This window comes from Macrosteles quadrilineatus, unplaced genomic scaffold (assembly GCF_028750875.1).
Source record: "Macrosteles quadrilineatus isolate MER2022 unplaced genomic scaffold, UCM_ALF_1.0 Scaffold_8__2_contigs__length_117827958, whole genome shotgun sequence".
NCBI lineage: Eukaryota > Metazoa > Arthropoda > Insecta > Hemiptera > Cicadellidae > Macrosteles > Macrosteles quadrilineatus.
The window spans coordinates 18,938,142-19,082,320 of NW_026542601.1; the positions used below are offsets into that span (position 1 = coordinate 18,938,142).

Sequence of the window (144,179 nt, forward strand, 5' to 3'; positions counted from 1 at the left end):
ATATATCACTTTCAACCGTGAGCTCAAAGAATCTTCAACAAAAGTAAAGGTAGTACTGAATAGAATAACTAATATAACATTTATTTCTACACTCCTTGATGGCAATCTTACTAACATGTCTAGCAGTCTCATATCCAAATAAGTTTGTTATGTTACGGTTCTTCCTAATAGTTTATTACCTTTAACTTTCAATTAAATAAATAACAAAATTAACATCAAACACAAACGTAAAATGTTAGGATGACACTTCATTCGATTTCACTAATTTTTTTTACATAAAATCTAACTAATATTATATATCTCCATTAATGTTTATTGAAAACTTTATATTTTTATTATTTTGATAACTTTTTATATTCTTATATTTTTTTGTTTTCATTATATATTCAAATTATAGCTAATTTTGTTTTATTTATAGTGCTTTTCAGGATAATTGTTTTTGGATTTGAAGATACTTTGTTGAAATTTTTTTTAGATTCTTTTGTTCATAACATTATGTGGACTTTTTCACAAGGGAAACGTTTTGAAAATTATTAGGTTTAATGATAAACCCGTTTTAGAAGATTATAGGACAAATTATTATAAAAATATTAAAATACCATACCATTAAATGCTTTAGGCATAAGTGTCATTAGATTTGCTTTTATATATACACTAGCAGAGTAACCATCCTTCGTATGGGGTTGGCATTTGGCATATAAGTATAATTGCAATTTTTTTACAATGGGGAAGGACAAATTCTGATAACATTTTCTTCTCTTAATTTAGGGTATAATTCAAAGTATATGTTTTACACATCTACCATTGACATAATGTTCTACCACTAAAATAAATTATTGAAAATTCGCAAAATATCACAAATTATTCATGAAATTAAAAAAATAATCATACCTGTAATCAATCCTTCTTTGACAGTTCTCATTGCGTATCACAGTTTTTTGTTTCTGCTTAGATCAAATTTTCACAAATGCTAAAAATCATTTACTTCACCCTGTTGGTAAGTCTTAAAACTTTTAAATGATTTTGCATGTCATAGAACAAACCTTTTTATTTGAAACAGCTGACTAAATTATTTTATTCCCTTTAAATATGAATTCTCATAAGGTTAACATGGGGAACTACAGAGCCACTGGGACGGAGCCCGAAAGGATTTTTGAGATAAGAATATGCCTATATGTTAATCAGAAATGTAAGCTATCATTATGCCAAATTTCAGCCCAATCCGTCCACTAGTTAATGCGTGATTGAACTTCAAACGAACACACAAACTTTCACATTTATAATATTAGTAAGATTACAAGCACCATATTATAAAGTATGTCCTAGATATCATCGATAAAAGAACTACTAGTGTCGTCTGTGTTAAAATTTTAGCAAAAAAGAATATCTTTTTCTTATTCTTAGCATTATACACAGAATGTTTCACTCTAAGCCGGTAAATAATAAAATAAATATTTACCCTACTTTTGTAAAAAATAAAAAATGTCTTAAAATAATTATTATTATAGTGTAATAGTAAAGGTTTTCTTTCAGATGACTTTTACATCAGCTTTCATCGTGGCAGTTGCTACCTTTCTGGCACTTGTAGATGTAAGTATGGAAGTTAAAACTGTTAACACTTCATTTGACCATATGTACCTACTTTTTGCTGTAGTTCACTTAGAGTGAGTGCATCAGTGAATAATTAACCTGTCCCTAATGAATGCCAGTTTCATATGAAAAACATAATATTTGGCTTTCTTTTTTCTGGTTTGTACTTAAAAGTTAAATGCTGTTGTGGTTGGGTATTAAAAAAGTTAAGTTGTGGTTGGGTATTAAAAGTACCTTTGGAGCCTGGTTTAAATCTACTACCTCACTGGTTCAACAAAAAAAATTCTTTATCTTTTTGTAACATAGCCAAATATAGTGTTTCAACCAGTTCATCGTCGAGTTTCCCACTATGGCGTCTCGTACACACATAGTTGGTTGTAGTTTTCTTGCTGATATTTAATTATTTTTTAAAACTAAAGTACATTAATTTCAATTCCCAATAAATATGTTAGAGTACAACTCTGTACTCGTTTTATGGTCAAAATCATAACAAACTTATTCAGAGAACTGGTCATTTTCTGCATGAAAATATGGGTATTACTGTTCTGGTCATTAACTAGATTTCTATCAAATATTTGGAAATGTTTTTTTCTTATGGATCTAACATTTTCTAGAAAACATAAACAGTGCTCATGTGTATATACTATATAAAAATATTTGCAGGTTGATTGTTAGGTAATTTACCACATTAAATGGTAATTTACTAGAATGTACATTAAACGATTCTGAAATCTTTATTAAATAATATACGGGATTCCCAGTTTCACAGTTAAGGCTTCCAACACTTTGTTTGAACATTATACATTCAATTTTATCATAAGAAAGGAAAGGAAAATACGGAAAAGACGTTAAACCTATTCCCTACAATGTATCCTACTTTTTCGTATTAGATTCAAGGTTGGAAAATCACGCTGAAGAGGTTATGTACTCATGCTCTTACCCTACAAGTTGAAATGTTTTTAACTTATACTATTCTCAATGCGCTTCATTTTACTTAAGTGCTCAAATGCTTCAATCTTGTAAAATGTAATCACCCCTTTCAAAGAGTTTAATTTGATAAGTTACAGACGCTAAAAGGCACGAACACAAAAAAATATTGCTAATAACAATGGGAACTTGATACACGTGTATTAGTATACAATACCAAATAGATTTCCAATATACAATTAAATTAATACTGTTCTTGATTTGTTTAGTACACGGTCGCCAAACCCAAAACAGGACTAACAGGGACCAGTAAGTAATGGAAGTCAACTCTAAAATGTGACGCAGCTTAAGGTGTACATGCTTTATAATTATTAAAAATAAATAAAACAAGAAAATACCAAATGTTTCTTCATTCATTTCCAAACAAAAAAGAATAAACTAGGTGAATTTCAAATCACTTATTTCCACGTGAATGTCTACTTCTGTGATCTAAAAGTAAAATACTTCGTACATTCTTATGTAAAGGAAATGAGCCAAACCTGGTCTTGGTACTATCAGACGTCCACCTTTGGTTGGATAAACCATTAGTTTGATAGTCTTATGATAAATTTCCCTTGAGTCCAGAATAATTATTTTTTTTTATTCAATCAGCATCATATTGATTTGAATTCGAGCACAATAACCACTCAGATACCCAGATGATTCTTCCTTTCATTTGTAAGGCCGTAAAACCCAGAGGTCCTTATCTCAATCCAGTATAAAATGGCGGCCGTTCTTAGTTTTCTGGCATTACATTTTTAAAATTTTTTAGCTACCCCAATGCCTCTATTATGCTTTATTTTATATTCCCAGGGGAAATTGTGATAAATACTAAAAAGTCAACTGCTTTTCTTATGAACTGATAAGCTTCCCCAGTAAAACCTGATAAAAGCTATTAACCTGATTGCAGAGGGAATATTAATGACATTTTTGTGGAATCTCTGAGGTTAATGAAATAAAAATCGCTGCCATTTTGTATTTCCACCTCTAGTTTTATTATTTTAAACTAATTGCCTTCATAATGAGGTGTCACTTGATGGGGCATTATGCTTAATCATTTTTAACTGGCTCCAAAATACTAAATTGTAGTGTCCCAGGCAAAACTGTCATACCAACCAACAGTTTTTTTTTTAGTTTATTATTATGGTAATAGTGAGTTTAGTTTTCTATGGGGTACAACCCCATAGAATAACTGAATTTTTATCATTTATCTATTATCATTACTTTCTTTTTTCTTACTAGGTTTTTCTCTTTTTTCTACACCTTTTAGATATGTCCATAATGTTTACGTTATCTGTGTTGGCTTCCCAGTAAAAATTGTTTTTCCCTTTTGTAAATAAGCAATTAGTATGTAGAGTAATAATTATTATAACGGTGTTAGATTATAGATTGTAGAATATGGATGGACTGATTAACTCGTTCCCCTCGTACAGACTTCGCCTATGTGGGGAGGATCCATTTTTGTTAGAATTACTGGTTGTATATTTTGATTCATGGAATAAATTATGTTTGATTAGATTTTACCCATAGAACCGTCAATATTGAACCGGGGATATTGATATACATTTTTACATAGAGTCTCTCGGGCTAGTGAAAAATTAAAATGGCCGCCATTCTGTGAAGGGCTGAGATAAATACCAATAGTTTTCGCTAATATTCTTTTAAACTGATGGCCTTTAAAATAATGTGTAACGTTTTGGAGATTTAATGTATCACTTAATAGAGCTTTACATTAAAATTTTTTTACCTGCCCAAAAAAAACATGTTGGGTTTTCAGACAAATTTGGGCGCATAAATGTGGCACTCACAGATATTCAAAAGATTTATTGTTAACAAAAAATGTATTTTCTATCCATAAAACCAGAACTTCCTGGTACGGAACAGTTACGGTATTTAGTGTTTGGAGAGTGGAAGACAAAGAAAACACACTTAGGGTTCAAAACACCAAGTAGTCGCAGAACAAAAAGAAAATCTTCAGTGAAGGAATTAGGAGTGAATAGGTTTTCAATAGGACGTTACAAACAGAAACCCAACAAAGCTTCAAAAGTGGATCTTAGTAGTGATGAACCCAGAAAGACATGACACTTTAGGCACGTTTTCCCCATAAGAATAACATGGTGAGCTTTTTTTGACCACTTTTTTAAAAATCCAGCTCTCGGCCAATATACTCCTATATAAATGTTCAATACCGTTGTATAACTTCATTACTATTTCAAATCCACATCCATTCACATGTATATTCTCAAAATCATCAACTTGACAGTGCGAGGTTTGTGCGTAAACCATCGATATATAACTACTGCGTAAACTCGGGCATGCTGCTGGCCTTGAGTGCGACCGGTCTTCTCACTTTCAACAGCGACACTAACAACACATCAAGGCTACTTCGGGTACCTCCGCCAAGGTTCGGTGAACCCCACACGACCAAGCGACGAAGCGTCCACACCACTGCAATTAATTATGCAGACAGCTCACTCCCAGACATTCTATTCAATGTCGAGAGGGGGGGAAAGAGAGAGAGAGAACGCGGCGCGGGAGAGAGTGGTGACACATGTCTAGACAGGTCCTTGGCGCCAGACACATTGACCTGATTGATGTGATGACAGGTGACAGGTGTCAAATTAAATTTGTACTTTCATATTTTAATTTTCTCCAGAAATTGTTAAAATAAATTTTACAAATACACTGCAATTGTTAAAAATTATTTTATGAATTGTAAAGAATTCACTCGCTGGGAATTATATAAAAAGGCGGGGAAAACCGGTTCCTTCAGTCAGTCCCCTTCCGTCGCAGCGCAGCCATCTTGATCTCTCTCCTCTGGTAAGTTTTTTGCACATGCGGGGCTGGGCTAGTGGAAGGCGTCGGCGCCAAGGACCTGTCTAGACATCCTACGCCGCCACGCCCCTGTCTTGGTAGCGAATAGAATGTCTGGGAGTGAGCTGTCTGCATAATTAGTTGCAGTGGTATGGACGCTTCCTCGCTTGGTCGTGTGGAAATGACAGTTAGGTGACTGCCTGTCTGTGTATTTATTATTTGAAACTTAGAGTATTTCTCAAAAGACTTGTGACAGTGAAACTTAAACATTAAAGTCCTAATTTTTGAACTTAGAACAATTTTACAGGATTTTTCTTTAAAACTTACATTTATTTTTCTCTTATGACACTTGGTCATTTTTGTATAACTTCCACTATGTAAAAATTTAACAAGTCCTGATTTTTATACACTTAGCTGAATTTCACTCACTGAGGTAACATAGGTAGTTTTCTCTATAGCACACACTGTATAAATGTAGACTCAGCATTCTGAATTGCTAAAAAGTATTTTTTATTTACAAATTTAACTTTTAAGATTTAGTTTTGATTTTGAAAATTGCAATTGTCAAATCTTATTGTATAAAATTGTTTTGAATATTAACATTTAAAATTCTGATTTAAATTATTATTTCTCACTAATTTAAATTGTCAAAATGTAATTTCAACTATATAGAAGATGCCAACCTAGGTTTTTAGATACATATATAAAATGAAGACTACATGTCAACATTGTTCCACATCGCTCTCCAAAAAAAGTAACCTGATTCGCCACTACAAGTTAAAACATCAAATGAAGGTAAAACTGTGCAAAGTTTGTAATTTAATCTGTGATAGTAACATTGCTCTAAAATCACATATATTACAAAGTCACAAGAGTTGTAGTTTTTGTAAGAAAAATATTGTTGGACATTTTAGAAGACATGTCAATTCTTGTATCAAATGTCCATACACAATGATTAAATTTGTTGGTGAATCGATTAGAGCTGACCTTGAAAATACTCTGAAGTCTTGTCCTCTTCCGATAAAATGGACGTTAGTTAGGAGAATCAAATTTATAAAATATTCAATGGATCAAAATGGAAAATTAGTTAATGAGAAAGATTGTATTGCGGATTTTAGAAGCCTTACTACCTTAACTATTGAGAAGAGAGATTTAAAGCCTCAAATTGAAAAAGCACTTTTAAAGATTGATGCTTCCACACACAAATATCAAGCCCAAGGCAGTGGATAGATATATGACCATACTAAATATTGGCAGTTGCACGTTTACAAGTATAAACCCCTAACTCCAAAGTCATATATCCCCACACCAAAAAGTATTCAATCAAAACATGCAGTTCTAAATATCAAAAATTCAGACAATAAATGCTTCCTTTGGTCAATTTTAGCAGCTTTATATCCAATGAATAATTCACATCAAAATGTTAAAAGAGTCCCTAGCTATGCACCCTATGAAAGTCAGTTGAACATGACAAATATAAAATATCCTGTGAAATTAGCTGATATAGATAAATTTGAAACCCAGAATAATATAAGTGTTAATGTATTTGGGGTTGAAGACCAGAAATTTATTTATCCTTTAAGAACAACCAAAATCAATAGTAATACTCATATAGATTTATTATTATTACAAGAAGGTCGTAAATCACATTACAGTTTAATTCGTGATTTTGATAGGTTAATGCTACGGTCTACAAAAGATAACAATAAGAAGTATTTTTGCAAGTTGTGTTTACAACATTTTTACACTAATGATATATTAGAACGTCATATAACATATTGTAAAAACTTTGATGCCCAACGAGTGGAAATGTCTAAACAAGATACATTACAATTTAAAAATTATAAATATCAACTTAAAGCCCCATTTGTAATTTATGCTGATTTTGAGTGCTTTATAAACTCAAACAACCATACTCCATCTGGATTTGCATTTGTCGTAGTGAGAGATTCTAAGATTATTTCTGAAGAGTTATATAGTGGTGCAAATGTTATGGATGTGTTTTTCGAAAGATTATTTCAGACTTATTATTTTATTAAAAGTCAAATGGCGATATATATTCCCCTAGTAATGACTCCAGAGCAAGAGGTATCTTTCAAAAACTCAACACATTGTCATATTTGTGAAAAGCCCCTATATTTTGATAGGGTACGTGATCACTGTCATTCATCTGGCCAATACCGTGGAGCTGCCCACAATGATTGTAATTTAAACTATAAAGTAACAAAGAAAATCCCAGTATTCTTCCATAACTTGAAAAATTACGATGGACATTTAATAATGCAACACTTGGGAAAGTTTAATGATTGTAAATTAAATTGCATAGCTAAAGATATGGAAAAATATATATCATTCTCTGTTGATGATTTAGTATTTTTAGATTCATACAACTTTCTGTCCCTTCCATCATACAAATTAGCTTCCAATTTGAACACATTTAGATTCATACATAATCCACTACTACAACGTAAAGGTGTATATCCGTATGAATATATGACGGGACCAGATAAGTTTGCAGAGTCTCTACCGCCAATTGAATCATTCTATAGCACTCTAACTAAAGAACATATCTCTCCCAATGAATACGAACATGCTAAACATGTCTGGGCCCATTTTAATATAAATAATTTACAAGAATATCATGATTTATATCTTAAAACAGATGTATTGCTACTGGCTGATGTGTTTGAGACATTTAGAGACCTGTGTTTAAAAGATTACAAACTTGACCCTGTACATATGTATTCACTTCCTGGACTTACATGGGAGGCCTGTCTTAGAATGACAGGAATAAAATTACAATTATTCAAAGATATTGACATGCATTTGTTCATAGAAAGTGCGATTCGAGGAGGAGTCAGTATGATTTCTACACGTTACGCTAAAGCAAATAATAGATATATGGGTGAACACTATGATCCCAATCAAGAGAGTGTCTATTTAATATATTTAGATTGTAACTCACTATACTCTACAGCAATGTGTGAGCCGCTACCCATGGACAGATTTTGTTGGACGAATGAGATAGACTACAAATATAATCAAAATGATGAGTTTGGATACATTTTAGAAGTTGATTTAAAATATGATAAAAGCTTACATGATTTACATAATGACTATCCATTAGCACCAGAGAAAATGAATGGCAAATTAATACCTAATTTAAATGACAAAACTAAATATATTTTACATTATAAAGCATTACACAAATATGAAGAATTTGGTTTGGTTGTTACAAAATACCACAGAATTTTAAAATTTAGACAGTCTAAATGGCTTGCGCCTTAAATTAATTTTAATATTGAAAAACGAAAATGTGCTAAAAATGATTTCGAAAAAGACTTTTACAAATTGTTAAATAATAGTCTCTTTGGTCGGACAATTATGAATCAACGAAAGTTTCGTGATATATATCTCAAGGATGAGTCATTATTAACAAAATATGTCACTAATCCAAGGTTTGATTGTAGCAAAAAGTTTGATAACAATTTACATGCCATACATTTAAATAAATTAGTTGTAAAGTTTAATAAACCAATATATTTGGGAATGACCATTTTGGATATTAGTAAAGTAATAATGTATGATTTTCACTATAATTATATGTCAAAATTTAAGAATAAAAGATTTCTAATGACGGATACAGATTCTTTAATGTATGCTATAGTTACAGAGGACTTTTACAAGGAAATAGAATGTGACTTGCACTATTTTGATACCTCTGGATATAGTAAAGACCATTTCATATACTCTGATAAAAATAAAAAAGTCACTGGAAAGTTTAAAGACGAATTGGATGGTCATATTATGTATGAATATTGTGGTTTAGGACCAAAATTATACTCTTACATTCCTCTAAAATGGTTATATGAAGAAGACAAGCAAGCTTTAGAGGTCAAAAAAGCTAAAGGAGCTGATGGTGCTACAGTTAAACATCTCCTTAGACATCAACATTATTTAAACTGTCTTGCAACTGGTCAAGACTACTATGAGAATGTGACAAGAATTAAATCTACAAATCATCACCTTCAAACCTTGACCATGAATAAGAAAGTACTATCGTTTGACGATGACAAGAGGTTTATTCTAGAAGATGGCATCAACACCCTTGCTCTTGGTCATTATAAAATTGATCAAACATAAATCTATATTTGCCATTATTCTTCGACCTTTCTTTGTCTATTACGAAAAAGCCATATTTAGTTTTATCCCAACATTGGTGGCAGAGATTTCTAAATTGGTTAAATGAAAAATCATTACCAACATGATTGTTATATACATGTTTTAAATTTAAATCATCTTGTTTAAATAATATTAGGAAATTTACATTATCACGTAAATGTTTGTGTACTTTGCTGTAAGATTGACACAAGTAAAAACAGTTAATATTTTTATGTCGACCCATTGAGAAAAATTGTGTAATATTTGGACTATTTATATCATCAAATACAACAATTGACTGTGATTTTACATCATTTGGTGTGATTTCACAGTCAGTAAACGTGTGTAATTTCACTTCGTCACACAAACTAAATATTTCAATTATTTTTTTATATTTTTCTTGTTCTAAAGATTTAGATATTAAATATAAGTTTGTAAATTTTAATCCTTCCTTTCTTACAATTAAATTGTAAATTACAACCGTCTTCCCACTTCCACTTGGACCACAAATAACACATCGAATATTAGTAGGAAATAGACCCAACTTCTTTGGTATTTTTTCCTTAGTATGTACTATTTTAAATTTATGTTTTTGTTGAATAAAAGACATTTTTTATATAATAAAAATGGTAAAAAATGATAATAAGAAAACATGTAAAAAGGGCAAAGGTTTATTCCTAAAGCCCTATAGGGGTCGAGGGTTATTGAATACTCTTATAAATAACCTTCCATTTCCACTTCACATACCATCATATCGGTACTGTGGACCTGGGACGAATGTACGTGAGAATTTAGCCAAAAATGTACCTCCAAAAAATAAACTAGACTCTTATTGTAAAGAGCATGACATATTCTACATGAATAATCCCGATACTGCTGCTCGGAACAAAGCAGACATGAGATTAGCAGACTTAGCTTGGACTAGAGTAACGGCCAAGGACGCAAGTCTTGCTGAAAGAGCTGCTGCTTATGCCGTGACAAATTTGATGAAGGCAAAAGCAAAAATGGGAATGGGATTAAAATTTAATAAAAAAGATGGACAACTACCAGCTGTTAGAGGCCGCAAAAGACGTGCCTCACTTCAGGGGGGTGTACCTAAAAAACGAGCTAAAAAATCTAAAACCAAGAGTAAAAGAGTGCGGAATAGTTAATTTAGACAGTTCATCTGGCACACATTGGACAGCATATCGTAAAAATAAAGATATTGTAATTTATTTTGACCCATTTGGAATCCAACCTCCAAAAGAAGTAATTAAATATTTTGAGGGATATAAAATATTCTATACAACTGATCAAATACAAGATTTAAATAGTTCTATTTGTGGAATTTTATGTTTATCATTCATAAAAAATTTTTGTTTATAAAAATGGATTCATTTACTATAACATTTTCGGGTACAGAGTCAGAGCTAAAGTCAGTGTTCTTTCCTCCCATAGAATTAAATGATGATTATGTAATTGGATTAGTAGATTTTCAAAGTTATAATTCTATATTTAATGTTAAAAAACCTCTAAATACTTTAACATATTACAAAGTAGAGAAAATGACATTACCAAAAGGAGAGATCTCTGTCGATGATTTAAACCAGTTATTAAATGGTAAACTTAAAGTTATAATAGATAAAAATGGAGAAGCATTAATTAATACCAAATCCAAACTTTTATTTAAAGGGCTTATTCCAAAATTAAATCAACTTAAGGGCAACAAATTAACCATTAGAGAAGGTGATGATGTTTTCTATTATGACCACAATGCTCCAGTTACAATAGAAATTTCTGAAGGAACATATGAGGTGGTTGAGCTTGCAAAGGAAATTCAAAAGCGAATCCCAGACTTTTTCCTTACAGCTAATAATAAAACTATGAAAGCGACACTACTTTCTAGCCACGTGTTTGATTTTACAAAAACATGTTTAGGGTCTGTTTTATTGGGATTTAAAGGTGTTTCTACTCCTGGTGTTCAGTTTGAATCTACAAATAAAATAAACATTAATAATGTAAATGTGATTAGAGTAAAATGTAATATTGCAAACGGGTCCTATTTAAACGGAAACAAAACACACACCATACATAGCTTTTATCCAGAAGCTCCTCCTGGCTAAAAAATTATCGAAGTTCCAAGAAATATTATATATTTTCCTGTAAATAAGAGAAGTTTAGATGTTGTCAGTATTACATTTGCCGATCAACACGACAAGGCAATTGACTTTAACGGAGAAGAAACTACAATTACTTGTCATATAAAAAAGATATGAGAATTTATAAGAATTTATCTATAAGTGTACAAAATGCTAGGTTCCTAAAATCAATAGGACTAAAGTTAAAATTTTCTATTAATAAAAATGGAAGATTTTCTAGACGTTACAGGGAAATCCCAATTCGACGATAGTGTGGTTAAAATTACAAATCACTCCTATGTTCCCCACAATACTTTAGCAATAAATAATTCTGATGAAATTCGAATATGTATTAATAATCAAGATTTGCTAACTCTACCATGTAGGAGTTATCTGTATATTAAGGGAGAAATTGAAAATCATGATAAAGGTCATTTTATAAATAATGCATTTGCGTTCTTATTTGATGAAATTAGATACGAAGTTGCAGGTAAAGAAATAGACATTGTAAGAAACCCAGGAATTTCTAGTCTTATGAAAATATTGAGCTCTTACAATAAAACTACTAAATTGTCAAATGTAGCATTTGATTCTGACACGAATTTAAAAGAGTTCCATAAAGGTGGCAAGTTTAGTACTTGTTTGCCATTAGAGCTGTTAATGGGTGTATTTGAGGATTTTAATAAGGTATTAGTAAATGTCAAACAAGAATTGGTGTTGAAAAGATCCAAAAATGATTTGAATTGTATATTAACAACCACTAGTGCTCCAGCCAGTGGCACTGCTGATACGATTCCCAAAATTACACTTAACTCAATTCAATGGGTAATGCCACACGTGATACCATCAGATGGAGAGAAGTTACAATTACAAAAGATGTTATTGCAAAATAAAAATTTGCAAATTGCATTTAGAAGTTTAGAGTTACATGAACTTCCATCATATCCCAATACCACAAGACATACATGGTCAGTAAAGACGTCTTCAAGTTTAGAGAAGCCTAGGTATATTATATTTGGTTTCCAAACAGCTAGGGATAATAGTGCACGAAAAAGAACTGATGAATTTGATCACTATAAATTAAAAAATCTCAAAGTATTTTTAAACTCTGAATATTATCCTTATAGTGATTTAAATCTCGACTTTGAAAATGGAGATGTCTCTAAAGCTTATGAGATGTTTATGAGGTTTAGAGAGACTTACTATAATACTATCCCAGATCCTATGATTAGTAGGGTTGAGTTTATGAAGAAATATCCACTAATTGTAATAGAGTGTTCTAGACAGAACGAAACTGTGAAGGAAGGAATTGTTGATATTAAATTAGAGATTGAAACTGCAGAAAATGTACCAGCAAATACATCTGCATATTGTTTGATAATACATGATAAAGTGTTTGAGTACAATCCTTTGTCAAATGAGATAAATAAAATGTAAATAAAAGATGAAAAACATTCAACAAGAATTGGTTGACTCTGCAAATCAAATACGAGAAAAATATAGAGCTTTAAAACGTGGCAGGTTTCTAGAGGCTGAAGAGAGGTTTCAAACATTCCAACCTTTAATAGAGCCATTACAAGAATTAAAAAAAATCACATCTATTGGTAAAACAGAGAGGCCTCAAATGGAGATACTCCCAATGACTCCATCTAGAATATCAATGATACCAAGATTACAGCAATCCACTCCACAGAAATTAGATTTTGGTCTTTTAGCATCAGACTATTTAGGAAATTACCTCAGTAAAAGTAGTATGACAGACACTACATATGGTATTAGACGAGAAGCAAATAAATTTTTTATTGGAAATAAGGAAGTTGATATTGCCAATGATGATGTTACAGTTGCAAATAAAACCTACAAGGGGACAAAAGGTTTGTGGCTGTTGTTAACTTTAAAAGAACCTGAGAACTATACTCAAGCTGATTTGCAAAATTATAAAGAGATTTTGGAAGCTACAAATGGACATTTAAAGAGTTACAAAGATGGTGCACCAATTTCAAGTAATAGACATACTAAATATCTTAATATAATTAAACCTCTTTTTAAATCTGTTGGTGAAGGTTTGAGACAAGTGACTGGTAATAAAATAGACTATATTTATTGGGATGATCCTAATGAGCTTGTAGATAGGTTAAGACTTCTTTGGCTAAGTCGCCAAGCCGGTAACTCAGGAGTGGATAATGAAATAGATTCCATTATTGAGGAATTGAGAGAAAGTGGAATTATTTATTAAATAAAAATATGTTTATAGATAAATTTTATCGTTTATATAATCCATATAATAAGCCTGCAGAACCCAGGGCTAGTAGTGAACCTACTTTAAATTTACAAGACGATAGTTGGAATGGTTTAAACCGTAAAATTGGTAATGTTAAAGATGGGGAGTTTGTAGATGATGTATCAACTTTGAGACAGACATTAACTAGAAAAGGTGATGTCTTTTTACAAGGTAAAACTAAATATGAGTTTTTAGAATCTAAGAATAAAAATTTGAATGCTAAAAAACAGAAAATTACTAATGTGGAAAAGGGTGAAAGTTTAGATGATGTGCCCACTTTACAACAGACTTTAATACGAACAGATGGTGGTACATTTGTACAAGACAATAATAATTATGAATTTTTAGAATCAGAGAATGGTGTTTGGAATGCTAAGAAACGGAAAATTACTAATGTAGAAAAGGGTGAAAGTTTAGATGATGTGCCCACTTTACGACAGACTTTAATACGAAAAGAAGATGGTAAATTTATACAAGATGATAATAATTATGAATTTTTAGAATCAGAGAATGGTGTTTGGAATGCTAAGAAACAGAAACTTAGCAATTTGATGGAAGGTACAGATAGTAAAGATGCTGTGAATGTTTCACAAGTTCCAAAAATGGAACCAGGCTATTGGAGTTTTTATAATAAAAGGTTAGTACGTGTTAAACCTGCCATTGATGAAACTGACTGTGTTATAAAAGAACAGACTATAACTTTTGATAAAAAAGAAAAATGTTGGGATGCCAAAAAACAATTTATAAGGAATCTACCAGAGGGGGAACATTCAGATGATATTTGTCTAATGTCACAAGCTATGCATTACGATGGATCAAAATTTGTATATGGAGAAAAAATTTTTAATTTGATGGAATATAATCCTGATTTATTAGTTGCTGACCCCACATCTTTGAGTGGATTTAAGTATATAGATAATAGACCATATATACCAGAAAACTATGTATTTAAAAGAATGGAAGATAATCTATTGATTGGGGCTAATGGTGATGTATTTAGAGTTACAGGAAAGGATGATGTTATAAAAAATGAATAAAATTGCATACGAACTTCATAAGCCTGCAAGAAAGAATTTCATTAGAAGGTCTTTTAAAGTATTGGGTATAAACGAAACCATACAAATAGATTTAATTGATATGCAAAACTATGCTAGAGAAAATTCTGGCAATAAATATATTTTAACTTTAATAGATACATTTTCTAAAAAAGCTTATGCTGCTCCACTAAAGAATAAGACAGGGTTAGTGGTTACAGAAGCCATTAAAACCATTCTACCAAAGGGGGTTAAAAACATTCAATCTGACAATGGAAAAGAATTTTTTAATCAATATTTTAGCAAACTAATGAAAAAATTAAATATTAATCACTATCACACATTTTCTACAACTAAGGCTGCAATTGTGGAGAGGTTTCAGAGAACTTTAAAGAATTGGTTATATAGGGAATTTAGTGCTCAGGGGAGTTATAAATGGTTGGATTTACTTCCAAAGTTAATTCGAAAATATAATAATAAAGTGCATAGATCTATAGGTATGAAGCCTAACCAAGTGAATATTAAGAATAGTAAATATGTGCATGAGAGGTTGACTTCTAAAGTAGTGCAAGTTAAAAAGCCAAGATATAAGGTGGGTGATAGTGTGAGGATTTCCAAGTATAAACATGTTTTTAGTAAAGGTTATACTCCGAATTGGACAGGGGAACTATTTACAATAGCAGAAGTTAAGAATACAAAGCCTGTGACTTATATCTTGAAAGATGAAAATGGCAATATAATCAGAGGGGGCTTCTATACAGAGGAGTTGTTAAAGACCAAGTATAAAGACATGTATTTAGTAGAAAAGGTAATTAGGAGAAGGGGTGATTTATTGTATGTCAAATGGCTTGGGTTCCCAAGTAGCCAGAACTCATGGATTTCCGCAAAGGATGTCCAAGGGAGCGCGCGGTGAGCCGGGAGCGCGCCCGAGTTCGCGTACAAACCTCGCACTGTCAAGTTAATGATTTTGAGAATATACATGTGAATGGATGTGGATTTGAAATAGTAATGAAGTTATTCAGTGGTATTGAACATTTATATAGGAATATATTGGCCGAGAGCTGGATTTTTAAAAAAGTGGTCAAAAAAAGCTCACCATGTTATTCTTATGGGGAAAACGTGCCTAAAGTGTCATGTCTTTCTGGGTTCATCACTACTGATCTTCACACAATTCTAAAATGGACAAGGCGTAAAACAGGACCATTACTATTCTAGGTTCAACCTTTTGATGATTTTTGTTTGTTGCAGTGAGCATGTTGTCCATATTGTGATTGGCCTGACCACGGCTGGCTGCCATCAAAGGCGTGGGGGGATACATTTTATTGTTTTGACAAGAACCCCCCCTCCATCACTACAAATGGAGAAGAATACGAACCCTCTCCTCGGCACAACGAGAAGAAACGCTGTAGTAACCCAAAGAAGAAGAAGATTTATGTTTTTTCTAAATTGTTATGTTTTGGATTTTTCCAAAATAAAAAAGTTCAATGAAAAAAGTAGTTTAAATATAACTGAATGAGTAAAATATGTTACAATAACAAAATCGAACCTTGTTTTACACTTGTAAATATAAATGGGATAAGTGCCTGGAATCGTCATTACAAGCATTGCTTTTAATAAACTTAGGAATTTTGTTATTTTAATGAATTTAATGATGATTGAAGTGTCCAATCGAAATCGATCAGCATTTGTTTAGCAATACATAGTGATATTGAAATGCCACTTAAGACATGCTAGCAGGCTGACACGTGAAAAATCGCTCCGTTAATAAGTTACAGTTTGTGCAGGTATTTTTGAATGCCATCCACTGGATTGTGCATATAAATTAAGTAACCAACGTGGACTTCATGTTAGTGTCTGATTGCACGCAATATATTTTACCCGTATAAAATCGTTATCTGTAGCTGAAATTACGGCTTGAGGTTAGGAGCGTCGTGACCGGCGAAACGGCACACGGAAGATTTCTCAGGTGCCGTTTGACGTCACTAACTGCTGACGTCACTTTGAGGGAACACCATTACCGCAACGATACGGTTTTGAGCCATCGGCTTAGATGGTGTAGTGGATAGCGTGTCGGCCTGATAATCCGAATGTACCGGGTTCGAATCCCACTGGTAGCACCAACTTTTTGTCAACAATTTGTTTCATATCAGCAAGTTTGGTTGGTTTGGTTAGGTTATGACAGTTTAATTTTATAATTAAAAAATTATAAAATTAAATTTTAGGCATTTATAATTCTATTTTATGAACAAAACTATTTTTTAGATTAGTAAACCTACATTAGATTTTTCCATTATCAGCACGTTTGGTTGGTTTGGTTAGGTTATGACAGTTTAATTTAGTAATATAAAAATTATAAAATTGTCTGTTTCCTCAGACGCAGCAGTTAGTGACGTCAGCAGTTAGTGACGTCAAACGGCACCTGAGAAATCTTCCGTGTGCCCCACCGTCGTAACCGGTTGGCTACTAAGATACAACGAATCTTAACATCACTAAAAGTAAATATACAATCACTTGGCTTACATCGTATTTTTGTCGGATGGAATAAAAAAACATATGTTCTTAAAATTGCATTTATTTTGATTCACCATACAGCATTTTCAGGTAAGTTTGGGAATTTTTTTTTGTTTTACTATTGGTTCTTTCACAGGTTCCTTGCACTAAACAGAAACAAGAATTAGATTAGTTTGATGGAGGTATTAAATGTCCATAAAAATTATACTTAAAACAAATATATTTTTATTAGTGACCACACTTAAAGGTGTCAAGGCTGATTAATTTGATACTAATATATTGCTCAATTATCCATGTTTATAGCAAAAGAAGAGTATTGCCTTTTGTTCTCGACTTAAACATTTGTAAATACACTTATAAAACATTTACATCAAACAAGGGGATTTAATTTTACCCAATCAAAATATTTTTAAACAATATTGAGATAGGTTACATTCTAAATAATATTAGTTTAAGACCATTGACTTTGTTAAACAGCTAAAATGCTTTTACATTTAACAATTAATGATCAACGTTAATTTAAAATGAACGAAAGTAAAATAATATTAATTCAAATACAGCATTGATAGTATTCGTAGAGTGAACAGAACAAAGAACAAAATTACTTTAAATATAGAGTGTATAGGATACGTATATGACAGTATTGTATATATGACAGTATTATATATATATAGTATTATATATATGACAGTTTTATATATATGTATTATATATATATGCCAGTATTATATACTGATACACAAAGGTAGAGTAATTAAGTGTTTAGCAAATATCGAACTAGATCTGCGTCCATTGCTCTACAAATCATCATTGAAATCACAGATAAACCCACACTTTTAAGAAAGATGATCTAATTTAAATTAATCACTTAAAATATGAAACTATTGTAAGACTAAATTTGAGCATAGGAAAAATTCTGAAAATCGGTAGTAAAACACTCGACTTATCGTTGTAATTAATTTAGCATTCTGTTAAATTAGTTTAGCCAGTACAAACATTGAATGGAGCAAGAAGTTAGTAAATATTACAAAATATACTATTACATTTTGTATTGATATTCACTTTTACGAATGCCAGAGAAGTAGTTAGTGCCACGAAGAGTGAGGGTCTCTACCCGGATACGGTTTTTCAGGTTCGGCAACCGTCAACTGAACCGAAATAAAACAGAAAAATCGAAATAAATTACTTTAACCTTATTATTTCTAGGATATAGTATTCATATTCATGTAAAACATTAAAATTAACTGAGCACCCTGATATTATTATTCAATTTAGTCAGTTGTTTTAATGTACTGCCTAAATATAATAGCAGCCCTACTACGTGAAAATCAAAAAAATAATATATGTAGCCTACGGCATTATTACGACATATATTACCTTGATTATCTTGATGTCCCTTGATGTAGTGTGTTTAGAAACAAGGCGATTTTATCTTAAATAAATAAATTGTTTTTACATCTAATCAATATCGACGAAATAAAAAAAAAACAGTGGTTAAACACTCGACTTTATTATATAAAAGCCATCATTATGCGTAGTCTAAAGTTTTAATAATTGGTTTCAACCAGTACTAAAATGAACCCTAGCAATAAATTTCCTAAATAGAGTACTACAATAAGTTAACGTGTCATACTTACTTCAACGAATAACATAAAAGTAGCAAACACCACGATGAAAGCTGTTGCGAAATACTTCTGTAATAAATTTTTTATTGTCAAAGCCAGTTTTTATTAATTTCTCAAAAAATAAATAACTATTGACGTTTTACCTCATACAGTTTATGCATTTAACACTTAAACATATTTTTATCTCTTAATTAAACTTTGAAAAGGTATAAAAAACATAATCTAAAACACTTAGTTTTTTTCATTATTTGAATAAAATATAATGTTATACTCAGGAAAACAAATTATAATAATATGAGAATTGTATACCTTTTTCGTAATATTGTAACATTTTTAAATAGAGTCATTCTAAGATTATTAATCTAATATGTTAGTAATATCAGGCAATAAATCAAGATTATACAAAGTCTAACGTACTTTCAAATGAACATCCAATGACTCTTAGATTACAAAAATCAGTTAGTAAAACAATTAAATGTTCGAACCTAAGTACATTAATTTTTTTTCAATATTACAATGTTCTTTTAAAATGAACGTCCTAAATCAATTTTTATTCTGTTAGAAATGCTTTTAATATTTTACTGAAAGTAATAACAACAATAACAAAAGAATATATATATATATGCTTGAATATAGGCCACTAAATCTTTTTATTCTTACCATTTTTGCAATTGTAGTAAATTCTCGGAGCTTACAGTTACAAGTGATATGTATTTATTTTGAATATCAAAATATATTTATATACCTTTTCTTTAACAGTCATAAATCATATCATGTGATCCAATAGTTAATTATTGGTGATAACAAGTAATTAATCCTCTATGCAAAATCATAGCGTTATATTCATTAGTTATGGTTCTTACCTTCGACAATAGCCAACTAAAAGACTTTTTATTTTGATTCTCTCCATTGTGTTAAAGTTGGATTGTAATTGTCATAAGTTAGATCTTCCTTTATAAGTATTGTCACTCGATGTATTTGAAGCAGATTTATTATTGGCTGGCTCTAGCCAAAAAAATATTGACAAAAACATAGAAAAATAATATATCTATGAACAAATTCACAACTTTGTTAAAAATAAATAAATAATTAAATACATTTGTAAAAGTGTTGGGTAACAAGTACAGAACATGTGGTTGAAATTGCATTACTTTAGCTATAGTATTTCTGAGAAAAGTTTGCACCAAAATCTAGAATTTAACATGCGTAGCATCAGACCTTCCGGGTCCCCTTAACTTAACATATAAATTATTTTACCTAACCCGACATGTTAATCTTCCCTATCCCAAGCGTGATGTATACAGCTTATTTACTTCTCGAGTGATGTAAAGTTGAAAAACTTACTCAGTGAGGTAATGAAACCCATTTAAATAACATTGAGTGCTAACTTATAATATATACCTCTATGGAGCCAACGACGTTCAACGCTAGGAATCAGCTGTGCGATTGAATGTTATTACATAAAACACGTTATAACAACCAACGTGTTTAAACGTGTATTAAATCGTTAAATTAGTAGTTTTATTTTTAATATTTACTGCTTTAAAGTATTTTCCTAACCTAGCTTTTGTTTGTGAAAGAACGTTACTGTTAGAAGATGAGTGAAATGGATAATGAAAAATATTGTACGTAACCTCCTGTATATTGTCGGGTCAGGTAAAATCTTTTACGTTACACGTTACGCAAGAGCGTGCTTACAACACTTGGGTGAATTATGCAACTCGCTTCCGCTCGTTGCACAACTTTCACCTACGTGATGTAAAAACGCTCTTACTGCACTTGTAATGTAAATAGCTATTAAGTAATAGGGTCTAGAACAAATAAGCTGACTAGTAACACCTATACGATTTGCTAAACTTATACAAACAAAAATATCTACAAGAAATTGCTCATAATTGTCTTCATCAATACATTTACATAATCTACGAACTCACGAAACATATTTGAGCTTATAAGACATTATATTCGACTTACTTATTAACGATTTACGAAGGATCGCATGTCATGTCTTTCTGATCATTATACAACAAGCATTGTGAGCGCATTTCAATAAAAAAAGTAAAAATGGTTACTAGAGTACAATCACTAAGTACCACCAGTAAAATAATGGATTTACGCGTGTAGTAAAAAAAAGAATAACAGTTTTTAATTGTATTTTTATGGTATAGGCTTATACAGTATTAAAAGTATTTTTTCTTATTTGTAAACCGTCCGTTGGTAGATTTTGAACAGCAGGAGAGGGTGTCATGTCCACCTTCTGATGTATTTATAATATAACTGGCTGCTCCACAACAGCGAGAACCAAAAATAAATCAGTGCTGCATTCTGTCGTTGATCCTTATAACTTTTTAAAATTTTATCCCGTCATAGAACACAACTTTTCTGTAGTTGAGTTAGCTGTCAAAATCATTTGATTCTTATTAAATACCAGTTGTTTCCGTAATTGAAAGTGTGGAAACATGAACATTAAACCCCTATGGTTAAATGTGGAACTTTTTTTAACTATAGCCTAAACTATTAACTTTGACTATCATATTAACTTACACCACTTGAAATCAGTACCGGGATGGTTATTATTGTTACTTTGAACTTTTATTTCTCAACTCTATCATGTATTAAGAGTGCAATATCGAAGTCTGGACTAAGAATCAAACTAGTATATAAGGACAATAAAATTTGCTTTAAACACCAGGACTGGGACTACTTCAAGTCCTACCCAATGTACAACAGTGCTCAATGCCAATGCTCAATGTACCCTCGTAAATTGATGGGCATATCTATAATCGTTTCGTGTTTTGTCGTTAAATTTGTTTCATTGAATGTTTGTAAATCATTCTGACGACACTTCCAGGAGTGGACTATTTTGTAAGCCTATGGCGGAGGAACAGGAGGGTGGAACATACCCCTATTACTATTGACTCAGTTAGGATTAAATCCATATATAAATCCCGTTTTGATAAAACTACATGCCACACCCCATAAACCATTTACATAAAATGTTCTTCGTGACGAGAAACCTTGCGCAATACTATCCATTATTTCCTAAATTGCCCTTAAAGGTCGTAATTCTTTTCTAAGGGAACTTTCCATGTACCTAATGTGAAAAAAAACTCAGCTGTACTCATTGGTTTGTTATTCTTTCAATTTACTGTAATAACTTATTAAAATCTGGTGTAATTATTTGTTTTATTACTGTATTCTGTTTTGTTTATATCATCTTAACTTAACGAATCGATAGTTTTATCAACCGACTTCCCCACTAACAACAAAAGGAGGAGGTTCTCAATTTGTTTGTGACAATGTTTTTTTAATACTTATGAAGACAATGAAAAACAGCTAGTATGTTAAATATTTATTGTTATACACATATTTAATTTTCTCTACATAGTAATTCAAACTATCAGGATTTGTAAATTATTAGTATCATACATATAGCTAAATGCTATAGTGGTAGTAAATAGGCTAAAGTTGTTTAGCAATATGTCATAAAATGACTCAATTTGTCATTGGGCTCCCAAATTACGCTTTCTAAAAAATTTATGACGTTGTACTGGATAGAAAAAAATAACATATTTTGATTATTTTCACGTTTATGTTACAGATATGCATTCTTCGTCACCACAAGTAAGTAAAAACCACTTAGTTCACATAATGTCGTTGGGGGTTGAATGAAAAATAAACTTTTATTTTATTACAGATTTATTTATTTTAATGGTCACAAACTACTTTCAGGTAACATTAGTAACCTTTTATTTTTAACTATTATAGTAGGTTCTGGTTCAGGTTCGCCATTCGTGCACTAAACAGAAACAATAATACATTTAGTTCTTTTTAATTTATTTAACATTCATACAATACATTATTGTTTGCAAAAGGTGAATACTTACCGTGTGTTACCTTGTGTTCACGTGTTTATCATTGGCAAAACACCTATGAACTATACATGATGTCCCGGAACTCTCTACCAATATTTTAGGGCATTGTTCCTGAGTAGGAAACATATTATATTCTAACTGTCCGTAAGTCCTTGGTTACTCACACAGCCACCATTTTGTTTTTTCACTTACCTTTTTTCAATAATAGTAGTTAAAGATACGAAACTAGTAAAGATATGTCTAGTTGCCATAAATTTTTGTGCAAAGTTTCAACTAGAGATAAAAACATTTATGAAAACTAGACAAAGCTCCAAAAAATATAACAATTTTTCAAATTCATAAAACAAAATGGCGGCCATTTAAAATTTTTGTAAAATCAGCGGTTTTTGTGTTATTAAAAAACAATTAATTGCCGCCAATTTGTTATATGAATTTTAAAAATTTTCATTATTTTTTTGTAGTTCACCTAGTTGTCATAAATGTTTGTGCAAAGTTTCAATTTCGTATCTTTTAATTTTTTTTTTTTTAATAAGTGAAGAAAAACTAAAAGGTGGCTGTGTGAGTAACTAAGGACTTACGGACAATACAAATAGGATATTCAGAAATATTTCTTATTCAGAAACAATGCCCTAATATATTAGTAGAGAGTTATGGGACACCCTATATATTTTAAACATGTTGAGTTCATTTAATACCATCACAATATTTTAAAATAGATAACATTGACCTCTATTTCACACAAATCACATGAAATCATCAAATATTTAACGACTTAAAATGATTGTAGGTGAAATTTTGAAAATCAGTAATAAAACGCTCCACTGTATTCGTTTACAAATTTATGATTATATTCATTGACTTCAGCCAGTACTAAGATTAATAAAGCGAGGAGTTAGTAAGTATAACTAAATGTAGTATAACATGTTGTTTAAGTTGCATACTTACATTGACCAATACCAGAGAGGTAGCTAGTGCCGCCAGGAGGAGTGGTTTCCTTTATGCTGCGGCTCAGGTTTGGCAACCGTCAACTGAACAGAAATAAAAAAATGTTACAGACTTTAATTTTTCTAAGATATATATAGTCATGTAGAAGCAAATCAGTAAATAAAGTACCAAAATTAGCTTTTTTATACTTACATCGACGAATGCCAGAACGGAAGCAAGTGCCACGATGACAGCTGATGCGAAAGTCATCTGCAATAAAACATTTAGTTTAATGGACAGTTTCATTAATTGTTCAACAAATATCCATTGATATTTAACCTCATACAGTATGTGCATTTGTTTGGTACTATATTACATAGCACACCTATTTTTTCACATATAAATGTTTACACTTAAAACTATTTTTATCTTTAAATTCAATTTTACGAGAGTTCAAATATACGTAAAAAGCGACTAAAAATTATTTTATCATCATTCATATAGTTTGTAATTGAAAGAAGAAAACTTTATAAAGTACTCATGAAACAAAACAAAAAAAATAATTTTATCTTACATTTTAACGGTACGTAATTTTGTTATCCTGTGATACAGTCCTAACTGTACAGGGTGTCACAAAAGGTTTGTGGTGAGCAATGCAGAACTAGATTTCACATACAAATTAAGTCAAAATGCCTTTAGGGTTTTCTTTATTTTGACCTACTTTTGATTTAATATACCATTTTGTAGTTTTTCATTCAACGACCCTTAATAAATTTTTATGAAAATTCAAAAATATTGTTTTTTAAGTATCCAGCAATAGGTTTTACCGTACTTAATTTAAATCAGTTGTTAGGAACAATTAAGAAAATAAATCCAGTTTAATATGATACCACTGGATATGTTTAAATAGTCCCATTATAGACTGTTACAATAAATACACTATGATTTTAATCTTACCTTTGCAGTTGGTTGGAGTTTACAGTTAGAAGTGATATGTATCCTCTAGAAGTTTACATGTTTATATACCTATTTCAACCGACATAAAACATATCAGGCGATCAAATCGTTAAAAATTAATTGGTGATAACAAGTAAGTAAAACACCATACAATGTAACTAAAAATCAGAGCGTTGTATTCATTAGTTATGGTTATTAACATTTGACAAAAGGTAATTAAATTTCTGTCATTCTGTTTTCTCTCAACTTATAAATCATATTACTTAAGATTTAAGAAGGATTTAACTAAATATTTAATATGTTTCATTTATATCAGGAAAATGTATCATGCAAAAAAGGATTTACTGATATCGTTAAATGTACAAGACACCAAGTTCGATATCTTGTGTCCATATAATCATCGAATTATATTTTAAGTTATAAAACCTAAAAATATAAATAAAATAAAACAACCATTTTGTCAAACTACTAGAGTCACTGTTTTTTGTTGACTTAATAGTAAAACAACCTTAGCCTCTTGATCGAAAAACATGTGTTTAAAAAAAACACAACTTAAAGTTTATTTAAGAATAAGTCCGTTGTCGATCAGCACAACAATCAACACGGCTGCTTTATTAGTTATTACCAAACTGTTTGAGTTAGTGAATGCAGGGTTACCATAAAAAATCATTCATTCCTCTTATTGTTTTACAAACATTTAAAACCCCACTATTTGTATTATGAAATACCCTATATATAGGGAAAACTGTTCGTGCTTTTCAAACATAATATACAGAACACCGGCCAGATCCTAATCCCCATGAACAAAAATCTGCGTTAGCTTAACAGCTTTTAGATTTTTATCACTCAATTAGTGATGTTAAGACCGGCCTGGAAATTCTACATTATTGCAGGAAAGGTACATTAAACACACTCAAGGAGAATGAGATATATAAAATGAACAAAGACGAAGAATGAAAAAAATACACCAAATTACAGTTCCAGTTCCACTCCCTCTTCAACACAATTATCTAATCTGATACAACTGACCACCGAGCTGACAACAGAGAATAGATACGTGAAAGGCGCAACGAAACAAAATGTACACAATAAAAATGTGTATACGAAACATTATATTGACTTGATATAATCTTACGTTTGTGGAATTTTAAATTGAAGGAAAACTTCAAAATCGGGAAATTAGTAGTGGGGAATTTTTTTTACCTGATCAGTCAATGAACCAGTGGTATATCCATAGTAAAATATCCTCAAAATTTGTGAAAGTTTTTAATGATTCAAACCATTTGTGCAAAAATAATAAATTATCTTTTATTGTCTGTTGTCAAAATAATTGTGTTATTGATTTACCGCACGGTCTGATTTTTATATATCCTAAATAATTATTACATTCATTTAATTTGTAACACAATGCATAATTATTACTGCTCATTAATTACTTTTTGATTAAGTGATGTATTTAATGATAATTAAAAAAAAACGTATAAATATTTAACCACCACAAGACATGTGTTATCGCTTACAACTAAGAGCTTCTAGTATCTCGTTCAACACTAATAAAGGTAAATTATGATTTACTTTAGCATAGGATGATTTGATCCTTTACAATAGCATATTTTAGCATGTACCTATAGCAATCTAATATTTAGACGAGATTGTTATAGAAACACATTTATATATAATAGATGTGGGGTGACTTTTTTGGGAACACGTTGGGCAGATGTCACCTATGGGGAATGGCCCATATAAGTTGACAATCTTAAAGTTAGGCATAGGTTGTTGATATGTACCTTAAATTTAAAGTCATATTGAACTAAAAACAATGCCGCAAACTGGACTTCAAGTGGACAACTGAGTCTAAAATGGCAGCCGAACAAAGATTTATTAAATCTGCTATTTTGAGTTTATTAACGACTGCCTTTTTCCAAGTTGTTCTTTTGAACTCAATGCAGCATTTTTTTCTATTTATAAGAACCTTTAATTTATTATGCATATCTACCTAGGGGGGCCACCAGTTGACCGACAAGATACTTGGTCGTTTTGCCACTAGACCGTCTTTTTAAATTAAATAGATAAATACTGAAAACCAGTACGTCGACAAGTTATTTCATCGTCAGTCCAGTTGACCGGCCTGTAAAACTAAATTATTATATACGAGAAACCAACTTGTCGTCAATCGACCCGGCCGACATACCACTTGCTCGTCTTTTAGGTGGGGATGTGTTGAGCAGCAGTGCCAGCGGCGCGCGCAGCTGTGGAGGGCGCTGTAGGCGTACCAACTTCTGTATCTTGTAGCGGCGGTTTTTATTCCGACGATTTCCAGCTATCACAATGCAGCGGACTAGTGAGGTTTTTTATTACGTGTAATTGTTTGTTTCTCAATAGATATTTGTTTATATACAGTGCAGTGAATATAAATATGCCTATATTAATTTACTTCAATTAAATACACGTTTTTTAGCTACTACATTTAAATTATTTAAGAATTACATGAAATCTAGAAAACTAGAGTACCGTTCAAATCATTTTCTGTATTTACTGGATTAGTGAGAGTGTCTTTGGCTATAAAAACATGGCTTCGCTTCTTTGAAAACAAAATAACGAACTATCAAGACACAATTTTGTTCGATTTTTGTCAAATTTTCTTTCAATGTTTACTATTACATTTTATGAAATAACGATCAGCTGTTTGGATTAGTTCCCACTTCTAGCTGTCACTGATATGTTTACATTAAATACTGTTTACAAATACAGTACCGCAACCATTTCCGATCAAGTTTTGTAAGCACATCCAAACTAAGTGAGATTAAAAACGTTGTGCCTTACTTAATCGGTTTAATTAATCGCAAGTGCAACGATTGTACTTGAGTTTTGATACCCAAGGAAAAGACCGTGAATCAGTGTTGTATAGTCCTGGGAAACTTATATTTTTTTTTTTAAATCGTCACCAATAGCTTACAAAAAGGTTTCCACTCATTGACTGCGTTTCAAGGACAGTTGTGTAAAATGCAAAGTATAAAAACACAACTGCAAGGGTGATCGTGGATGTTGCTGTGATCTTTCTGATTTCGCTGTGATCGTAACAGAGGTTTAACTTACAGATGTAGTTAAACTCGCTTTTCCAATGTGTCACTTTTAAATTCTTCTTACCTCTTTGTGCTGCAATCGCTGGACCATACCGCAAATCTTGGCACATAGCCCATCTCTTGGGCAGGCCCTACGTAGGCCGAATTATTCACAACCAAATTTCGACAACGATATCGGTACTTTTAGAATACATAGCCTTCCTACTTAGTAAGTAAAACTACAAACGTCCAAAACCCCAGATTTGTGCGTTTTTTGTCACATCTCCTCCGAATGTTTCCTTGATATACCGATCTACGTTAGGTTTAAAGATTACGTAATCTTTTAAATAAGAAACCTTTGGTTGGATAAAGGTGGTTTCTTCAAACTGTCATTAATATGTTAACATTAAAAGTTGCTTACAAATAATGCTATTAATGGGAAATAACTTAGATTTTCGAAAACTTAAAAAAAACCAAGGGAGATTAATAACTTCGGTACTGATACCACATCAAGTGAAAGATTTTTTGAGCAAACCATCATGAAATTTAAAGCTTTACGTTGTTAACGTATCAATGTTTTGTCCCCTGTGTATTTATTTATTATTTGCCAACGGATTAACACCAATAATACAGTTTGATTAGAAGGGCAGTTGGAATTGGTCGTAAGTACTAATAGTTCTTTTCTTAACTGTAAACGTTGGTTTTTGGTACTGGTACTTTTTCTTAGAACCTGTGGTAGCAGTAAGAATCATTTTTACGTACAAACACTTCCCTATTTACAACTTTGTTATCTTTAGTGCTGCACCTTATTGCTTTTTAAGTTTAATTGATGTCTTACTGTATATTTTTTGGGATTTCTGTCTGGACTCAAAAATATTAGTTCAGCTATGAAAGTAATAACACATTAGTGAAAGATTTTTTCAGCAAACCATCATGAATTTTTAAAGCTTTACGTTGTTAACGTATCAATGTTTTGTGGACTGTGTATTTATTTACTTATTTATATATTTGCCAACGGATTTACAAAAATTTTACAGTTTGATTAGGCCTAAATACGATTATCATAAAATTTGATGACACTGTCAAAACTTTCAAATAATTATTTTGTTTGTAAATTGCTTTGGCTAAAGCGTAGCAAATCACCTAATTCAATTCTGCATTTGTGTGTGTATGTCTGTTGGTAACGCATTAATGTCCTTATTTTTTTGTGTTTCGTGGAAAAGACAAGAGTGCCTTCGTTAATGAACATTTCACCCCGAATAAAGTGTACAGTAGTGAGGTTGAGGTAGTATTTTAACTACTTTTAACCAGTGTGAAAAGTAACTTCCAATTACAGGCCTACCTTAGGGCTATGCCTCATAGATCTATAAAGCAATTATTTTTATCATTAGATATAAAATAAGGACTAACACGATGGGGTGACTTTTATTTGCGAAGCATTCATTTTGGCTTGAAACTGTCAGATATTGTATTTGCGAAGGTTTATATGTATTCCTATACAAAAATAGTATTTTCCAGCATATCTGGAAAAATGCACTCTAAATTTGCAAACAAACTCCTGTTCTGAATATAAGAAGGTTTCAACTTACTACAAGATTCCTGTACGTAGAACGGTACTCTGCTAGTATAAAATAAAATCGCTGTTTGTATAAATAAATGACGTATACAACTGTAATAGATCGTTAATCAGAAATGTGTAAACCAGTTTAGAAGTATATTAAATAAATAGCAGAGCATATATACAATTCTAATAAATCACTTATAATTCATTAATTACAAACCAAAAAACATACTATAGATTAAAGCAAATTAATTTGTCCCTATAATAATTAAATAGATATCCTTATATATAATACGTGAAGGCGATTTATACGAAACACTACTCCTCCGATAATAATCGACGGAGTTTTACAAATGATGTGTCAAAATTAAGTATTTTTTATGTAGACGCCCCCTTTCACCAATTCCAGCAATAAAAGTCCTCGGGCTTTGCCCCACAGACCATCTAAATCCCAATGTATATCTTATGAAGCGAGAATTTTGTTTACTTAAACATATTAATAACTAGCAGAGCACCCGTCCTTCGTACGGGGTTGGTATATAAGTATAAAATGCTTATTGCAGCTATACTTAAGCTTTGAGTTTGCAATGGGGGGAGGACACAGTTTGATAAAATTTACGGTATGATATAACACATCTACCATTGCCATAATGTTCTACCACTGCACCTAAACAATAGAAAAGATAAATTATCAAACATTCGCACAATATCTCAAATTATTCATAAAAAAAAATCTAACCAAACTGTAAACAATCCTATTTTGACTTGACAGTTCTCATTGTGTATCACAGCTTTTTGTTGCTGCTTAGTTTAAATTAGCTGTTGTCATATATGCAAATACCCCCGCCGCAGCAAACCTGCAGACTAAGCGAATTTCCATTTGACTGACTGGATTTACACTGAAATGTCTACTTAAAAATATAAAATTTATTCCCTATTTAAATAGAATTAGTTTAACAAGTTCTTAGGTTTGCTGCATCAGGGAGGGTAAAACTGTAATTTTTTGTAAAATGTTAATAGTTAGTAAGAAATAAAAACATTTTCCAAATTTGATCAAAATATGTTCATAAACAAGCAAACTACAACAGTTGACTTTATTCTCCATAAGAATAACATGGGAATTTTAAATTTACAATTTTTTGGAATTTTCTCCGTAACCATTAGGCGCATAATAACGCTTCAATATACTAAATTATTTGTTTTTTTAAGCTCTACAAAATGGTTTAGAAAGAAATTGCTAAATTTATATGTTTTTTGGGTCAAAAATGGGAAAAACCTATTTTTACCCCATAAAACCCCCCGTAAACCCCCCCGTAAACCCCCGTTCACATGGTCCGATCATGCTGGATCGCGAACTCGTTCGAATAAACGTAGGTTTACACGTTTGTACCAAATATCATCAAAATCGGATCATTTTTGCTAACGATCGAGTTATCGTGCTAACGGACACACACAATTTGAACACACATGAATTTGAACGGATGGTGTTTTTGGCCTCTAGGGACCTCAAAACGAAAAAAAAATCGGTCCCGCGTCCAGGTCTTACCATGAGTACTACGGTAATAGCTTATTCCCTATATGGGAAATTCGCTAAAACGAAATAATAATAGTGCTGCACCCAGTTGGGAAACCTTATAACTTTTTAATGCTCTTGCATATTAGAGAACCAACTTGTAAAGTTGAAACAGCTGACTAAATTCTTTAATTCCCTTTAAATATGAATACTCATAAGGTTAACATGGGGAACTACAGAGCCACTGGGGCGGAGCCCGAAATGATTTTTGAGATAAGAATATGCCTTAATGTTAATAGGAAATGTTAGCTATCATCATGCCAAATTTCAGACCAATCCGTCTAGTAGTTTATGCGTGAACACACAAACATACACACAAACTTACAAACTTTCAAATTTATAATATTAGTAAGATTTGTACAAATTGCATACTAACACAGCTGTTCAAAGTAAACACATGATACACACAAGAGCGTTCGTTTTCAGAGTGAGTTCGTTTTGAGTTTCGATAACCGGAGTGGAGTGATTGATTACATTATCTTTGAGCTGACTCTTTTAAGTCATCGTGAAGTATGGATGTTATTAGTTTTGAAATATCGCCTGTAATACTTTACAATAATTGCTCTAATTCGAGCAACAGGTGCATTAGTATATAGTCATAGCAGTAAAAATTTTACTAAAAGCGTTATTAAGAGCCATAATTGTTAATAGTTGGCCTACTTTAAATTTTAAATGTTTTGCGTGCGTTGTGTTTGTGTATTTATTTAAATGTTTTTTAGACGACTATATCATGTATTTTTTTCTTGAAATGTATTGAATGTGTTTATGTTTCATTACATAAAAATTGTATTTCAGAAAAATAAATTTACAACAAAACGCATTAAGGAATATTTGCAAAAGTCAAATAAGAAAACCAATAATCCTACACCTTGAAAGGTGAGTTGCCTAAAGTAAACATGTCAATTTAAAAAAAACTGGCTATAGTGCAGCGTCGCAATTAAGTTAAAATTTGTATTTTGGTTTAATCAGACTAAAAATGTTTTAAAAGGGCAATACAACAAAAGGGCCTATTGCCATACAACAATAGCATTTTTTGTATTATCTAGGTTTATTCAGAAAACCCGCTCTTTGGTGTTTTAAAAAACATTGATGCAATTAAAAAAAGTAGCCATCTTGGATGAAATTAATAACTTCACCCTGCAGATCGATATAACTAAAATTTCAATGGTGGCAAGAAAAGCCTCTAACGTGAATATGCAACTCAGAACGTACCAGTCGAAGGTAGACAGAAGTTTTGTTATAATATCACCCGGGCATTGTTAAAGCTAATTCCCTGATTTATGGCCCTCCCCGGCACATTAGGGGTGCCAATCAGTCGATGGTTCCGAATGGGGTAAAAAGTGAAAGTAGTCTCGGTGAGAAAGCGCGAACTGCTCCGATGTTCCTAGAAGGATATGGATGAAGTAGGCCTACTACACAGGGTGAATCACGTCAGGTGCCCACTATTGATTTCAGACAAACCGTTTCTTCCACAGTCATGAAATAAAAATTTTCCCACTAAACAAACTCAACTATAACTTCAAAATATTTTAAATGTTTTTTATACAGAATGTACCAAACCCAGAAGTTATCCCGTTCAAAATATCACAATTATTGTCAAATGGGTGAAGCAAAATGTTTTATTTTTGGTTCTCTTTTTGGCCCTAAACAGGTGGGTCAACATTGTCTACAATATTTTCACCAAGCGGAATTTACACACATAAATAAAAGTGGCTTTTTTGAAATACCGAGTAAAAAAGAATGATTAATCCTCGATATTATGCATACATTTCACTACGAAAAAGCATAAATAACTTATTCCTTGTATGGGAAATTCACTAAAAGCAATTTGTAATTCGCTACAACCGCTGATACTTGACATATAATCCAAAAACATAAAGCAACAAACTCATCTGCAATTGCATGATTGTGACTTTTTAGCCTTTATGTAAGGATGTAGGGATGATCGAACTTACATCTGATCTTCTCACTTGAGCAAACATTATAAAATAATCATAAGGTGATTAACATCATAAGTGAAGAAGGCAGATGACCTTCCCTAAAAATACTAGATAAACTCTAGTGAAAATAATCGTACCTTTCACGTATTCTGGACACATTGAAAAATATAGGCCTACTGTTATTTAGTTGTGTGTAAACGCTGATATTAAGAACCACAACAAATAGTGCACAAATGTTGATTTGTAAATTCATTTAACGATTTAAAAAAGTGTTATGCTGTAAAACACGGATTTTCAACCAACAAAACAATGCAAATATTTCCATTCAAACCAAATAAATACAACCATCTCTATAAATAAAATAAAATTATAAATTAAATAATAATAAGATAAAATAAATAAAATATCTCTATAAAAATATCACATTTATTCCCTATTTGAATAGCATTAGTTTAACGAGTACACATAGGTTTGCTGCAAGAGGCAGGGTAAAAAGTGTTTTTGTGAAATGCCCCTCCGTAGTTAGGTGTAAAATAAATGCATTTCCAAATATTATCAAAAATATTTTCCTTTTAGAGGAAATTACATCAGTTTACTTATTCTCCATAAGAATAACATGGGAATTTTAAAATTACATTTTTTTCATTTTTCTTTAACCGGTCACGGCACGGAGGCAGACTCACTCATTAGTGGAAGTTTGCTGATAAAGCGAAGTCTAAAACACAAAATACAGTATAGCGAAACAATTTCAGCAGCATCCGTGAACATCCATGAAGATCACGATGACATCGTAAAATCTCCCTTAGCTACATTTGTGAAACCCTCCACAATCATTATTTTTACTTGACGTGAAGACGTTAAAAAGAGAGCCGAAAGAAACACCGTTGTGGACGCATGATTGTAGGTTATTACAGCTGATTGTTCAAAATGTACAACTTTTTCAGTTATATTAATTAAACGAACGAATATTTATTTATTTAACCTTTAATCTTCATTTTTACATACCTACCAACTATTCTATATATATTTAACAAACCCATCTTCAAATAATATCACCTCTTATCTCTTCTTTACAACAGGTTTCAATGAATGGTTATGTTGGGTTGATTTCGTTACCGACAGGAAACGGCATTTATCAGTTTTGATTCGGTTATTTACCAAGGGACGTAGAACGCTCTGTTGTATGCATTCGAGTTTTTAAGCCCCTTAGGTTAGTTACCTCATTACACGCTAAAAAGAACTCTATTGTCATGTTGATGAGAAACCTAAGCACGATATAAGATTGGTTGTAGCTCACTTACACTATCAAAGCGAAGTTGACCAACTTCGGTCAAATTCTCATACTACGCAATAGTCCGTATTATGAGAGGATGTCCAAACATATCAGGTATGCTGAGTTTAGTTTTCCTGCTATAACCTGTTAAAAAGTTAATAAGGGATATTTCAAAATGACTGCCATTTTGATTAGGGATGCGATATTGACCTCTAGTTTGCGCCATTTAATTTGTTTTGAGAAACCCTTTGAAATGAGGGGTCACATGATAGGTGTTTACATTTGAAAATTTGGTGCTGCCCCCAAAATACCCCATTTTGTGGGCCGGGTACAAGTTCTAACTTGAATGAAAAATCCCATTTTTATGTTTTAAACATGTGCCGAGTTTGATTTTCCCACTACCACGCTTTATAAAGTTAAGGGGGTGTCCAGGCTTTATCTTGGGCTGCCATTTTGATTACGGGTGCGATATTGACCTCTGGTTTGCGCCATTCGATTTGTCTTGATAAACCCTTTAAAATTAGGGTTCACATTATAGGTGTTTACTTTTGAAAATTCGGGGCTGCATTGTAAAAACTGGGGCAAAGTTGTAACTTAGATGAAAAAGTGCCATTTATTATGTTGTAAATATATGCCGAGTTTGGTTTTTCTACTGTAACGCGTTAAAAGATTAACTGGGGGGTTCCAGACTTTTGCCTAATCCTGTATTCGGCTATAGTTCTGTACGGTACTGCAGAGGCCGTGTTTTGTTTACAATTGGTTTCTTGTTATTTCAGTTATTTAAAACATCATTTAACCAAATAATACGATCTAATCATAAACAATAACTCGTCTCCTATTTATATAACTAAACAGGAAAGCACAAATCAAGATATAATAGAAACACAATTTTGTTGACACTAGCGCCCAGTGTCACCGTACATGAACTAGACACGAAAACGAGCTTCAAGATTTACAATGGGATAAGAAGTCTACTTGTTTTACTCCTAATGAAGAAATTTGGAAAGTATCAAATTCACTCAACCGGGGAGCGACCTAACATAACATAGCATATAACGTATAAAACACAATGTGTACCCTATATCGATTCTTTATCAGCACATATGTTTAATACCCCCGCCGCAGCAAACCTGCACACTAAGCGAATTTCAACTTGTCTGATTACATTTTTACTAAAATATTTCTATAAATAAGACATATTTATTCCAAATTTAAATATCATTAGATTTTACGAGTGCTGCTATGGGGAAGGTAAACAGTGTGTTTGGACCATATATGTCAATAGTATAGGATGAAATAATTAATTTGCCAAATTTTATCAATATATACCCATAGACAAGTAAACTACAACAGTTTTCATTTTCTCCATAAGAATAACATGAGAATTTTAAATTATACTATTTTTAAATTTTCTCCGTAACCGTTAGGCATACAACAGCGCTTCAATATACTAAATTATTAATTTTTTAAGCTCTTCAAAACGGTTTAAAAAGAAATTGCAAAATTTCTTGTTTTTAGGGTCAAAAAATGGAAAACCCCATTTTTACCCCATAAAGCCCCCCATAAACCCCCGTTTCCATGGTCAGATTATGCTGGATCGCGAACTCGTACGAATAAACGTAGGTTTACACGATTGTACAAAATTTCATCAAAATCGGATCATTTTAGCTCGAGTTATCGCGCTAACGGACACACACATATATATACATATGCATTTGAACGGATGGTGTTTTTGGCCTCTAGGGACCTCAAAACAAAAAAATTAATCCGTCCCGGGTCTAGGTCTTACCATGAGTACTACGGTAATAGCATATTCCCTATATGATAAATTCACTAAAAACAAACTAACTTCGTTATAGTTTTAGCTGTTCTGACAAATACATATCGTAGAAGTAGAACACACTTGCATGGCATGTCCCACGTATATACTCAATTCATTATAAAAATATAAACTAAACAGCACCATTGTAAAAAACCACACACCCGTGCTGACGACGTACAGATATACGTCGGCAACCTCAGTGGTTGACCGGACTATGGTGTCTGGGCGTCCGCGTTTTGGCTCACGTAGCGCGATCCATTGTGTTACATATCGATGGGAGCGACATTCTGTCACTATAGCAGCCTCTCACACACTGCCGTAGCGGCCGACACGACGTTGACTTACTACGGAAAGAAACTATTTAAGCGCTCCAAGCGCCCGGTGTCTGGAACTATCCGAGGCAAGATACACCAACGAGGAAAGAGAGAGGCTAAGATACAACAATGAGGAAAGAGGAGGTAAACTGAGGCAAGATACACCATCGAGGAAAGAGAGAGGCATCTGAGGCAAGATCCACCAATGGATCTTGGTGGATATCCACCAATGTGATATCCACATATCACATTGGATATCTACATATCACACACATCAGTGACAGCTAGAAAAAAATAATCCATCCAAACAGATGTTCGTTATTTCATAGATGTCGTATTCTCCAAACAGATGATTAGTATTTGATAAAGACGTATGTGGTAGACATGGGGAGAAAACTTGACAAAAATCCACAAAATTGGGTTTTGAACGTCATCAGTCAGGTTATTTCAAAAGTAGCGATGCATGTTTTAATGGCATACACTCTTGCCAATTCAGTGAACACAAAAAAACTATTTAAATCCCTATCGTATTTCGTATTCGTATTTCAGGAGAAGAACTCTTGTTCATTTTTACATGCAAAGACTACGTAAAATGCCTTCTGGGCCATGACAAACAGACAAACAGAAAGTGAGATAACACATTAAAAACTTTTTAAAGTATAAACTCAAACATAACCGAAAAATACATAATCCTGAACAATGCACAGAGAAAACTCTAATTTTATTTATAGATATTTTATATACACTTTCACTTCTATAAAAAAATTTTCTTTATCATGACGCTTGATGAACGGCTTATACACGTAATAATAACTTTCTTAAATAGACAATCCTAACGAACTACTGTTGCAGTAAACTTGCGAATATTTCTTACTTTACTCTTACACATGTTTGAAATTTACATCTTGCATAATACACTACTTTGTGCCTGTTGGCTACTATGAATCGTTCGGATTAATTTAAGATATTAAACTTTGTTGATATACACGAGGTAAATTGACCTCCATGATACCCATAATTATACACAGGTACCATATTACCACACTACAAATTAGATTCAACAATATACGGTACGTAGTTTTATCCAAACAAACGATCAAAAACCCCGAATGAAATTGTTATTTGACTCAATAGTCAATGCATATAAGCGAGTCTTATCTTTCGATACAGATTAAATAATACAAAGGCAGAGGAATGCGCGAGACCAAGGACAAGGTCACGGCACGGTTGCTATAGAAACGACGAAACTATCTATTAGAATTGCGCGCCAACGTAAACTAAACGCCAGACTGTACAATAAACACGCCGCGTGTGTAGTGTTCAACGGAGCTATAGTACTTTCAGTTGGCAATACTGGCTTCTAGCCTCGAGCGAGGTGGTTCAACCATGAGAAGCGCCTCAAACTCCTGGGTAATCCCCGGTTAGCTCCTCCCACTCTGCCCCCTATCCCCACCTAAAAGACGAGCAAGTGGTAAGTCGGTCGGGTCGATTGACGACAAGTTGGTTTCTCGTATATAATAATTTAGTTTTACAGGCCGGTCAACTGGAATGGCGATGAAATAACTTGTCGACGTACTGGTTTTCAGTATTTATCTATTTAATTAAAAAAGACGGTCTAGTGGCCAGACGACCAAGTATCTTGTCGGTCTACTGGTAGGCTCCCATCTACCTATGTTGATGTTAAAAAATTCTTTCATCATATAGCGGTTGCCCCCCTAAAAGTGTTGCGTGTAATAGCATTGGAACATTCAATGACTATTTTAACAGATGTCATTTATGACTTGATTGTCCATTTTAGGTCCGGTTTGCGGCATTGTTTTGAGTTCAACAGTACCTTTAATTTTATGTCTCAATCAACCTATGCTTACCATTACCATTACCATTTTCAACTTAAGCCTGCTTCCTTTGGGCCGTCCCCTATAGGTTACATCCAATTACAAAGTACACAAAAAGTAGTTTACTATTACCACTCATAATGAAACTTATTTGTCACTCCGTATAATAAATACGTAATTCAAAATCAATGAAAAGTTTAATCAACACTAAACACTGACTTCTCAGTGTCCCCAAGTCCAGACATGTACATAATGTTAAGTTTGTTTTAGATGAAATTCGCATCAGCTTTCATCGTGGCATTTGCTACCTTTCTGGCATTCGTCGATGTAAGTATACAAATTAAACTACATGCAGTAGTATATTTAGTAATATTTACTGACTTATTGCTAGAGACAAGTTACGTACTGGGTGAAGTCAATATAATAAATCTCGTACTAATTCTAGTAAAACGATAGCTGTTTTTATTTTCAAGCGTTTCAGCTACCGGTACTGTCGCCAATGCTAATAAGTGTTGAAATATCTTATTAGTGGAAATAAAAATCACCTAGCTTTTAACTGTTGTTTTATAAGTGTTTCATTGATGTTTTTTTTTTTTTTTTTTTTTTTTTTTTTTTTGAACACACACAAAGTAAGAATAACATTTGATAAAAACATTGAAATAGTGTATATGTATTTAACATTAACATATTTATATCCTATACTTGGTAAATCTAAGTAACTTATTGTTCTTGTTTCTGTTTAGCTCACGATCGCCAAACCTGAACCGAAGCCTTTTGGAACTTATACCTCCTAGACGTGATGTTTTTTATGGTTAACTTGTTTCGCAATAAAGAGAAATGAATCTTTATGAGAGTTGAAATTATGATGTTAATGAATATTTGTTCCAAAAACCTACAAGTCAAACCCTTATGCTGCTCGTGTACACCTTTGTCATATTCTAAACTTGGCTAGATGTTATCAGTAGATAACCTTCTTCCTTGTTCAAGAAAATGATGCTCCTACTCTTACACTACGATCCTGCTTTTGTTTTACAAATACTCCTCCTGAACAGCCGAAGCGATCCGCATGCAATTCAGCACAGCTATAGTAACCTACTATGGGAAGGGTACATCATTTAATCGGACGAAAGGACTTAACTATACCTGAATTTAAATTGTAAGAAATTTAACATTGGCCTCATGGGTTGAGAATAGGAACATTTTATTTAAATATTTAGAAACTCCTTTAATGCAATAGCGTCAAAATGTTTTCTTAAGATAAGGTGAAAAGTATACGTGCGATATAATGATACTTATACAGGGTGTCCCACGAGAGGTGTCTCAACTTGATTACGGAAAAACGGCTTAACCTATAAGGATTAAATAATTTTTTTACATTAAATGGACCCTGAGGAATAACGTAAAAATATTTTTAACAACTTTTCGATACACGGCGTACCAAAAAACAGAGGGTCACAACTTCGAATCTCGCAATTTTCAAACGTAAACATATATCATGATGTGCTGATGATTTCGACGAATTTTCCTATATCAAATGCATTCTATTTGGGTTTAACACAAAAATTTTTTTTCCTTAAATGGGGCCGTTAGTGTTAATCCCAAATAACATGCATTTGAAATAGAAAAAACTAGGTTTTTTGTTATTTACATAAAACCTAAAAGAGATACGAAGTATGTGTAAATTACAAAGTTGTTCAGAATTAAAAGACCAACAAACCATTTTGCCTTTTGGCATATGTTTCTTTTTTTAAATTTTGAACGATGGGCATTTGCAAAATTTTTCAAATATTTTTTTTAAATACTTAATATTGTACACATATTCAATTTTCTCTACATTGCAAATCAAACAATCATGATTTGTAAATTATTAGTATCATACATATAGCTGTATGCTATAGTGATAATCTGTAGGCTAAGGTTGTTTAACAATATGCCATAAAATCCTTCAGACGTGATGTCCAGAGGCTGCTCTACTGACACCTCTCCACTCTCTATAAATGTTGGTTATTTTGTGGTGCCTCTAAAGGGCCACATGCTGGGTGCCGGGAAGTGCTGATTCGTGTCAAGTGATGGGATTTGTGCTCTTGGAGTTCCTTGGTGGTGCCTTTAGAGGGCCACACGCTTGACAGTGTTAAGTGATGAAATGTCTTGTTGTCAGCATTCTATCAAAAGGTTTTTCTCCCTCCAGATCCATCCTTTTGTTATATAGTTTTGTTTTTATGTTACGTTAGCTTTTCACAGTTTATTATATTGTTATCTATTGCCATAGTCTATTACTGTTATGTATAGTAAATTTATTAATGTTAATTATTTACAATGTTGTCATTTTTATGATTACTGATTGTTATTGATGTTAATTATTCACACTTATTGTTATTGTAGGTAATTATTTACACTGTTTATTGTTATTGTTATTGATGTTTATTATTCACACTGTTTCTTGTTATTGTTATTGATGTCAATTGCTTACACTGTTTATTGTTATTGTTATTGATGTCAATTATCTACACTGTTTCTTACTTTTTTTTCACAATGTTGTAACTGTTGCAATTTTACTCAAACTGTCCACCACCACCACCAAACTTCTTACTCATTTATTGGTGTTTTCTATTGTATTATCTTGTTGCATGTAAATCTTGTCAATGTATTATTTTGTAAAATGTCGATTGCAGTCGGAATGATTAAATAAATAAAATGACTCATTTTGTCATTGGGCTTCCAAATGACTCGTTCTAACCAAATTATGGTGTTGTACTAGACAGAAGAAAATAAAGTGTTTTGACCATTTTCACATTTATATTACAGATATGCATTCTTCGTCACTACAAGTAAGTAAAAACACATAGTTTACACAAAGTTGTTGGGGATAGAATGAAAACATAAACTTTTATTTTCTTGATGATTTATTCGTCACAAACTCCTTTCAGATAACATTGTTCACTTTTTATTTTTAACTATTATAGTAGGTTCTGGTTCAGGTTCGCCAATCGTGCACTAAACAGACACAATAATACAATTAGTTTCATCTAAATATATTCAACATTATAATCTATATAATCCATTTTTTGTTCTTCTTTCTTTCACTATAATTCGCCTAGTTCTTATAAACTGTTTTTGCAAAGTTTCAATTTGGTATCTTAAACTATTTTTTTATTAATAAGTGAACAAAACAAAATGGTGGCTGTGTGAGTAACTAAGGACTTCCGGAAAATTTAAATATGATATTTAGATAAACATTTTTTACTCAGGAACAATGCCCTAAGGTATTGGTAAAGAGTTCTGGGACACCCTGTATATTTTATACACGCGGAGTTCATTTTATACCATCAAAATGTTTTGAAATAGGTAAAATTGGCCTCTATAACAGATATGGCCGATTTAAGATTTATTTAACGTTATCCACTGCTGACAGTTGGCTACATTGGGACAGACTTATTATCAAATAAAGTATTGACAGTTTTCATGAGGGAACAGAAACAGCAACACTTAATTGTACTTGAAACATTACTCCCAAAGGATATCTACCTACTCTGTATACGCATAGTTCAAGTTTTTGCAAAGGTTTGCCTTGATTTGGGTTCATTACCCTCCATACCAAAAAGTAAAACTTATGAAACCATACTCAAAAACAAAAGGCGATTTAATTTCACACAATTCACATGAAATCGTCAAATAATTAACGACTTATAATGATTACAGGTGAAATTCTGAAAATCAGCAATAAAACGCTCCACTGTATTCGTTAACAAATTTATGATTATATTCATTGGCTTCAGCCAGTACTAAGATTAATAAAGCGAGGAGTTAGTAAGTATAACTAAATGCAGTATAACATGTTGTTTAAGTTGCATACTTACATTAACCCATGCCAGAGCGGTAGCTAGTGCCGCCAGGAGGAGTGGTTCCCTTTATGCTGAGGTTCAGGTTTGGCAACCGTCAACTGAACAAAAATAAAAAAATGTTACAGTCTTCAATTTTTCTAAGATAAATATATAGTCATTCCAGCAAATCAGTGAATATTACTAAATGAAGTACCAAAATTAGTTTTTTTTTTTTTACTTACATCGACGAATGCCAGAATGGAAGCAAGTGCTACGATGACAGCTGATGCGAAAGACATCTGTAATAAATCTTTTGATTTAATGGCTAGTTGTATTAATTTTTCAACAAACAACAATTGATATTTAACCACATACAGTATGTGCATTTGTTCGGTACTATATTACATAGCACACCCATTTTTAAATTTTTTTTTCATTCTTATGATATATAAATGTTTACACTTAGAACTATTTTTATCTTAAAATTCAATTTTACGAGGGTTGAAATAAAAGTAAAAAGTGACCAAAACATATTTTAACTTTCGTAGCGTGATCATCATTCATATAGTTTGTAATTTAAAGATGAAAACTTTATAAAGTACTCATGAAACAAAACTGAAAAAATATTAGTTTACATTTTATTTGTACATAATTTTGTCATCCCGTAATACAGTCCTAACTGTACAGGGTGTCACAAAAGTACGTGGTGAGCATTGCAGAACTAGATTTCACATTCAAAGTAAGTCAAAATGTCTTTAGGGTTTTCTTTATTTTGACCTACTTTAGATTTAATATACCATTTTGTAGTTTTTAATTCAATGACCCTTAGTAAATTGTTTATGAAACTTAAAAGTTATTGTTTTTTAGTATCCAGCAATAGGTTTTACCGTACTTTTTATATTTAAAAAATGGTTGCATTTTTAAATGTATGACATACAATTTTATTAATATGAACCAGCAAATCAAATTATACAAGGGTTTTAAGTATTTATACATCCAAACCTAATAGAGCTTTAACTGTACAGATCTGTTAGTACATAAAAAAAGTTTTCTTTATTATTAATCATGTCAAAAGCACCATTAGTTTAATAGCAAATGTCATTTAACAAGCATTTAGTTTTCTTTATAACAATGTGAATCTAAATAGACGCCAATGATCAATGTTTAAATTTTCATTTTTAAAAAATTTTGACACTAATTTAAATTGATTGTTAGGAACAATTAAGAAAATTTATAAATTTAAATATGATACCACTGGATATGTTTAAATAGTCCCATTATAGACTGTTACAATAAATACACTATGGTTTTTGTCTTACCTTTTGCAGTTGGTTGGAGTTTACAGTTAGAAGTGATATGTATTCTCTAGAAGTTTACATGTTTATATACCTATTTCAACCGACATAAAACATATCAGGTGATCCAATCGTTAAAAATTAATTGGTGATAACAAGTAAGTAAAACGCCACACAATGTAACTAAAAATCATAGCGTTGTATTCATTAGTTATGATTATTAACCTTTGACAAAAGGCAATTCAAATTTCGTCATTTGGTTTTCTCTGAACTCATAAACCATATTATTAAAGATTTATGCAGGATTTAACTGAATATTATATATTGTTAATTTATATGACGAAAATATATTGTGCAAAAAACCTAATCCCTGATATCGTTAAATGAACAAGGTGCGAAGGATCAATTTCATTGGTTTAATAAGTTCTCATATGTTTTAACTTCTAGATATCTTGTGTACATATAATCATCGAATCATGTTTTAAGTTCTAAAACCTAAAAATATAAATAAAAGAAACAACCATTTTGTCAAACTACTAGGGTCACTGTTTTATGTTGACTTAATAGCAAAACAACCTTAGCCTCATCTTGACCGAAAAACGTGTTTGTAAAGAAAACGATCAGCCCAACAATCAAAACGACTGATTTATTAGTTATTACCAACTGTTTGACCTACCGAATGCAGGGTTAACATAAAAAATCATTCATTCCTCTTATTGTTTTACAAACAGTTAAACCCCCACTATTTTTATCATGAAATACCCTATATATAGGGAAAACTGTTCGTGCTTTTCAAACATAATATACAGAACACCGACCAGATCCTAATCCCCATGAACAAAAATCTGCGTTAGCTCAACACCTTTTAGATTTTTATCACTCAATTAGCACCATGTTAAACCATCAAGACCAGCCATGACCAATGAGCCAATGAGCCAAGACCATGTTAAGACCAGCCTGGAAATTCTACATTATTGCAGGAAAGGTTCATTAAACACACTCAAGGAGAATGAGATATATAAAATTAACAAAGACGAAGAATGAAAAAATACACCAAATTACAGTTCCAGTATCACTCCCTCTTCAACACAGTTATCTACAGAAACAGCTGACCACCGAGCTGACAACAGAGAATAGAGATTCGTGAAAGGCGCAAAAAAAACAAAATTTACACTAAAAACATTCGTATACGAAACATTAGATTGATTCCATATAATCTTACGTTTGTGGAATTTTAAATTGAAGGAAAACTTCAAAATCGGTATTATTTTAACTAAAATCATCCTCTCAGTTTTGAGGGTAGAGTAGGGTAATTAAAATTTCCAAAATCGGTTAAGAATTAACTTAAGACCAAAAATTTTAAAATAAGTGTTAGGTCAAACATGTCAAAAACATTTTTAGCCTACTCCAGGGCAGCCAAACCCACCAAAACAGGGAAATAAAGGCAACATTTCAAGTTGAAGCGTGAATTTGGGGATGAAAGAGTGATGATGGGAAAAAATGATACTGTAAATCACAAAGTTGTAGATCGTTGAGAATAAGGAACTGTAGGTGCTTTACGTTTCTTGATCAGACCTACGATTAAGCCGCAACAGACGTTTAAACAAAGAAACATGAAGAAAAAATACAAACATTTGAAGTTTAAAGTGATATATAAAGGGTGAAGGGGTGGAGATGAAAAACAGCATTTAAATACAATATTATAGCTAGTTTACATCTAAATACAGTAAGTGTTCTCAGTTTTTCTTTATTGGACGGTTTAAAACAAGCGTAAAAAACGCATTTTGAAGAATTTTCAAAAATCCACAATTTTTACTTATTTTGGGGGGTTAGGGCCAACACCTATAATTATGCCAAATTTCAGGTCCCTAGCTCTTCTAGAAGTATGTTAGAATTGTTTTACCTGATCAGTCAATGAACCAGTGAGTTACACATGCGGCTGTATATTTAATTCGATTTTTCCTCCAGCTCTGGGTATATCCATAGTAAAATATCCTCAGCATTTGTGAAAGTTTTTAATGATTCAGACCAATTGTGCATAATAATCAATTATCTTTTATTTATTGTCCGTTGTCAAAATAATTGTGTTATTGATTTACCTCACGGTCTGATTTGTATATATCCTAAATAATTATTAAATTCATTAAATTTTTAACACAATGCATAATTATTACTGCTCATTAGTTACTTAGATCACCTGATGTATTAAATTATAATTTAAGAACACGTATAAATATTTAAACCAGCAGAGGACAGGTGTTATAAATTACAACTAGAACCTTCAAGTACCTCGTTCAACAACAATAAAGGTAAATAATGATTTTCTATAGCATATGATGATTTGGTTCTTGACGATAGCGTACTTTAGCATGTACCTATAGCATTATAATATTTAAATGAGATTTTTATAGAAACACATTTATATAAAATACAGGGGACTTTTTTGTGAACACGGTGATCAGATGTCACCTATGGGGGATGGCCCATAGGGAGTAAGTTGAAAATCTTAAAGGTAAGCATAGGTGGATGTTGATATGTACGTTAAATTAAAAGTCATATTGAACTAAAAACAATGCCGCAAACCAGGCCTCAAATGTACTACCACGTCTAAAATCGCTGCCGAACAAAGATTTATTAAATCTGCCATTTTTAATATACTAACGACTGACTTTTTTCAATGTTGTTCTTTAGAACTTAATGCAGCAATTTTTTCCATTTATATATTATACCTTTAATTTATTATGCACATCCAACTATGTTGATATAAAAAAAATCGTTCATAATTTAGCGGGCGCCCAAATAAGTAATAGCATTGCAAATTCAATACCTTTTTTAAACAGCTGTCATTTATGACTCTATTGTCCATTTTAGGTCCGGTTTGCGGCATTGTGTTGAGTTCAAAAATACCTTTAATTTGATCTCTATATCAACCTATGCTTACCATTACCGTTTTCGACTTACTACCTATGGGCCGTCCCCCATAGGTAACATCAGATTTTCTGCACAAAAAGTAGCTTATAATTACTAGTAATAATGTAAGACTTAATTGTCACCCTGAAGAAATACATGATGAAATTCAAAGTAAATGAAAATTTGAATCAACACTAAACACTGACTTCTTAGTGTCCCTAAGTCCAGACATGTACATAATGTTAAGTTTGTTTTAGATGAAATTTGCATCAGCTTTCATCGTGGCACTTGCTACCTTTCTGGCATTCATCGATGTAAGTATACAAATTAAACTACATGTAGTAATAAATTTAGTAATATTGTTTGTCTTCTTGCTAGAGACCAGTTACGTACTGGGTGAAGTCAATATAATAAAATCTTGTACTAATTATAGTAAAACGATAGATGTTTTTATTTCAAGTGTTTTAGCTACTGTTTTTGCCGATGATTATAAGTGTTGAAATATCTTATTAGTGCAAAATAAAATCACCTTGCTTTTAACTATTGTTTTATAAGTGTTTCCTTGATGTTTTGTTTGGGAACACACACAGAGTAAGAATAACATTTGATAAAAACATTGAAATAGTGTATCGGTATTTAACATTGACATATTTACATCATATATTTGGTAAATCTAAGTAACTTATTGTTCTTGTTTCTGTTTAGCTCACGATCGCCAAACCTGAACCTAAGCCTTTTGCAGGTTATGGTGATTACTCCTAGACCTGATGTTATTTATGGCTAACTTGTTTCGCAATGAAAAGAAATAAAACTTTATGAGAGTTTAAATTATGATGTTAATGAGTATTTATTCCAAAAACCTACAAGTCAAACCCTTATGCTGCTCGTGGATACCTTTGTCATATTCTAAACTTGGCTAGTTATAAGTAGATAACGTTCTTCTTTATTCAAGAAAATGATACTCCTAGTCTTATACTACAATCCTGCTTTTGGTTTACAAATACTCCTCCTGAAAAGCTGAAGCGATCCGCATGAAATTCAGCACAGTCATAGTAACCTACTATGGGAAGGGTACATCATTTAATCGGACTAAAGGACTTTACTCAACCTGAATTTAAATTGTAAGAAATTTAACATTCGCCTCATGGGTTGAGAATAGGAAAATTTAATTTAAATATTTAGAAACTCCTTTAATGCAATGGCATCGAAATGTTGTCTTAAGATAAGTGAAAATTATAAGTTTGATATAATGACACTTATATAATATAATTATGTGATATAAGTGTAAAGTGAGCTGTGCTATTGACTGAACAAGCTCAATCCAATTTTGAGTTTTCCTATAGTTTATATACTATATGAAATCTAACAATTTTGTTCAGGTATAAACCAGCAAATGCATTGCTATTATTTAAGCAAAATGGTGATTAAATTCAACCAAACCCATAATGTGAACACATTTGCTAAATATTTAAAACAGCATTTACAAGTTGTGACTTAATATCGAGTACAAATTCTTCATTTTGAACTTTCATTTTAAGTTCGTCCATACAAGCCATATTTTAAAGCGTGTACTAATAAGGTATGATATATAGTTTATTTACAGCTTACATAATAAGATGGATTGTCATTGTCATAAGTTGGATCTTTCTTTACAAGTTTTGCTACTCGTTGTAATTTAAGCAGATTTATTATTGGTTGGCTTGATCCATTGCTCTAGCTCAAAATTAAGTTATTTCACGCAATATTGTCTAGAACAAATCATCTGACTAATAACACCTGGACAATATGCTAAACTGATGAAAATACCGACAAGAAATTGTTCATAATTGTCTCCATCAATAAATGTACATTATCTGCGAACTCATAAAACAACTTATAAGAAATTATATTTGAAATGCTTAATTAATGTCATGTATGAGCATTAATACAACAAGGATTATGAGCACGATTTAATAATCAAACGTGTCAACTTGTAACTTAAGTAAAATCACTTTATACCACCAGTTTATACTGTATAATATTGGAATCACGCGTATGGGTTTTGAACAGCAAAAGCGGAAGGTTAGCTCCTTCTGATAGATTTATAATATAATATAACTAGCTGCTTAAAAAAAGGCGAGAACCGAAAATAAAACAGTGCTACACTTTGTCATTGAACCTCGTAACTTTTTAAAACTCAATTCGATCATAGAACCCAACTTATGACTTTTGTTGAGTTAGCTGTCAAAATCCTTTGATTCGTATTAAATACCAGCTGTTTCCATAATTGAAAGTGTGGAACCATTAACATTAAGCGTATAATAGGGAACTTTTTAAAACCAACCTAATAACTTACACCACTTTAAATCAATACTGGGATGGATATAAATGTTACTTTTAGCTTTTATTTCTCAACTCTGTAATGTATTAAGAGGATAACTCTGCATACTATATGGAAGTCTGGACTAAGAATCAAACTAGTTTATGAGGACAATAACGTTTGCTTTAGACACCAGTACTACGGATGGAATCCATCTATCTATATTATTAATACGCTACATGAAACATTGTGAAAAATAAGGCTTTTTTGTTTTAAGATTTTATCCTACATAACATATACCAAAATGTATGTCTAGGTGTGTAGATTTTCCAACTGACCTTACATTCTTGAAAAAACCCCTTGGGGTCTGCCCCAGTGGCTAAAAAGTTCCACTTTTATCCTAAAGAAGAACACATTTGTTTACTTTATGATCAGCTAGATAATTTAATTATTTTAGTACAGGGTCCCTTGCAGGATTTTGTTCTCAAGAAATGGAAAAATGACTTTGTTAAGTTAAAATGGCAAAATATAAGCTGTGTTTTGATGTGCTATTTATATCTATAGGGTGAATATTATTGAGTTTGTACAGCTTATAAATTGGTTTGCTTTAATTGCCCCACCCTGTAGAAACGTAAGGAAACGTGTGCGTTAAACATTTACTGACTTAAATGAAATGAAATATTTCTATTCGAATTTGGGTTGGCGTTAATATTATAATAGAAAAAAAACAATCAAGCCTGGAAAATTTTATATACTGTACTAAAACTTAAAAGAAAACCGAATTTACACTGTGTTGCATTTCTTGAGCAATCATTGAAAGAGCCAATTTGCATACTATGGAAACATATAAAAGTCATAGAACACCAAGTAGAAGAAATAGAAATGAAGTTTTTTAAATTTATAATCGTTATTATGGACAGCCTAATACGGCTATGAGTGGAAAACATTTGTAGAAAATTCAAAAGATCAGCTTTTGAAAAATGATAAGATATTTACAAGAAATTTTGTTTATATCGAACTTATATGTACATCGTGAGTCGACTCTTTTCAAAAATTATGAATGTTTTATAACGCCTATAATACTCGTATAGGAGCAACAGGTATACTAGTCTATAAGTATAAAAGAGGATGTTTGTACATATCATAGAACCCAACTTATGATTTATGTTGAGTTAGCTGTCAAAATCCTTTGATTTTTATTAAATACCATCTTTTTCCATAATTGAAAGTGTGGAAACATTAACATTGGGCTTATAATAGGGAACTTTTTAAAACCATACCTAATAACTTACACCACTTTAAATCAATACTAAGATGGATATAAATGTTACTTTTAGCTTTTATTTCTCAACTCTGTAATGTATTAAGAGGGTAACTCTGCATACTATATGGAAGTCTGGACTAAGAATCAAACTAGTTTATAAGGACAATAAAATTTGCTTTAGACACCAGTACTAATCCTACTTCCAGTCATACCTCCGTCAATGTACACGCGTAAATTGCTAGGCATATCTGTAATCTATTCGTGTTTTGTCGTTAAATTTGTTTCATTAAATGTTTGTAACTCATGCTGACGACACCTCCAGGAGTGGACTATTTTGTAAGCCTGACGATGGTGGAGATAAGAACAACCAAAACATATGTAGCATGTTTAAAATACGACACTACAGTACAATTTAAGGTTTGTCTGGCAAGATACGGTTTTTATCATTATTAGTAATAACATTTCCTTTCTTAACTCAGCCCTCTGTGTTTCAGTTTTCCTCCGTAGTTTGGCACCAAATATGTAATGACCGTTGGTGATGCTAATCCTCAAATCGGACATACCAAAACAATTTAAAATTTAAAACTTCATAGGTATTTAAAAGGTGTACTGCTCATAAATACTGTATAGTCTTACAGGCTGACCTAATTTGGATGTAATGGTTTCCAATTTTTATTAACTGTTATACCTCTATGATTTTTCAAATGATAAACAATTATATTGAGTTGTGATTGTTTTAATTAATTTAAAAATATTGTGTTTAATGAACTATGGTCATTCAATATAGCTCTTTAAAATACAATACTTTGCTGTGTGCTCATTATTAAAGACGCTCTATAATTGTATACAAATTTGCGTTCTGGAAAGGCAAATTATTTAGATTTTTGTATCACTCTATTGTTAATCAGTAGCAGAACACTCGCTGCCCTTGCATTGGTCAAAGATTTGTAATGGATAGAAAATATGCACACAACAACACTAGGGCTGTTTACTTACGAGCACTGATGGTTTGAGACCATAGAACACACCCTTACACTCGCAAACTTCCGTAAACCAGGCTTTTTGTTGTCGCTGGACTTTCAATGATAAACGTAATGGAGCTCAACATTATGTCGATTCAGTTTTTTAACTAACAATCTTTATTGTGTTAATAAGATAACTGTTTACTACTATTTCTGATTATCGTTGGTGAAACATAACCTCAACTGTTATTGTTGTGTTGTGTGTTGTTGTCAATAAACACATTAAAAAGTACCTAGAACTCTTTTTATTCTTTACTGTCCTCTTGTTTAACCATGGTAAACTTAACGTTTTTCATAATAACTAATGCTACTATTGTCCCCATAAAGAATTTCATAGTCTTATAGAAAGTAAGTAATCGAAAAATATAAACAACAAATGAAACGTATGCTAACTAAACATTTTCAAACTGTTAATTTTTTGATAAAAGAAAAAAAAATACTTTTGATGGTTTGTATCCACAATTAACCTTTATTTCTAAGGGATGAAAAATAATCTTCAATTATAATATTGGAGGATGGAGGTATATCATAATCCTTGTAATATCCAAAAATATATTTTAACATTAAGTCAACAAGGTTAAGGAATAAGGTAATTTATACTATAATATCACAGGTATCATTTAGTCAGTGATATTATTACTCTTGACTCAGCCAGGATTTTTTTAAATTTAAAATTGTCCACATATTTAATTTTCTCTGCAATACAAATAAAACAAAAAGGATTTGTAAATTATTAGTATCATAAATAACTATGGGCTATAGTCTGTAGGCTAAGGTTTCTTAACAATATACCATAAAATGGTTCAAATACCATACTGTCATTGAGCTTCCAAATGACGCTATCTAAAAAACTTTTTGGCGTTCTACTGGATAAAGAAAAACAGGTTTGGGCCATTTTCCCGTGAAGGTTACAGATATGAATTCTACATAACTACAAGTAAGTAAACAACCAAATAGTTTACACAATGTTGATGGGGATTGAATGAAAACATAAACTTTTATTTTATTACAGATTTATTTATTTTAATGGTCACAAACTACTTTTAGGTAACATTGGTAGACTTTTATTTTAAACTTTTATAGTAGTTTCTGGTTCAGGTTCGCCAATCGTGCACTAAACGGAAACAATAGTACAATTAGTTCATCTCTATTTATTTAACATTCATACAATCCATTTTTGTTGCAGAAGAAGAATACTTACCTTGTGTTACATTGTGTTCACCTGTTTATCATTGAAAAACGTCTATGAAATGTACAGGGTCTCCGAGGACTCTCTACCAATATTTTAGAACATTCTTCCTGAGTAAGGAACATATCTAAATATTATACTCTAACTGGCCGTAAGTCCTTAGTTACTCGCTCAGCCAACATTTGATATTTTCACTTAATTGTTTTTCCTTAAAAGTAGTTAAAGATACGAAAATAGTAAGGACATGTCTAGTTGTCATACATTTTTGTGCAAAGTTTCAACTAGAGATAAAAACATTTATAAAAACTAGACAAAGCTACAAAAAAATATAACAATTTTTGAAATTCGTAAAACGAAATGGTGGCTATTTAAAACTTTTGTAAAATCAACGGTTTTTGAGTTATTATTAAAAAAATTAATTGCCGGAAATCTTTTATATGAATTTTTAAAATTTTCATTATTTTTTGGTAGGTTCGCCTAGTTGTCATACATTTTTGGGCAAAGTTTCAATTTCGTATCTTTAAAAAAAAAAAAAATAATAATAAGTCAAAAAAACTAAATGGTGGCTGTGCGATTAATTAAGGTCTTCCGGACGATACAAATATGATATTCAGATATATTTCTTATTCAGAAACAATTCTCTAATATAATGGTAGAGAGTTCTGGGACACCCTGTATATTTTAAACATGCGGAGTTCATTTTATACCATCAAAATGTTTTAAAATAGGTAACATTTACCTCTATAACAGTTATGGCCGATTAAGAGGTTTTTTCAACGTTATCCACTACTGACATTAACTACAGTGGGACAGACTTGTTATAAAATAAAGTATTGACAGTTTTTATTAGGGAGCAGAAACAGCAACACTTAATTGTACTCGAAACATCACTTCCAAAGGATATCTACCTACTCTGCATACGCATAATTCAATTTTTTGCAAAGGTTTGCCTTGATTTGGGTTCATTACCCTCCATACCAAAAAGTAAAAACTTATGAAACCATACTCAAAAAGAAAGGTGATTTAATTTCACACAATTCACATGAAATCGTCAAATATTTAACGACTTAAAATGATTACAGGTGAAATTCTGAAAATCAGTAATAAAACGCTCCACTGTATTCGTTAACAAATTTTATATTCATTGACTTCAGCCAGTACTAAGATTAATAAGGCGAGGAGTTAGTAAGTATAACTAAATGTAGTATAACATGTTGCTTAAGTTGCATACTTACATTGACCAATACCAGAGAGGTAGCTAGTGCCGCCAGGAGGAGTGGTTTCCTTTATGCTGCGGCTCAGGTTTGGCAACCGTCAACTGAACAGAAATAAAAAAATGTTACAGTTTTTAATTTTTCTAAGATATATATATAGTCATGCCAGCAAATCAGTGAATATTACTAAATAAAGTACCAAAATTAGTTTTTTTTTTACACTTACATCGACGAATGCTAGAATGGAAGCAAGTGCCACGATGACAGCTGATGCGAAAGACATCTGTAATAAATCTTTTGATTTAATGGCCAGTTGTATTAATTTTTCAACAAACAACAATTGATATTTAACCACATACAGTATGTGCATTTGTTCGGTACTATATTACATAGCACACCCATTTTTTATATATTTTTTTTTCCATTCTTATGATGTATAAATGTTTACACTTAGAACTATTTTTATCTTAAAATTCAATTTTACGAGGGTTGAAATAAACGTAAAAAGTGACCAAAAAATATTTTAACTCTCGTAGCTTGATCATCATTCATATGGTTTGTAATTTAAAGATGAAAACTTTATCATGTACTCATGAAACAAAACTAAAAAAATTGTATTTTACATTTTATCCGTACATAATTTTGTTACCCCGTGATACAGTCCTAACTGTACAGGGTGTCACAAAAGTACGTGGTGAGCAATGCATAACTAGATTTCACATACAAAGTACAGGTCCCTAGCTCTTCTTAAAGTATGTTAGAATTTTTTACCTGATCAGTCAATGAACAAGTGAGTTACACATGCGGCTATATATTTAATTCGATTTTTACTCCAGCTCTGGGAATATCCATAGTAAAATATCCTCAGCATTTGTGAAATTTTTTAATGATTCAAACCAATTGTGCATAAATAATTATTTATCTTTTATTGTTTGTTGTCAAAATAATTGTGTTATTGATTTACTTTACGATCTGATTTGTATATATATCTATATAAATAAAATTACAGTTTTGTCTTTACATTGCTTAGAATCATGCAGTTTTAGGTTATTTTTACGTTTCATAGCCTAAGAAAGCCGAAACGAGTCTTATCTCAATTTCTGTCTGTATGTCTGTCTGTCCATTCTGTAACTCCGTCTGTAACGCCAAAATGTCATTTTACGCGGCCTACTCCTAGAAAACTAGAGCACCGATCAAGGTTCTAATCATTTTACTGTATTTACTGAATTGGTGAGAGTGTCTTAGGCTATAAAAACATGGCCTCGCTTCTTTGAAAACAAAATAACAAACCACCAAAAACCCAATTTTGTTCGATTTTTTGTCAAATTTTCTCCCAATGTTTACTATTACATTTTATAAAATAACGATCAGCTGTTTGGATTAGTTCTCACTTCTAGCTGTCACTGATATGTTTACATTCAAAGTTGTTTACAAATACCGTAACCATTTCCGATCAAGTTTTGTCAGCACATCCAAACCAAGTGAGATTAAAACGTTGTGCCTTACTTAACCGGTTTAATTAATCGCAAGTGCAACGATTGTTCTTGAGTTTTGATAACCGGGGAAAATACCGTGAATCAGTGTTGTCTTAGTGTCGTCACCAATACTGCAGCTTACAAAGGTGTTTACTCATTGACGGCGCTTCAAGGACAGTTGTGTCCAAAGTAAAAAATCACGACAGCAGTGGGTGATCGTGGATGTTGCTGCGATCTTGGAAGATCTTTCTGATTTCGCTGTGATCGTACCGTAACAGAGGTTTAACTTAACAACTTAACAGATGTAGCTAAACTCGCTTATCCAATGTGTCACTTTGGTTTCTACTTACTTACATTTCGACAACGATATCGGTACTTTTCCTACTTAGGAAATAAAACTACAAACGTACAAAACCCCAGATTTGTGCGTTTTTCGTCACATTTCCTCCGAATGTTTGCTAGATATACGTACCGATTATCGTTTAGAGATTACGTAATCTTTTAAATAAGAAACCTTTGTTTGGATAAAGGTGGTTTCTTCGAACTGTCATTAATATGTTAACATCTTTTCTCAAATGTAAACGTTGGTTTTTGATACTGCTACTTTTCCTTAGAACCGGTGGTAGCAGTAAGAATCATTTTTACATACAAACACATCACTATTCTCAATATTTATTTATAAACACTGCACCTTATTGCTTATTAAATTTAATTAATGTCTTACTGTATAATTTTTAGCGTTTTCTGTCTGGACTCCAAAATGTTGTGTGGACTCAATTCTGTATTTGTTTGTGTATGTCTATTGGTAACGCATTAATGTCCTTATTTTTCGTGGAAAAGACAAGAGCACCATTGTTAATAAAAATTTCAACCCGAATAAAGTGTGCAGTAGTGAGGTTTAGGTAGTGTTTTAACTACTTTTAACCAGTGTGAAAAGTAATTTTCAATTACAGGCCTACCTTAGGGCTATGCCTCATAGATCTATACTGTAAAGCAATTCCTTCTATCGTTAGATATAAAATATGGACTAACACGATCGGGTGACATTTAACTGTGAAGCATTCCTTTGACTTTGAAACTGTCAGATATTGTATTTGAGAAGGCTTATATGTATTCCTAAACAATTATAGTTTTGCTATCATATCTGGAAAAATGCACACTAAATATGCAAACCAACTCCTGTTCTGAATATAAGGTTTTAACTTACTACAAGATTCCCGTACGTAGAACGGGCAAACAGCTAGTCCTAAATAATTATTAAATTCAATTAATTTTTAACACAATGCATAATTATTACTGCTCATTAATTACTATTAGATCACCTGATGTATTAAATTATAATTTAATAACACGTATAAATAATTAAACCCCAGGAGACAGGTGTTATAAATTACAACTAGAACCTTCAAGTATCTCGTTCAACACTAATAAAGGTAAATTATGAATTGCCATAGCATAGGATAATTTGATTCTTGACGATAGCGTATTTTAGCATGTATCTAGGGAAATCTATTATTTAAATAAGATTGTTATGGAAATACATTTACATAATATACAGGGTTTTTTTACATGGGTATTAGAGGGAGTAAGTTGACAATCTTAAAGGTAACCATAGGTTGATGTTGATATGTACCTTAAATTAAAATTCATATTGAACTAAAAACAATGCGGCAAACCGGACCTCAAATGGACAACCAAGTCTAAAATGGCAGCCGAACAAAGATTTATTAAATCTGCCATTTTTAATAAATTAACGACTGCCCTTTTCCAAGTTGTGCTTTTGAACTCAATGCAGCATTTTATTCCCTTTAAGAACCTTTAATTCATTATGCATATCTACCAATGTTGATGTAAAAACAATTCTTTCATCATATAGCGGGCGCCCCTCTAAAGAGGTTGTGTGTAATAGCATTGAAAAGTTCTATGAATATTAATAAACAGTTGTAATATTTATGACTCGATTGTCCATTTTAGGTCCGGTTTGCGGCATTGTTTTGAGTTCAACAACACCATCAATTTGATGTCCAAATCAACCTATGCTTACCATTACCATTTTCAACTTACTACCTATGGGCCGTCCCCAATAGGTAACATCCGATTTTCTGCACAAAAAGTAGCTTATAATTACTAGTAATAATGTAAGACTTAATTGTCACCCTGAAGAAATACATGATGTAATTCAAACTAAATGAAAATTTGAATCAACACTAAACACTGACTTCTTAGTGTCCCCAAGACCAGACATGTACATAATGTTGAGTTTATTTCAGATGAAATTTGCATCAGCTTTCATCGTGGCACTTGCTACCTTTCTGGCATTCGTCGATGTAAGTATACAAATTAAACTACATGTACTACTAAATTTAGTAAATGTTTACTGACTTATTGCTAGAGACCAGTTACGTACTGGTTGAAGTCAATGTAATAAAATCTTGTACCAATTATAGTAAACGATAGGTGTTTTTATTTTCAAGCGTTTTAGCTACCGGTACTGTTTTCTAAGTGTCGCCAATGCTAATAATTGTTGAAATATATTATTAGTGGAAATAAAAATCACCTTGCTTTTAACTATTGTTTTTTATAAGTGTTTCCATGATGTTTTGTTTGGGAACACACACAAAGTAAGAATAATATTTGATAAAAACATTGAAATAGTGTATCGGTATTTATTATTGACATAAATATATCCTATACTTGGTAAATCTAAGTAACTTATTGTTCTTGTTTCTGTTTAGCTCACGATCGCCAAACCTGAACCCAAGCCTTTTGGAGGTTATACCTCCGAGACCTGATGTTATTTATGGCTAACTTGTTTCGCAATAAAGAGAAATAAAACTTTATGAGAGTTGAAATTATGATGTTAATGAATATTTATTCCAAAAACCTTCAAAACAAACCCTTATGCTGCTCGTGGACACCTTTGTCATATTCTAAACTTGGCTAGTTGTTATCAGTAGATAATGTTCTTCTTTGTTCAAGAAAATGATACTCTTTCCTAGTCTTAACTACAACCCTGCTTTTGTTTTACAAATACTCCTCCTGAACAGCTGAAGTGATCCGCATGAAATTCAGCACAGCCATAGTAACTTACTATGGGAAGGGTACATAATTTAATCGGACTAAAGGACTTTACTCTACCTGCATTTTAATTGTAAGAAATTTAACATTCGCCTCATGGGTTGAGAATAGGAAAATTTAATTTAAATATTTAGAAACTTTAATGCAATGGCATCAAAATATTGTCTTAAGATAAGGTGAAATTATAAATTTGATATAATGACACTTACATAATATAATTATGTTATAAAAGTGTGAAGTGAGCTGTGCTATTGACTGAACAAACTCAATCCAATTTTGAGTTTTCCTATAGTTTATATACTATATGAAATTTTAAAATGTTTTTTCAGGTATAAACCACCAAATTCGATTAGTTTTAGTAGATTTAGTAGATACAGTTTTTTAACTAACAATCTTTATTGTGTTAATAAGATAACTGTTTACTACTATTTCTGATTAACGTTGGTGAACCATAACGTCAACTTTGATTGTTAAATTAATAAACACATAAAGTACCTAGAACTCTTTTTATTCTTTACTGCCTTCTTGTTTAACCATGGTAAACTTAACGTTTTTCATAATAACTAATGCTACTATTGTCCCCATAAAGAATTTCATAGTCTTATAGAAAGTAAGTAATCGAAAAATATAAACAACAAACGAAACGTATGCTAACTAAACATTTTGAAACTGTTAACTTTTTGATAAAAGAAAAAAATACTATTGATGGTTTGTATCTACAATTAACCATTATTTCTAAGGGATGAGAAATAATCTTCAATTATAATATTGGAGGATGGAGGTAGATCATAATCCTTGTAATATCCAAAAATATATTTTAACATTAAGTCAACAAGGTTAAGAGATAAGGTAATTTATACCATAATATCACGGGTATCGTTTAGTCAGTGATATTATTACTCTTGACTCAGCCAGAATTTTTTTTATATTTTAAATTGTCCACATATTTAATTTCTCTGCAATACAAATAAAACAAAAAGGATTTGTAAATTACTAGTATCATAAATAACTATGGCCTATAGTCTGTAGGCTAAGGTTTCTTAACAATATACCATAAGATGGTTTAGATACCATTCTGTCATTGAGCTTCCAAATGGCGCTTTCTAAAAAACTTTTTGGCGTTGTACTGGATAGAGGAAAAACAGGTTTGGGCCATTTTCACGTAAAGGTTACAGATATGAATTCTAAGTCACCACAAGTAAGTAAACAACCAAATAGTTTACACAATGTTGATGGGGATTGAATAAAAACATAAACTTTTATTTTATTACAGATTTATTTATTTTAATGGTCACAAACTACTTTCAGGTAACATTGGTAACCTTTTATTTTTAACTATTATAGTAGGTTCTGGTTCAAGTTCGCCAATCGTGCACTAAACAGAAACGATAGTACAATTAGTTCATCTCAGTTTATTTAACATTCATACAATCCATTTTTGTTGCAGAAGGTAAATATTACCTTGTGTTTACGTATTTATCATTGGTAAAAACACCTATGAAATATACAGAGTGTCCCGGAACTTTCTAACAATATCTTAGAGCATTGTTCCTGAGTAAGAAATAAACCTAAATATTATATTATAACTTGCTGGAAGTCCTTATTTACTCACGCAGCCACCATTTTGTTTTTTTACTTAATATTTTTTTTACTTAAAGTAGTTAAAGTTGCGAAATTAGTAAGGATATGTCTAGTTGTCATAAATGCTTGTGCTAAGTTTCAATTTCGTATCTTTAACTATTTTTTTTATTAATAAGTGAAAAGGTTACGGCTGTGTGAGTAACTAAGGACTTCCGGACAATACAAATAGGATATTCAGATATATTTCTTATTCAGAAACAATGCCCTAATATATTCGTAGAGAGTTCCGGGACACCTTGTATATTTTAAACAAGCGAAGTTCATTTTATACCATCAAAATGTTTTAAAATAGGTAACATTGACCTCTGTAACAGTTATGGCCGATTAAGATGTTTTTCAACGTTATCCACTGCTGACAGTTGGCTACAGTGGGACAGACTTATTATCAAATAAAGTATTGACAGTTTTCGTGAGGGAACAGAAACAGCAACACTTGAGGGTACTCGAAACATTACTTCCAAAGGATATCTATCTACTCTGTATACGCATTATTCAAGTTTTTGCAAAAATTTGCCTTGATTTGGGTTCATTGCCCTCCATAACAAAAGGGAAAAACTTATGAAACCATACTTAAAAAACAAGGTAATTTAATTTTATACCAATCACATGAAATTGTCAAATATTTAACGAAATAATGATTACAGGTGAAATTCTGAAAATCAGTAATTAATCACTTCACTGTATTCGTTGTAACATATTTATGAATTTATTTATTGACTTCAGCCAGTACTAAGATTAATAAAGCGAGGAGTTAGTAAGTATAACTAAATGTAGTATAACATGTTGTTTAAGTTGCATACTTACATTGACCCATGCCAGAGAGGTAGCTAGTGCCGCCAGGAGGAGTGGTTCCCTTTATGCTGCGGCTCAGGTTTGGCAACCGTCAACTGAACAGAAATAAAAAAATGTTACAGTCTTTCATTTTTCTAAGATATATATAGTCATGTAGAAGCAAATCAGTGAATAAAGTACCAAAATTAGCTTTTTTATACTTACATCGACGAATGCCAGAACGGAAGCAAGTGCCACGATGACAGCTGATGCGAAAGTCATCTGCAATAAAACATTTAGTTTAATGGACAGTTTTATTAATTGTTCAACAAATAGCCATTGATATTTAACCTCATACAGTATGTGCATTTGTTCGGTACTATATTACATAGCACACCTATTTTTTCACATATAAATGTTTACACTTAAAACTATTTTTATCTTTAAATTCAATTTTACGAGAGTTTAAATATACGTAAAAAGCGACTAAACATTATTTTATCATCGTTCATATAGTTTGTAATTGAAAGAAGAAAACTTTATAAAGTACTCATGAAACAAAACAAAAAAAAAATATCTTACATTTTATCTGTACGTAATTTTGTTATCCTGTGATGGGAACACACACAGAGTAAGAATAACATTTGATAAAAACATTTAAATGGTGTATCGGTATTTAACATTGACATATTTATATCCTATAATTGGTAAATGTAAGTAACTTATTGTTCTTGTTTCTGTTTAGCTCACGATCGCCAAACCTGAACCTAAGCCTTTTGGAGGTTATACCTCCTAGACCTGATGTTATTTATGGTTAACTTGTTTCGCAATGAAGATAAATAAAACTTTATGAGAGTTGAAATTATGATGTTAATGAGTATTTATTCTAAACACCTACAAGTCAAACCCTTATGCTGCTCGTGGTCACCTTTGTCATATTATATCTTCCTTGTTCAAGAAAATGATACTCCTACTCTTACACTACAATCCTGCTTTTGTTTTACAAATACTCCTGAACAGCTCAAGCGATCAGCATGAAATTTAGCACAGTCATAGTAACCTACTATGGGATGGGTACATCATTTAATCGGACTAAAGGACTTCACTCTACCTGAATTTTAATTGTAAGACATTTAAAATTGGCCTCATGGGTTTATTATTTAGATTTTTGTATCACTCTATTGTTAATCAGTAGCAGAACACTCGCTGCCCTTGCATTGGTCAAAGTTTTGTAATGGATAGAAAATATGCACACAACAACACTAGGGCTGTTTACTTACGAGCACTGATGGTTTGAGACCATAGAACACACCCTTAAAACTTCCCTAAATCGGGCTTTTTGTTGTCGCTGGACTTTCAGTGATCAACGTAATGGAGCTCAACATTATGTAGATTCAGTTTATTAACTAACAATCTTTATTGTGTTAATAAGATAACTGTTTACTACTATTTCTGATTATCGTTGGTGAAACATAACGTCAACTTTTATTGGTGTGTTGTGCGTTGTTGTCAATAAACACATTAAAAAGTACCTAGAACTCTTTTTATTCTTTACTGCCCTCTTGTTTAACCATGGTAAACTTAACGTTTTTCATAATAACTAATGCTACTATTGTCCCCATAAAGAATTTCATAGTCTTATAGAAAGTAAGTAATCGAAAAATATAAACAACAAATGAAACGTATGCTAACTTAACATTTTCAAACTGTTAATTTTTTGATAAAAGGAAAAAATACTATTGATGGTTTGTATCCACAATTAACCTTTATTTCTAAGGGATGGGAAATAATCTTCAATTATAATATTGGAGGATGGAGGTAGATCATAATCAAAACTAAAAATAGGCTTTACCTTCGTCACTGCAGCTCACTTTAGTTAGCTGCGAGCAATAGACAAATTGTTACAAAGCTTACACCGAAAATAATTTGCACGATATAATTTTAAACGACAAACTACAGTACAAGTCACACTTCATATTCAATAGCATTTTAAATCAGAAAAGGAACAAGAAGCCAGGAGTACAAAGTTCAACTGATAACGCCACCACACCGGGCTCGACATAGAAATCTTCCAGTCGGTTTTTGCTCGGAACGGGAACATGTCACCCGTTAGTACGACAGGCCTGTTCGGTTTTTGTAAATATTTTAAATGTATTTTATTGTTCGTATGTGTTACGTGTTTAAGCTTCAACGACGCTACTTCAGCCGAGTTTGTGTTTTTGTAGTCTGACGATGGCATTATAATGTCGAAACGGCCGTAACATAGTTACACCACAGGATTTTGAGCTGCAGTGACGAAGGTAAAGCCTATTTTTAGTTATTATACAGCTCAGGGGCTAAAACATGGATTTTAATTTAGATCATAATCCTTGTAATATCCAAGAATATATTTTAACATTAAGTCAACAAGGTTAAGGGATAAGGTAATTTATACCATAATATCACGGGTATCATTTAGTCAGTGATATTATTACTCTTGACTCAGCCAGGATTTTTCTTATTTAAAATTGTCCACATATTTAATTTTCTCTGCAATACAAATAAAACAAAAAGGATTTGTAAATTATTAGTATCATAAATAACCATGGGCTATAGTCTGTAGGCTAAGGTTTCTTAACAATATACCATAAAATGGTTCAGATACCATTCTGTCATTGAGCTTCCAAATGACGCTCTCTAAAAAACTTTTTGGCGTTGTACTGGATAGAGAAAAAACAGGTTTGGGCCATTTTCCCGTGAAGGTTACAGATATGAATTCTACATAACTACAAGTAAGTAAACAACCAAATAGTTTACACAATGTTGATGGGGATTGAATGAAAACATAAACTTTTATTTTATTACAGATTTATTTATTTTAATGGTCACAAACTACTTTTAGGTAACATTGGTAGACTTTTATTTTAAACTATTATAGTAGTTTCTGGTTCAGGTTCGCCAATCGTGCACTAAACGGAAACAATAGTACAATTAGTTAATCTCTATTTATTTAACATTCATACAATCCATTTTTGTTGCAGAAGGTGAATACTTACCTTGTGTTACATTGTGTTCACGTGTTTATCATTGAAAAAACGTCTATGAAATGTACAGGGTCTCCGAGGACTCTTTACCAATATTTTAGAACATTCTTCCTGAGTAAGGAACATATCTAAATATTCTATTCTAACTGGCCGTAAGTCCTTAGTTACTCGCTCAGCCAACATTTGATATTTTCACTTAATTGTTTTTCCTTAAAAGTAGTTAAAGATACGAAATAGTAAGGATATGTCTAGTTGTCATACATTTTTGTGCAAAGTTTCAACTAGAGATAAAAACATTATTTATAAAAACTAGACAAAGCTACAAAAAAATATAACAATTTTTGAAATTCGTAAAACGAAATGGCGGCTATTTAAAACTTTTGTAAAATCAACGGTTTTTGAGTTTTTATAAAAAAAATAAATTGCCGCAAATATTTTATATGAATTTTTAAAATTTTCATTATTTTTTGGTAGATTCGCCTAGTTGTCATACATTTTTGGGCAACGTTTCAATTTCGTATCTTTTACAACAAAAAAAAAATAATAAGTCAAAAAAACTAAATGGTGGCTGTGCGATTAATTAAGGTCTTCCGGACGATACAAATATGATATTCAGATATATTTCTTATTCAGAAACAATTCTCTAATATAATGGTAGAGAGTTCTGGGACACCCTGTATATTTTAAACACGCGGAGTTCATTTTGTATCATAAAGATATTTTAAAATTGTTATCATTGACCTCTATAACAGCTATGGCTGATTAAGATGTTTTTTCAACGTTATCCACTGCTGACATTAACTACAGTGGGACAGACTTGTTATAAAATAAAGTATTGACAGATTTTATTAGGGAGCAAAAACAGCAACACTTAATTGTACTCGAAACATCACTTCCAAAGGATATCTACCTACTCTGCATACGCATAATTCAATTTTTTGCAAAGGTTTGCCTTGATTTGGGTTCATTACCCTCCATACCAAAAAGGAAAAACTTATGAAACCATACTCAAAAAGAAAGGTGATTTAATTTCACACAATTCACACGAAGTCGTCAAATATTTAACGACTTAAAATGATTACAGGTGAAATTCTGAAAATCAGTAATAACACGCTCCACTGTATTCGTTAACAAATTTATGATTATATTCATTGACTTCAGCCAGTACTAAGATTAATAAGGCAAGGAGTTAGGAAGTATAACTTAATGTAGTATAACATGTTGTTTAAGTTGCATACTTACATTAACCCATGCCAGAGAGGTAGCTAGTGCCGCCAGGAGGAGTGGTTTCCTTTATGCTGCGGTTCAGGTTTGGCAACCGTCAACTGAACAGAAATAAAAAAAATGTTACAGACTTTAATTTTTCTAAGATATATATAGTCATGTAGAAGCAAATCAGTGAATAAAGTACCAAAATTAGCTTTTTTATACTTACATCGACGAATGCCAGAACGGAAGCAAGTGCCACGATGACAGCTGATGCGAAAGACATCTGCAATAAAACATTTAGTTTAATAGACAGTTTCATTAATTGTTCAACAAATATCCATTAATATTTAACCTCATACAGTATGTGCATTTGTTTGGTACTATATTACATAGCACACCTATTTTTCACATATAAATGTTTACACTTAAAACTATTTTTATCTTTAAATTCTATTTTACGAGAGTTCAAATATACGTAAAAAGCGACTAAAAATTATTTTATCATCATTCTTATAGTTTGTAATTGAAAGAAGAAAACTTTATAAAGTACTCATGAAACAAAACAAAAAAAAAATAATGTTATCTAACATTTTATCTTTACGTATCCTGTGATACAGTCCTAACTGTACAGGGTGTCACAAAAGGTTTGTGGTGAGCAATGCAGAACTAGATTTCACATACAAATTAAGTCAAAATGCCTTAAGGGTTTTCTTTATTTTGACCTACTTTAGATTTAATATACCATTTTGTAGTTTTTAATTCAACGACCCTTAATAATTTGTTTATGAAAATTCAAAAATATTGTTTTTTAAGTATCCAGCAATAGGTTTTACCGTACTTTTTATATTTAAAAATCGGTTGCATTTTAAAATGTATGATATACATGTTAATTAATATCAACCAGCAAATCAAATTATTTAAAGGTTTTAAGTATTTATAGATCCAAACCTAATAGAGCTTTAACTGTACAAATCTGTTAGTACATATTATGTTTCTTTATTATTAATCATGTCAAAAGTGCCATTAGTTTAATAGTAAATGTCATTTAACAAGCATTTCAATTTCTTTATAACAATACAAAATTAGATGGACGCCAAAGATCAATGTTTAAATATTCCGCTTGAAATGATTTTGACACTTAATTTAAATCAGTTGTTAGGAACAATTAAGAAAATAAATCCAATTTAATATGATACCACTGGATATGTTTAAATAGTCCCATTATAGACTGTTACAATAAATACACCATGATTTTAATCTTACCTTTGCAGTTGGTTGGAGTTTACAGTTAGAAGTGATATGTATCCTCTAGAAGTTTACATGTTTATATACCTATTTCAACCGACATAAAACATATCAGGCGATCAAATCGTTAAAAATTAATTTGTAATAACAAGTAAGTAAAACACCATACAATGTAACTAAAAATCAGAGCGTTGTATTCATTAGTTATGGTTATTAACATTTGACAAAAGGTAATTAAATTTCTGTCATTCTGTTTTCTCTCAACTTATAAATCATATTACTTAAGATTTAAGAAGGATTTAACTAAATATTTAATATGTTTCATTTATATCAGGAAAATGTATCATGCAAAAAAGGATTTACTGATATCGTTAAAAATACAAGGTACCAAGTATCAATTTCAAAATGTTTAAATAAGTTCACATATGTTATAACTATTCGATATCTTGTGTCCATATAATCATCGAATTATGTTTTAAGTTCTAAAACCTAAAAATATAAATAAAATAAAACAACCATTTTGTCAAACTACTAGAGTCACTGTTTTTTGTTGACTTAATAGTAAAACAACCTTAGCCTCTTGATCAAAAAACATGTGTTTAAAAAAAAACACAACTTAAAGTTTATTTAAGAATAATTTCGTTGTCAATCAGCACAACAATCAACACGGCTGCTTTATTAGTTATTACCAAACTGTTTGAGCTACCGAATGCAGGGTTACCATAAAAAATCATTTATTCCTCTTATTGTTTTACAAACAGTTAAAACCCCACTATTTGTATTATGAAATACCCTATATATAGGGAAAACTGATCGTGCTTTTCAAACATAATATACAGAACACCGACCAGATCCTAATCCCCATGAACAAAAATCTGCGTTAGCTTAACACCTTTTAGATTTTTATCACTCAATTAGTGATGTTAAGACCGGCCTGGAAATTCTACATTATTGCAGGAAAGGTACATTAAACACACTCAAGGAGAATGAGATATATAAAATAAACAAAGACGAAGAATGAAAAAAATACACCAAATTACAGTTCCAATTCCACACCCACTTCAACACAGTTATCTAATCTGAAACAGCTGACCACCGAGCTGACAACAGAGAATAGATACGTGAAAGGCGCAACGAAACAAAATGTACACAATAAAAATGTGTATACGAAACATTATATTGACTTAATATAATCTTACGTTTGTGGAATTTTAAATTGAAGGAAAACTTCAAAATCGGGATTATTCTAACTAAAATCATCCCCTCAGTTTTCAGGGTTGAGTAGGGTAATTAAAATTTCCAAAATCGGTTAAGAATTAACTTCAGACAAAACATTAAAACAAAAATGTAAGGTCATATATGTCAAAAACATTTTTAGCGTACTCCAGGGCAGCCGAAACCACCAAAACAGGGAAATAAAGGCAACATTTCAAATTCAAGCATGAATTTTGGGATGAAGGAGTGAAGATGGGGAAAAATCTTTCTGTAAATCACAAAGTTGTAGATCGTTGAAAATAAGGAACTGTAGGTGCTCTCCGTTTTTTATCAGACCTACGATTGAGCCGCAACAGACGTTTAAACAAAGAAACATAAAAAATACCAAAATTTTAAGTTTAGAGTTATATAAAGGGTGAAGGGTGGAGATGGAAAAATAACATTTCAATACAATATTATAGCTAGTTTAAATATAAATACAGTAAGTGTTCTCAGTTTTTATTTTTTATTAGACCAATGGTTTAGCCAAAACAAGTGTTAAAAAAACGCATTTTCAGATATTTAAAAAAATCCGCTTTTTTTTTTTTTTTTTTTTTTTTTGTAAGGGGGGTTAGAGCCAACACCTATAGTTATGCCAAATTTCAGGTCCCTAACTCTTCTAGAAGTATGTTAGAATTTGTTTACCTGATCAGTCAATGAACCAGTGAGTTACACATGCGGCTGTATATTTAATTAGATTTTTCCTCCAGCTCTGGGTATATCCATAGTAAAATATCCTCAAAATTTGGGAATGTTTTTAATGATTCAAACCATTTGTGCAAAAATTATAAATTATCGTTTATTTTCTGTTGTCAAAATAATTGTGTTATTGATTTACCGCACGGTCTGATTTGTATATATCCTAAATAATTATTACATTCATTTAATTTGTAACACAATGCATAATTATTACTGCTCATTAATTACTTTTTGATTAAGTGATGTATTTAATGATAATAAAAAAAAACTTATAAATATTTAACCACCACAAGACATGTGTTATCGCTTACAACTAAGAGCTTCTAGTATCTCGTTCAACACTAATAAAGGTAAATTATGATTTACTATAGCATAGGATGATTTGATCCTTTACAATAGCGTATTTTAGCATGTACCTATAGCAATCTAATATTTAGACGAGATTGTTATAGAAACACATTTATATATAATAGATGTAGGGTGACTTTTTTGGTAAACGTTGGTCAGATGTCACCTATGGGGAATGGCCCATATAAGTTGACAATCTTAAAGTTAGGCATAGGTTGTTGATATGTACCTTAAATTTAAAGTCATATTGAACTAAAAACAATGCCGCAAACTGGACTTCAAATGGACAACTGAGTCTTAAATGGCAGCCGAACAAAGATTTATTAAATCTGCTATTTTGAGTATATTAACGACTGCCTTTTTCCAAGTTGTTCTTTTGAACTCAATGCAGCATTTTATTCTATTTATAAGAACCTTTAATTTATTATGCATATCTACCTATTTTGATGTTCAAAAATTCTTTCATCATATAGCGGTTGCCCCCCTAAAAGGGTTGCGTGTAATAGCATTGGAAAATTCAATGACTATTTTAACAGATGTCATTTATGACTTGATTGTCCATTTTAGATCCGGTTTGCGGCATTGTTTTGAGTTCAACAATACCTTTAATTTTATGTCTAAATCAACCTATGCTTACCATTACCATTTTCAACTTAAGCCTGCTTCCTTTGGGTCGTCCCCTATAGTTTACATCCAAATACAAAGTACACAAAAAGTAGTTTACTATTACCACTCATAATGAAACTTATTTGTCACTCCGTATAATAAATACGTAATTCAAAATCAATGAAAAGTTTAATCAACACTAAACACTGACTTCTCAGTGTCCCCAAGTCCAGACATGTACATAATGTTAAGTTTGTTTTAGATGAAATTCGCATCAGCTTTCATCGTGGCATTTGCTACCTTTCTGGCATTCGTCGATGTAAGTATACAAATTAAACTACATGTAGTAGTAAATTTAGTAATATTTACTGACTTATTGCTAGAGACAAGTTACATACTGGGTGAAGTCAATATAATAAATCTCGTACTAACTTGTAAAACGATAGCTGTTTTTATTTTCAAGCGTTTCAGCTACCGGTACTGTTTTCTAAGTGTCGCCAATGCTAATAAGTGTTGAAATATCTTATTAGTGGAAATAAAAATCACCTAGCTTTTAAATATTGTTTTATAAGTGTTTCCTTAATGTTTTTTTTTTTTTTTGGGAACACGCACAAAGTAAGAATAACATTTGATAAAAACATTGAAATAGTGTATAGGTATTTAACATTAACATATTTATATCCTATACTTGGTAAATCTAAGTAACTTATTGTTCTTGTTTCTGTTTAGCTCACGATCGCCAAACCTGAACCTAAGCCTTTTGGAACTTATACCTCCTAGATGTGATGTTTTTTTTATGGTTAACTTGTTTCGCAATAAAGAGAAATTAAACTTTATGAGAGTTGAAATTATGATGTTAATGAATATTTGTTCCAAAAACCTACAAGTCAAACCCTTATGCTGCTCGTGGACACCTTTGTCATATTCTAAACTTGGCTAGATGTTATCAGAAGATAACGTTCTTCCTTGTTCAAGAAAATGATGCTCCTACTCTTACACTACAATCCTGCTTTTGTTTTACAAATACTCCTCGTGAACAGCTGAAGCGATCCGCATGTAATTCAGCACAGCTATAGTAACCTACTATGGGAAGGGTACATCATTTAATCGGACGAAAGGACTTAACTATACCTGAATTTAAATTGTAAGAAATTTAACATTGGCCTCATGGGTTGAGAATAGGAACATTTTATTTAAATATTTAGAAACTCCTTTAATGCAATAGCGTCAAAATTTTTTCTTAAGATAAGGTGAAAAGTATACGTGCGATATAATGATACTTATACAGGGTGCCCCACGAGAGGTGTCTCAAATTAATTACGGAAAAACGGCTTAACCTATAAGGATGAAATATTTTTTTTTACATTAAATTGACCCCGAGGAATAACGTAAAAATATTTTTAACATCTTTCCGATACACGGTGTGCCAAAAAACAGAGGGTCACAACTTCGAATCTCGCAATTTTCAAACGTAAACATATATCATGATGTGCTGATGATATCGACGAATTTTCCTATATCAAATGCATTCTATTTGGGTTTAACACAAAAACTTTTTTTCCTTAAATGGGGCCGTTAGTGTTAATCCCAAATAACATGCATTTGATATAGAAAAAACTAGGTTTTTTGTTATTTACACAAAACCTAAAAGAGATACGAAGTATGTGTAAATTACAAAGTTGTTCAGAATTAAAAGAGCAACAAACCGATTTGCCTTTTGGCATATGTTTCTTTTTTTAAATTTTGAACGATGGTCATTTGCAAAATTTTTCAAATATTTTTTTAAATACTTAATATTGCACACATATTCAATTTTCTCTACATTGCAAATCAAACAATCATGATTTGTAAATTATTAGTATCATACATATAGCTGTATGTTATAGTGATAATCTGTAGGCTAAGGTTGTTTAACAATATGCCATAAAATCCTTCAGACGTGATGTCCAGAGGCTGCTCTACTGACACCTCTCCGCTCTCTATAAGTGTTGGTTATTTGGTGGTGCCTCTAAAGGGCCACATGCTGGGTGCCGGGAAGTGCTGATTCGTGTCAAGTGATGGGATTTGTGCTCTTGGAGTTCCTTGGTGGTGCCTTTAGGCCCCGGCCACACGAGGCGAATTTAAGCCGCGCGGCTTATATTCGCGCGAAGTTAAGCCGCGCGAAGTGCCTGGCCACACGGGGCGGGTGAACTGCTTCCTGTTTGGTTTTTACAGTATCAGTACTCTATTAAAACATAGTTCAGTTCACTCTTTTTAGTCATGGGCGAAACACTTATGTTAGTTTGTGCATTAAAAGCGTGTGGTGATCTGGAACGTTAACATAAATCATTGGGTCCATCCCTTCATAACGGAAAAACAATTTTTTGTGTTCCAAACCTTTTACGAGCACATGCGAAACCATAGTTCGGAGTTCATATGTATCAAACATTGTTTGAACACCACACGACCGGTAAAAAATACAAAAAACAAACTCAAAAACCACTGGTAATGTCCGAAGAATATCTCCAATAAGCGCGGCTGCCGCGCGGTCGAACCGTATCGTGTGGCCACTCTCATAAGACTACGTGTGTCATCCCCTCCAACGCGGCTTAACTTCGCGCGGTCGGGGGACGACATGTTGCGGCTCAACCGCACATGCGGCTAAACTTCGCCTCGTATGGCCACTCTCATTTGATTCAATGTGTTGTCGAAGCCCTTAACTTCGCGCGGTTAAACCGCCTCGTGTGGCCGGGGCCTTAGAGGGCCACACGCTTGACAGTGTTAAGTGATGAAATGTCTTGTTGTCAGCATTCTATCAAAAGGTTTTTCTCCCTCCAGATCCATCCTTTTGTTATATAGTTTTGTTTTTATGTTACGTTAGCTTTTTCACAGTTTATTATATTGTTATCTATTGCCATAGTCTATTATTGTTATGTATAGTAAATTTATTAATGTTAATTATTTACAATGTTGTCATTTTTATGATTACTGATTGTTATTGATGTTAATTATTCACACTTATTGTTATTGTAGTTAATTATTTACACTGTTTCTTGTTATTGTTATTGACGTTTATTATTCACCCTGTTTCTTGTTATTGTTATTGATGTCAATTGCTTACACTGTTTCTTGTTATTGTTATTGATGTCAATTATCTACACTGTTTCTTGTTATTGCAACTTTTTTTCACAATGTTGTAACTGTTGCAATTTTACTCAAACTGTCCACCACCACCACCAAACTTCTTACTCATTTATTGGTGTTTTCTATTGTATTATCTTGTTGCATGTAAATCTTGTCAATGTATTATTTTGTAAAATGGCGCTTGCCGTCGGAATGATTAAATAAATAAAATGACTCATTTTGTCATTGGGCTTCCAAATGACTCGTTCTAACAAACTTATGGTGTTGTACTAGACAGGAGAAAATAACGTGTTTTGACCATTTTCACATTTATATTACAGATATGCATTCTTCGTCACTACAAGTAAGTAAAAACACATAGTTTACACAAAGTTGTTGGGGATAGAATGAAAACATAAACTTTTATTTTCTTGATGATTTATTCGTCACAAACTCCTTTCAGATAACATTGTTCACTTTTTATTTTTAACTATTATAGTAGGTTCTGGTTCAGGTTCGCCAATCGTGCACTAAACAGACACAATAATACATTTAGTTTCATCTAAATATATTCAACATTATAATCTATATAATCCATTTTTGTTGCAGAAGGCGAATACTTACCTTGTGTTCACGTGTTTATCATTGGCAAAACGCCTATAAAAATTTACAGGGTGTCCCGAACCTCCTTACCAATATGTTAGGACATTGTTCCTGAGTAATAAATGTATCTAAATATCATATTCTAACTGTCTGGTCATATTCTTAAGTCCGCACACAGCCACCATTTTGTTTTTTCACTCAATAATTGTTTCTTCTAAAAAGTAGTTTAACATACGAAACTAGTAAAGATATGTCTAGATATGCACAAACATTTATAACAACCAGACAAAACTACAAAAACATATGACAGCTTTTCAAATTCATAAAACAAAATGGCGGCTACTTAAAACTTGTGTAAAATCAACGGTTTTTATTTATTATGGAAAAAATGTTAATGGCCACCATTTTGTTTAATTAATTTTTTAAATAGTCATATTTTTTTGTAGCTTCGCATAGTTCTTATAAACTGTTTTTGCAAAGTTTCAATTTGGTATCTTAAACTTTTTTTATTAATAAGTGAACAAAACAAAATGGTGGCTGTGTGAGTAACTAAGGACTTCCGGAAAATTTAAATATGATATTTATATAAACATTTTTTACTCAGGAACAATGCCCTAAGGTATTGGTAGAGAGTTCTGGGACACCCTGTATATTTTAAACACGCAGGGTTCATTTTATACCATCAAAATGTTTTGAAATAGGTAAAATTGGCCTCTATAACAGATATAGCCGATTTAAAAATTATTTAACGTTATCCACTGCTGACATTAACTACAGTGGGACAAACTTATTATCAAAAATACAGTATATACTAAAGTATTGACAGTTTTCATGAGGGAACAAAAACAGCAACACTTAATTGTACTTAAAACATTACTTCCAAAGGATATCTACCTACTCTGTATACGCATAGTTCAAGTTTTTGCAAAGGTTTGCCTTGATTTGGGTTCATTACCCTCTATACCAAAAAGGAAAAACTTATGAAACCATACTCAAAAAGAAAGGTGATTTAATTTCACACAATTCACATATTTAACGACTTATAATGATTACAGGTGAAATTCTGAAAATCAGTAATAAAACACTTCACTGTATTCGTTAACAAATTTATGATTATATTCATTGACTTCAGCCAGTACTAAGATTAATAAGGCGAGGAGTTAGTAAGTATAACTAAATGTAGTATAACATGTTGTTTAAGTTGCATACTTACATTGACCAATACCAGAGAGGTAGTTAGTGCCGCCAGGAGGAGTGGTTTCCTTTATGCTGCGGTTCAGGTTTGGCAACCGTCAACTGAAAAGAAATAAAAAAATGTTACAGACTTTAATTTTCCTAAGATAAATATATAGTCATGCCAGCAAATCAGTGAATATTACTAAATAAAGTACCAAAATTAGTTTTTTTTATACTTACATCGACGAATGCCAGAATGGAAGCAAGTGCCACGATGGCAGCTGATGCGAAAGACATCTGTAATAAATCTTTTGATTTAATGGCCAGTTGTATTAATTTTTCAACAAACAACAATTGATATTTAACCACATACAGTATGTGCATTTGTTCGGTACTATATTACATAGCACACCCATTTTTTATAATTTTTTTTTCATTCTTATCATCTATAAATGTTTACACTAAGAACTATTTTTATCTTAAAATTCAATTTTACGAGGGTTGAAATAAACGTAAAAAGTGACCTAAAAATATTTTAACTTTCGTAGCTTGATCATCATTCATATAGTTTGTAATTTAAAGATGAAAACTTTATAAAGTACTCATGAAACAAAACTGAAAACAACAATGCGAATCTAAATAGACGCCAATGATCAATGTTTAAATTTTCAGTTTGAAAAAATTTTGACACTAATTTAAATTGATTGTTAGGAACAATTGAGAAAATTTATAAATTTAAATATGATACCACTGGATATGTTTAAATAGTCCCATTATAAACTGTTACAATAAATACACTATGGTTTTAATCTTACCTTTGCAGTTGGTTGGGGTTTAAAGTTAGAAGTGATATGTGTCCTCTAGAAGTTTACATGTTTATATACCTATTTTGATCGACATAAAACATATCAGCCGATCCAATCGTTAAAAATTAATTGGTGATAACAAGTAAGTAAAACGCCATACAATGTAACTAAAAATCAGAGCGTTGTATTCATTAGTTATGGTTATTAACCATTGACAAAAGGTCATTTAAATTCTGTCATTCTGTTTTCTCTGAACTAATAAATCATATTACTTAAGATTTATGAAGGATTTAACTAAATATTTAAAATTTTTCATTTATATCAGGACAATTTACTATGCAAAAAAGATTTACTGATATCGTTAAATGTACAAAGTACCAAGTATCAATTTCAAAATGTTTGAATAAGTTCTCATATGTTTTAACTACTAGATATCTTGTGTACATATAATCATCGAATTATGTTTTAAGTTCTAAAACCTAAAAATATAAATAAAAGAAACAACCATTTTGTCAAACTACTAGAGTCAATGTTTTATGTTGACTTAATAGCAAAACAACCTTAGCCTCTTCTTGATCGAAAAATATGATTGTCAAGAAAACACAACTTAAAGCTTATTTAAGAATAAGTCCGTTTTCGATCAGCACAACAATCAACACGGCTGCTTTATTAGTTATTACCAAACTGTTTGAGCTACCGAATGTAGGGTTACCATATAAAATAATTAATTCATCTTATAATTGTTTTACAATCAGTTAAACACCTTTTAGATTTTTATCACTCAATGAGCGATGTTAAGGCTGGCAATTCTACATTAGAAATTCTACATTATTGCAGGAAAGGTACATTAAACACACTCAAGGAGAATGAGCTATATATAAAATGAACAAAGACGAAGAATGAAAAAAAATTTACCATGAACGATAAATTACAGTTCATGTACCACTTCCTTTTCAACACAGTTATCTAATCTGAAACAGCTGACCACCGAGCTGACAACAGAGAATAGAGATACGTGAAAGGCGCAACGGAACAAAATGTACACTAAAAAATTTATGTACGAAACATTAGATTGATTTGATATAATCTTACGTTTGTGGAATTTTAAATTGAAGGAAAACTTCAAAATCGGGATTTCTTTTACGAAAATCATCCCCTCAGATTTGAGGGTTGAGTAGGGTAGTTAAAATTTCCAAAATCGGTTAAGAATTAACTTCAGTCAAAAAAATTAAAAAAAGTGTTAGGTCAAACATGTCGAACACATTTTTAGCCTACTCCAGGGCAGCCGAAACCACCAAAACAGGGAAATAAAGGCAACATTTCAAGTTCAAGCGTGAATTTGGGGATGAAGGAGTGAAGATGGGGAAAAATGTTACTGTAAATCACAAAGTTGTAGATCGTTGAAAATAAGGGACTGTAGGTGCTCTCCGTTTCTTGGTTAAACCTACGATTGAGCCGCAACAGACAACACTTATAATTATGCCAAATTTCAGGTCCCTAGCTCTTCTAGAAGTATGTTAGAATTTTTTACCTGATCAGTCAATGAACCAGTGAGTTACACATGCTGCTGTATATTTAATTAGATTTTTCCTCCAGCTCTGGGTATATCCATAGTAAAATATCCTCAGCATTCGTGAAAGTGTTTAATGATTCAGACCAATTGTGCATAAATAATCAATTATCTTTTATTGTCTGTTGTCAAAATAATTGTGTTATTGATTTACCTCACGGTCTGATTTGTATATATCCCAATTAATTATTAAATTCATTTAACTTTTAACACAATGCATGATTAATACTGCTCATTAATTACTATTAGATCACTTGATGTATTAAATGATAATTTAAGAACACGTATAAATATTTAAACCAGCAGAGGACAGCTGTTATAAATTACAACAAGAATCTTCAAGTATCTCGTTCAACAACAATAAAGGTAAATTATGATTTACTATAGCATATGATGATTTGATTCTTGACAATAGCGTATTTTAGCATGTACCCTTAGCAATCTAATATTTAAATAAGATTATTATAGAAACACATTTATATAGGGTTACTTTTTTGTGAACATGGTGATCAGATGTCACATATGAGGGATGGCCCATTGGGAGTAAGTTGAAATTCTTAAAGGTAAGCATAGGCTGATATGTACTTTAAATTAAAAGTCACACTGAACTAAAAACAATTCCGCAAACCGGACCTGAAATAGACAACCGAGTCTAAAATGGCACCCGAACAAAGATTTATTAAATCTGCCTTTTTGAATATATTAACGACTGCCTTTTTTCCAAGTTATTCTTTTGAACTCAATGCAGCATTTTATTCCATTTATAAGAACCTTTAATTTATTATGCATATATACCTATGTTTATGTAAAAAAAATCTTTCATCATATAGCGGGCGCCCCCCTAAAATGGTTGCGTGTAATAGCATTGCAAATTCAATGACTATTTAAACAGCTCTCATTTATGACTCTATTGTCCATTTTAGGTCCGGTTTGCGGCATTATGTTGAGTTCAAAAATACCTTTAATTTGATCTCTATATCAACCTATGCTTACCATTACCATTTTCAACTTACTACCTATGGGCCGTCCCCCATAGGTAACATCCGATTTTCTGCACAAAAAGTAGCTTATAATTACTAGTAATAATGTAAGACTTAATTGTCACCCTGAAGAAATACATGATGTAATTCAAAGTAAATGAAAATTTGAATCAAAACTAAACACTGACTTCTTAGTGTCCCCAAGTCCAGACATGTACATAATGTTAAGTTTATTTCAGATGAAATTCGCATCTGCTTTCATCGTGGCACTTGCTACCTTTCTGGCATTCGTCGATGTAAGTATACAAATTAAACATCATGTAGTAGTAAATTTAGTAATATTTACTGACATATTGCTAGAGACAAGTTACGTTCTGGGTGAAGTCAATATAATAAAACTTTTACTAATTCTAGTAAAACGATAGCAGTTTTTATTTTCAAGCGTTTTAGCTACCGGTACTGTTTTCTAAATGTCGCCAATGCTTATTATTGTTGAAATATCTTATTAGTGGAAATAAAAATTACCTTGCTTTTCCAAGTGTTATAAGTTGTAGTGTTGTAAGTTTTTATAAGTGTTTCCTTGATGTTTTGTTTGGGAACACACACAGAGTAAGAATAACATTTGATAAAAACATTGAAATAGTATATCGGTATTTAAAATTGACATATTTATATCCTATATTTGGTAGATCTAAGTAACTTATTGTTCTTGTTTCTGTTTAGCTCACGATCGCCAAACCTGAACCTAAGCCTTTTGGAGGTTATACCTCCTAGACCTGATGTTATTTATGGTTAACTTGTTTCGCAATGAAGAGAAATAAAACTTACTGAGAGTTGAAATTATGATGTTAATGAGTATTTATTCCTAACACCTACAAGTCAAACCCTTATGCTGCTCGTGGACACTTTTGTCATATTCTAAACTTGGCTAGTTATCAGTAGATAACGTTCTTCCTTGTTCAAGAAAATGATACTCCTACTCTTAACTACAACCCTGCTTTTGTTTCACAAATACTCCTGAACAGCTGAAGCGATCCGCATGAAATTCAGCACAGTCGTAGTAACCTACTATGGGAAGGGTACATCATTTAATCGGACTAAAGGACTTTACTCTACCTGAATTTAAATTGTGAGAAATTTAACACTCGCCTTATGGGTTGAGAATAGGAAAATTTAATTTAAATATTTAGAAACTCCTTTAATGCAATGGCATCGAAATGTTGTCTTAAGATAGGTGAAAATTATAAGTTTGATATAATGACACTTATATAATATAATTATGTGATATAAGTGTAAAGTGAGCTGTGCTATTGACTGAACAAGCTCAATCCAATTTTGAGTTTTCCTATAGTTTATATACTATATGAAATCTAAAAATTTTGTTCAGGTATAAACCAGCAAATGCATTGCTATTATTTAAGCAAAATGGTGATTAGATTCAACCAAACCCATAATGTGAACATATTATTGCTAAAGATTTAAAACAGCATTTACAAGTTGTGACTTAATGTCGAGTACAAATTCTTCATTTTGAACTTTCATTTTTAGTTCGTCCATACAAGCAATATTTTAAGCGTGTACTAATAAGGTATAACATATAGTTTATTTACAGCTTACATAATAAGATTTTAATCGTTAGTCCTTTTACCCTCAATTTACTTACTCAATGTACTTTATACTTAAAATAATTATCTGAAGAAATAGAGAATATGTGGAAAACTACCATAAAGTAGTGTCTCACTTATACCAACCTTCACATCCTAAAAAAAAAAACTTCCCCAAAAAAGAGATTTATATTGTGGTTGGAATTAATTAATCGACGTTTGGCCATAAATCCCCATTTACATAATACAGTATTAAAAGTGTGAGCTTGTGATGGAGTATGAGATGTACTTGTGCATCAAACATTGATTGTAACAAAAGGAGTAAATGGTTTTACCTAACAATTTGTATTTGTATTTGCCATACCCGCCGTTGTAACCTGGCCCTCTCCATAATCCCCTCTTTAAATTATTACAAACATGATTTACCTTCATGTTGGTTGTAATAATTTAAAGATGGGCTTTAGGGAAGGTCCAGGTTACAACAGCGGGCATGGTAAGAGAGAGTGTTTGCATCAATGGCAGATGGATGGTATACTCAAATGGATGGTCAAGACATGATTTCCAAAAGTTAAAATTGTACTCAGTAGAGTTTTAACCCACCTTGAAATTCCTTTTCAACCTTTACATGATTTTAATTTTCAACTGGATCTCATGTGTAAGTATTTTGGCTTTTATTTTGTAGATCCAAACCGTTGTGTTGGTATGAGTGACTTAGCCCGAGACGGAGTCCTCTTGGATCGAAGGGGCATTTCTCTCAAATTATAAATACAAGAATATAAAATATAAATAAAAAAATCATATAATATTTAAAATATACAGTAACAAGAGAATGTATACTAACTAAAGTAATACTGATGGTCATGAATTAAATATAATAAATATAATATAACAAATAAATAGGCACTATTTATAAAAAATATTAGGTAACGTTGATAAGAAAGTTTGAATTAATTTGAAAAACACACATTAAAAATGTTTAGTGATAAGTAAAATATATCAAACTGATAGGCATTACAAGTACGAGACATTACATTTAGTAGGGAATTGAATCCAAGATTGGTACGAGAGTAACGAGGGGTAAATAATAGAGTGCTGCGTGAATTGTGTCTTGGAACGTGAAAATTGATTTCTTCCAAGGCGGCCAACTTACTTTTGTCACTGAGACTCAAACATGGTGACCAAATGGTTTAAAATACACAAATCTTAAAATCTTTTTTTTATTATAGCATGATTTCAACATATTTAGTAGTCTAATATAAACAAAACATTTTTGTATCCTAATTTTTAATCAATATTTGAATGTAAGCCAAAATCAATGAAAACTTGAATTAACACTAAACCCTCCATTTTAATTTTGAAATAGAATGTGGACAGTATGACGATGCAATGTATTTAGATGCTTCCTAACTATTATGGTACATCCCTAAGTCTAGACATGTATTTACAGTAACTTAAGGTTTATTACTGATGAATTTTGCATCAGCTTTTATCGTGGCACTTGCTACATTTTATACATTCGTCGATGTAAGTATAAAACTTACACATTTAACATTATATTTACTAATATATACCAGCTTCTTGTTCTGTTCATTCTAGGGTTATGTCAATTAACAACATCTTAAATTTGTATGAATAAGAGCAGATTATTTATTATAGTATAATATTTTAAATGACAAGTATTTTAACAGAAATGTATCAATTCGAATTCAATGTTAACATTGTTGTATTGTGTAAAATAAAATCACCTTGCATTTTCAGTAACGTTTTTAAAGCGTTTCCAATTCTTTTTAATAAGGCAATTCAATGATAAGTAAAGAATTCAAGTCAAGATTACCCCAATGGTTATTAAGAATATGCATTCACAATCAATGCACTCTTATTCAATGCAAAAATCTGAAAAAAACTTGATTTAAAAGTAATATTGTCTTTATGTCTTTTTAGTACACGAAACCACATACCTGATCACGTCATAGAAGGAGATAGATTTAGTCCTTGTGGGCAGTACATGATTAATAAAAAATAAAACTCTACAAATAAGAAAGCATTTTTATTTAATCCCGAATCCATCTATCTATATTATTAATACGCTACATGAAACATTGTGACAAATAAGGCTTTTTTGTTTTAAGATTTTATCCTGCATAACATATACCAAAATGTTTGTCTAGGTGTGTAGTTTTGCCAACTGACCTTTCATTCTTGAAAAAACCCCTTGGGGGTCTGCCCCAGTGGCTAAAAAGTTCCGCTTTTATCCTAAAGAAGAACACATTTGTTTACTTTGTGATCAGATAGACAATTTCACTATTTTAGTACAGGGTGAGGCAATGAGAACGCCACAATTTGTTTTAGCTGCCACATGTTAATTGTTGCAACAACGAATGATCAGCTGTGCTTATAACATCTATTAAACTATGCCATTTTAGTAAATATTATGCCTGAGGCTATTAACACTGAGATTTTTATGTGGAAACCTATTTAAAAAATAGTGATTCTTGTGCAAAAACCCAGAGATTTTTTGGACCACATCCCATCCTTTGTCAACATGGCACTGTTCCCGATTGGAAAACAATGGTGAACAGGGTCAAATTATTTAGGATAAACGCTTAAACCTAAAAAAATAAGCGGTGGGTGCCACAAAACTCTTTGTATACCAGCAAATGTTGAAAGAGTGCGAGTCGCAGTAACTCAAAGTCCAACGGGATTTTCCAGGAAGTTTTTGTCGTTGAAAGCTTTACGTTGGCTCCTTTTTTGGGAGGGGGGGGGGGGGTTTTCTAGTAAGCTACTTGAAGTTCGAGGTTTTTCAAGAAGCTAAGAATCGTCCAAAAACTAAAGTGAACCTGAAGAAATGCTGGAGGAGTATTTGATGGGGTTGTGCCTTAGAAGGAATGTCGAGTAGGACAAGGACGTCACTTGCAGCATTTTGTTCTCAAGAAATGGAAAAATGACTTTGTTAAGTTAAAATGGCAAAAGATAAGCTGTGTTTTGATGTGCTATTTATATCTATAGGGTGAATATTATTGAGTTTGTACAGCTTATAAATTGGGGGTGCTTTCATTGTCCCACCCTGTAGAAACATAAGGAAACGTGTGCTTTAAACATTTACTGACTTAAATGAAATGAAATATTACTATTCGAATTTGGGTTGGCGTTAATATTACAAGAGAAAAAGAAAACAAGCAAGCCTGGACAATTTGATATACTGTACTAAAACTAAAAAGAAAACTAAATTTACACTGTGTTGCATTTCTTTAGCAATCATTGAAAGAGCCAATTTGCAAACTATGGAAACATAGCAAAGTCATAGACCACCAAGTAGAAGAAATAGAAATGAAGTTTTTTTTTTAATTTATAATCGTTATTATGGACAGCCTAATGCGGCTATCAGTAGAAAACGTTTGTAGAAAACTCAAAAGATCAGTTACAGCTTTTGAAACATTATAAGATATTTACAAGCAATTTTGATTATATCGAACTTTTATGTACATCGTGAGTCGACTCTTTTCAGAAATTATGAATGTTTTATAACGCCAATAATACTCGAATAGGAGCAACAGGTTATAGGTAACTAGTCTATAAGTATAAAAGAGGATGTTTGTATATATATATATTTGGCAGTGATAAACTCAGACACCGCTGAACCGATTGCCACGAAACTTGGTACATACGTGTAGAATTTCATGGAATATGTTTATACACCATCAATTTCGTAATCCGTCCAATCGGCTCCGCCCCAGTGGCGACCTGGAGGCGAGTTAGCGTAGTGAACGAGCTAACCTGAAAGCAAGTGAGCGTAGCGAACGAGCTAACCTGAAGGCAAGTGAGCGCAGCGAACGAGCTCCAACCTAAAGGTTAGTGAGCGTAGCGAACGAGCTCCAACCTAAAGGTTAGTGAGCGTAGCGAACGAACTTCAACCAGGACGTGATTGAGCCATGCGAACGAGATCATCTTGAAAATTAAGAAGTTAAACGGGGCAAAGCCCGCGGGTTACAGCTAGTAGTATATAAAGTGAGTGATTGTTAACTCAATAATAGTAATTTAGAGTTTCATATTTTAAATCAGCAATTTAAGTGCATGACGATTTTAACAGATCGGGACTACTTATGTTCGGATTAGGTGAGTATAATTATAAATGAAGAGTCATTGCAAATTACATTTGATGTTTTGTAGAGTTTTGTTAGTGACCAAGTCAGCTGAATTCAAAGTTGATCAATAAAATAGATATAGCATTTCTTCAGGATTGTGCTAGTAACCATCTAGTAACGAGATTGGTTTGAAAGTGACGAAAAGAGGGGTGAAACAGTCGTCTCACTGAAAATCGAATCAAAATCAAAATAAAAAATAAAATAAAGGCAACTAGATGTTTGTGTGTCGGAGAGAGTTCCAGCCGTCCACAAACCTCACCAGACGCTTCGTTGCGTCCAGAGAACGAATAAAACGTCTTTGATAAGTAAACGCTTGAGAAATAAACGATATCAGCATTCCGACACATGCTTTTTACTATAAGTTTGCCAACAACATTTATCATGTGTAAGCGGTGAGAGTAAATATTCGGAAATGGGATTGTTACAATTTTGATCAGAATTTAAAGGACTATAACATACTAAATTTTTATCCAAATCGCTCGGGCCATTTTTGTGAAAATCCGATTTTTCCGTTGTTTTATGGGGTTTTATGGGAAAATAACGTAATTTACAATAACTTTTCAACCGTAATTCTTAAAGAAATGGGAATTGTACCATTTTGTTCAGAGTTAAAAGGGCTGCAACATACTAAATTTTTATCGAAATCGTTGGGACCATTTTTGAGAAATTTCGATTTTTCCGGTTTTTTATGGGTTTTTATAGGAAAATACACATTAAAAATGAAAATTTCAAAAAATGAAAAAAGCACCTGGAGATAACATGGATTAGAACCTACATACCAAATTTCATCGAAATCGGACTACAGGTGTAGTCCCTAGCTCTGTACACATCCAGACACACAGACACACACACACACACACACAAACTTCGAAAACCACTTTTTTGGGTTCAGGGGGACCCTAAACGAATATATCTACTCAAAACTCAAAGTCAAACATTTTGACGAAAACAATACTTTCTCCATATACTATGGTATAGGAGGAGAAAGTAAAAACACAATTTATATTACATGTGCATAAGCATTTTTTGTTGAAGGATGAAACTTGTGTTTGGATCTCAATAGTATATTCATATTATTGTAATTTGTGGGATATTATTTTCTATTAAACCAAATAATTATTAAATGGCAACTTGTACTTAAAACTATTAAAACATTGACATAATACAATTTGTGACTGACGTTATCTTCAATTGATTACCGTCGCTATTCGTTAAAATCTTTAATTTTTACTTTCTCCCCCTATACCATAGTATAGGGAAAAGGTATTGTTTTCATCAAAATTTTCGAGTTTGAGTTTTGAGTGGATATATCCGTTTTGGGTCCCCCTGGACACAAAATAGTGGTTTTCGAAGTGATGTCTGTGTCTGTGTGTGTGTGTGTGTGTCTGGATGTGTACAGCGCTAGGGACTAGACCTGTGGTCCGATTTCGATAAAAAATTTGGTATGTAGGTTCTAATCCATGGTATATCCAGGCGTTTTTTTTTTTTTTTTTTTTTATTATTTTTTTTTTTTATTTAGCTTTTTAATGGGGATTTCCCCATAAAACCCCATAAAAAACCGAAAAAATCGGATTTTCTCAAAAATGGCCTGAACGATTTTGATAAAAATGTAAAATGTTGTAGCCCTTTAAATTCTGAACAAAATGGTACAAATCCCATTTATGTAAAATTACGGTTCAAAAGTTATTGTAAACTATGTTATTTTCCCATAAAAACCCCGTAAAATAACGAAAAATAGGATTTTGGAAAAAAGTCTGGTTTTGATTTAACATAGTATGATATAGTTCTTACAGTTTTGATAGTTTTTTCATTTTTTAGAAATTTTGATTTTTAATGGGGATTTGTCCACAAATCCCCATAAAATAACGGAAAAGTAGGATTTCCCTAAAAATGGCCCGAATGATTTTAATACAAATTTAGTATGTTATAGTCCTTATATTCTGAACAAAATTGTACAAATTCCATTTCCGTATACAGTATTAACCCTCACCACTTACACATGATAAAGGTTGTTGACAAACTTATGGGAGAAAGTATGTCTCAGAATGCTGATACCGTTTATTTTTTTTAATTGTGCATAAATCATAAATTACCAACTCTATTGTATTTTACCAGAGTGTTACTAATTAACGTTAAGGTCTGATTTTTATCAATGCTATACACAACCTAACTTGGTTTTACTGCTAATTAATTATTATTGAATCAACTGATGTATTTTATGACAGTTGAGAAAAGCATATAAATATTGAAACCGCCATAGGACAGATATAACATTCGACTTTGAGCTTCAAGTATCTCATTCTACAACCGTAAAGGTAGTATAAGTAGCTACAGCATAGTATGATTTGACTAGCGTTATTTTATCATTTATATTGATATTATATTTAAATAAACTTAGTGTATAATAATTTTGAATCAATAGTAAATTTACAATCAGTAAAAATTGAATGAGCACTTAACACTGATTTCTTATTTTACATTTGCAATGTATTTAGATGCTCCCTACTATTTATAATAAAGACATGTATTTAATATAACGTTCATATTACAGATGAAATTCGCATCAGCCTTTATCGTGGCACTTGCTACCTTTATGGCATTCGTTGATGTAAGTATGAAACTTATACACATGCTAATTATAACATTTTAAATTGCAACATAACGGTTGCTGTTACGTACAATAAAGTGCATTAACTACAGTTTCTCTTAACTTTTACGATCAAATACTATTTTTTTAAATAAAATCAGTTTGCTTTTTTAATATGAAATTTTTCATAATTAATACAATGATATTTTGTCAGACATAGAACCCAAATCAAGGCCATCCTTTGCTAAACAAATATATTCTCAATATTATTATATGTATTAAATACTGTCAAAAATATATCGTTTAAAGTAATATTACTCTTATTTTGCTTCAGTTCACGGTTGCCGAAGCCACACCTCCACCTAAGTCACAATGGCGCCATTAGCTAACTCTCTGACATTTCTCGACGTAAGTATGAAATATAACTAAACCATTTTAACACTACGTTTAATATTTATTGTCTTCTTACTGAAGTTGATGTAAGTATACTATGAGTTCAACAATAAAATAGGAAATAATTAAATATAACGATAGCTGCTAAGCGTGCCTACCTTTGAGTGCTACTGTTTTTTCTAAGTTAATTAGTTTTTCAAATATGTTTTTGTGATAAATAAAACTGATAATCTTTTAAAGAATGGTTTTACATACGTTTTTTCCAAAGTTTATAAGGCAATAAACATAAATCTAGATTCATATTTACTAAAAACATGGATTCTTATAAGTGTCTGAGAACTACCATGTAAATATGTAATAATTTTTATCTCATGTAAATAAAAGAAATAACCTATTCGTACCTATATTTACGTAACCTTACCTATAGTAAACTAACCTATTCTAACCTAACCTAACCTATACTAACCTAACCTACAAGTTAATTGTAAACTAATACGTATTGTTATTGTGTTTGTTTAGTTCCCGATTGCCAAACCTGTCCACTCTTGAACCTGATGTTTTGCAAGATGTACCTGTTTCGCAATGAAGAGAAATAAAACTTCATGAAAATATAAAAAATATGATTTTTATTAAGCCCCAAACAAAGTCAACTAAGAGATTGAAAACTCATTAAGAATAATTTAATGGTCAAATCATGTCATCTAAAAGTAAAATGAATACCAAGCGTGCATGGTGATAAACAAATTAAAAGTAATTTTAATTTTAGGCATAAATTCGTATGATATTTGCATCCTTCACACTCTCATACTTAATTTTTTTGACCGAATTTTTATCTAAAATCTTTTCAAATTTCTTTAATGCAATGCTATAAAAATGTTTGCTTAAGATAAGATGAAAGTATAACTGTGATATAATGATACTTATACTGTATAATATAAATGATATAATTGTGTGATATAAGTGTGATGAGGGCTATGCTATTGACTGAACCAACTGAATCTAATTTCGAGTTTTCCAATATTTTATATTCTATATGAAATCTTAAAGTTTACTCAAGAAAAAGCCAGGAAATTCATAGCTATGATTTAAGCAAGAGGGTGATTAGCTACAACCAAACCTGTGATGTGAACGTATTTAATAAATTAAAATAACATTTACAAGTTGTGACTAAATGTCAAGTACAAACTCTTCGTTTTGAACTTCATTAAGTTCTTAAGAAAAAATCATATTTTAAAGCGTGTACTAATATATTTTGACATATGGTTTATTTACAACTTAAATAACAACATTTAAATCGTTAAACCTTTTACCCTCAATGTGTTCATACTTAAATTAATTATCTGTAGAAATACAGAATATGTGGAAAACTACCATAAAGTAGTGTCTCAATTATACCAAGCTTCACTTCCTTTAAAAAAATCTTCCCCAAAACTGTGATATAGATTATGGTTGGCGTTATTGAGTCAACGTTTGATTATAAATCAACATTTACATCATACAGTATCATACAGTATCATAAGAATAGTATACTGTGTGAACTTTCGATGGAGGATGAAATGCACTTGTGCAACAAACATTTGTTATAACAAAAAGAAGTAAATGATTTTACCTCACAATATATTATGCCTATCCTCGCCATTCGCGAAGTATTTAATTATTCAACTTAACTGTGCATAGATCATAAATTGTGTACTCTATTGTCTTTTTGAGCGTGCCTAATTAACATTACGGGCTGGTTTTAATATACCCTATACGGCAATTAATTATTCCTATTCGATCACCTTTATATATTTTATGACGGTTGAAGAAATCTTCTAAATATTTTTACCACCAGAGAACAGATATAACATTTATCTTTGAGCTGCAAGTATACTGTTCGACAACGATGAAGGTAATAATGAATAAACACACTATAGGGTGATTTAGTTCTTTGCTAATAGCGTTATTTTAACAGGATAGGGTAGTTTTCATTCTTTTATTTTATTTTATTCTCCAGTGCTACAAAACAGCACACGCCAATTACTTTGTGGCATTAATCGTGTAAAAAGAATGTAAACAAGAGTATTACAATATAGAAATAAATACAACAAGGAAAAAATGTCCGTCTTCTATGGTGGCAGACATATTACCTCTCGCTTAGGTTCACTGATTGTGGACCACATTTCTGCAGCGTTGGATAGTGTGAGTGGTCTCTCCCGAGGAGCTGCCCCAACTCCTTGTCTTCTTACCGGGATTGAGAGTGTGATGTTCCTCTCTAATAATATTCTTCTCTAATAATAATATATCTCTAATACGTCAAGAGGCTCTCATGTTCGGGAAAACTTACAGTGAGGGGGGTAAGGGAAATCTCAAAGTGGTCCATGTCAATATAAGGTCTTTAAACACAGCCTTCAATGAGCTCTGCTCAATTTTTGATGACATTAGTTATCGCATTTTAGGGGTTACTGATCCCTAGCTCCTTCCAAAAACACCTACAGACAGTTATGCCATACCAGGATATTCAATGCTTTTTTGTGATCGAATCGCTAAGATGGTTACTCAGGAAGAGGTGTAGCATTGTGTGTAAAAAATGGCATCGACTTTAAGCTGTACTTCATCAATCCTGGTATCGAGCATCTCTGTGTGGTGGTGAGTTTTAAGGGGAGTACGTTTGGTATATGTGTAGTTTGTCGTCCTTCCTACATTAGGTACACTCGCCTTTCGGATCTGTTTCGCTCCCATTTTATTGACCTTGCGGTTTAAATTAAATCAGTCATTTATTTGGGAGAAACGAAGATTGATATATTGTCACAAACCTGCGAAACAAATTACTTGCGTAGGCTGATAAATGAATCTAACACCATACAAATTGACAACGAGCCTACAAGGGTGACAGAAACCTCGGCAAAATTGTTTGACATCATCATAGGAGGCAAATCAGCCAAGATTGAAAGAGTTGGAGTCATAGACACCCCCAGTATAGTTGACCACAGAGGAATGAGAATGACTGATCATAGCTAATTAGTGTTGTAAATCTTGTAAGAAATACAAAAGAGGGCAAAGCTAATCAAATTTATATATTTTTCCAAATTAAATGTAGATACTGCACTCAACATAATTACTGATACTAACTGGAATTGTGGACACAATCATTCAATAGCAAAGAGACTGGATGCCAAAAGCAGCACACGTTTACACTAAGACCGTTGAATGACCATAACTGAATAAGGATTAAGAGGGCCTAAAACACACCCTTAGACTCACCAACCTCCGTAAATCGGACTTTTAGTGAAATTAAGAGACTTGAAGTTAGGTCTAGCAAGTCCTCTCTAACAAATAAACAAGCTATTCCTTTTGATAAATAAAATTAGAGTCCAATGTAACATAATATAACCCATAAACAAAGAAATTAAAATAGCCCAATAGAATCATTCCACGAGACAGCCCACAGCACCAGTGCCATACACTCACTCATACCTTCTGCTCAAAATAATGGATTTGATCTTTTCCCTAAGCCTTGCATGGTTTTCTATGGCAACAACAACAGGATCCTACAACAGGACAACAGGATTTCTATGGTTTCCTGAACAACAGGAAAATTTTTGTCAAAAAGTCAATTGTAGACTTAAGTTAAAAGAACTTAGATATAAGTTTTAAATTGGTGTGTTTTGAGTTGTAAGTTTTACGATGAACATTTCTGTTTTTTTTTGTTTTTTTTTATATTTGAATTTGTAGCTCTTTGGTTTTCTTTAGATTTTTTTTCTAAAGATTGAATTTCGCTTTGTCACTTTTAAACTACAAATCATCATACACAGGAAAACAAACCTTTGATTTGAAAGGGAATAGACGTCAAAACGCCACTTGGTAGTAATTCACCTCGATACTGCATTCTTGAGGCGGTTAAGACAATAATCACATAGGAATAGGTTTAGGTTCATGGATAGAGGTGGTTTTAGGTTGTATTGGTACTTATCTTCAAATCCGGAGATAACTGGTTCGATTTAACCAGTTTTTATACCCACATGAAAAAAATCATCATTAAAATCATCATTGAGATTATGTCTTTAGGCTTCCAAATGACGCTACCTAACAAACATTTTACGTTATTATGCATGTAAAAAAGAACAAGCTTAAACCATTTTCACGTTCAGATTATATATGGATTTCCACATCACAAAAAGTAAATCAACAAGCACTAAGCTTCACCTTAGTTTTAAGGGTTGAAGAAAAACATAAGTTCTTGATGTTTTATTAATTTTAATTCCTCATGAAACATTTTCAGATAACATTGATCCAATTTTATTGAGTTAGTTCTTAAGGTTCTGGTCTTGGTTCGTCAGTCTTGCGCTAAACAGAAACAAGAATAACATTAGAATGATGTTTATATGTTTTAAATATTCATAAATATACTAAAGACTAATATAAAGAATGTCCCATAAGTAATCAGCCAAACTCCGGAAAATGTTTCTATGGGTCAAAATAACAATCAAATCAAGAATAACATTCTTCTATCCAAAATCACTTCGTAAACCAGGTATCCGCCATCTCGTATTCTTCACATTAAATTATTTCTCTTTGAATTGTTCCAAACCAATCTTTATAGAACTTGGTATGTATGAGGTCCATGTTACAAAAAATATCTTAACCCAATTCAAAATCTCAAAATTGAGGCTATTTTATTTATTTTCTGTTTTTATTAAATTAAAAAACATGCTGATTTTATGAAAGAAATGTCAAGAACACTTTCATTTAGCATTTAAAACGTAAAGCTTCTTCTCAAATTACACAAGTTCAAAAGGATCGAATAATAAATAACTGAAATTTCACGATTTTTAGTTGTACAAACCTGACTAGCTTATTCCTCTACATCATTTTTCGCCAAAAACGTGATATTGTAGTATAAAGGACTGTTCACACCGGCGTAGCCAGACGTATTAATACTTTTTCGGAATACGTAGCTGACGTAGCTCCTAATGTAATTCATAGAGAGTGTTCACACCGGCGTATTAATACGTGAGCTACGGAAGCTACGGCGCTGCCGCTACGCCGGCTAGCTACGCGTAGCTCGCATAGCCGAATACGCGCATGCGCACTAGCACACCGGGCTGTCACCGCTACCCTCCCTCCACCTTATAATTAATTTATTAAGCGGTGAATGTTGGATTATAACACACAAATTAAGAATCACTTAAAAAAATCATTAAATCACTATAACATAACAACCTTAAGAAAACTTTATATGATCAATATAATAATACTTCATCATACGAGTACCTAATGTTCACTAATATTTTGCTTGTAAATCTCCTTATCAAAAAAGTCGTCTCTCTTAATATGGTCTATTATGGTTCATATTGTGGGCTGATATTTATGAAACATTAATGAATTATTTTTAGACATAGGCCTACGTCTGGGAACCGGAGTTTTGCCAACGGGTGTCAGGTAGATGGGGGGGATGCCTTCGGCCACCTCTTGGAGCGGAGATTTGCCAACGGTGGTGGTGGGAGAAAGAGTGCGACGGAGGGAGGGAGAGCGATTGTCAGGGTTGTCTACGCTTAGCAATTATGCGCTTGTCGCAGTGGGTTAGGTTAGGTTAGGTTAGGTTAAAAATGCAATACATTTCCTTTCACAGTCAGAGGTGCATAACTCCATTACTTTGAATACAGTCAGCATCCTGCCTGGTTTGTCCACCCCTAGTGGAAGCCACTCTCACGGTCACGTGTAATCGCTATCGCTCAACCCACAACCGTTGTCAAAACTCCGCAGTATGTGGAATTCATGGAGGGGGACCCTTTCTACCTGATACCCGTTGGCAAAACTCCTACACTCCCTACGTCTTACCAAAGAAAATAGAACCTAAAGCAGAAGTCTATCCGGGTCTGGGGAAGCGCTGCGCCAAGGTCAACGTCCCTGGTAGTTTCATTCGTCGCCGCTAGATTTCGTGGGCGTTATCGCTGAGTGAGGAATGGCATTTGACGACGTCACTCTTCATAACCCATGCACCTCTCTCGTCGTCGTACTCCGTGTCATGTCGATGCGCGTATTTATTTTTGTTGCCGGGCAGTTAACTGCCTGGCCGGTTAGTAAAGAGCTTAAATAACCGTAAACTAACTATTTCCTTAATAATTAATGACCACGATGATAAGTTGTTACTAGGTAATATTTTGCATGATCAACTGAGATTGATAAAAAAAGTTCTGATATTGAACAAAATACTGAGTTGGGGATATTTTTGTTAAAGTTTGTACGACTAAATCTCGACTTCTAATCGACCCATTTTATAATTAATGGTTCGTTGGAAAGCCTAATTCGTGTAAATGTGCAAATAATAATAAAAGTATGATTTTATAAAATATTTTGTAAATAAAGTAAGATTTAAAAAACACATTAAAACGGCTTTTAAAGTTTTTATTTATAGCCTACTTTAGGCTGCCTTTATTTAGTATTTTCATTAAATAAACAATAGTCAATTGTAGGACATTTTATCCTATTTCAGAATTTTTCGTCCCATTTTGGTTGATTTCCTTACAATTTTAAATATTAAGCAACCTACAAATTTATAGTTGCTAGAAAATGCCGAATTAGAGATGAGATTATTGTTTGGTAAATCTTTGTTCAACTAAACTTACAATTCTACAGGACCAATTTTGTTTGAACAGGTAATTATAAAACTATGATTTTATTAAACATCGTTGATTGTTGTACAGTAATATTAATTCATTGATTTTTCTTTGCTTACATGTTGTTCACTATTTGAGTTTTTTGTTTGTTAATTAAAGTGTATTTCTTATTTCATGTGTGTTTCCAAGGTTATGAGCTTAATCTGTACCAATAATTAATTATTAGTGAGTAATCTGCTGTATGCAAATTTTAATAACCATTACTTTCCTAGAGACAGGTGTATTTAACCACAATGGACTTAGTTGCTAGTGGTAATAATAATGCAATAGGCTAAAGCAAAAATGAATCTTTAATTACAAATTATGAACACAAACATTTTGGTTGTCACAAACATCTGTTGAATAGGCTATTTAAACTTTATAATAAATATGGATTGCATTTAGCACAAATATAATTTGTAAACTAAATTGTACTGTTGTCCTTTTTAAAGTAATGGATTACATTTTAGGATTGAAGAAAGTGTGTAAAATGAAATTACTAAAAACTATTCAAGCTACATCTTCAACAACCCCTCAGAAATTTATACAATTCAAAATGTAATTACTATTTTTTTATGTGGAGTGATCAAATCAAATCAAATATAGTCTGAGTAGTTAAACAAGTTTAGACAGTATCATGAATTCAAAAACATCTTTTATGTTAAATTTGACCAAAAATAAAAAAGAACTACTTTGAAAATATTAATAAAAAACTGTTTATTGCACAACTTATATATTTTAGGATAGGTAGTAAATTACCCCAAGAATATTCCTTACAAGAAGATTAAATAAGACAAACATGTTTTGTTTTGATTAACAAACATTTTACTTTCATGTTTGAATGAAAATAAAACAGAAAATAAGTATTAAGAAAGTAAAAAAAGTCAACGAACAAAATTTAGTCTGATGAATTTTTGAAGTGTTCAGTTGAAACTGGGAAGATTATTTATCTTGTAATTCTGTTTTGTTTAGTCTAAATAATGTTTACCATTGAACCGATCAATCTGTGTTTGGTTTCAAGCGTATAATGAAAATATAATTTTTAAATGTCATAATGCTAGAACTCAGTTAACTTCTCTTTGACAATCAAATTAGTACAAATTAAATTACAAAAAGTTAGACCTCTTATCCAACATTTGTTTTTTTTTTAAAGAAGAAGTTAGGTTACACAACAATTTAAAGTAAGTAATTATTCATACCGTCTCTTTGATACTAAAAATATACTGTAACAATACTAATCTCAGGAATAACTAATTATACATAGTGTTTGAGAGATTAATTATATAGTTGCTTGTAGTAAAGTCCAGTATGATAAAAGTTTGTACAAGTATAGATCTCAATAAATTAAGATTTAGGTATGTTATAGGCTACAATATTATTTATTGCAGACATGACTGGCAAATAAGTCACCCAATTGTTAATGTAAAAAACCAGAGGTTTAAAAATTATATACCTAAAAAAAAATTTTACAACACCTATATAATTTTGTTTTAATGTAGTTGGTACTCAGTATCTAATTTTCATATAATCGGCTTACGTAATTGAATATATAAATGCCTAGTACAAGAGATAGTTTAAATAATAATTCATACTATAACCTGGTTTACTTATGATTTTTCCCTTTAGATGAATAACAATAACAAATACAATTAATTAAATAAAAAGTCAGGAAAGGCTTATTGAAATGTTTGGATGAGTATTAAAATATTCAAAAAAGAATAATTAAATTCAAATTCCACTGGTCATACATAACAAGAAACATATGTTTTTCTAACTTAGTACAGTAGCACTATACATGTTGGAGGATTCGCATTTTGCTGATTGATGTGTTCTTCAGAGACGCGTTGATCCATTTACACTGTTTATACAGAAGAACTCTGAATAATGTTTGTAGCAGGTATGTCACATGCTGATCACATTCTTGGCTCAAGTTTGCCAAGGGAGAAAAGTCTTTCAAACTTGTTCTTGTTCTGTTCATTAGTCTAGCTACAAGTCTTGGTCTATGGGCAATTTTGTTGAAGTATTTTTTGTAAATAGCTAGTGCTTTTGTTACAATGGTTGTTAATGTTGAAGATGGGGCTTTTAATCCGGAAGATGAATGAATGTTGATATTCGGAAATGTTTTGTGGAAAATTAAAAGCTCTGAGGGGTTGTCGAGGGTTGATTCTACACAGTTGCGCTGCAAACACTTTTCACATTGAAATTTTTTATGACAATTCCAAGCTAAGTATCCAGCGTAGTACTGCTGAGAACAAGTTTCTAAATTTACTGGCAAATTCTCATGATCAAAATCTGTCAATCCGTCATAATCTTCATCTTCATCTTCTCTATCACTAAAACTATCTTCTTTCAGTTCAGGGGATGGGTGGTCTTCTGTCTCATGGCTGTGAGCTTTGGAGGATGAATCGCCAATGTCCAATACCATGTCTACGTCAGGCTCGTAGGATGTTGTTTTAGGGGGTTCAATTAAGTATTGCATGCAGAACAACCTCAGGGAGCTACGGAATACCCGGACAGTTGGGTTTTTGTTCCACCCGCCTCGTTGCCTGATGCTTGAAAATAGGTTTTCAAGGGTATCCTGGTTTAATCTGCTGGTCAGTAAATATTTGTACGGTTCCTGTTTGAGTAGTGATAGAATTGAATTTGCTGTTAAAAGGATTCCAGGAAAACAAGGTGGTCTGGGGTTCTTGCTGTTGAGTTTACTGAGGTTTTCAAACACATTAATCGCTTTCTTAATTATGTTTACAGTATGGGCATTCTCTAAGCTCAATGCACAGGTATCGGGATTTTTAGTTTTAACAACTCTACTATTCAATACATCAAACAAAGAGTTGATAAAGTCAATGAAATCAGCGGTGTGTAGGGCGGTTCTTGATTTCAGTTGGCCAGTTCCAACAACTGTCCGCAGTGCTGATGCAGTGGTATGGCTGAGGACCTGTGTTGCTAGGGACACGCTCATCTTTTGGAAGCTATTGGGATTTATATGGGCAGGGGTGAGTTTTGGAGCTGCTCTAGTTGATGTACTGCTTTGGTCTATTGTAAATAGTTCTTTGATGTCGGTGAAACTGATGGTGTTGCCGTTAAAACAGAAGTCATGTGTGAGGAGGTTGTTTCTTATGGATTTAATTAAATGTGGCACATCATACAAAGCGTGGATTTTAACTCCTTCACATTCAAACCATGGATGTGAACATGCCACCCCTAGCAAATTGTAAGCAGTTCTGTTGGTGCTGTTTTGGTCACAGACTATTGCTTTTATATGGAGACCAGCATCTGATAAACATTTGACACATTTCCTGATTAATTTATATGTCTGGGAACCTGTAAGACCATTCCTACTTATAAAATAGCCAATCGGCATCTTCCAGTGGTAATACAGGCCCCTAATCATAAATACACATGCCTGCCTTCCAACTTTACTGTTTCTCCCGAGACATCCCAAATCTTCATATCCTTCAACCAAGTCATAGCTTGCACAATACTCCAAAGATTGCTTTATGGCCATCTCATCAAGCATCAGTACACAGGACTTTTCCATCTCCTCCATGCTACTTGCTTTGCATTTAATTTGTTGGATAAGTCTGTTGTTAAATCCAGGCTTGAAACATTCTTTAGATGAAATCCACTTCCTAATTGTTGAAACACCAGGCAAAACTATTGATTTTAATAAGTACTTGTAGCATGAAGGAGATCTCAAGTACAATGATATGGCATACAGCTTTTCACTTTTTGACCACGGTTGTCTTCTTTTGTGGTATTGCATACCGATTAGTAATGCCCCGCCTTTGGTTCTTGCTGGAGTTTTATTATAAACTGAGAATCTTTTGAATTTATTTCTTGTTTCTGAAAGTGTCCGTCTTAGTCTAGAAATAGTGGCTCTTTTAACAGCAAGTTTTTTTTGTAGAGTTTCTATATTTTTATCGGGTTGACTACTTGATGAGTTACTAAATAACGTTCTGTTTAGTTTTCTTTTGGCTCCTTGGCTGGTCTGCTTGTCCGGAGATTGTTTTGTTTTTGTTGATGCATTCGAAATCCAAAAAGTTGATGACGGTGTTGTTACTACTGGTGAATGTAAAGATGTTTGCAGTAACGGTGATTGTAATGGTGTTGAAAAATCTTGCCTGTGATAGCGTCTGGGAGAATTGGTTTGGCGTAATAGTACGGGTGAAGGTGAGGGTGAAATCAAACGGGGTCTTTTTGAAGGCGAACCTATGATATTCCCTGTCGAGGTGGCTGCAGGAGGTGGACGTCGTCTCGGGGTTTTAACTGGAGTCATGATTACTGGGGCAGTACTGGTGCTAGGTATTTCTGTAACAAAAACAAATAGGCTATATTAATTGCTTATGGTAAATGGTATTGAAACCAAGTAGTACAAGTTTAGCAATTATGTTTTTTGGTATTCCTCTTACATATTTTGCCATAATAGTGATATTCATCAAAATATTTGGAAAATAGGTTTTTTGTAAGTCTGTATTGCTTGCTAACTCTTAGCAAGAATTGGTATTGGTTCCTTTACCTCTAAGGATTGTAATTTTGTTGATGATTAATACAAATTACAGAACAAACTAGGATTGAAACTTTTTAAATTTTAAAACAAGCCCCAATTGTGAATGATAAAAACACCAATTCTCACAACCTGATGAAATCAGGCTTTTAAATTATTCTAATCAAATAAACAAGCTTAAAAGAGTGTAAATACGCAATATTTCAGCTCTGTCCAAATGTTACACAAATTGCATATTTTTTTACAGATAATTAAAAATAAAACATGGTGGAATTGGTGGGTAAGAGAAATATAAAATATTAAATATTCTTTATACGTGTTATGTAGCGTACCAATGAAATTTCCTGTCGTAGTAGCAGCATTAGCAGGAGGTGGATGTCTCGGGGTTTTCACTGGAGTTGTGATTCCAGGGGCAGTACTGGTGCTAGGCAAGGCTTCTGTAAAGAAAACTTTGCATTCAGTAAATGATTTTGAAACCAAGCTATACAGTAGAAGAAATAAACTGAATATATTATAACAGAATAGTTACTCTGACATATTTTGCCACATAAGGTAGGTAACATTTGTCTATCAACGGATTTCGTAAATAGGTTTTTTGTAAATTAGTATTGCTTTGCTAACCTTTAGCAGAAAACGCCTAAGGTTTCAATAGCAAACTTCGGATCTGGTAAGTTGGATCAAAATATATCCATAAACAAGCCAACTACAACATTTTACAAAATTTTCTTTAAGAATAACATGGAAATTAAAAATGAACAATTTTTTGAATATTCTCCGTAACCGATAACCGTACTAAAACACTTTGATAAACTAAATTCTTTAAGCTCTTTAAAAAGGTCTGGAGATATATTGATAAATTTTGTGTGTTAAGGGAAAAAATTATAAAAATGCTTATCCCATAAAACATTAGCTAAACCCCGTTCCCATAGTTCGATCATAATGGTTCCCAAACTCATTCAAGTCTATCCCGCCTTACACCTTCAAACCAAAGTTATCGCGTTCACGGACACATATAACCCTATATATAAATACATACATACAAATTTGAACGAATGGTCTTTTTGGCCTCTGGGGACATAAAAATGAAAAAGTAAATTGGGTCCCAGACCTAGGTCTTACTGTGCCACCTACGGTAAGCCTAACTCTCGCAGTATTAATGTATTATAGTCTGTTCATAAAATGTTGGCGGTTTTGGGGAATTCCCCCCCACTTTTACCTGCTTAATTAAATGAAACTCTTATACTACACCCCTGCTTTTTTGCACATACTCCAAGTAAACGGCTGAAGCGATCCACATGAAATTTAGCACATCCATAGTAACCAATTATGGGAAGGTATAAATCCGAAATGTTACAAATTGGACTAAATAGCTTTCCTCTATGTGTATTCAATTTTTTAGAAATTGAACATGGGTCTTAAGGGTTTATTGGTCGCCATGACATTATTTGCGAGATAACAATAAAAATGTAAACAAAAGAGTTGGTCTGTTGGTCAACTAATAATTTAAAATGTCACATGTATATATACAGAACAAAAGAGAACATTAATCAAATTAATATAGTTGAGCATAATTTACTGCAAAATAATCAAACAATTACGGTTGCCGGAAATAGGCTAGCACCATTGACTTTAGAAAGGTACTCCAAATAGACATTCTATATGTGAACAAGCAAATATACATTAGATTTAATTGAACCAGACTCAAGACGTGGAGGGGATAGATTTCTTCCCTTAAACCGCTTAAATTCTGTAAATGCGTTAATACATTTGCAAGGTCGTAGTGAAATCAGTAAGAAAAATGTAAAGATATAGTTTATTGAATGTTATACCTCTACTGTTGGCTGATAAAACTCCAGTCGAACCAGAAGACGTGTCCTCATCAGGAGCAGTGTAGCAGTTGGGAAGGGCATTAAATGCAAGTCGACCACTGGGAAGTATGAATTTTTCTTGAAAATGGCTTTCACATAATCTTCTATTTTTGTTCAGTTTCATTGGAGACAGTCCGATAAGATCAGCATTGCCTGAAATATAAATAAAATAAATTGCATCATCCAAGTCACAGATACCTTTCCTTATTAGCTTGATATTGAAATTGAACTACTACTTTTATAAGCAAAACATTAATTGTAACAATAACATAAAACATCAATGCATGATCAAAACATAAGGCTAATTTTTTGGGGGGAGTCACAAACATTGCAATAATTTCTAATCTGTGAGTGTAACAGCAATATGGGGGTTGAACATCTGGTTTGATGTTAAAATGACTGTAATATACAATCAAAACCGTTAAGTAGTGTTGTTGTTAAATATATGATATTTATGTCAATTAATTTATGCGTTTTTAAGTAAAATCACTAATAATAAAAATAACAAAAATAAAAGCTGGAGATATTGTAGACAAAGTACATTAAACCATACAAGTTAAATTCATTAAGCCTACCGAAGGAAAAAAAATATTTTTTTCGATACGAGATAACCACATAAAACAAGTAGGCATACAGTATAATTAATGTACAGTTTATTGACAGATCCTATAGTTGTTACACCCAAAAAGTTAAAAAGGATAACAATAAAACATCTCCTTAACTTAGTATTTTCCAGACTTTATTTATTTATTGGCACGTGAAATTCCTGTTACTATTCTAATGCATTGTTGTACATGTTAGCATTTACAATAAATTACAACCTATCAATATAATACTGCAATGTAATTTTTTATTTTTTGTTAAATAGTGAACTGCAATAAATGTAGGTAAAAGAACGGAATTGTCCATAGCAACCTCTAAGTGCCATTCCTTCCATCTAGGCACGCCACCTGACAGGGGGTGGATTTACAACCTTGTCAGCCGACCTAGGACCGTTAGGGCTGTTTTTGGAAAGCCATAATAGTGGCTGTAGCTAGAAAAACACGGTTCAAACGAAATAAAACGCCGCCACCATGACAATATAGTCTGAAGTCTGACTTCTCTATAGTATTGTATACGCACTTACAGTTAAAGTACCACAAAAATGCAAAAATACACAAATACACATGGTCACTACTAACTAGTACTGCAGGCCTATAAACCAATATTACTCATCGCTATATTATAATGTAGCTTAGCAAACAGTGTAATTATTAGTTATTTTTGGCATCATGTTTATTATTGTTTTTAACGGTATGTTACTTTTATAACATACGCATACTGTGGCCAACTGTTTATACACGCTCTGTACAAACTGATGGTACCGTGAAAATGAACAGGCTACTTAAAACTTGGTCAAAATATTTTACTTTGCTGATGTAGGCTATATAGCTAAAGTCAAATCCCCAGGATCCATAGTATCATTACTAAAATACTTGAAAATTGAATTTAGGTGATCACGTTTTACTTACCTGATAGTTGAACCCACTGTTGAGACAGTAAGCTATCTCTTGGGAACCGAAACATTTTCAATCCTTTAACTTTTGCGGAACTGTTCGAACAACTTTTGTAGGAACACTTTGTAAAAGACATGATGATAAACGTAGAGTTTTGCAAATGAATAAGTATAGTTTATATTCCTATCTGATAACACACCAACCACACTATCCAAAAAACGAACTCAAAATTACTAAAAAAATTTAAAGCTAACAGACTTATTAACTGAGGTGAACATAACATGGCTGATTAAAAGCGTTTCAGTAAAACTAATTTTAAATTAAATTAAAAACTAAAAACAAAAACACACTTTTAACTGAGTTGTAATACAAGCCAACACTGGTGACAGCAACAATCACTAGGCCGGCGCGCGGCAGCTCGGCACTCGGCTATCAACAGTCAACACGTGAGGAGAACTGGGGGAGGGCGAGAGAGCGCGGTGTAGTGACGTCAGACCCCTCTCCCACCGCCCCCACTTGTGGAGTAGCGCGCCAGTGAGCGACAGTAGCGCTACTAGGATTGGGAGTAGACACTAGCAGTTCAAACGCAACGCTTTTTATGGCTCAGATAGACTTCTGCTTTAGGTTCTATTTTCTTTGGTCTTACTTACACCATAGAATATTTTATCATGTAATCCATGGATGAGCAAAATTATTGCATGTTTTCTGATAATATTTATTTTATATTATAATATAGCACAAGTCTTATAGTCTACTATATACGGCCTAAAATTAGAGTGAACATTTTTGTCAACATTAACTAATTAATCAACAGACTTTTCAGGGTACTATACATACAAGCTGCAATTGAACCGTGACAATCTTAACTGAAATCCATAAAACGCTAATAAAAATAAACAATAAAATTACCAAATATAAAATAATATAATAAAATAAACAAACAACAGCCCGCTCACCGGCTACGTAGCCGTCAGCCTTGGCTGCGGTGTGAACAGTGCACGGGCGACGTATTAATACACCGAATACGTCTGCAGACGTCGGGCTACGCCGGTGTGAACAGGCCTTAACAGTGTAAAATATACAGTATACAGTGTGTTGTATCATATATTAGCCTATTGTAATATATTGTAGACATCTTAGTATAACATAGTTTTTAAAGTTGCATACTTACATTGACCAATGCCAGAGAGGTAGCTAGTGCCGCCAGGAGGAGTGGTCTTGGCCATGCTCATATCGGCCAGGTTTGGCAACCGTCAACTGAACAGAGAAAAAAAATATTACTTAAATCCTTATATTTGCAGGATATTTGACATTATTGAAATATTGTTAGTCATTTGACGAGAGAATATGTTTTTTGGCAATGGCGAATGTTGATTGTGGTGCGTTGCTTCATGCAACATCAGAGAACCCCGTGTAAAACAAGGCGATTTGTTTTACACAAATAAGCTATTTTATACTTATGTAACATCAATTAAATTCATTAATCAGCAGTTCAAACACTTTACTACATTGTATATCATATATCGTTATACTTAGTGTAGGATTTCAAAAACTGACTTTAACCTGTACTAAAATGAACTGAGGCTAAAAATCAGAAAAATATTAATAAATAAGTGTTTTTGTCCTAGGACGCTAGGTACAAGCCCGGGATTTTTTCTATTATTCCTTCAGTCTAGTCTTAGGGGTTGCGGCAATTTTACATATTGTAGACTCCCCCGTATCCGGACTCCTCGGGACCGAGTCTAGTCCGGACGACGGGTTTTCCGGTTAAACCAACGCCCTAAAAACTCATTAAAACGGACTGTTTACTTGTGATATTCGACTTAATTTAGAAGAGCATTGTATTTAGACACGTGATCACTGGTCTAAAATTTCCCACAAGAACAGTCGGTTAAGGACTGCCCTTTTCCTGCCGATCAAGTCCGGTTAAACCAATGTGATGATAAAAATTGTGCGGTTAAAGAGATGTCATTTCTGCCGAGTGTAGTCCGGTTAAGCCGATGTCCGGTTAAAAGGTGTCCGGGTAAGATGGAGTCTACTGGATATAAAATCCATTAGTGATTTGGTGGGAACTGAAAACGGGACCTCACGGACCGAAGTCCTGCGCTCTACCACTAGACCACTTTGCTCCCGTAAGATACTAAAAAACTAAAATGAAGTACTACACTTAGTTTAAGTTTTACTTACATCGACGAATGCCAGAACAGAAGCAAGTGCCACGATGACAGCTGATGTGAAAGTCATCTGTAATAAAACTTTTAGTTAAATAGCTGGTTTATTTTATTTATCTACAAATAACCATTGATTTGGTTACCTTATACAGTATTTGCGTATGTGTAGTGCAATATATTATTTTTATCACCATAACCAAATTTCGCAAAGGTAGTAACACGACAAAAAGCTACAAAAAGGTATTTTTACTGTCATAACTTGATCATCAATATGTGTTTTTTTATTATGACGAAAATCTAATGAAATACTCCTAAAACAAATCATGAATATATGACCATTTTTTATATGGGAAGAAAATTTTAACACCTATACATAATATTGTAAACCTGTAATATTACATACAGGGAGGCACAAAAATACGTGGCCTGCACTGCATAACAAGATTTCATATACAAAATTAAGTCTAAATGTCCTTTACATTTTTCTTTCTTTAAAATTCCATTAGCTGTCTGTAACCAACCGTTTTCGAATTTTTGTCTCAAGGACCCTTAGTGTTATATTTTATGAAACTTGTTTAAACTTATAAATTTGTTTTATTAGAAGTATCTATCAAGAGGTTTTACCGTAATTAAATAATGACATGTTAAAGTTTCCAATGGTAAATTTCAGTTATATCACCCACCAAATCAAAATTTTACAAAACTTTTAAGTATTATTAAATATATATCCAAAGAGTCTTTGGTCGATAGAATCTCTTAGTAAGTAAACAAATAATTGAAAGTATTATTAATCAACATTTCATTAGTATGTTTTATGCAATTGTAAATGTCATTTGACATACAATTAGTATTCTTTTTATCAATGTCTATCTAAAATGGCCGTCGGTAATTAACATTAAGCCTAATTCCGTTTCAAATTCTTTTGACACCCAATTGGAATTAATTTATAAGACCTATTATAAACAAATAAAGGCATTTAACTATTAGACTACTAAATTAGTTAAAATAATTCTATCAAGGAAGTGTTACAACAAATTACTTCGTTGTTTTTTTTTTGTTCTACCTTTTTGCTGTTGAAGTTGATTCTTGCAGCTAGAGTAGAAATTGATATGCATCCTTTGGGATTTCAACTGTTTATATACCTTTTATTTGAAGGTCATAAAACAAATCAGGTTATCCAATCGTTATTATCCAATCGTTATCGTGATTAATCGTTGGTGATAAAAATGAAGTAAAATGCCATACAATGTAACTGAAAATCATAGCGTTGTATTCATTAGTTATGGTCTTAGCATTTGACAAAAGCCAATTGAAAACTCGTTAATGTGCTTTTAACTATCGTTTTAAAGTACAATTTTATGATTAAAGTTAATAAGCAATAAAATGTTTAGTTTTCATGTGGAATAAGTTGACTTACTGATATTGTGGACATTAAGATACAAGGTACCAAGTATTAAAAAATGGTTCAATAAGTTTTCATATATCCTATCTATTATCTTGTATTGGCCCTATCATCGAGTTAGATTGAAATTCTAAATCCTGAATATATAAATTAAGAGGATAATGATGTATGCCCAACGAAGTGAAACTAACAAATGACCAATGTCGTCAACCCGCTTAAATTGTAATAGCTATTAGGTGATTGTTTTGTAATGGCTAAGAAGATTTCAAATTAATGTTTTTTAAATTTAATCTAAAATATAACACAACTTTAAGGTAAATTAATGCTTAATTTATATTAAAGTCTTCTTCATTCAGGAGTTCTTAATATTGTTGGCGATTGGGTTATTCAAGTTAACGCAGCACAACACGTTTTCCATCTTTTAGACGTGTAAATGAAAAATTGAATATTGTTTAACGATAAAAAGATTATTCAATCTCTTCCAAAGTCAATCTCTTCACAACTGCTGTACCAGTTAGTTACTATGTATACTAGGTATAATAAATTAATAGGCTTAATACACATATAAAAGGTAATCACGTGATCAAATAGTAAATTCCACTTAATAACGTAACTTACTAAATTAATCAAATCAAATCAAATCATTTATTGCCAAAACAAATAATACAATGTATAGCAACGTCAAAGTAAAAGTTTAAAAACTATTTTAAGGAACTTAGATGATCTAACAATTCATCAACATTGTATACAGCTAAACTACATAACATTGATACTATGGTGTTCTTGAAAGACTTAGAATTCAGACATTTGATATTACTCGGCAACAAGTTAAAAGCTTTTTTTTCAAACTCACAAAAACTTACAAATGTAGACTTAAAATTACGCTGGTTTATTCTGAGAAAAGAGTGCTGCCTGGTGTTGTGTTGTGGTGCAAGTAAACACAGGATGTAAACGAACCTACTTACAAAACATGGACTTTTCGCGTATCATCCTTATGCAGAAAGGACTAATGGAAAGATCCTAAACCAACATGTCCCCAATATTAAACATTCCTGCGATCCTGGGTTCAGTGAGGATTTAAAAGAATACAAGACCTTACAGTTTTGGTTGTAGATATATTGATGTGTTAATTAGGAACACATTATATTCATAACAAAAAAATATATTTGTTTTATATAACTATAGTAGGTCCAATATTGTGACTAGTCGCATTTAAAGCAGATTTTTATTAAATGACTCTAGGTAAACTTACGAATTGTACATGTAACAGTCAAAAGGTTACCGGAATGAAATCTGTAGACATTTGGTGCGATCGTCAGTGGTAAATTCGCCTTGCAGTAGTTATAGTAGACTGTAGTAAAACTCTGTCTCCTAAGAACAAAGAATCTCGAATGCTAATGGCTGGTAAATTCATTGATATGGCCGATGTAGATCAACATGGTGTTATCTCAACCAACCCTCCAATAGGTTTGTGCCACTCAGTTTGTGGTACACGACCGACAGTAACCGACAAAGTTGACTTACAGGTCTACTTTGTGTAAAAGTTAAGTTGTGTGGATTTTGGACGGACCACTATGAAACTATGCCCACGTCGATAATTCACTAGGGTTTATACTTCAATGGATTTATAATATGATTCATCTGTGGTCATTTCGCAGTTTTATATTGGAAATATGATTGATATTAAATAAATATTATGCATAAATACTACAAATTACATTCAACCTATTACTTTACTTCAAAAATTAAATGTTTGAGGGGCAAATACTCTTATTTCCTAATAAGAGCGGAAAGGGGTCGGCTACTATCCCTATAACCACCCTATTCTTACCTAAAACGCTTTTCCTATTTCAAGATCTTCAAATTACAAATTTCAATAATGATAACTAAAATAATAAAGCAGTTAGTGATACAAATTGTGTATTCAAAATCATACTTTAACCTACAAGTATGTTAAAAACGTTGTCCTTTAGTTTTAAACTCCATCTTACACGAAATACTAACCATGTGTGTTAAGAAGTATTTTTATACAATCTCTGTATTTTGATACACACAAATATCTTAATTTAAGCTCAAAATGAATAGCACCTTATTTCGTTTGAATCTATTTTCTCCAAAAATTTTTAATGTTAATTACAAAAACCAGAATTGCCTTGGGACAAACGGCTACTAAAGGTAACTCGATAACATTGCAAACAAGATGCTTCAAAATTGGATCAACGGCCTAAGAATAAATTGTCCCTTGTAATCGTGTTTTCTTACGTAACTGGATTAAAACTTTTAAATTTGTTTCATTCAACTATTCAAGTATTTTTAATTTAAATCCTTCATAAATAGGTTTTACGGGATTTTATATTTATTAATTTTTCCTCAGATGAAAAATAAATTCTTTTTTTTCAGTCTAATACAGACTTATAAATTTGTGTTTTTATGTAAAGTTACTGCAAATCATATCTAAAAAGCTATATCAATATTTATGATAGTATTACAATCTATATATATAAAGCTCAAATACCACTGACTCTTTCATTCATTCACTCACTCATCACGAAATCTCAGAAACCATAAGACCTAGGAACCTGAAACTTGGCAGGCATCTTCATTTTGGGTAGTAGACGCTCACTAAGAAAGGATTTTACCCTCCGACCTCTGGGCTCCGCCCCAGTGGCTCTGGAGTTTCCCATGTTAATCTTGCGAGAAATTGAATCAATGAATCTTAACAGCTGTTTCAATTAAACAAGTTGGTTCTGTTCTATGATGTTCAATAGAATTAAAGTTACAAGGATTACCAACAGGGTGCAGAACTATTATTTCTTTTACATTTATGACAACAGCTAGTTTGCAACCAAAAGGTGAGTGAGCGTAGCGAACGAACGAACTTCAACCTGGAGGTGAGTTAGCGTAGCGTACGAGCTAACCTGAAGGCAAGTGAGCGCAGAAAACGAGCTCCAACCTAAAGGTGAGTGAGCGTAGCGAACGAACATCAACCAGAACGTGATTGAGTTATAGGTACGAGATCATCTTGAAAATTAAGAAGTTAAACGGGGCAAAGCCCGCGGATTACAGCTAGTATAATATAACTGACACTTACACTATCCATTACCTTTGTAACCAATGCTACATATAGACATATTACGCGGAGTTGACATATTAGCATATCTAAAATGGCAACAGTTGCTATTCTTACGACAACTTCAATGGATATCCATCAAAAGGAAATAGTTTTTAAAGAAACGACAATGGGTAAACGATTCCATCTATATTTTTTTAAAACATGGCAGATTTTATATTCACAGCATTTTTAGTAAATTCTCAAGAGGAATTTTAGTTACTTAAAACTCACAGAGGAACCAATTTTTTTATTATTTTTAACTAAAGATTAGTTTTATTAGGTACTAAGGAATAATAATAATAATAATGTCTTTATTTAGCAAGCGCTTTTCAGATACAATATTTTTGCTTTTAAAAACAACTCTTGTCCTTAATACTAATAAACTATTCATAAAAACTAACTATAAAACAAAATAAACAAAGAATCTATGAAAACAATGTAAAATAATCCATACCAACAATCTATTTAACAATCTTAAAATAATAAATCTATAACAAACATTACTTAAAATAATTAGAATCTGCAATACTAGGACCAATTAATAAAAACATACATTTACTTTAGACAACTACTTTTAGCCGAAAAATAGTCCTTTGACCCTTTTTTAAAGGTGTTCAAAGAGTTGGCCCTTAATTCTTGATCGGGGAGAGCATTATACATGGTAGGGCCGAAGTATGAGAAGACGCACCTCCCCACTTCATGTCTGACTCTAGGAAAGTGAAACAACTTGTCCTGCCTCGTGCTGCGGACAGAGACATCACGGCGAGAGAGAAGTTTCTCACACAGGTACTCTATAGCTTTTATTATCTAGATTAGCTTTTATTAATTAGATTTTATTATCTAATTAAATAGTACAATGTATAATAAACAATGTTTATTGTGCAAAAAACTCATTTAGTGCTACACCTACTTTAATCACTTTTGTATTTTTTTACTATATATAAATAACTTCTTGATCAGCATTGTACGTGTTATTAAACTTACGGAAAGTAAATAAAAGAAACGTCTTATAACACTTAAAACATATATTTACGCTTATACTGTTATTCACAAGACGGTAAATATACAAAAAAGGTGGTAAGTGGTGATCGATTTCGATTGGACACTCCAATCATCATCAGACCCAATAGGCGAATGACAAGAATCTTGAATGGCGCTGTTGTATATTTATAAGGAAAACTGTAAAGATAGAAATAAGTTGATTAATGAACAAATACATTTTGATTCCAGTTGTACTTATAATAATGTATTGGCCGGTGCTTCCGGTAGCCAATAGGGTATAAGTAGGGACGCCATTCAAGATTCTTGTCATTCGCCTATTGGGTCTGATAATGATTGGAGTGTCCAATCGAAACCGATCACCACTTACCACCTTTTTTGTATATTAACCGTCTTGTGAGTAACAGTATAAGGCGTAAATATATGTCTTAATCGTTATAAGACGTTTCTTTTATTTACTTTCCGTTTACTATATATGTTGTAATGTATTTCCATAAATTGCAGAAAAGTTCAACTAAAGAAAATATCATTTTAATAAAAACACCTCCACATAATGTCACTAACAATTTAACTGTTACTTTTTGGAAAAAATTCTATATTCTTGGATTTTTTTTTATTATGTTATGAGAGTTTCAAGCGTTACGATCCATTGAATAATGATGAAAAATTAAACAAATTGAGAACGACTACGCCATTCTTAATTTTTTTTCTGATAAGTATCTGAAACAAGCTCAAATAGCTCAGCAACTTATATAATCATCAAGAAGGAATGAACATTTAAATATTTTACTTTATAACGTTTAATTATTTCATTCTACTGTTTATCTCATCCAAATATCCAATCGTAATTGCCTATGGTCACAAATAATGTACGTAATTAATAATATGCTCTCTTTGCCTTTACAACTCGCAGATTTACAATCAGTTTTATTACTAACCGATAGTATGGGAACAATGGATCGTTAAAAAAACCAGTGTTGGGAATACGTATAAATATCAGAACTAACATAGGATAGATATCAATTGATTTCGAGGCACTCATCTCTTTACATCAATTGTAAATGTAAGTACATTATACGTTAAAAAACAATATTTTGTCGTTAAGTATAGGAGGATAAAGTCAAGTAATAACGTTTAAGCATATTACATATCAAATGTTTGTAGGTTACACTAACATGACTATATTTTTTTACTGTCATCGACTTTGATAATAGTCCATATGCTTTAAATCTGATTAATAACTATTCTAACTATTCGTGTTACGAGTATTTTTGTTAATTTTATGTCTAAAAACTCTCATAATGACCATGTTTTATGTTCGCAGATGTTTTAAAAGGTAACCTTCTACTGTATTGTTAAGGCTTTAGCCGTACATCTTTGCAACTTTGCCCGTTATTATTTTTAATTGGAGTTGATGAACGACCAGTATAAATAATAATGCCACTATGATGATGAATCTATTGGAAAAAGTAATGTTGGTAATTAAACTTTATAACTTAACATTTGAATTAAAAAGATTTAACCTTAAAGCTAAATAAACAGAAAACCGTATTTGGAAACCCAGATCCTAACGTACGGTCTACAGGTATAGCCTCTCTCAATATATAGGGTGTCCAGTAAGTAAACAGCCAAACTATGGGAAATGGTTATATGGGTCAAAAAAAGAGAAAATCATATATAACACTTTGTTCATAATCGCTTCGTTAACCAGATATTCGCCGTTTAGTATTTTTTAATAAAATTTTTAATTTTGAATTTTTTTACCGGTCTTTATAAAATTTGGCAGTAGCCTAGGTTAAGGTTAAAAAAATACCTATTTTATGAAAAAAATCATCTTGTTACAATTAAAAAATTCAAAATGGCGGCCATTTATTTTTTAAACTTAAAATACTCAAAAACGGCTAGTTTTATAAACGAATGTCAAGAACACTTTTTTTTGCATGTGTAATTCTCTACCAAGTTAAAAAAGATAACTAAGAAATCGCTTAAATATTACGATTTTTAATTGTAAAATGGGGCAAACCTGACTAGTTCCTGCCTTATTCTACCCTGGAGTTTTGCCGTTTACTTAAGGGACACCCTGCATATTTATAAGTATTTTGTTAACATCATAATCAGTGTTATTATTGACACTTATTACATTCGGAGTTGTGTAAATTTTTCAGAAAAAAATGTTTCATTTCAGATGTTGTTCACTTTTCTCGTAGCTGTCGCAGCATTCGCTGTATTACTTGATGTAAGTATTCTTGCAATAGTCAAAAATAATTTTATTTCAAAAGCTTGTATCTTACCTTGTATGTGGTATAGCTTTCATCGTCTATGATTAAAGGCTTGGTTTGGTTGTGATAACGTTTACAAAATAATTAGTTCATACAAAATAAACAAGATTTCTTGAATGTTTTGAATTAATGAGGTCAAACGATGTGAATGGTTTGTGATATTACATAAAAGCTATCAAATTTAAAATGCAAATATAACTAGTATACGTCAAACAAAGTCATGTAATGCATAGAGAAAGTCTACCGTTCACGATTTTTTTTATTTGTTTTAAACATTTAAGACTATTTCTATAAAACATAAAACTTACATCCATTGTCATACTCTTGTAATGCTTATGATATTCACTAAAATTAAAAATACTAATCGCATTGCTTGTAACAACTAATTATTCTTTTATTTTTAGGGCGCACTAGCAGAACTTTACTTCCATCCTCCCAGACATGATTGGCCTGGAGACCACCATCATGGCATTTAACACCATGGGTTTAAGGAATTCCTTCCGGGTGACAGCGGCGCTGTACTGACCGGGGGTTTCTATTACCTACATTTCATTCCCTGGTTAAGATTATACCTTTTACAAATCAATTCCATCAATACTGTACAGAAAATCTTAAACAAAAAATATATGTTTAAACAAAACTCTTGCTTATTTTATCAACGTTTTATGTTAACTAACGTCCGCCGTCGTTAATTAATGCAGGGCATGTGACTAGGCTTAAGTTATATTTACTTTGGTAAAAATCATAGTAATTAGAAGTAATAAAATTTGGCAACAGAATGCTTTCGGAAGTTAACATATTGTGCATAAATTCCGATACATTTATAATGTTGATTAAAAAAAAAAACATGCTGGCACTACCCATAGGAACTGGGCGACACAAGTATCGCTCAGTTTACATGTTATTTTATGTACTGGGATAAACTGAAGACGAAACGTTGTGATTTAAAATAAAAATAAAATGATTTATCACAACATGACTTTAATTTGTAAATCGCACTAGTTACAGTGTTTTTTTTTCAAATAAAAAAAATATGATTTGTGACGCAAAATTCAAGGGGGGGAATAAACTAATATTCACCTAAGTCAGGCTAGGCCTACCCCTAGAACCGGCCACACTCAAATTTCTTCCCCGGAGTGCTCAGAAGGAGCCGAGAAAAATCCAGGGGTCGATACGAAGGTGTCACGGCTTTGACTGATCAATTTATTTCATTTCATTTCATTTCATTTATTTTGCCAAATCAACCAATTACAATTAGTGTTAGCTATGTCAAAATAAACTAAAAATGAACTGGAGTAAAACTAAAATACACAACTTCTTAGGTATTTAAAATTTGTAAGACTATTTACAAGTTGTGACTACCAGCCAAAAAATCCAAAAAATCCCGGACACTGTAAAATACTTTATTTAAGAGCAATCTCTTCACCACCCTCTTAAAAGTCTGGTGATCCTGCTCGGTCTTCAACGCCAGAGGGAGGCTGTTGTACAGCTGTGTAGCGTTGTACTGGAAATGATGTTGGAAGAATGAAGTGGAGTGTTTGGGGATGGGAATGTTGTGAGTATTTCGGAGTGAGTAACTGTGACAGGAAACAACATCAAACATGTCAAGATTCTTTTTAACGAACGATAGTGTCTCCAATATGTACAAAGAAGGAAATGTTAGAATGTTGTACTGCCTAAAGATTTCTCTACACGATTGTTTTTTTGAAAGGGAGAAGATTACTCTTAGGGCCTTTTTTTGGAGACGAAACAATAGCAAAGTTCTTTGGTTTTCACTTCCCCAGACGGATACAGCATATAATAGATATGGGAAAACTATGCCATAGTATGCGGACAGAAGCACCTCATTACCAGCCTTTTGTTTCAGAGTTCGTAGAACAAAAATCCCAGTGGAAACTTTACTGGTTACACTTTTAATATGATGCTGAAATTTCAGATTTTCGTCCAGTATCACACCAAGAAACTTTACAGTCTGGGACGAGGTCACTACTTTATCTTCTAGAAGAACATTAAGGCCACAGCTGTTTGCTGACGAAGACCTATTAGCTAGTCACACGCTTAGTTTTTTAAATTTAATCGAAGGCTCAGAGCCCTAGAAGTGCTCACGAAATCCTGCAGAAGCCCAGTTGAAGCTACATCATCCCAGCCTTCGCTAACGTGTGGTGGAGAATTTCGCCTAACTTTTGGAATGACTCTGTAGGGCAGGTAAGTATTCTATCTGGGCCAATGCGATAAAATGCTCGTATTAAACTGTAAACTAATTATCTAAAGACGTTGGTAATTGATCTAATATCGAATGTAAGTAAAACAATTCCTACAGAGTCGTTGGGCCTAATTAATATAATTGAACGTAGAATTTATCGTGATACAGTTTATAATGGATTTGATACTAATATTCGTAGCTGATTGTTCAACTCAGCCTACTCCCAGATTTGATTCTTTCACCCGCCAAAGACGGGGTTTAGAACTTAGACGACGAATCTCGGGGTATTAAAACGGCGAAAACGAGATATAATTTGGACGTGATAATTAATTAGTTGTTAAGCGAACGGATAAATCGTAATTTTGAAACTAATTAATTAAAATAAAATAAACGATCGCCACCGCTAGTCACTGGCAGGCAGGAACTGGCGGTTCAAGACTGGAGTTAAGATATTAAATTTAGATAATTCGAAACGGAATTTTAAGAAGACGAAAAGGTATAATAAGTTAAGTATGCGTAAGTTAAAACTGAAATAACGTAAAAGGGGCCTAACTAGTATGGTAGCTAACCTTCGTAATAATATCGTTGTCGTATTCGTAACTCGTGCTAGCTAGTTGGTGGTCAAACAGCGAATAATCTTGTCCGGCTCAAATCTCAATTTCCTCGGCCGCGGCTTAAGCGCTCCGGTGGTGATTTTGGAAACTAGCCAACAGCTGATCTGGGATTCGGTCTAGTTATCGTCTGTCATCGTCAATCAACAAACACCAGTTTTAGGTTATGTCGTCGTCGTCGGTGATAAATATTCGTAAAATCGGTTGGTAAACTTTACTTGGGAATGTGGAGTGCTAATATGAATAAATATGCAATTGTATGTGTGTTCGTGTACTTCACTGTGATTAGAAATTTAGGCCTACGTTCTTTGGCTCATAGACGTAACTGTAATAAAAACAAGTAGCCTAATAAGAACAATGCTATAATGTTGTTCAACTCGCTGCCCAACAAGCTTAAGTCAATAAGTGACATCAGCTTATTCAAACGAAAAATTAAAATATTTCTAATCGAAAAACGTTTTTACTCTGTAGAAAATTATGTTAAAAATAGGTGGTAAAGAGGTTTGTTACTTATGTGAATGTTGTATTTTATTTCTCGTATTGTATTTGAATAATGTGACTCAAGCCATGCATGTTACTGTGTTTTATACGGCAATAAAGAACTTTTGATTTTGATTTTGATAGCCGAAGCTAGGGCCAATACATAGGCCTAGGAGTAGGCTATCGTTAATGAAAACTGGTAAGTTATTATGTTTGTTGATTAGCAGTACGTCTTTTACCCCCCTTAAATTTTGGTACCTCACAAATTCACACTTACAGTTGACAGAACCACAACTTTAAGGTTATGTGAAATATTTTTAGGAATTAGCAAAAATAACAATAAATACATGCCTAGGCAGTGGTGACAATAAAACAAATAATTTTCAATGTATAAGGACACTGCTTGAGTATTTCATATTCATTAATGTTTTTAGTTAAGTAAATAAGCAATTATATTTTGGCTCTAGGGATGTAAAACCCTGCTCAGTCCCAATTGCCGATGACAGCTGGCATGGACAGCAGCAATACATAGCTTTCGGCCTCCAATAAACATTTCTAAAACAGCTAAAAACATAATAGTGTGGTGTAAATATAATCACTAAGAGATATAATAGTTAATTATACGATTTGAAGTGCATGGACTATTATCGAGTCCAATGACACTCCAAATATCGAGTCCTGTTAGTGCAAAGAAAACACAATTTTAATGAAAACACCTCCACATAATATCACGAATAATTTAAGCGTTACTTGTTGAAAGAAATGCAATTTACTTTTTTATGTTCAAATGATGTTAAGAGAGTTTGAAGCGTTATGATCCATTGAATTATGAAAAATAGTATGCAACTAGTCAGCAAGAAGCTTTGAAAAAAAAATCATTTTATCTTATAACCTTTGATTATACAATTTACCTGTTTATCTCATTCAAAAGCACGATTGTAATTTACTATTGTCACAAACAATGTGTGTAACCAATAACATGCTATCTTCGTTTTTACAACACACAGATTTACAATCGGTTTTATCACAATCGATAGTATGGAAACAATGGAATGTTAACAAAAATTGCGTTAGAAAAGCGAATAAATATCAGAACTATAATAGGAAAGATATTAATTGCATTTAGAGACACTTATCTCTTTACAGCAATTGCAAATGTAAGTACATATATAATTTGTTTAAAACAATATTTTTTTTAATATTTTTCGTTAAGTAAAGGAGGATAAATTCAAATATTAACTTTAAAACTCACTTGTATGTAACTAACTTATAACTAACTTCTATGTATGAAATGTAATTTACTGTAACATAACTACATATTTGGACTGTCATTGACTTTGATAATAGTCGGTATGCTTAAATCTTATTATTAACTACTATCCCTCTTGGTAGGCCCTTACTTATATTTGAGTCTTTTATATTTTAAGACTCTTAAAATGACCATGTTTTACAGTAATCTGGCACTGTATAGTTAAGGCATTAACTGTACCATATTGAAGCTTAGCCAATTATTATTTGAAACTGGAGTAGATCTACACTCATTATAAATAATTATGCCACTGTTATGATGAATCTATTGACAAAAGTTATTGTGTTAAATAAACTGTATAGCTTAAAAATGGAATGAAATGTAACCTTAGTAAGAAACCCAGATCCTGACGTACCGTCTACAGGTATAGCCTCCTATATTATTACGTACTTTAAACATCATAGTCATTCGGAGTTGTGTAGATTTTCCAGAACATGTTTCATTTCAGATGAATTTCACGCCCGCTTTTCTCGTAGCTGTCGCCGCATTCGCTGTATTACTTGATGTAAGTATTCTTGCAATAGTCAAATATAATTATATTTCAAAAACTTGTATCTTATCATGCACGTAGCATAACTTTTCATCGTCGTTGATTTAAAAGCTTGATTTGGATGTAATAAAAATTACAAAATAATTATTACATACACATTTTTGTATGATATTAGTTAATGTGGACAAACGATGTGAATGGTTTGTGAAATAACATAAAGCTAACAAATGCATGACGCAAATATAACTAGTATACCTAAATCAAAGTCATGCCGGCTAGAAAATTCTACCGTTTACGATTTTATTTATTTGTTTCAAACATTTAATAATATTTCCATAAAAAAAACTTGTATTTAACAAAGAAAAGAGATTAAAATAATTTTACTCATAGAATGTACAGATTTTCAATATATCTAATTCAACGAATACTCTTTAATTTTTGTATTGTTTTGAGTTTCAATAAATCATTTCATTTTCATACTCTTGTAATATTTTTGATATTCACAAACTGACAAATTCTCTAAGTTCATTGTAACAACTAATTATTGTTTATTTTTTAGGGCGCACTAGCAGAACTCCTTCCTCCCAGACGTATTTGGCCTGGGAGACACCATGATGGCGTTTAACACCATGGGTTTAAGGGACCCCACCGGGTGACAGGGGCGCTGTACTGTCCGGGGGTTCTATTACCTACATTTCCTTCCCTGGTTAAGATTATACCTTTTACAAATCAATTCCATCAATACTGTACAAAAAATCTCAAAACAAAAGTAAATGTTTCAACAATTGTTTTTGCTTATTTTATCAACGTTTTATGTTACATAACGTCTGTCGTCGTTAATTAACACAGGTCATGTGAGTAGGCTTAAGTTATATTTACTTTAGTAAAAATAATAGTAATTAGTAGTAAAATGTGGCAACAGAATGCTTTCGGAAGTTAACATTAATTGTGCATAAATTCCGATACATTTATAATGTTGATTAAAAAAAAAACATGCTGGCACTACCCATAGCAACGGTGCGACACATGTCTCGCTCAGTTAACATGTTATTTTATGCACTGGGATATACTGAATACGAAACGTTGTGTTTAATTAAAATAAAATGAATTATTTACAACATGACTTTTATTTGTAAATCGCACTAGTTATAGGGGTTTTTTCAAATAAAAAAATATGATTTGTGACGCAAAATTCAAGGCTAGGCCTACCCCTAGAACCGGACACACTCAAATTTCTTCCCCGGAGTGCTCAGAAGGAGCCGAGAAAAATACAGGGGTCGATACGAAGGTGTCACGGCTTTGACTGATCAATTTATTTAAATTTAATCGAAGGCTCAGAGCCCTAGAAGAGCTCAGGAAATCCTGCAGACGCCCAGTTGGAGCTATATCATCCCAGCCTTCGCTAACGTGTGGTGGAGAATTTTGCCTAACTTTTAGAATGACTCTGTAGGGCAGGTAAGTATTCTATCTGGGCCAATGCGATAAAATGCTCGTATTAAACTGTAAACTAATTATCAAAAGACGTTGGTAATTGATCTAATATCGAATGTAAGTAAAACAATTCCTACAGAGTCGTTGAGTCGTTGGGCCTAATTAATATAATTGAACGTAGAATTTATCGTGATACAGTTTATAATGGATTTGAGACTAATATTCGTAGCTGATTGTTCAACTCAGGCTACTCCCAGACTTGATTCTTTCACCCGCCAAAGACGGGGTTTAGAACTTAGACGACGAATCTCGGGGTATTAAAACGGCGAAAACGAGATATAATTTGGACGTGATAATTAATTAGTTGTTAAGCGAACAGATAAATCGTAATTTCGAAACTAATTAATTAAAATAAAATAAACGATCGCCACCGCTAGTCACTGGCAGGCAGGAACTGGCGGTTCAAGACTGGAGTTAAGATATTAAATTTAGATAATTCGAAACGGAATTTTAAGAAGACGAAAAGGTATAATAAGTTAAGTATGCGTAAGTTAAAACTGAAATAACGTAAAAGGGGCCTAACTAGTATGGTAGCTAACCTTCGTAATAATATCGTTGTCGTATTCGTAACTCGTGCTAGCTAGTTGGTGGTCAAACAGCGAATAATCTTGTCCGGCTCAAATTCCGATTTCCTTGGCCGCGGCTTAAGCGCTCCGGTGGTGATTTTGGAAACTAGCCAACAGCTGATCGGGGATTCGGTCTAGTTATCGTCTGTCATCGTCAATCAACAAACACCAGTTTTAGGTTATGTCGTCGTCGTCGGTGATAAATATTCGTAAAATCGGTCGGTAAACTTTACTTGGTAATGTGGAGTGCTAATATGAATAAATATGCAATTTTAGGTGTGTTTGTGTACTTCACTGTGATTATAAATCTAGGCCTACGTTCTTTGGCTCATAGCCGAAGCTAGGGCCAATACATAGGCCTAGGAGTAGGCTATCGTTAATGAAAACTGGTAAGTTATTTTGTTTGTTGATTAGCAGTACGTCTTTTACCCCCCTTAAATTTTGGTACCTCACAAATTCACACTAACAGTACAGAACCACAACTTTAAGGTTATGTGAAATATTTTTAGGAATTAGCAAAAATAACAATAAATACATGCCTAGGCAGTGGTGACAATAAAACAAATAATTTTCAATGTATAAGGACACTGCTTGAGTATTTCATATTCATTAATGTTTTTAGTTAAGTAAATAAGCAAACATGTTTTGGCTCTAGGGATGTAAAACCCTGCTCAGTCCAAATTGACGATGACAGCTGGCATGGACAGCAGCAATACATAGCTTTCGGCCTCCAATAAACATTTCTAAAACAGCTAAAAACATAATAGTGTGGAGTAGATATAATCACTAAGAGATATAATAGTTATTCATACAATTTGAAGTGCATGGACTATTATCGAGTCCAATGATCCAATATCGAGTCATGTTAGTGTAAAGAAAACACAATTTTAATGAAAACACCTCTACAAAATATCACGAATAATTTAAGCGTTACTTGTTGAAAGAAATGCAATTTACTTTTTTATGTTAAAATGATGTTAAGAGAGTTTGAAGTGTTATAATCCATCGAATTATGATGAAAACAAAATCAACAAAGTCATTTTTAAGTTTTTTTATTTGTATTTACAAAAAATAGTACCGTATGCAACTAGTCAGCAAGAAGCTTTTAAAATAAATCATTTTATCTTATAACCTTTAATTATACAATTTACCTGTTTATCTCATTCAAAAACACGATTGTAATTGACTATTGTCACAAACAATGTGTGTAACCAATAACATGCTATCTTCGTTTTTACAACACACAGATTTACAATCGGTTTTATCACAATCGATAGTATGGAAACAATGGAATGTTAACAAAAATTGCGTTAGAAAAGCGAATAAATAGCAGAACTATAATAGGAAAGGTATCAATTGCATTTCGAGACACTTATCTCTTTACAGCAATTGTAAATGTAAGTACATATATTATTTGTTTAAAAAAATATTTTTTTTAATATTTTTCGTTAAGTAAAGGAGTATAAATTCATATATTAACTTGCTATATATTAAAACTCACTTACGTTTGAAATATAATTTACTCTAACATAACTATACATTTGAACTGTCATTGACTTTGATAATGGTCGGTATGCTTAAATCTTATTATTAACTACTATCCCTCTTGGTAGGCCCTTACTTATATTTGAGTCTTTTACATTTTAAGACTCTTATAATGACCATGTTTTACAGTAATCTGGCACTGTATAGTTAAGGCATTAACTGTACCATATTGAAGCTTAGCCAATTATTATTTGAAATTGGAGTAGATCTACACTCATTATAAATAATAATGCCACTGTAATGATGAATCTATTGACAAAAGTTATTGTGTTAAATAAACTGTATAGCTTAAAAATGTAACCTTAGTAAGAAACCCAAATCCTGACGTACCATCTACAGGTATAGCCTCCTATATTATTACGTATCTTAAACATCCTAATCAGTGTTAATATTGCCACTTATTACAATCGGAGTTGCGTCAATTTTCCAGAACATGTTTCATTTCAGATGTATTTCACGCCAGCTTTTCTCGTAGCTGTCGCAGCATTTGTTGCATTACTTGATGTAAGTATTCTTGCAATAGTCAAAAATAATTTTATTTCAAAAGCTTGTATCTTACCATGCATGAGGTATAGCTTTCATCGTCTATGATTCAAAAGCTGGATTTGGTTGTGATAACGTTTACAAAATAATTAGTTCATACAAAATAAACACAGATTCCTCGAATGTTCTGAATTTATGAGGCCAAACGATGTAAATGGTTTGTGATATTACATAAAAGCTATCAAATTTAAAATTCAATATAACTAGCATACGTCAATCAAAATCATGTAATGCCTAGAGAAAGTCTACCGTTCACGATTTTTTTTATTTGTTTCAAACATTTAAGACTATTTCCATAAAACATAAAACTTACATCCATTGCCATACTCTTGTAATGCTTATGATATTCACTGAAATTAAAAATACTAATTGCATTGCTTGTAACAACTAATTATTCTTTTATTTTTAGGGCGCACTAGCAGAACTCCTTCCTCCCAGACGTGATTGGCCTGGAGACCACCATCATGGCATTTAACACCATGGGTTTAAGGAACCCCGACCGGGTGACAGGGGCGCTGTACTGACCGGGGGTTCTATTACCTACATTTCATTCCCTGGTTAAAATTATACCTTTTACAAATCAATTCCATCAATACTGTACAAAAAATCTCCAAAAAAAAGTAAATGTTTCAACAATTGTTTTTGCTTATTTTATCAACGTTTTATGTTAAATAACGTCTGTAGTCGTTAACTAACACAGGTCATGTGAGTAGGCTTAAGTTATATTTACTTTAGTAAAATCATAGTAATTAGAAGTAATAAAATGTAGCAACAGAATGCTTTTGGAATTTGACATAAATTTTTTATAAATTCCGATACATTTATTATGACGTTAGTAATCAAAAAAAATATGCCGGTACCACCCATAGCAACAGTGCGACACAAATTTCGCTCAGTTAAAATGTTATTTTATGCACTGGGATATACTGAATACGAAACGTTGTGTATGAAAATACAAATAAAAGGTCTATGAAAAATAAAAGGTCCATCACAATATGACTTTTGTTTGTAAATCACACTAATTATAGTGTTGCTTCAAATATGTTAAACAAATTAACTTTAGATTTACAGATGTTTTTACCAAATCAATTTCGAAAAGTGAATTTTAAAATAATCCTGACTAAGGTGTTTCAAGCAAATAGTTTTAATGTAAAACTGAATAAAAAATATTCTATGTACAAACAGTAATGAGAGAATGAACCCACGAATATTTAAATTACTAATTAGATATGTACAAATAGGGTTTTTGAACTGTTCATTAAAACGATCAAGGATAACACTATGTCTTACAAGTACTGTACAGTGCAAATTGTGGCTTACATTTAACCAAGCAGCTTCCTCAACTTAGTCAATTATATATACTAGTGTACCTGTTGCTCGAATTCGAGCAATTGCGAAGCATTACAGGTGACTCACGAAGATTATGGAAATACTCACGATCTACACAACAGTTAGATATAATCAAAATCTTTTGTAAATATCTTATCTTTTCTCAAAAAGCTGATCTTGTTTTTTAGTGTTTCTACAAATTTTTCCCTCTCATAGCCGCATTAGGTTGTCTATAATAACGATTATAAATGAAAAAAAATATTTCTTTTCTTCTACTTGGTTGTTCTATGACTTTTTCTATGTTTCCATTTTTTGCAAATCGGTTATTTCAATGATTGCTCAAGAAATGTAGCATATTGTTAATTCGGTTTTATTTTTAGCCTATATCAAATTGTCCAGGATTTCTCGCTTTTTTCCATTGTAATAATTTCACCAACCCAAGTTTCGTCTACAGATGCAATACGCCTAAGAATATCACCTACGTACAATCTCCAAGAAGTGGTCAAAAAAGGCAGAATCCAAGCCATACAATAGATATAAGTTAACTCCTTAAGAAATAATTTTAAGAGTTACTGTGATATTAGGATTTTCCACTGATTTGGTAATAGAACATTATATTGCAAAACATGACACGATGCAGAATAAAATCAAGTTTAAAATCAGAAAAATCCATTGCAAATACTGTACTTCATTTTGAAAAATTCAATAAATCACAATTTAAATATTAACAGCTGTTTCATTAAAAAGTAGTGTAGAATTATGCATATGGTAAACAAATTTGAAGAGGCAACTTTAAAGGCTTCTGGGGCAGAGCCCCAAGGGAATTAACCTCGTTCCTCTTTTGATGGCTCATCTATAGACCAAGACCTTTCTTTAGAGTTCCCTACCAAGTTTCTACGCCCAGCCTTTCTCTCAAATTAGCTGGGACAAAAACCCAGTTTTTCCTCCATAAGAATAACATGGGATGGGAATTCAAAGGCCACTGGGGCAGAGCCCCAAGGGAATTTACCACGTTTCTGTTTTGATGGCTCATCTACAGACCAAGACCTTTCTTTAGACACCTCTACCGAGTTTCTACGCCCAGCCGTTCTCTCAATTTAGCTATGACAAAGAAAAACAGTTTCAAATAAATATATAGATATCAAATTCACTCACACCAATTACTCATTACACATTATGACACTATACATAGACAATGATTGATTTTCATGTCAAAATGAAAAATAACACGTCCATCAGCGTGTTTTTAACTGAAACCGACTAACTATAACTTAGAACTTCAATCCATTTAAGGCATCGGATGAGACCTCAGCTTTGTAAAATGGAAACTAGGTAAAGTAAACGCAACGTAAATCCCTGAAAGTCAATTAATTACAAATCCCTACTAGTACAGTACCTGCAGTTGTATACTGAAAATAACACATTTCTTGTATCTGTATTGTGGTAATGGTGATTTGTCATTGGAAAGAAGAATTACATTGAATCTCTTTGCAAATTGTAACATATTATTGATGTCTTATTAAAAAAAAATTAAATGGTTTAAGTTGTATCGTATCCTAATAAAAAATAACATTAGGAATACACGACTCATCTTACCTCATCCTAAAAAATACACCAATTAACCTTGGTAACCCAAATTTAAATTCAATTTCATTGGCTACTTTTCAGGCCACTATGCGTCAATCATTTGGTAACTGGTTTTTTCTAAAATTCTGATCATCGATGTATATAAAATTTCCAAGTATAAAATATGACAGTTTCGGAACAGATTACCTGGGTTGAATAAATTACTTCTAAAAGTATTTATGAGGATTTTAGTCATTAGTTTGTCCTTAATCAAAAGAAGAGAAATAGAATGCAATTGGTAATTTAAATTAAAAGTATACAAAAGTAATGTTCTATAAAAAGCTGAGCCTAAATTTCCATTTTGAATGTTTCATAAGATAATGCATAGTCATTTTGCAGGGTAAAGTTTTCATAATTATCATACAAAACTAATTTAAATAACACTGTGCTGCGCAGGCCTATGGTAATTGATTAATATGAAATCGTTGTGAAACTAAACCATTTTATCACCAGCTTATCCCCTTGGTCATTACAAACAACCGTTTCTCTCTAGAGAGCGGCTCAGTGAAGCTATTACGAGTCCATTGAATCACATCCTATAGAGCTTTGAGACGTATTCAGTCTCACAAATGCTTAATACTCGTTACTTAGGTTCAGCATAGGATCCTTTACATTTATTATAATTATTTGCCCTTGCATTGTGACGATTTACAATATGAACTTCATAGCGTAAAAGTGTATTCCCACCGTTCAAAAAGATAGCCCAAAATAGCCAGAAGATGAATAACGTAAAATTACTATACAATCGACACCTTAAATTGTTTAACTTTATGACTACTATACAGGGTGTTTCACGAGAGGTGTCTCAAATTGATTACGGAAAAACGGCTTAACGTAAAAGGATGAATAAAATTATTTTTCGCTAAATCGACCCCAAGGAATAACATAAAAAGATTTTTAACATTTCCCAATACAGGGTGTGCCAAAAACTTAGGGTCACTAGTTCAAATTTAGGAATTTTCAAAAGTAAACATATGTCATGTTATACATCGTTTTAAAGGTATTTAATAGAGAAACATTTTGGCAAAAACAGAAATTAAATATCTTTTTCCGTTTCAAAATGGCGGCAGTTTTTTTTTATCTATATATTTTTTAATACTCTGTGTTTCCTAAAACAATGCATTTAGCGCTTCTCCGGTTGGATTTTCCAACTCGTTATGAAATTAGCATTACTTTGATATGCTACAAGCAACGGTTATTTGAAATGATAAAAATTAAAAAAATATATTTTTGAAAATTTGCTATTGTTCATTGCTATGCTCATTGTTCAAAATTTTTAAATAGCAACATATGTCTAACGGCACATCATTTTATAGGTTTTTAATCCATAACAACTTTGTAATTTACACTTACTTCGTATCTTTTTTAGTTTTTGCGTAAATAACAAAAAACCTAATTTTCCTATATCAAATGCATGTTATTTGGGTTTGACGTGGTTTAACACTTAATGAAATGGAGCCTTAAGTGTTGAACCCAAATAACATGCATTTGATAAAGGAAAATCAGGGTTTTTGTTATTTAAACAAAAACTAAAAGAGATACAATGCATGTAAAATACAAATTTGTTAGGAATTTAAAAACCTATAAAATGATGTGCCACTTGACTTATGTTGCTATTTAAAAATTTTGATCAATGAGCATTCGCAAGTTTTCAAAAATAAATTTTTTTGGAATTTGTATCATTTTAAATAACCGTTACTTTTAGCATATCAAAGTAAAGCTAATTTCATAACGAGTAAGAAAATCTAACCGGAGAAGCGATAAATGCATTGGTATAGGAAACTTAAAATATTAAAAAAATATAGATTTCTTAAAAAAACTGCCGCCATTTTGAAACGGAAAAAGATATTTAATTTCTGTTTTCGCCAAAATGTTTCTCTATCAAATACCTTTAAAACGTTGTATAACATGACATATGTTTACACTAGAAGATCCCGAGATTCGAACTAGTGATACTCAGTTTTTGGCACACCCTGTATTAGGAAAAAGTTAAAAATATTTTTACGTTATTCCTTAGGGTCGATTTAGCGGGATATTATTTTATTTCAGCCTTGTACGTTAAGCCGTTTTTCCGTAATCAATTTGAGACACCTCTCGTGAAACACCCTGTATATTTTCACTTATTAAAATGCATTTAATGAATTTCAAACTATTTTATCAGACTTTGAATACGAAAAGAATAGAAAATAAATCCTAATAAATATGTGAGTTTTATATATAATTTTCTCTAAAGTTGATTTATTTTCTGGTTTGTTGACTAGTTCTGAAGCTGCAAGCATCTCGCTTTATAAAATATTTATAAGACATTTTCGTTACCAATACAAAAATACGTCCGTGTTATGACCGTCTACGCATGTTTATGTTGATAAAATGCATACGTATTTGTGTTTGTTAAATGTTTTATTTATGCGTATTGCTTATTTTTTCCCAGTCAATTTACAGACAACGTAATTTACACAATGGTGAAATGTTAAAATACCCTCGCCGCAGCAAACCTGCCATGCAAGCGAATTTCCTTTTGCCAGAATTGATTTTCAATTAATCTATTTAGATAACATTAGGTTTAACGAGTACCTAGGTTTACTACTGAGAGGAAACTAAAAAAGTGTGTTATAAGTAAAATAATAATAGCTTAGTATAAAAAAAATCCAAGATTGATCAAAATATATCCATAAACAAGCATATAAAAAATTTTTACAATATTCTCCATAAGAATGACATAGGAATTTTAAATTTAAAATGTTTTGAGTTTTCTCCGTAACCAATAACACCTCGATTTACTGAATTACTGTTTTAAGCTCTTTAGGAAGGTCTTCCCCATGGGTCAATTTCCAACTTTTTAAAGTAAAATATATGATGTTACATTCCAAAAGCTGGAAAGTAAACTATTTGAGTCGCCATATAATAAGGTAAAATAATAAATAATAATAAGGTAAAATTGGGTCATTAAAAAAGAATGCAAGTATTTTAATCCTTTTTTCACATGATACGTCGCGTAAATTTAGATTATCATATATTTTATATTGATCAATCTTAAGTATTAACTAAACAAGGAATTTGCTAGTTTGGTCAATTTAAACTAAACTAGGAACCAAACTAAGAAAACTACAACCATGGAATTAACCGTCTTTGTAATAAACTACTGTACACTCATAGTATGGTCTTGTATTTTCGGGTTTGATGAACGATTTCAACAAATAACTTTTCTAGTATTCCTAACGGTACTTCAGTATTAAACGGAGGCCACATTTTGTCAGCGCGCTGCGGCGGTTATGTTAGGTTGGGTTATCATAATAGAAAGTATCGTTCGATTCATAACGAAGCGAGGAAAGTCCTACACACATAATATTTACGATAACCCAACCTAACATAACCGCCGCAGCGCGCTGACAAAATGTGGCCTCCGTTTAATACTGAAGTACCTTTCTAACTTTCATTGTGTGATGTGGCCTAGCGAGAGACTTGGAGCACAGATGTCACCCACAGCATCAGACAACAGATTATTGATGACGTCATCACCATCTGGGAATCCACCTTTGTGTTGCTGTCCTTGTTACGTGATGTTATATGACATGCTGGGAGTTACATCAGCATAACAATGTTACTAGGTCAAGTTGTAAAATATTTGTATTCAGGATTTCCGCTGTCATATGTAGATCCTAGTTTTTAAATCAAATTTAGTATGAAACGAAAACCCATTAACGTTCTAAAACTATTGGTAATAGATTTACAAAACATTATTAGCCCAGTTTAGTGCCCCAGGAAAGTTGTGTTAAAAAGTGTGTCAAAGAGATTGAAGACAAAATATCTGGCAAGGGTAGCTAATGTGGCTACATCTTGCTTGAACCAATAGTTTTAAGAATTGCAATTTAGCTTATCATGAATTTCAGTAAAACTTGTAAGTGGATCTTTCAATGTATAATCAAAATAAGTTACTCTACATGATAGTAAATCTTACAATAATTTTAAGTCAAAATTATTAAATCTACCTGATTGATTCTTTAAATGTAAAACCATGGTATAAAAATGGTGTTTTCATTACACTATTTCATTTTAGTGCAAGAACCTTCCACACCCTATAAAATTCTGTTGTACTTCTAAAGTATGGATCAATTTTTGAGTTAAAAATCTAATATAGAATACGTACGGTGAATATGGAAATATAGGCCTATACTATAATTTTATTTATACTGAAAGGTCCTTAAACACATAACCATGAAATAAACTAGAAGCCTTGAATAATTAAGGGGATTAGGGATTGTGAAGGGGCTTAAAAGTAAGGCTATACAACAAACTATTCTATGGTATAACATTGGAAGCTATATCTACCATCGAAGGACAGAGAAGTATTAGTTAACTTTAACAAAGGCTGACTTATTACAAACAAATAATGCAAGACGATAAACTTAAATATTTACCCTTAATTTAAATTTCAAAGGAATATTGTTGTATGAATCAGTAGATAGTATAGTATATAGATAGTAAATATTTGTTATCATGTTCTAGACTTTTCAATATTTTTTTTAGTTTTGTCTTAAAATTGTATCTTGTCCAGAAATATTGAAACTGTAAATTAGTAAAACATTACTAATTATTTAAATAATATTTTCAATTGGTTTAATGATTTTAAATGACTTTATAACTCTTTTAGCCTTAAAGTTGTTTATTGTACAAAGCGAATCAATCGTAATTCCAACATATTTTAACTTCAAATTCTTTTTTGTATTATTCAGCCTTAACTTAGTGAAAAAGAGTGTAGGAGCGCTGGCAACCCGGCTTATCGAACTCGTAAATTAAGGGGTCATTAGAGTGTCGAGGCGAGTGGAGAAGACTACCTGACATAAGCCTATTCTCCCCAACAGTACTATACCGGGTATTTCGCTGGGAGAAAGGGGTGGTCGAGTAAAGAGGGGTGGAAGAAGGAGAGAGAGGGTGAATGTGAGCTGTGGCGAGAGGAGAACAACACGAGAGCGTGGCCGTGTGTTGTATGCACTACAAGTAGATGCAAAGTAGTTTCTAAACAGAAAACAGAGCTTCCAAGAAAGTATCAATTGATTGGCGTTTGAAAGTTAATACTAATGCTAAAATTATAGATATTTTTTGTTATATAATTTTAAAAATATATGTGTAGCCTATGAAGCGTATATATACAAAAATATTCTTACCTACAGTTGGATTTTTTAGCTAGAAGCAGTTAAGGTGTGGTGGAATATCTTTGAAGATGAACCTATTTAGCTGTAGTACGATAATATGTGTTTATATGTGTTAAATTTTGAGGTTAAATCAAAACAAACAAACTGGCATGTTGGCAATTAATAATTAAGCATTTAGAGGCCGTTTTGTATTACTTACGAAAGAATTGCCATTTAAGATCAAATGAAATTATTTAGTATATTTCATTGTTTAATTTATGCTTGCTTCCTTGGCCTATTGTATAATGTTATCCTGTTTGTATGAGGTGAACTTATTTGATTAGTGATTGCATTAATGAATTATCAGCAATACAATTAGCTGTTAATTATAATTTAAATGGGTCAAAACGTGAGTCTATAAAGGTTCATCTCGTCATCTCTAGAGTATTTAATTCTGATCTCTAGCATGAAACCCAAAAGGCGAGTCTATGTTTAGATGTTAAGATATTTCAAAACTAGACGTAAATAATCATTACTGTATGTCCCAACGGTTATTTTATGTGTATCCCAGTCACAGCAACCATATTATTCTATTAATATAATGATCGAAATTAATAAACTTATGCAAGAAGATTCAATATTTTAATACTAACTCATATAATTAACTATTATCAAAGCAACTATCACCTATAATTTGGCGGAAATAATTAAGTATCAACTTATTCATTAGCTGATTTGGAATTAGGAATCACGTCTCTATTTCACAGTAGGCCTTAATATTCTATACTGTATATTGCCAAGTAGTTATATAAAAGTAGGCTAGAGTAAGTTTAAAGTATATTTAACTATTGTCAATTCCAAGAATTATTGTGTCAGTTTGTTTGTTTTTATTTAACCTCAAAATTTGACAGGTCTGAACACATGATCACACTACTGCCAAATAGGTTCATCTTCAAAGATATTCCACCACACCTTAACTGCTTCTAGCTAAAAAAATCCAACTGTACTTGTTATAGGACTTTATTAAAGAACCTGGGCAGCATTAGTACATTGGCAATCGAAACATCATTATATACCGTACTGATATTATAAAGCTGTAAGTGTGTGTGTTCGTTATTTGTTTAGGACTCAATCAAGAAATGACTCGAATTGGGTTTGAAATTTCGCATGATGATAGATCATTTTATAGGCTTATTATTATTCCTATTTGTGTAACTAGTGGGCGAAGTGGCGCATTGTTGCACACGAGAGAAATGTTTACGCGTGTTCCGTGGGCGAGTGTTGAAAGTTTATCGAGTGCGGCAGAGGTAGTTTGCACTCGTGTTACACATTATATTTTCCCTACAAATCATATAAATAGTTAGTCCTTTAAACATTTTTTTAGGTTAAGTTAAATCCAAACATCGAACGAAATGGGAAACACTGCACCTTCTGATCGTAGTCGTAAGGCTGTGGTTTCCTAGACGCGTAATAGATGTGCCGCAGGGCTTTTGTCCAGGTCCCAAAACGCAGACGTCGTGAGTGGTTTCCTAGACTGCGTACAATACACATGGTCGGTGCGTAAAATAAGTTCACGGGAGAGATAACTAGTGGCTACTATGATGTTATACGATGATTTAGATAATGAAATGTATACTTTGGTCAGTTTCGAAGAAGCGTAAGCAGTGAAAAGTACATGATTAGGAAATGTACGTGGCCCTCGCGGAAGTTTAAACCGTAATATTAAAGCAAACATGTCAATTTAAAATGTAAAAAATAAATTATAATTTAACCTCTCCAACTTTGCTTTAACTGTTATTATATTTAGGCCTACCTATTCGGAATTTACCGAATTTACGAAATACTGTAGTATATTATTTACGAGTATAACTGCAATAAGCATTTCATACTTACGCCAGCCCCGTAAGAAGGACGGGTACTCTGCTAGTAATTAATATACTGTAGGATTATTACTAAGATGTTCAGGGGTTCTTAAAATAATTATGGGGGCTCTTATATTTGGGAGTTGGTGTTGTGCTGGCTTGAAAAGAATATTTGTCAACATTAGGTTTATTTACAAATTACAAATATGTGAGGACAAATTAAGTGTAGGGAACATTTAATAAGGGAATTAAATATTAAAATTACACATAATGGGGAAATTAACACTACCTAACGAATGATAAGAATGTAATACTATAAAAATTTTAATTGTATGAACAACGTACTTCCATAATATGTCATTTCAACAGACAAATTCAATCTTATAATAAAATAACGTACTCCCGCCGCAGTAAACCTGCAGACTATAAGCTAAATAAGCTAATTTTCGCTTACCTAGCAAGATTTACACAAAAATATTCCCTTAAAACTGTCTAATGATAGTGATTTAATGATTACCTAAGTTTGCTGCTAAAGTGATAGTAAAGAGGTGTGTTTGCTGTTTAAAATGTCGATAGCTTGGTATGAAATAAACAAATTTCCCCGATTAGTATCCGTCAATAAACAAGCAAACTACAACAGTTGATTAAAAAAAAAAAAATAACAAAGAGTAATATTTACTTTACCATTTTTATTGAATTTTATCTCCCCGTTAGGCGTACAACCAACGCTTTGTGGTACTAAATGATTTTTTTTATAAGCCCTACAAAATGGTTTAGAAAGAAATAGAAAAACTGTATGTTTTAGGGTCAAAAATGGGAAATGCCTATTTTATTATTTAACGAAAGTTTACACGTTTATACCACATTTCATCAACATCAGATTATATATGCTTGAGTTATCGTGCTGACGGACATATATCTAAAAATGTGGACGGGTGGTGTTTTTGGCTGTTATGACCCTTCAAAACGAAAAAGTAAATCGGTCCTGGGAGTCTTACAACGAGATCTCCAGTAATAGCTAATAGCCTATACCTTTGAATAGAAAATTCGCTTAACAAACTGATCAATCTGTACGGAAACAATAGAAACAAATCAATAGGCATCATTAAACTATTCATCCAAACCCGCGTGATCTTCCAGAGACCGCTCATATATAACTAATTTTTGTTTCAAGGCAAAGCACAAGAAAATTCACAACCGAATGTTGTATATGCAACACTAGTTACTAGGCCTGCGTTATTGTTTTAAATTTAATCATCATTATTTAAATACTTTTATTATTAAAGATACTTTTATTGTGAACTCAACAAGGTATATAAAACTATTTATTGTTCTTATGAATTTGATTGACTAAATAGATGATAAATTATATAAAACAATATTCACAATAACAAATATACAATAATAATGAAGTGATAATAAAATTCCCAAAAAAACACAGCTAAGTTTTTGGTTTTTATTGTAAAATAAAACAGTGCACTAAGGGAGTAGAAAATATAAAGGCTAGAAACAACTATGTATTAGAAACTGTTTGGCAATTTCCTGAGCCGTCCATATATTACTCATGCTTAAGTTTGATTTAAGACGGAAATAGCTAGCTCATTTCCTGAATCGTCTTTATGCTATTACTCTAGTGATTCAAAGAATTGGCTGCAATACATTTTGTTTAACTTAATATCTCAACAATAAGAATTCAATTCTAGGAAGGTCACTATCCCATCAGTTGCCCTCTCAGTAACGGAAGTGTTTCCTCCCCAAAGCCATTGCCCTTTGCACCCCTCCCCCCACCGGGGCACCAAAGTCATCCTCTTCTCTTACCCACGGGTTAGGTACTTTTTGGGGAGAGAGGTATTCTTGGGGGGAAAGCTAGTTGGTGTGCGAACTGAAGCCTAATGAAGCGTAAAAGGGTTCGACCCCGGATTAGGGCCAGAGCTCGCCAGGCTTCCGTTTCCCAGTGAAAAAATGTGGCTTGCATCATCATTATCTCCATCTATTATCAATCTTTGTATACATCTGATGGTAAGTTAATATACTTGAACGTCAAAGTAGCATTATATTAGAATTTTTTTTTTTAATTACCTAACGTAAGCAGGTCTTTTTTGTTTCTTGTATTATTAAAATATTAATAGCAACTCTTTATTTGGTAAACATTTTACAAAAATAATTTTAGGTCGTTGTTTCCGTATTTATACATTCATTTTCTTATGAGTACATTGAAACCATGGGTTATATAGTGTTTTACAGCTCACAAAATGAAAAAAGATTAAATTTTAAAATAATAACCCTCCAAGCATGACTAATTCTATTGGATAACTGTTATCTCGATTCAACACAATGGTGATTTATTTTATGTAAGTGCAATAATTAATAGAATATAATTACCTTTCGTTATAGTTATTTGCAATAAACAATCGCCTTCTAAGTTGTTGCTATGCTAAGTCCGATACTAACAAATACTACGACTACGAAGTAAAAAGTTCAAGATCCTCATCACGAAGTTAAATTTTTACATATTTGAAGTTACACTATAATTAGTGTGATTTAAAAATAAAAGTCATGTTGTGATGGATAATTTTATATTTGTTTTACAACACAACGTTTCCAGTAAACAAGGGACGTTTTAAAATTAGTAACGCCTCAGAGTAGGGTAAAAAGGGGGAGGAGTTAAGAAGAAGAAGGGGTCTCGAATGTAGTTTGGGTCCTGAAAAAAAAGAATAATTAGTTGTTACAAGCAATGCAGTGTTTATATTTTAGTGACAAACAAACACATTACAAGAGTATGAAAATGGAATGATATATTGAAACAAAAAGCCAATAGATGAACTGAAAAGAATATGTTGCATTAAGTATAATGTAAATCAGTACTTCATGTTGTGTTGTTTATTCCAAATCACGTTGACAATAATATTGTAAAAAGGTTAAAATACCTGTAACTGCCTCGTGATTCCTCTGTTCCTGTACTGGACTACGCGCGTTTCGATGTATTCACATCATCATCAGGTCACAAACTTGAAGAACTTAAACCATTCTTGAATTGGTCGCGTCAAAGTTTACAAAAAAATACACAAAACATTTAAACATTTAAAAAACAGGGACAAAAATTGTAGGCCTACAGACACTGGTGTGCACATGACGGGTGCCGAGTCTCGACTGGTTCAGGAGCTGAACTTTGTCCCCTGGCCGCCTTTATCACGGTCCTTGTCCAACTTTATGAGTGATTCAAATAGAATATTAGTTTGCAGAGTGCTTTTGTCATTTAATATGTCCTGGGGATTGTTTTTTGCGGCTTTATAAATATCAAACTGTTCCAGAGCTGTCATGATCCTGCCTTTGTTGCAAATGTGCAATGGTTTTAAGTTTGTTTCCAAATTAGTATAGTTGTGGTTGTTTAGTACCAGATGTTCGGCATAGTTAGATTTTTGCACCTTGGAGGCTTTTGGAATGTGTTCTTTGAATCTTTTCTCGAAGGACCGCCCTGTTTGGCCTATGTAAAATTTACTGCAGTCGTTACAGGATAATTTATATACTCCGGTTCTCTTGTTAACATAATGTTAACATAATGTTAACAAGAGAACCGGAGTATATAAATTATCCTGTAACGACTGCAGTAAATTTTACATTATGTTAACAAGAGAACCGGAGTATATAAATTATCCTGTAACGACTGCAGTAAATTTTACATAGGCCAAACAGGGCGGTCCTTCGAGAAAAGATTCAAAGAACACATTCCAAAAGCCTCCAAGGTGCAAAAATCTAATTATGCCGAACATCTGGTACTAAACAACCACAACTATACTAATTTGGAAACAAACTTAAAACCATTGCACATTTGAAACAAAGGCAGGATCATGACAGCTCTGGAACAGTTTGAAATTTATAAAGCCGCAAAAAAACAATCCCCAGGACATATTAAATGACAAAAGCACTCTGCAAACTAATATTCTATTTGAATCACTCATAAAGTTGGACAAGGACCGTGATAAAGGCGGCCAGGGGACAAAGTTCAGCTCCTGAACCAGTCGAGACTCGGCACCCGTCATGTGCACACCAGTGTCTGTAGGCCTACAGTTTTTGTCCCTGTTTTTTAAATGTTTAAATGTTTTGTGTATTTTTTTGTAAACTTTGACGCGACCAATTCAAGAATGGTTTAAGTTCTTCAAGTTTGTGACCTGATGATGATGTGAATACATCGAAACGCGCGTAGTCCAGTACAGGAACAGAGGAATCACGAGGCTGTTACAGGTATTTTAACCTTTTTACAATATTAAATCAGTACACTATATGAGTAAATATTGTTTAATTTCTTTTCTTTAAAAAAAAAAAAAAATTTATAAATGTTTTATGATTTATGAAAATAGGTAAGTTTCTAAATCAAATAAATAAAATCGTTAACAGTATAATTTTTCTGACATGACTTTAATTGGTGTATACTAGTTCTCATTGCATTTTAAATTTGTCACCTTTATGTTAATTCACAAACCGTTAGAATCGTTTAACAAAATTAATTATTAGCATTCAACAAACATGTATTTATTTTGTATGTACTAATTATTATGTAATCGTTATCACATACAAATCAAGATTTTACATCATGCAAGAAAAACTATACTACGTGCAGGATAAGATAAAGGCTTTTGAAATAAATTATATTTGACCATTGCAAGAATACTTACACCAATTAATAATAAAGCGAATGCTGTAACAGCTACGAGAAATGTTGGCGTGAACATCTGTAATAAAACATATTCTACAATTTTACACAACTCCAAATGTAATAAGTAACAATATTAACTCTTATTAGGATGTTAAATTTAGCGTATTAATATGAGAGGCTATACCTGTAGACTGTACGTTAGGATCTGGGTTTCTTACTAAATTTTCCGGTTATTTAGCTTTAATGTTAAATTTTGTTCATTCTTTGTTGAGTTATACAGTTTAATTACCACAATTATTTTGTCAATAGATTAATCATCATAGTGGTATTATAAATGGGCGTACATCAACTCCAATTTTAAACAGTAATGGGCAAAGTTGCAAAAAGGTACAGCTTAAAAATATAGTACAAGAGAACCTTTTATCAAATTCAATGACAGTCCAAACATGTAGTCATGTTAGTATAATTTACAAACATTTGATATGTAAGTTTTAAAGTTTATATTTGAATTTAGCCTCCTGTATTTAACGAAAAAAATTAAAATAAATATTGTTTTTTAACAAATAATATACTTACATTTACAATTGCTGCAAAGATATGAGTGCTTCTTTTAAATTCAATTGATATCTTTCCTATTTTAGTTCTGATATTTATTCGTTTTTCTAAAACACTTTCTTTTACATTCCATTGTTTCCATACAATTGATTAGTAATAAAACCGATTGTAAATCTATTGTAAAGGCGAAGAGAGCATTTTATTGGTTACACACATTGTTTGTAACAATTGTCTATTACAATCGTGTTTTTGGATGAGATAAACAGTTAAATTGTATAATTAAAGGTTATAAAGTAAAATGATTTATTTTCAAAGCTTCTTGCTGACTAGTTGCATACTGTTACTTAACTTAAAAATGACTTTGTTGGTTTTGTTTTCATCATAACTGAATAGATCATAACGCTTGAAACTCTCTTAACATCATTAAAACATTCAAAAGAGTAAATTGCCATCCCTTCCAAAAAGTAACGCTTAAATTTTTAGTGATTTTATGTAGAGGTGTTTTTATTGAAATTGTGTTTTATTAACACTAACATGGCTCTATATTGGGAGTGTCATTGGACTCAATATTAGCCCATGTACTTCAAATCGTATAATTAACTATTATATTTCTTAGTACTTATATTTTCACCACATTATTATGTTTTTAGCTTTTTTATAAATGCTTATTGCAGACCGAAAGCTACGTATTGCTGTCCATGCCGGCTGTCGTCGTCATTTGGGGACCGAGCAGGTTTTTACATCCCTAGAGCCGAAAGGCGTTTGCTTAATTACTAAACTTAAAATATTAATTTACTAACAGAGCACCCGACCTTCGTACGGGGTTGGCATATAAGTATAAAATGCTTATTGCAGTTATATTCAAGCTTTGCGTTTGCAATGGGGGGAGGACACAGTTTGATAAAATTTGGTTTGTAAATTTACGGTGTGGTATAGTATAACACATCTACCATTGCCATAATGTTCTACCACTGCACCTAAACAATGTAAAAAATAAATAAATCATCAAACATTCGCAAAATATCACAAATTATACATTAAATTAAAAATTCAAACCTAACTGTTAGTAAACAATCTTACTTTGACTGTTCTCTTTGTGTATCACAGCTTCTTGTTGCTGCTTAGTTCAAATTAGCTGTTGTCATATATGCAAAAACAAAATAATAATAGTGCTGCACCCTGTTCGGAAACCTTATAACTTTTTAATGCTATTGAATATTATATAACCAACTTGTAAAGTTGAAACAGCTGACTTAATTCTTTAATTCCCTTTAAATATAAATACTCATAAGGTTACCATGTGGAACAACATAGCCACTGGGGTGGAGCCCAAAAGGATTTTTGAGAAAAAATATGCCTTAATGTTAATCGGAAATGTGAGCTATCATCATGCCAAATTTCAGCCCAATCCGTCCAGTCGTTTATGCGTGATTGAGCAACACACACACACACACTCACAAACTTTCAGATTAATAATATTAGTAAGATAAGATATTAAATACTCTATGATTATGAATTAATTGACCTATTGAATAATTTGTAGTAAAACAACTGTGTACTACTTGCTTGGAATGAAAAACGAATGAAAAAATTATTTATTTACAAAAAAACTCTGTTATAAGTAATATCACGGTAACATAGGTATCCAATCCTGTTTACGAGCTTACTGTATTATAGAAATTAGTTCTGAAATAACAAATAGAAATCCATGCGATTATACATACGTTATTATGTGGCTATAACTGGTTGAAAATAATATTACATTTTTGAACCATAGTTAAAATGACCGGCTGTTCGGTTGATACTTAAACTTTTATACACTAAAATAAACTGTCTTTAGCTATTTTTGAGATAAAAAAGTATTATTATATTTTGGTATATGTATTTGTTTTTCTGAAACCTATGTTTGCACTTATCTATAATGTTATTCCCTGTCAAATATCTGTTCACGTTTAGAGATAAAAGTAGTAGGGAAAAGCCGGTTCTGGATCAACCCCGACAGACCAGGGATTCTCATCTGTTTACTCTTCCACTCATCGAAAAGTCGTTTCTGGACCATCCCCCAGTAGACTAGAGATTTGCCCATTTTCAAGCTCGGCTGGTAGTAGTATATATATGTGCGTCCTACTCCCGGAGTTTATATGGACTCTTATGAGAGTCAAAATTGGGAGGTAACGAAGACCGATTACAACTTTTATCAGTAGTATATATATGTGCGTCCTACTTCGGGATCCAATATAGGCTCTTATGGGAATACCTCCCCACAAAATCCGGAGATGTTCTCCAACCCTACACATGGAGTATGTATGTTTGTTCTGTGCTGGGGTTTAATATAGACCTTATGGAGACAAATTCAACCCTTGCCTCATTCCTCTGGGGCAAAAATAATATTTTTTTTAGTTTTTTTTCTTACAGTGATCTCCTAGAAATTGTTTACAGTTGTCTAATGATGTTTCTCGAAATGTCATAACTGAATCCAGTTTCAGAGACCACGACTACGTATGCTGTTGTTCCGGCATCGGCTTGCGCGGTCGCGATAGCATTTACGAAATCTAACTCAATCTGGATGTCACTTCTCGAGCGATCTGTGCTCATTGGGTGGAGATGAGTGTCTATCACCAACAGCGGATAGTCATTCTTGAACTCTGAAGGAGATACGAACACATTGGTGTCTCCAAAGTTCACCAGACGATATCTGACCAACTGTTCGTATAACAGTCTCCATTTGCCTTCAGTGATGTGTATGTTCTGCATTTCTTGAGGATAACGTTCTCCGTTTATTTTCACTGCGACATTTTTTATGTTGCAACTATCAAAACGGGAGGGAATTTTTTTCTGATCATTCCAACGGCTAGTTTGCAACCCCACAATGACAAATTTCGGGTTTTATACATTTCTATAAACGTTAGTGATATCGAAGTTGAATGAGGCCCCGAAAACACCTTTCTTTTCAATACACTGCCACTGGTAATAGTTGTATACCAATTTGCTATGATCACTCAAACGGGTCAACCCATCGATCAATTGAATCTTGCTGGTGGCCGTATACTCGACTAACGGAACTCGGAGAACGAAAGATTTGATTTCGACTTTTCCATCCTCTGGTATTGTGTCTGTTGCGGCTGATCCTTTCCAAACGAATAGTGCATCGTTATCTTCAGCACGGGTGAATACGACTTCGAATCCGCCCTTGTACATAGGATACCGTAGATGATCGAAGAAGCCGAGACCGAGGTGTGCAAGGGTACCGATTACTTCAAAATTACCTCCACCAGTGAACGTGGATACGAAACCACAGTTTGCTAAAGAGTTCTTGTTCGAACTGGAATAGTTGAGGATTCCCTTGACCGTGCTTGTGACACCAGGATAGTCGACAGTGTCGATTGTGGTGTTGTGTTTCTTGAGTTCAATTCGAGTAAACAGAAACGGTACGAAATTGTCGATGAGTTTAATGTTTGTTTTATCGGCATAAGCAGCCCCGTCAGATTTCTTGACGACTTTACCACAAATGTGAAATTGTATTCCTGAATCGTAAAACGTGTCACCGTGATCGAGTTTGAAAACCGTGTAATTATTTGGAGTGTTGAAATTGAGTTCAGACACCGGCATGACAGAGCGGTATTCGCTCTTCACCACACCGCTTGAAAACTGATTGTATGTAGCATCCATTTGTGTTGGTTACTTAATATAGGCTGAAAAAAATATACTATGTTAACATTACGATTTTACTCTTTAGGCCTCATGCTCAGTAGCGAACTCAGGAGCCGTGTATTAAATCCGTGATTATGTTCGTGTTCTTCAAGGAATTCCTTGGACACGTTTTGATACTTTATGATGTAGTACCAATCTACGTTGCCTGCAAAATCGTGTATGAATGATTCAGACAGTGTTTGATATTTGCTGACCACATACCAGCACTCGTTAAAGTTGATAGCCAATTCCCGGAGGAAGCTCTCATCGAACTTTGTCCTCTTCAGTACGGCATACCAGTTTACACGATGGAAATACATGTGTAACATGTCGATGCTGAAATCGTAGTTTTCGGATAGGAGACCCCAGTCGAGCTCCTTAGCGTACTTCATAACGAACTCGTCTGTGAGAACGCCCTTAGGTGCTTTCGCTTCCCGAGAAAGAATCGTCCATGCGTTTTCCATGTTGTACTCTTTCTCCCACTTATATACATACAGACGTTCCTAGCCCGAGACCGAGTTTGCGCTTCATCCACATTGCACCAGTCGTACCGAGTGCGACAGCGCGTTCGTTTAGATCGGCGTCAGAAGACGTGACCCTATTCCAAGCAGCGTCTTGCAATTTCTTATCTGCCACCCATCGGTCTTCGGCACGCCTATGATCCCGATACCATATGTCATGTTTCTTGCATGCCTCGTCTAAGGGGTTGACTCCTTTGTCACCACGAGCCAGGCGATCAGATAGCTTCGTACCAGGTCCGCAATAATTGTACGTATCAAGATTCCAATTACGTGGAGCGTGTAGCTCAAACGGTAAACTGTTGATTAAGTTGTTCAACAACCCCGATCCTTGAATAGCGTGTTCAGGTAACGCTGACAGACAGCGTATGAGATACTTCAATCCGTTTGGTCGTTCGATTAGCTCCTGCATGCGGTCGTATATGAATTTCACGACTGACAGTTTCTCATTGTGAAAGTTATTGTTTCCAGCAGCCTCCTCAGCGTGTATGAAATTGAGCCGACTGATCAGTTCGTTTAAATCCTTTATGTACCGATATTCGATTGGTGTTTTGTCATCGTACCGTTTCAACCCAGACCCAACTGTCTCTGTGGGTGTTGATGTAGTTGGGGTTGCGGATTTATTCATCTCATCCCAAATGGGTTTGATCATCTGTTTCCACTTTTGACCCTGACTTGATTTCGGTCGTCTAGTCGAGGGATCGTTCTTTTGATACAACGAGTTGGATGTCAACAGAATTTCCTTGTATGAATTCCAATCGTCAGATGTGTACTCATCAGACTTAACAAAACCTTTATTCGTCAAGAGTTTCCAAAGACCTTCACTGCCGACAAAACTTTTACCTGACATCACTATATCATCGTAATTAAAGGTGATTGGTTCTGATCCAATTTTCAAACGTTCACTCGTCACATCATAATAAATACCAAACTGTGAATCACTTGCACGAGGTAAGTATCTCGCACCAACACTGCCCAAATTGATTACATTTGAGTCCACCAACTGTCTGATTGATTTGTTCTGAACGTTTTCAGTTTCCACTTCATCTTCGTTATCGAAGGGAATTTGTTTACGATCTGGTGTACTGTATACTCTTGGTCTAAAGCGAGCAACCATTTGATTGTATTTTTGCTTTTTCAACCACTCCTTTGTCTTTTGTTCTAATAGATCATCTTTTTCTTTTTTCTCTTTTATTGCATCGGTAATGGTTTGATATTTCTTTTCCCTTTCTCGTTGTTCCTCTCTATCTAAAATGTGTACGTTAGCAAATTTTTGTTGAAGTCTATTTTTTACATTTTCTAGTTGCTTTGCCTTGGTGACAGTCAATGGTTGTTTTTGGACATCTCTTGTAATGATTGTGGTGGATGGACTTTTTGTTGGAGACGATACAACTGATATCTCTTTAAGTTTTTGTTCACGTTGTTTTTGCTCTTCCAATTCAGCGTCATGAAACTTTTTCATCAGGTTACTCTCGATAGCTTCAAGTCGCTTAGCAGCTTTTGCATCCATCATAACCTGTGTTCACTTATATTATACAACGTCAGAAAAAACGACATATATCGTTTCTAGTATAAAATTGGCATATCGTCGAAAAACGACATTTCAATCAAAAAACGTGATATAACGTTTCTAGTATAAAAACGACATATCAATCGAAAAACGACATTTCAATCAAAAAACGTGATATAACGTTTCTAGTATAAAAACGACATATCCATCAAAAAACGATATTTCATTCAAAAAACGTGATATAACGTTTCTAGTATAAAAACGACATATCCATCAAAAAACGATATTTCATTCAAAAAACGTGATATAACGTTTCTAGTATAAAAACAACATTTCAATCAAAAAACGTGATATATCGTTTCTAGCTTAAGATGTGACATTTCACTTTGAGGTTGTAAATATAGTTTTCTTCAGCATGCATTTATATTTTCCAGAGTGTGCTTTTTTAGTGGTATTGATGGTTACAAATCCATGTTGTTCCTGCCAACACCGACGACAGAGCTTTTCAAACTCAGATAACGACATATCGGAACTGACAAAATCCTCATGAATACGTGTCAAGTAATGCTTGTTCTGTTGAAACACACACAGCAGATTTAGGTTGTTACGGATTACTAGCATATCGACACGACCATAGCTCTGACTCAGGTAAATACATGATATATTTTTGTGACGACCTCTGATGTAATAGTCTTTGATTTTTGATTGCTCATCAAGTAAACAGTCATCAAACACAACCAGTGAATTTGGTTTGCATTCATCCAATGGAACCAAGTCGGAACAATCAGAGAAGAAGAATGCTATTTTGCAACCGAGGTTTTTCTGAACTCTTTCATAGTGCTTTTTTAAATCAAGATATGCTGGTTGTTCTATTGATCGACTGAACACGTAGAGATGTTTAAAAGCTATACCATCTTTGTTGTATATGAGGTTAAGCAGTAAATTGGTTTTTCCACATCCTGATGGACCAACGATCAAGCAACGAAGTGGTTTTGGGAAAACACCATCTTCCGCCCTTTCACCATCTCTACAGTAGACGTTTATTTCCATTGTCTTTACTTATAACACCACTTGGTTGGTTTCATAGGAAACTCCTTGACAGCCTAATGTCTCACCCTGTTGATTTAAACAGCAAGTGTGTTTGCATCAGTCGTACTGATCACAGTCTCGACTCTGTGTAGACGTTTAGATAGCTCTGAGAATTCAACTCCGTTAATGGCATCATATGCACTGTTGCTGCGACTGATGCCACAGATCTTTCTACCTCCTTTGATCTGAACACAATCATTTGTGACTTCAAGACCTTTTAAAATACCATCAACTTTATCATTTACTTCTTCAAGCTGTTCTTTAACAACCACATCAGCCTTATCTATAGCTTTTGCAACTTTTACTATCCTTTTGTTCTTGGCACTAATATAATGTTTCTCGAACCCGACTTGTTTGTTTACAATGGAGGCCAGATCCTTTTTTGCCTTATTAAACAAGTTATCTACCTGAGAAATAAATTCTCTTTTCATGTTACTGATCTTTGAATCTGTATCGTGGTTGCAAGTGAATTCCAACGATGAAAGTTTTTCATTTAACTTATCTGTTGAAATGCTATTTTGGTTAGTACTGCTGTCAGCCAGTTCTTCTCCGAACCGATTGAATTTAAATATAGACATCATGATGCTCTTATAATGATACCAAGTCCAAGTACACCAGGTTTTCAACATTACTATTGAGTATCGGGTTGTTATCTTGATCAAGTATGTTGACTGTTATGCAGTGAACTGTTCTCAACCCAGGTTTCAAATCAACATATAACCTTTCCTTTGGTTGTTCAGATATCTTATACCCATGTGGAACTTGAGGGAAGAACGTGTATAGCAGTTCAGTTTCCGCATGTTTGTGATCATGTATGTCGTGGTTGACGAGACTGTTGTGCACTATATTGCAGTGTATCTCGATGGTATCTACTGCCCTCAACTTTGGAGGTCTTGTTCCTGTCACTGTTTGGTTCTCAATGTGGTATAAGCTACTGTCAGCTCTCTTCTGTTCTGTACATTTTACTCAGTCTAAATTTAGTAGGATCAACGTTTAAGCTCAAGGATTTTATGTAGTCCTTCGCAGTAGCTTCCATAGACTCGATTGTCCAGTAACCTCTTGTGAAAGTGAGACGATTCGGTATTACATGAACGTCACTATCCAAGAAGAAAATATTTGCTTCATCACGGACGTTATAAATATTGTTGTCTGTAAAGAACGCAACAAGTGCCATACGATGCTTCACGTTCTCTTCCAGATGGATTGGGTGTTCCAAGTGGAGAGTGACGCGAGAGCTTGTACCTCTAAGTTTTAATAGCGGCATGGTACACTTATAATTTGCTCCACCAAGATTGCCACGAGTATTTGTCATCTCTTAAAGTGTTTATGATCGTGTTCCAATTTTGTATCATCGTTTGAACATCGCTTCAGAACTTCAAGGCAGAGATGACCGCAAATAGGAGGGTCTTCAAACTCCTGTACTCGCATATCATTATAAAGCAAATCACGCTCGCCTAAATACTTCACAAGTTCAATTGGTGGTGGAGCGTTGCCAAATGAATCGAAATACAGCTTTTTACCATTATGCATTTTGATATAACAGGTCCAGTGTGTACCATTCGAGTCCAAGTCACCGAGATTCAAAATACCACATTCCATTTCCCATGGGGATTCTGGCAAAACTTCACGCATGAAAACACCTCGAAATCCTTTCAATCCCAACACTTTGGCCCATCGTTCGAGGTCACCAAGCGTTAAAGGATTTATCCGTTTTTTTGTAATAGTAAAGCATCCAATTTCCTGTTGATACATCTTTTCAAACCAGCGCCCATGGGATCCTTGTCTATTATCGTGTCCAACTCATTGTCAATCAAATGCTTCAACCATGGAATGAACCTTTCCTTCAGCATCGGTGCTAGGTGTCTTCTGACAACAGGTGAGATGAAACGTTTTCCACCAGGAACGGCACCCTCCACAAATTCCAACACTTCTTTCAGGAGGCCTCCCTGTTTATTTTTCAATAACTGGTCGTAGCTGAGGTTCAGCCGAATGCCTGTTTGGTTTCGTCTAGCTTTCTCAATAGCCTTATGCTGGACACTGTCTAACAGGATATGGTCCGTTCCACCACGACCTATGTCGTCACTCGTCAGCCCAATTATAGCACTTCTCCGTTTCTTATAGGCGATACGAAGCTTACGTTTCTGCCCTTCAGACAGACGAATGGTGTGCCTGTGCAATTCACTCATGTTGTGCTTATATCACTATAAGTACTCTTATTATAAGCTCGAAATGGTATACGTATTTTATTGTGCCAAGTGTAAAAGGAAAACCACTTCGACCAATGTGGAACGTATTAAGACGGTTAACGACAAGTGGCGGTTAAGAGGCCGGTGTGTTGAATGCTTACGTGAGAAGAGCACGTTCACAAAAGCACCTGTATCAGGAATCGCTGATGTCAAATTTGAAGAGGCACAAGAGCTTCATCGACCAGTAACAAAAAAGTTTCCAAAACGTAAAATCGTCACTCTCTACATAGACGACCTGTGGGCAGCTGACTTGGTTATAATGGACAAGTTCTTCCGGGAAAACGATGGATATAAATATATGCTAAATGTGATTGATACATTTTCCAAGTATGCATGGTCTGAACCATTACTCAGGAAGAGCGGTATCGAAGTTACAAACGCGTTTGAAGCCATCATACGAAGAGCTAAGGGCAATGGTCACAAAGCACCTAACCTATTACACACTGATAAGGGTAGAGAGTTCGTCAACAAGGATTTTAAATGTCTTCTCACCAAACATGGTATAAAGATGTATCATACGGAGAATGAAGAAAAGAGCTCCATAGTTGAAAGGTTCAATCGCACACTCAATGAACGAATGAAAGTGCATTTTGAAGCTAGGGGGTCATTCCGTTGGATAGACATACTGCAGGGTCTGTTGAGTAAGTACAACACAAGTGTACACTCCACCATTCGCATGAGGCCGGTCGATGTGACTGTG

General features: G+C 32.6%; 1 protein-coding gene and 17 long non-coding RNA genes across 22 annotated transcripts in view; 10 read left to right on the plus strand and 8 right to left on the minus strand.

The window, feature by feature from the left end:
• The window catches only part of LOC128999260 (uncharacterized), a 2,958-nt gene extending 39 nt beyond the window's left edge, over positions 1-2,919 (plus strand). The window contains exons 1-3 of the long non-coding RNA XR_008491264.1: positions 1-49; positions 1,534-1,590; positions 2,787-2,919. The exon at positions 1-49 is cut by the window's left edge and continues 39 nt beyond it. This is a non-coding gene — a long non-coding RNA (uncharacterized LOC128999260). The remainder of the gene's footprint in view (positions 50-1,533; positions 1,591-2,786) is intronic.
• Positions 2,920-17,519: 14,600 nt separating this feature from the next.
• Positions 17,520-19,859, minus strand: LOC129001868 (uncharacterized). Its single transcript, XR_008491505.1, has 3 exons — positions 19,760-19,859; positions 19,112-19,168; positions 17,520-17,620 (listed from the first exon to the last, which is right to left on the minus strand). It is a non-coding gene; the product is annotated as an uncharacterized LOC129001868 (long non-coding RNA).
• Positions 19,860-22,780: 2,921 nt separating this feature from the next.
• On the minus strand, positions 22,781-45,269 carry LOC129001350 (uncharacterized). Of its 3 annotated transcripts, none has more exons than XR_008491419.1 (5): positions 45,255-45,269; positions 24,856-24,924; positions 24,112-24,168; positions 23,920-24,002; positions 22,781-22,898 (listed from the first exon to the last, which is right to left on the minus strand). It is a non-coding gene; the product is annotated as an uncharacterized LOC129001350 (long non-coding RNA). The 3 variants fall into 3 exon arrangements; XR_008491418.1 differs by lacking the exon at positions 45,255-45,269 and adding an exon at positions 26,059-26,073; XR_008491417.1 differs by lacking the exon at positions 45,255-45,269 and having other exon boundaries at positions 24,856-24,936.
• LOC129001363 (uncharacterized) lies at positions 26,323-39,095 on the plus strand. Its single transcript, XR_008491433.1, has 3 exons — positions 26,323-26,414; positions 38,506-38,562; positions 38,979-39,095. It is a non-coding gene; the product is annotated as an uncharacterized LOC129001363 (long non-coding RNA).
• Positions 41,121-43,441, minus strand: LOC129001356 (uncharacterized). Its single transcript, XR_008491427.1, has 4 exons — positions 43,376-43,441; positions 42,299-42,355; positions 42,093-42,175; positions 41,121-41,229 (listed from the first exon to the last, which is right to left on the minus strand). It is a non-coding gene; the product is annotated as an uncharacterized LOC129001356 (long non-coding RNA).
• Positions 45,270-45,557: 288 nt separating the features above from the next.
• Positions 45,558-47,085, plus strand: LOC129001367 (uncharacterized). Its single transcript, XR_008491437.1, has 3 exons — positions 45,558-45,660; positions 46,519-46,575; positions 46,967-47,085. It is a non-coding gene; the product is annotated as an uncharacterized LOC129001367 (long non-coding RNA).
• Positions 47,086-51,854: 4,769 nt separating this feature from the next.
• Positions 51,855-53,566, minus strand: LOC129001361 (uncharacterized). The gene is made up of 3 exons (XR_008491432.1): positions 53,476-53,566; positions 53,271-53,353; positions 51,855-51,960 (listed from the first exon to the last, which is right to left on the minus strand). It is a non-coding gene; the product is annotated as an uncharacterized LOC129001361 (long non-coding RNA).
• A 2,533-nt stretch (positions 53,567-56,099) lies between these two features.
• Positions 56,100-57,582, plus strand: LOC129001369 (uncharacterized). Its single transcript, XR_008491439.1, has 3 exons — positions 56,100-56,157; positions 56,995-57,051; positions 57,460-57,582. It is a non-coding gene; the product is annotated as an uncharacterized LOC129001369 (long non-coding RNA).
• A 1,477-nt stretch (positions 57,583-59,059) lies between these two features.
• Positions 59,060-67,605, minus strand: LOC129001351 (uncharacterized). Of its 3 annotated transcripts, XR_008491422.1 has the most exons (5): positions 67,591-67,605; positions 65,710-65,778; positions 64,673-64,729; positions 64,480-64,562; positions 59,060-59,177 (listed from the first exon to the last, which is right to left on the minus strand). It is a non-coding gene; the product is annotated as an uncharacterized LOC129001351 (long non-coding RNA). The 3 variants fall into 3 exon arrangements; XR_008491420.1 differs by lacking the exon at positions 67,591-67,605 and having other exon boundaries at positions 65,710-65,792; XR_008491421.1 differs by lacking the exons at positions 59,060-59,177; positions 67,591-67,605 and adding an exon at positions 63,045-63,162 and having other exon boundaries at positions 65,710-65,792.
• A 285-nt stretch (positions 67,606-67,890) lies between these two features.
• LOC129001360 (uncharacterized) lies at positions 67,891-69,446 on the plus strand. The gene is made up of 3 exons (XR_008491431.1): positions 67,891-67,994; positions 68,861-68,917; positions 69,328-69,446. It is a non-coding gene; the product is annotated as an uncharacterized LOC129001360 (long non-coding RNA).
• Positions 69,447-72,121: 2,675 nt separating this feature from the next.
• Positions 72,122-74,369, minus strand: LOC129001352 (uncharacterized). Its single transcript, XR_008491423.1, has 4 exons — positions 74,295-74,369; positions 73,720-73,776; positions 73,517-73,599; positions 72,122-72,230 (listed from the first exon to the last, which is right to left on the minus strand). It is a non-coding gene; the product is annotated as an uncharacterized LOC129001352 (long non-coding RNA).
• Positions 74,370-76,138: 1,769 nt separating this feature from the next.
• Positions 76,139-77,678, plus strand: LOC129001364 (uncharacterized). Its single transcript, XR_008491434.1, has 3 exons — positions 76,139-76,221; positions 77,075-77,131; positions 77,559-77,678. It is a non-coding gene; the product is annotated as an uncharacterized LOC129001364 (long non-coding RNA).
• A 7,119-nt stretch (positions 77,679-84,797) lies between these two features.
• Positions 84,798-86,179, plus strand: LOC129001349 (uncharacterized). Its single transcript, XR_008491416.1, has 4 exons — positions 84,798-84,896; positions 85,133-85,189; positions 85,503-85,576; positions 86,081-86,179. It is a non-coding gene; the product is annotated as an uncharacterized LOC129001349 (long non-coding RNA).
• A 3,675-nt stretch (positions 86,180-89,854) lies between these two features.
• LOC129000232 (uncharacterized) lies at positions 89,855-98,744 on the minus strand. Its single transcript, XM_054427187.1, has 5 exons — positions 98,533-98,744; positions 97,036-97,140; positions 95,607-96,507; positions 94,469-94,751; positions 89,855-89,887 (listed from the first exon to the last, which is right to left on the minus strand). The coding sequence occupies exons 1-5, from the start codon at positions 98,693-98,695 to the stop codon at positions 89,855-89,857; spliced, it is 1,485 nt and encodes a 494-aa protein (XP_054283162.1). The 5' UTR covers positions 98,696-98,744.
• A 9,979-nt stretch (positions 98,745-108,723) lies between these two features.
• LOC129001359 (uncharacterized) lies at positions 108,724-110,670 on the plus strand. Its single transcript, XR_008491430.1, has 3 exons — positions 108,724-108,814; positions 109,937-109,987; positions 110,435-110,670. It is a non-coding gene; the product is annotated as an uncharacterized LOC129001359 (long non-coding RNA).
• Positions 110,671-114,915: 4,245 nt separating this feature from the next.
• LOC129001375 (uncharacterized) lies at positions 114,916-115,910 on the plus strand. Its single transcript, XR_008491445.1, has 2 exons — positions 114,916-115,138; positions 115,683-115,910. It is a non-coding gene; the product is annotated as an uncharacterized LOC129001375 (long non-coding RNA).
• A 2,524-nt stretch (positions 115,911-118,434) lies between these two features.
• LOC129001368 (uncharacterized) lies at positions 118,435-119,906 on the plus strand. Its single transcript, XR_008491438.1, has 3 exons — positions 118,435-118,577; positions 119,173-119,229; positions 119,678-119,906. It is a non-coding gene; the product is annotated as an uncharacterized LOC129001368 (long non-coding RNA).
• Positions 119,907-131,776: 11,870 nt separating this feature from the next.
• On the minus strand, positions 131,777-134,536 carry LOC129001355 (uncharacterized). Its single transcript, XR_008491426.1, has 3 exons — positions 134,448-134,536; positions 133,891-133,947; positions 131,777-131,918 (listed from the first exon to the last, which is right to left on the minus strand). It is a non-coding gene; the product is annotated as an uncharacterized LOC129001355 (long non-coding RNA).
• Between the last annotated feature and the right edge of the window lie 9,643 nt (positions 134,537-144,179).

What these genes read in the sequence shown, in the direction of transcription:
- LOC129000232 (XM_054427187.1), bottom strand. Translation starts at nt 98,695, where the DNA reads ATGAAACTGAACAAAAATAGAAGATTATGTGAAAGCCATTTTCAAGAA. An exon ending in TTTATCAGCCAACAGTAGAG is followed by an intron (nt 97,141 to 98,532) that starts GTATAACATTCA and finishes TTTTCTTTACAG; the next exon opens with AAGCCTTGCCTAGCACCAGT. An exon ending in TACGACAGGAAATTTCATTG is followed by an intron (nt 96,508 to 97,035) that starts GTACGCTACATA and finishes TTTTTGTTACAG; the next exon opens with AAATACCTAGCACCAGTACT.